Source organism: Stegostoma tigrinum, chromosome 4 (assembly GCF_030684315.1).
Source record: "Stegostoma tigrinum isolate sSteTig4 chromosome 4, sSteTig4.hap1, whole genome shotgun sequence".
Lineage (NCBI taxonomy): Eukaryota > Metazoa > Chordata > Chondrichthyes > Orectolobiformes > Stegostomatidae > Stegostoma > Stegostoma tigrinum.
Window position 1 is genome coordinate 17306245 of NC_081357.1, and position 144179 is coordinate 17450423.

Consider the following 144179-nt stretch of genomic DNA (forward strand, 5'->3'; position numbering starts at 1 on the left):
ATCATTCCACAAAAAGACATTCCACTCCCACACATCCCAGATGTCCAAGTTCTTTAAGGACCGCAACTTTCCCCCCACAGTGATCGAGAACGCCCTTGACCGCATCTCCCGTATTTCCCGCAACACATCCCTCACACCCCACCCCCGCAATAACCGCCCAAAGATGATTCCCCTCGTTCTCACACACCACCCCATCAACCTCCAGATACAACGCATCATCCTCCAACGCTTCCGCCATCTACAATCCGACCCCACCACTAAAGACATTTTCCAATCTCACCCTTGACTGCTTTCCGGAGAGACCACTCTCTCCGCGACTCCCTTGTCCGCTCCACACTCCCCTCCAACCCCACCACACCCGGCACCTTCCCCTGCAACCGCAGGAAATGCTACACTTGCCCCCACATCTCCTCCCTCACCCCCATCTCAGGCCCCAAGATGACATTCCACATCAAGCAGATGTTCACCTGCACATCCAACAATGTGATATACTGCAACCACTGTACCCGGTGTGGCTTCCTCTACATTGGGGAAACCAAGCGGAAGTTTGGGGACCGCTTTGCAGAACACCTCCGCTCGGTTTGCAATAAACAACAGCACCTTCCAGTCGCGAACCATTTCAACTCCCCCTCCCATTCCTTATACGACATGTCCATCCTGGGTCTCCTGCAGTGCCATAATGATGCCACCCGAAGGCAGGAGCAGCAACTCATACTCCGTTTGGGAGCCCTGCAGCCCAATAGTATCAATGTGGATTTCACTAGCTTCAAAGTCTCCCCTCCCCCCACTGCATCCTAAAACCAGCCCAGCTCGTCCCCGCCTGCCTAACCTGTTCTTCCTCTCACCTATCCCCTCCTCCCACCTCAAGCCGCACCTCCATTTCCTATCTACTAACCTCATCCCGCCTCCTTGACCTGTCCGTCTTCCCTGGACTGACCTATCCCCTCCCTACCTCCCCACCCATACTCTCCTCTCCACCTATCCTCTCCTCTATCCATCTTCAGTCCGCCTCCCCTCTCTCCCTATTTACTTCAGAATCCTCTCTGCATCCCCTTTTCTGATGAAGAGTCTCGGCCCAAAACGTCAGCTTTAGTGCTCCTAAGGTGCTGCTTGGCCTGCTGTGTTCATCCAGCTCTACACTTGTTTTCTCAGTCAGAGGGGTAGCCATGATCAGTCCTGGGCATCAGCACAATAAAAGTCATGGAGAGACGTTATCGGAGTCACTGCTGTGTTCTGCAAGTTGAGCAAGTCAAATGCGGGGATTGAAGGTAGCATGCTGGGATGCAGGGCGGGGGGGGGGGGGTGGTGGGGGGGGGTGGCGCAATAACTGTGAGAAGCGGGAGACAAGTGTATCAGAGGGGTGTCAGTGATGCTCACAACCATCCTAGCAGGGTGGGGGAACAGAGCAGCATGACTTAGCTGTAGACCAGGCTGGGGTAGGGGTGGGGGCAAGAGTTGCCCTCCCTTAGACAGGGTTCTAAGATAGCACAAGGCTAGTGATGAGCAGCCTGTGTATCTTGGCTCTTAAGCAGCAATAGATGTGCGAATGGGCACTTGCATTTGCAACGATGTGTCAGCCGTACCACATATGTACCCCCGAGAGGCATTTCATTTTGGCTCCCCTCCTACTACTTGTACAATGAACGGTATCTCCTGGTTGGCGGCGTTTGACCAGGAACCACAGCTGGTCTTTAAAAACAGCTCCAGTACCCGGAATTCAGGAGGTCCCAGCAATTGAGCAAAGAGAACATGCCCCTCGGGCAAGAGGGAAGACGGAACAAATGCAGCACCATAGGGGCACTGAGTCAATGAGGCATGTTTTGAAGAACAGTGTGAAAAATCTCACTGGGGTTCATGGGTTGGGGGAAGGCTGCCCAGAAACACACCAAAGCTGGCACTTGGCCCTTTTCTGGTAAAATCCAGCCTACCGTTTCTCTCACACCATCCACATGTCAGCAACTTCCACCGCACCCCAACAGGGCATTTTGCATTGCCAAATTAATGCAATGAAAATCAGCAAGAATTTGAGGCTGAACATAAGAATTAGGTGTAGGGAAAGCCATTGGCATTGGTGATCAGGAATGCACTAGAGGCCGGAATTGGAACTTGCAACAGGAAGGGGGCACAATTGGAGACTGTCGATTGCTGTAGGGCCTGGGGGCATTACGGAGATAGGGAGTGGAAAACATAGTTGGAAAGTTAAGCACAGGTGGTGATGCTGTGGTGGGCGAGGGATGAGAATACAGCTCACCTGTCCCCAGTACTACTACCTCAGAAGAAAAGTGGGCAGACAGCCATCAGGTCTGGAGGATGATGCCCGCCCTGCGACCATATCAAACTGAGAGTGAGCCAGGGAAGAATCATGAGCCACTGCTATGGAAACAAAATTAATGTAAGAATCATTCCACAAAAAGACATTCCACTCCCACACATCCCAGATGTCCAAGTTCTTTAAGGACCGCAACTTTCCCCCCACAGTGATCGAGAACGCCCTTGACCGCGTCTCCCGTATTTCCCGCAACACATCCCTCACACCCCGCCCCCACCACAACCGCCCTAAGAGGATCCCCCTCGTTCTCACACACCACCCCATCAACCTCCAGATACAACGCATCATCCTCCGACACTTTCGCCATTTACAATCCGACCCCACCACCCAAGACATTTTTCCATCACCACCCCTGTCTGCTTTCCGGAGAGACCACTCTCTCCGTGACTCCCTTGTTCGCTCCACACTGCCCTCCAACCCCACCACACCCGGCACCTTCCCCTGCAACCGCAGGAAATGCTACACTTGCCCCCACACCTCCTCCCTCACCCCTATCCCAGGCCCCAAGACGACATTCCACATTAAGCAGAGGTTCACCTGCACATCTGCCAATGTGGTATACTGCATCCATTGTACCCAGTGTGGCTTCCTCTACATTGGGGAAACCAAGCGGAGGCTTGGAGACCGCTTTGCAGAACACCTCCGCTCAGTTCGCAACAAACAACTGCACCTCCCAGTCGCAAACCATTTCCACTCCCCCTCGCATTCTCTAGATGACATGTCCATCATGGGCCTCCTGCAGTGCCACAATGATGCCACCCGAAGGTTGCAGGAACAGCAACTCATATTCCGCCTGGGAACCCTGCAGCCTAATGGTATCAATGTGGACTTCACCAGTTTCAAAATCTCCCCTCCCCCCACTGCACCACACAACCAGCCCAGGTCTTCCCCCCCACCCACTGCATCCCAAAACTAGTCCAACCTGTCTCTGCCTCCCTAACCGGTTCTTCCTCTCACCCATCCCTTCCTCCCACCCCAAGCCGCACCCCCATCTACCTACTAACCTCATCCCACCTCCTTGACCTGTCCGTCTTCCCTGGACTGACCTATCCCCTCCCTACCTCCCCACCTATACTCTCTCCACCTATCTTCTTTACTCTCCATCTTCAGTCCGCCTCCCCCTCTCTCCCTATTTATTCCAGTTCCCTCTCCCCATCCCCCTCTCTGATGAAGGGTCTAGGCCCGAAACGTCAGCTTTTGTGCTCCTGAGATGCTGCTTGGCCTGCTGTGTTCATCCAGCCTCACATTTTATTATCTTTAATGTAGGAATCATCACTGTTTAGCACCATCATCTTAGTAACAACAGCCCTATATATTAATGATTTAAATGAGGGAACTAAACGGATTGTCTCAGTTTTGCAGATAATGCAAGGCTGGGTGGGTGGGTGAACTGTGGCAAGGATGCAGTGTGATTTGAAAAATTTGAGTGAGCGAGCAAATGCATGGCAGATGAAGTATGATGTGGATAAATGAGTGATAATCCGCACTTTGGTAGCAAAATCAGGAAGGCAGATTATGATGTGAATGGCGATGGATTGGCAAAAGGGGAGGTTCAGTGACAACAGGGTGTCCTTGTACACCAGTTGCTGACATGTAATCATGTAGGTGCAGCAGGCAGTGAGGAAGGCAATAGGATATTGGTCTTCATAGCAAAAGAATTTGAGTACAGGAACAGGGATTTCTTGTTGCAATTGTACATGAAGTCTTTGTGAGACCACACCTGGAATAATGTGTGCAGTTTTAGTCTCTTTATCTGAGGAAGGATGTTCTAGCTACAGATGGAGTGCAATGGAGATTTACCAGATTCATTCTTGTGGTGGCAGGATTGATGAATGAAGAGAGACTGGATCGGTTAGGACTACATTCACTGGAGTTTAGAAGAATGAGGTGGGGTATCCCATAAAAACCGATATAATTCTAACAGAGCTAGACAGGGTAAACACAAGAAACATATTCCTGATGACTGACAAGTACAGATCAGGGGTCACAGTCTAAGGAGACTGGGTAGGCCATTTTGGACAGAGATGAGGAGAAAGTTCTTCACCCAGAGAGTGGTGAGCCTGTGGGATACACTGTCATAGAAAGCAATTGAAGCAAAAATACTGATCATTTTCAAGGAGACAGATGTAGTTCTTAGAGCTAAAGGGATCAAAGGATATGGGAAGAAAGTGGGAACAGGATAGTGAGTTGGAGGATCCACCACAATTGCATTGAATGGTAGGACAGGTTGAAGGGCCAAATGGCTGACGACTCTTTTCAATGTTTCTATTTGTTGATCCAATGAACAATCCAGTTGAGAGCACAGACATAAATATATACAAAGGTGTTGCTTTATTTAATATAACTATTTATACAAGGGTAGAAATTTCAATGTCCATCATCCATTGTACTTTAATAGCGCAAGCACAGAACTAGGAATGTTACAAAGCACCTCCTAGCAATAAAGTTTCACGCTTTTGTTCACATTAGTCTGTCAAAAAAAAAATCAATTCTTATGGACTGCTCCAATAGGCAGGCACGTTGTAGAGTCCCAGTCCTGTTCCTCTGTCACAACTTGCCTCCCAGGCAGCTTTCTGCAGTAAGGGTCAGCACATCCATCAGTAGGCACACGGTGGTTCTTCAATTGGAGCCATTGGACTCATGGGGGCCAAGGTGCTCAGCGAGCGAAACGCAAAGCTCGACGGGTCGTACAAGTACCGCGGTGGGGGGCAGCTGCCACTGATGCTCTGGGGGGGAAAAGACAAGGTGAAGACATTGTCAGCACTCGAGTCCAAGCTACTGATGGATTCAAGAAACTAAGAGGCATTCACCTCCCAGATCCTCACGGGCAATGAGTTGTTTTAAAGAACAAGTACCTCTGCGGGGTAAAATGCAGCAGCCAATCTACACACATTAATTATCCCCGAATGTGTCACTCGAGTGAGCCAGATGGGAAAATACTTGCATTTAAGTACAGGCTCTCATAGCTACCAGAAGTGTTGGGGCTGGGATGAGGAGAAATTTCTACACTCAAAAGGATTACGAATGGTTGGAAATGCTCTATCTCGTGGATGCACCATCATCGAACATACTTAAAGCTAAGAAAGACAGAGTTTTGCTCCACCAGAGAATCCCAGGATTTGTAAAAGTGGAGTTGATCTCCAAGATGACTGTATGGATTGGCAGAACAGGCTCAAGGCACCATTTGCTCTACTCCTGCTCCAATTTCATACATTCCTATGTTGAAGGTTAGGTTTCCAGGTAGAATTCCTTCCCTAAATATTTTCTCCTTGCTTCTTGGGTCATTTTAATATCTGCAACTTTACTCAACCCTTGACAATGTCCCCACAATGTTCCTCTGCACTTTCAGCCAGCATATATACACGCAAGCTGTCACACAGTCGATTGCAGGTCTTCTCAAGAGAGAACTTCCACTCATCTTTCAACTCATAAAGGTAGGGAGCTACTAAAGGGAAATATCCTGGCATTCAGATTGGCCACAATATTGACAACGTGAGAAGTGGAGAGTGCAATTCAGCAAAGCTGAACTCCACCAATTCCAGATTTATTGTTTTAAAACAGCATCTGTGATGGACACAGGACTGTTCATTAAAGCTTTCTACCTGTTTAAACTTCTCAAATGGATCACAAGCATTTATAAAGTGTTTACAAATCATGGAACTTGCAAATGTCAATAATGTTGCAGTGTTGCTTTAGAGTGAACGACTGCTAAGTTAGGAATACAGGAGCAGGTGAATGTCATTCAGCTCCTCAAAGCTGTTCCACCATTCAGTTAAACTCATCTAGCAACAAAAAAAAGTCTTAAAAGCAAAATGAAAGCTAAAAGAACTGTAAATGCTGGAAATCAGAAAGAAAAACAGAAATTGCTAGAAAAGCTCAGCAGGACTGAGGAAATGTCACTGGACCCGAAGCATTAACTCTGATTTCTCTCCACAGACGCTGCCAGCTCTGCTGAGTTTTTCTGGCAATGTCTGTTTTATTTTGTTGTAAGCATTCGGCTGCTGATATTGGAGACCCAAAGCATTGGTGCAACAAAAGAGAAAAGTAATGTCTCAAGTCCAATATGAATCTTCTGATTTATTTTTCAAAAATAAAAAGGTAATCTCAAGTTTCTGACATTCTCGACTGACACCAGAAAGCTTGTTGCAGGAGGGAACTCTACAACCCTGTGTGTGTGTATCAAGTAAATCTGCTTTTACCCACAATTAGGTGATTTTAAAAGAGGTGCCCCTTGTTGACAGCTCCCACCACTACCACTGACCACCTCCCCCCACCCCCACTGCCAAAAGGAAATTGTTCTCTCTATCTATCCCACTGCCGCCTTTAATCATCATAAGCACTTCAATTAGATATCCCCCTCGGGGATAGAGGCACGCTGGAGGAGCCAACAGGACTTCACATTGCAGCTGACCTCCCCTTTGCAAACAACAGTGTTAGGACGAGAAGGTGTTTCATTCCCCACCACCCTCGTGTCTCGTAACCTTCACTCAGCAAAGAAAATGCTGTGCTCTTGCTCAGCTCTACACTACAGGGTCTACTTCAATGCCTGGAGCTACAGTGTTGCACAACCAAACAGGAACACCCCTCCCACCACCACCCCCCTACACGCACGCACGCGCACACACACACACACACACACACACACACACACACACCCTCACTTAAACAAAAAAAAATTCTCTTTTGCTGTTCAAAGCCTGAACTAAATTAAATTTCACCAGCCTAAGTCTTAGTGAAGCAGCGTGCAGGCCTTTCATTTTTTTTATTTGGCTTTTGTGCTAATGGTTTACAAATGTTGAAAGATTTGGTCAGCAGCCATCCCAGCTTATTCACACGGTGATTTGATTACTAAGGGTTATTGTGGCACGGGGAAGGAAGGGTGTGGAATTTGATCTTAAAGCTACGACAACTCAGCTCATACAGATTTTTTTATTCTTAGCAAAAATCTCTTCAGTGTTTTCAGAAGCTATGTTTCTTCAGCGTTATTTGGTGATGCATGCATCCAAGGTCTGAAAAATCATAGGATCGATTCCCACTCTAAAGGCATGTGCAGAAAATCCATGTAACAGTTCATAGCAGAAGGTGCTGCATTGCTCTGTGTGACAAACATCTCCCAAGATGGGGAAATGGAGAGAGACTAAGACGAAGCTGTGTAAGTGTACTTGTAATCGACGTCAGGTGGATATTGTAATTGAGATCAACTATAGAAGGCTCAAAGCGAAATTGAAAGCACAAGTAAGAGAAGCAAAGAGAGAGCGTGAGAAGTGACTGGCAGCTAACATGAAGGACAGCTCAAATGGGGACCAAACAGGGATTAATATATGTAGGCATGGATAATGCTGACAGTACGAATCAATACTTTGCACCTGTCTTCAACAAGAACAAATTTACTATCCAGGTCATGCTGAAACAGGAGGTAGCTCAGACTCTTAGATAACAAGGTGTTCAGCTTTTGAAGAAGGTCTTGGCCTGAAACATCAGCTTTCCTGCTCCTCTGATGCTGCTTGCCTGCTGTGTTCATCCAGCTCTACACCTTGTTATCCTAGATTCTCCAGCGTCTGCAGTTCCTATTATCTCTGTAGCTCAGACTCTTGTTAGGTTTAAAATTGATATTGAGGATGTATCAGATAGGTATTTAAAAAATTGATTAACACACCCAGACTGAATGTGTTGCATCCAATGATACTATGGGAAGCAAATCTGAAAATTGCAAATGCACTGGTCATAAATTTCTCAGCTTGCTTAAAATCAGGAAAGGCACCTGAAACCTGAAGAATTGTAAAACATTACACCTTTCTTTTAAAAAAAGTTGCATTAATGATATGCCCAGCAATTAAAGGCCAGCAAGTTTAAATGTAATGGCAGAGAAGCTTTTACAAATTATTAGGACAAAATAAAGAGCATCTTGGGTTAATGAAGGGGAACCAGCACAGATCTGCTCAGGAAAAAAAAAATCATTCTTAACTAAATTATTTGAGTGTTTTGATGAGATAAGAAAGGACTGACGCGGCTAACACTGTTGATGTGCACTCATGGACATAGAGACACATTTCACAACATTTTTAAAAACAGTGGATTTAACTGTCACCATCTCCCATGGTGGGATTTGAACCCACATCTGCAGAATGTGAGCCCGGGCACGATGGATGACTAGCTCAGTGACATTACTACAGCACTACCACCTCCTGAAAATGATCTGCTGCAATGATTGAAAGTGGAGTGGAGGTGCAGCCAATCAACAGCACTCAAACAGAAATTGGATTTTTACCTGAAAAAACATACTTTCCCTGCAGACTTACGGAGAAAAGACAGGAGAGTGATACCTTGTGAATTCCTCCTGCAGAAGGACAACACAGACACAAATGGAAACCATTCAGACTATCATGATGTAATGATTCTATGAAAGGGAATTCTGTTAATTCCTTTTTCCTTAGCTCTGAAACCTTTTGCTCTTCAGATAATTACCCAATTCATTTTGAAATCCACAACTGATTCTGCCCATCGCACACTCAATGACTGATGGTTATGATAACAATAAAATTAAAACCTGATGCAGTTAAAATGAATTACTTACATGTCAGCTTGTCTTCAAAAGTGAAATGCCTGCCCTTCCCTTGTTGATGACTCCCATTGTACCTACAATGTTATTGTCCATGTCTTTAATTTAATTTAACTGTTAAGTTGTGTGCATGCCTGTACGGGCAGGTGTGTGTATGTGAAGGGAGTGTATGTGCGTGCATGTGTGGATGTCTGTGCACGTGTGTGTGTGTGTGTGTGTGTGTGTGTGTGTGTATGTATGTGTGTGTGTGTGTGTGTGTGTGTGTGTGTGTGTGTGTGTGTGTGTGTGTGTGTGTGTGTGTGTGTGTGTGTGTGTGTATGCATGGGCAGGAGTTGAAGGCCATGACAGTGGCATGAGATAGATAGCCAGGGGATTAGGAAAAGATTGGAGAGACAGGAAGGCAGAGTTAGGAATTGGCAGAGATTGGGAGAGATATTGAGAAGTGTAAGTGCGAGAGAGAGAGAGAGAGAGGGAATGGTGAAAGGAATATTAAAACAAGAAGTTGAAAAAGACAGAGATGGACCAGAAGATAGGAAGAAATACAAGATATGCAGGCAGATAAAATTATAGAAGTAAAGTTAAAAAAAATCCAAAATTCAAAAAAGATCTATCAAAAGACTTGATCTACTTGAGAATTCACTAGCTACAAAGGAACTTTAAGAAGCTCCAAGAAAGTACCGATTGGAACGAAAGATCATATCAAGTAGTGTTCAGCCGTGCGAAGCTAAAACATCAAGCTCCATCTGGCCAGTTATCGAATGTTTGCTTAAAAGCTGCAATACGTGCCTGGTGAATTTTAGGTCATTAACCCACAGAGGTTCTCTTTAAACTCATTGTACTTGCCAGACAGCTCTCCAATTTGGAAAGTGAGGTTGGAAGAATTATCACATCAGAAATTTATCCCCAGGGAGGACAAAAAGAAATAGCAGTCTTCAAGGAAAGAGAAGACAGGCGACAGTGATATGGAGTGCCTTATCATCTGGGAAGGTGGAACAGAGAGAGAGAGAGAGAGAAGACGGTAGACTGACAATAAGGAGAGGCAGTGAGGGTGTGCAATGGGGAAATGTGGGGGCAAGAGGGAAAAACAGCAGGGTGACACTGCACAAAGGAGAAACTCAGGGGCTGGATCTGAGAGATAACTCAGACAGAGGGAGAGCAAAGAAATATAAAGAAGTAAAGAGAGACAAGAAGAAGAAGTTAGAGCAAAAGGGGGCTCAATGAGCAGACAAAAAGGTGAAGGCAAAAAGTAACATGACTCATTAGATCCCCCACAGTGTGGGAACAGGTCCTTCAGCCCAACAAGTCCACACCGCCCCTTGGAACATCCCACCCCGACCCATCCCCCTATAACCCACACACCCCTGAACACTATGGGCAATTTACCATGGCCGATCCACCTAGCCCGCACATCTTTTAGACTGTGGGTGGAAACAGGAGCACCCGGAGGAAACCCACGCAGACACGGGGAGAATGTACAAACTCTACACAGACAGTTGCCCGAGGCTAGAATTGAACCCTGTTTAGGGATGGCAGAATGTCTGGAAAAGAAAGGTCAGGGAGAATGACTGAAGAGACAAGAGAAAATCTTTGGGATAACTAAGTTGCAGAAAGAGGAATGTAATCATAAATAGAAATGTCAACTCTGCTTTGTCTCCACTTATGCTGCCAGGCCTGCTGAGTTTCTCCAGCAATTATTTAAGATGTTATCAATCTGTCTGCTCCAATTAGACAGATTAAGGCTTTCCTCCATTTAATCAAGGCCATCTTTAGAATTTAATTTGCCTTTTATAGATACATTTAAAAGTGTTAAACACTTGAATGACTCTTAAATCCAAACAATTTTTTTTTACATGAACCAATTATGGATAATACTTCAGTGTTATTAATTTGAAACTCGCTAACTCCCAACTATGGCTCTGCACCAGATCAAATACTTGGAATTATTTTTCACTAAAATGTCCCAATCAAGTTTTATCCTCTTTCCTCCATAACGTGGAGTTATTCAAAACTCTGCTGCCCATATCCTAACTTACACCAAACTGCATTGGTCCGCTCACTTCATTGGTAAGGAATGAGTTTATTTTAAGATTCTTATTCTCGTCTTCAAAGCCCCTCCATGACTTCTGCTTTCTCATCTTTTTGACACCTTCTGATCCTTCAAGACACACGCTCCTCCAATTCTGGTCTCACACAGCCCAGCTTTCAATGGCCCACCGTTGCCTTCCATTAATTAAGCATGAGAGCTCTGCATTTCTCCCTGAACATCCCAACATTTCTTCGCTACTTTAAGATACCTCAAACCTTAACTCTTCAAACAAGTTTCAAGTCATGTGCTTAATATCTCTTCATAAACCAACATTTGACACAGAGTCACATAATGCAAAGTGAGAAGTCACACAACATCAGCGTTACAGTCCAACAGGAACAAAAACAAATGTTGCTGGAAAAGTTCAGCAGGTCTGTGAAGGCTTGTGATTTCAAGTAAACCTGTTGGACTATAATCTGGTGTCATGTGACTTCTGACTTTCTCCACCCAGTCTAAACCAGAATCTCCACATCACATAATGCACAATGCAATACCTTTGGTTCCTTCCACGGTAAGGAGGCTATATGAATTTAAGTTGTTGTTAATGCTGACTACCAGTAGCTCCTCCTAGTTTTGCCATTTCTTACCATGACCTGTCCATGTAATTATAAGATAAGCAAGCAGACAGTGAGAAACATAGCATAGTGGTACATACTGCAATCTACCAGAAATATAGAAACTAGGAACAGAAGTAGGCTATTTGGCCCTTTGAACCTCCTCCACCATTCAAAATAATGATGGCTGATCATCCAATTCAGTGCCTTGTTCTTGTTTTCACCCCATACCCTTTTGATCCCTTTGGATACAGTTCTTAGGGTAATGTCCTTCTTAAAACCATTCAATGTTTAGCCTCATTTGCCTTCTGCAGTCATGAATTCCACCAACTCACCACTCTCAGAGTGAAGGAATTTCTCATTCTCTCACCTGGCACATTCAAAACTAATGATCTGCCCTTGCTTTCCCTGACTGACCTTGATGAGATTTCCAAGTGCAGAACAATGGCAAATGAAATTCACTAGAGATTAAGTGCTCAGAGGAAATAATAGAATACAACTTCAGGGCTCTTTATTCAACTTGAACAGGTTTCCACAGAAAAGTGGCACCAATCTGGCAAAGGAAGTTGACATTGTGCAGAATAGGAAGGTGTCAACGTGGAGCATGAATTCAAATTAAAGCTTAACTCGCATACGGGAACTGAGCACACGTGGAATTTTCGGGAAGGCAGAAAAAAAAACTCTATTGCATTATTTGAAGGCATCCTGTACCTTGGCCAACATTCTTCCCCCAGCCACCACATCCAAAAGAAAACATTATTAATGACATGGTGTTCATGAGAACTTGCCATAACAATTTGGTTGCCCCATTTGCCTAAATAAAAACAACTGGGGCCATTTTCTCTAGAGGCTGGCAGGTGATTTTCTAGAGTTCAATCACGAGGAGCATAGATAGGGCAAATAGACAAGGACTTTTCCTCAGGGTAGCAGAGGCCAAAGCTAGAGGGCATAGGTTTAAGCTGAGAGGAGAAAGATTTAAAAAGGACCTAAGGGGCAACTTCTTCATGCAGAGTATAGTGCGTGTATGGAATGAACTGCCAGTGGAATTGGTGGAGACTGGTGCAATTACAACATTTAAAAGGCATCTGGATGGGTATATGAATAGAAAGGGTTTAGAGGAATATGGGCCAAATTCTGGCAAATGGGACTAGAAAAATTTAGGATATCTGGTCAGCATGGACGAGTTGGACTGAAGAGTCTGTTTCCATGCTGTGCAGCTCTATGGCTCTATAACTACAACAGAGTAGTAACTTATCAGAAGCAAAATATGTTGGGTATGTTCTAAGGATGCTATAAGATACAACTTAAAATATTTACTCTGGGTCATCCTAGACACCTCTTAACAATTCCTGTGAAATCTCTGCCTATGATGGATAAAAAGCTATGTTCTTCATAATTACAGTTGCCCTGAAGGTTTAGCTCAATTGACTGGATAGCTTTTTTGTGATGTAGAGTGATTCCAACAGTGAGGGTTCAATTCCCACAAAGGACTCTCCTTATCAACCTCTCCCCTCACCTCAGGTTAAATCACCACCAGTTACCTTGCTAATCAAAGAGCAGCCCTATGGTCTGGCAAGACAACGGCAACTTTACCTTTTACACAACACTCCAGCTGAGATCTAACAAGTGCCTTGTAGAAGTTCAATATCAACACCTTGCTCTTGTACTCTGTGCCCCGTGAATAATACTGAGAACTGAGAGCTTTATTAAATGCTCTGTCCACCTGTCTTGCCATCTTCAATGATCTGTTCATGTGTGTAACCAGGTTTCTGTATGCTCCTGCACTCCCTTTAGAGCTATATCCTCTATTTTATATTCACTTTCCATGTTCTCTCTGTCAAAGTGCATCACCTCAGACTTCTCTACGTTGAACCTCATCCCTGTTGCCTGTCTGCCCACTGTTAATGACTTTATGGAGTTTCATATTATACCCCTCATAGTTAAGAACTCTGCCAAATTAAATGTCATTTGTAAACACCAAGATCCAGATCATAAAGATACATTAGGAAAAGCAAGAGTCCTAATCCTGACTCCTGGGATCTCCATACGATAGAGCCTGATCCTGCAATGTTGGAATTTATGTTGAGAGGACTTGAATATAAAAGCAGGGATGTACTCCCGAGGCTTTATATGGCTGGTCAGGCCATATTTGGAGTATTGTGCACAGTTTTTGGGACCTATATCTCAGGAAAGATGTACTGGCCCTGGAGCGGGCTCAGATGAGGTTCACAGGAATGGTCCAAGGAATGTAAAGCTTAACAAATGAGGGGTCTGAGACTATACTCATTAGAGTTTAGAAGGATGACGTGGGGGGACCTAATTGAAACTCTCAGAATACTGAATGACCTGGACAGAGTGGCTGTTGGGAAGATGCTTCCATTGGTAGGAGAGACTAAGGCCCAAGGCAACAGCCTCAGAATAAAAGCATAAAGCCTTTGACCTTTTAGAACGGAGATAAGGAGAAAGTTCTTCAGCCAGAGAGTGGTGAATCTATGGAAGTCATTGCCACAGAAAGTTGTGGAGGCCAGGTCATTGAGTACATTCAAGACTGAGATAGATATGTTCTTGATTATCGAGGGATACAGGGAGAAAGCAGGGGAATGGGGTTGAGGAACTTATCAGCCACAATTGAATGGCAGAGCAGACTCAATGGGCCAAATGGCCTAATTTCTGCTCCCAGGTCTTATGATTATCCAAACTGTATAGTTTTAACATTACACCTTTTGACTTCTACTACAATCATTTCACGATATAATTCAAAACCCGGTCTAATTTATTGGTTATAGTTGTACTGTGACTGGAAGTTTACAGACACCCCAGATTACCTGGTCATTTGCTACTTGTGACACTTTCCAGGACGGACATTGAGACACACCTCTGGAGCAGGTGGGGACTTGAACCCAGGCCTTGCTGTTCAAAGGTAAAGACACTAACACTGCACCACTAGACCCCCATTACAAGAGAGCACATAAAGCCTATCCAATTATTGTTCCCATGTATAAATGCTTACACTTCGTACTGAATTTTATTTCCTAGTTTCACCCATGTTACTCATTTGGTTTTTATTATTTACTCGTTGATAGGATGCTGATATTGTTAGGAGGACAAGGTTTCTTTGCCCATCTGTAAGCACCCTAAAGAAGGTTGTGATGCTGAGCCCTCAACTCTTGATCATTTGCCTGTTCTCATCTGCCAAATTAGCTTGACTGTACCCACTGATTTCTCATGTCTGAAGCTTCAAAACATGTAAATTAGAAACTTCAGCTTGGATTGCTGGCATATCCCAGTTGCCACAATCTCGTTTTTTTTTCCATCTTCATTCCCTTCAGCCAACTTTTTAAGCTGGTGTTCACCTTCGGCCTCCATTACTCCAGATGAACAACACAAGTTTATTTGAAGTCCAGGTCTCAAGCACTATCAGGCTTCCTATAGTCCACTCACACAAAAATACATCTGGAAGTTCATAGAGATTTTCTGAATCCTTGTTAATTGTTACTTACTATGACACTAAATAAAGAGTCATCAAGTTTGCTCCTGAAAATCAATCCTATTATTTCATCTCATATTGATGACAGCAGCTGCTTGTGTCCATTTCCTTTTAAAACCTTTGTTAGAATGTAAGTATTATTACAGCTTGCATCTAAGGAGACCCCTCAACATTTTCCAGATAACTCATAGTGATCGTCAGAATTTTGTAAATCCGATCTTAAATCTTCATTCATCTTAAAGGATTTGTTCATTTTAAGCCCTTTTATCTGGACTGGCTCATTGATGGGCTGTTGTTAAAACTACTTAGCATATCCTTCATTAAATCAGATAATCTAAGTGAATATTTGAAGTGAATATTCAATGAGTACATTAACCTACTGCATTTATCCTTGGTTCTAGTCCTACTGACATCCTCTAAGCTTCTCAACTCATCTCCAACAGCTTTCTCACATGAAAATAGCTCTTCAAAAATATTTTAGTCAGGTTTTACATCTTCAGACGTGTTCTTTTCAAATTCATCCTTTTCTCTCTTAGCATCCTATACCCAATTGGTTTCTCTTGCTTTAGCCAAGAGGTTCGAGAGTGTATTTGTGTTAATGTGTACTGTTGATTCATTGAGAATATTTCTTGCTTTGGCTTCACCGGTCGTTAGTTGCCATCCTCATTTTTTCTGTAGAATGACACTTCTTCAAATCACACTGACTCAGAAAACAAAGAAAAGATTGGACACAGCACACCTCCAAACCCCACCCACAGCCCCAAAAAAAACGTTCGATAGGCTATTATGGAGCTTTCTGGACGCAATGTTATAGAAAATCAAGCCGAGACAGCTCATTTCACCCATTAGGATGCTCCTTAAACTCAAACTGTTACAGTAAGCTTTTTGCTGCCTGGTGTAATATCTCCTTTCATGGCTCAGTGTCACATTTTGTTTAATTATACCATTTCAGGACATTCCATTACATTAACAGCATTATAACAACAGAGATTGTATTTGGCTGCTTTTGGATCTGTTTCTTTCTGGATCTAACCAATAATTACCACCTTCATTGAATTCAGGTTTCCAACGTGACTGGCCTTGAACCCTCAAACTTGTGGTTTGCTGGTTCACCAGTATGGGCACTACATCACTGAGTCTATTACACTCAAAACATTCATACATACCAAAGCTAACAGGCACAATATAAACCTGTGTCTGTAACCAGAACAGCTTTATTACCGTGAATGATGATCCTGCAGCAAGCCCAGTGAGTGGATCAGCCTATTTTTAGGGCACCTTGAGGGGGTTCAAAACAAGATGGCATATCTTTAAGGTGAGAGGAGAAACATTTAAAAAGATACCTGAGGGGCAACTTTTCAACACAGAAGGTGGTTCTCATGTGGAATGAACTGCCAGAAAAAGTTGCAGATCTAGGTACAGTTACAACATTTAAAGGACATTTGCACAGATACATAAATAGGAACGACTTAGATGGAGGTGATGGAATCCAGAGACCCTGATAACATCCGGGAAATTTGGGTTCAAACCCCAACATAGCAGATGATGGAATTTGAATTCAATTAAAAAAATGGAATTAAGAATCTAATGATAATCAAGAATCCATTGTCGATTGTCAGGAAAACCCCATCTGGTTCACTAATGTCCTTTAGGGAAGGAAACTGCCATTCTTACCTGGTCTGGCCGACATGTGACTCCAGACCCACCGCAACGTGGTTAACTCTTAACTGCCCTCTGGGCAATTAGGGGTGGGCAATAAATGCTACCCAGCAAGCGGTACCCTCATCCTGTGAATGATTATTTTAAAGTGGGGCAAATGCAGACAAATGAGACCAGTTTAGTCTGATCGGCATGGACTAATTAGACTGAAGGGTCTGTTTCCACGCTGTATGACTCGAAACTCCTCCCCCACTTTGAGTGAGTACAGGGTATCCTGCAAAGAGCGATTAGTGAATTGTGCTACTGCCCAAAGACAATCTGTCCCAACAGAGGGGCCCAAAGGCATGCATGCATCTGTAATGAGCATGCAGATCCTTCATTCAGTCCTCCTAGGTTCACAGTCCTGTCCCTGTCATCAATTCTCCATCGCCACAGGGCCTGGAAGAAGCCAGTGTGATTCTGTTTAACAAGAGGTCCATGAAGCACTCTCACCACCTTGATGGGTTAGACATCAGACTTCAGTGAGATGTTAAGCCATAATGACTGGGATCACCTTTGTTGCTGTGGACTTTTTCCAGCTTCACAGCTGCTGAGACATTCTTTTCCTTCACCTGTTCTACCATTGTGGATCTTTAGATCACCTGGCACATTGCCCTAAACCTTGCCGTAGACATCCCAACCAGAAGCAAACAGCTCCCAACGACCTGCGGCTCACCAACAGTTCAAGGTGCTATTCATGGAGCCAAATCTCTATCTTTCTTCATTATCTGACATTGTCAACTATTTCCTCATGGACACTGTGCTGCAGATCAAACGTTACAGTTACAGGGATGTTTTGCTGTGATTTACAGAATCTCAGTGAGACGTGGAATATTGTGTGGCGTTTTGGTATCCTTGGCCAAGGAAGAATGTTCTGGCTGTAGAGGGAATGTAACAAAGGTTGACTAAAATGATTCCTGGGATAACAGAACTGACTCTGAGTAGAGAGATAATGGGAACTGCAGATGCTGGAGAATCCAAGATAACAAAGTGTGGAGCTGGATGAACACAACAGGCCAAGCAGCATCTAAGATGTGCTGTGTTCATCCAGCTCCACACTTTGTTATCTCGGACTGTGCATAGACTGGATCCATTCGGACTAAGAGGAGTTTAGAAGAATGAGAAGGGGAATCTCACAACAACTTAAAACAGGACTAGACAGAGCAAATGCGCAAAGCATGTTCCCAACAGCAGAGAGTCCAGAGCCAGGTGTCACTGTCTAAAGAATAAAGAAAAAACATGTAGTTCAGAGGATCAACCTCTTCACTCAGAGAATAGTGGACCCATGGAATTCACTACCAATGAAAGCAGTTAAGGCCAAAACATTACATGATTTCAAGCGTGGGAACAAGATGCTGAGTTGGATGATTTTTCAGGGTTAAACTCCATCTGCCACTTCTCAGCCCAGCTCTGCATCCTATCACTGTCCCTTTGTAATGAATGGAGGACTAGGCTCAAAAGGGTTGAATGGCCTACTCCTGCCCATGTTTTCCCTGTTTTTGTTTCCCACTATTTCTATGGAATGTACCCGAAAGAAGGGACTGCTGTTGAGCATCGGACAACAATGTTTAACCTGAGCAATATGCTTTGAGACTCATTCCATTTGTCATCAATTCTGATGTTACTGAAACATTTGAAATATATGTATTCCCATACCTACAATAATTAGGATAACACTAGCTAGGAATACAAGACAGAATGAAGATAAACACCAATTTAAAAAGAGGAACAATTGTTTAATATGAGAAATTTATTTTCTCTCTTGTACAGGATGCAGAGTGAGATGGCTGTGAGAAGAAAAGCACGAATATTTTCTCGAGGCATTGACACAAGCTTACACAATAAGGCAACACTGTCAAGCCGTTAGGTCAATGCATCAGATAAAGTATTCTTTGTGTTTAACACCTCCCACTCCCACAGTATCCTCATGGTGTTCTAAAATAACTAAGCCTTATTATCTACTGCTTGTAACTACTCCTGCAGGAAGTTCCCTGGGATTTTTGCTGCAAATTAAACTTGACCAGAAGTTAACAAGTTGCAGCTGTTGTGCCTGAAAGCTCTGGCCGTACTCATTAAATTGCTCCTTTTCTTAAAACCATTCTCAGGACTTGAGCAGCTCACTCAAGGCATATCTACAGTTGCCCTCAACAAGTTTTTGGCGAGTCAACCTTCTTGAACCTGTCAGAGTCCATGCGATGTAGGCCCATCCACTGTGTTGTTAGGCTGGGAGGTTCAGGATTTTGGCCCAGTGACATTGAGGCTACGATGATATGGCGAGTGGCTTGAAAGGGGCACTTGCAAATGGGGCAAATAATTTCCCTATTAGTGCTGCCCTTGTCCTTCTCGCTGGTAGAGGTCACAGGAAACTGCTGTGGATTCTAGAGCCTTGGAGAGTTGCTGATTTGCATTTTGCAAATTTACATACTGTTGCCACTTTGCATTGGTGGTGGAGAGAATGAATGGTTAAGATTTAGATGGTCTGATTGGCTTTCATAGAACATAAAACAGTACAGGCCCTTTGGCCCATGATGCTGTGCTGAACTTTTACCCTAATCCTAAGGTCTATCTAACCTCCACCCCTACCTTATACTATCATCCATATGCCTATCTAATAGCTGTTTAAATGCCCCTAAAGAGGCCAATTCCACTACCCTCTCCGGCAATGCATTCCACGCCCCGACTACTCTGAGTAAAGAACCTTCCTCTGACATCTTCCCTATATCTACCCCAACTCACTTTAAAACTACACCCCTTCATAATAGCTACCTGCACCCTAGGAAAAAATCTCTGGTTGTACACTCTATCAATACTTCTGATCATTCTGTGCTCCTCTATCAAGTCACCTCTCATCCTTCGTCGTTCTAAAGAGAAAAGCCATAGCTCTCTCAACCTTTCCTCATAAGACCTTCCCTCCATTCCATGCAACATCCTGGTAAATTTCCTCTGCATCTTTTCCAACGCTTCCACATCTTTCCTGTAATGAGGTGACCAGAACTGGACACAATACTCCAGATGTGGCAGAACCAGGCTTTTGTATGGCTGGAGCATAACTTCGCAGTTCATCAACTCAATCCCTCTATTATTGAAAGCTAACACACCATACACCTTCTTAACAATTCTTTCCACCTGGGTGGTAGCTTTCAGGGAACTGTGGGCATGAACCCCAAGATCCCTTTGCTCCTCCACACTGCCAAGAATCTTTCTGTTAACCCTTTATTTTGCTTTCAATTTTGTCCTTCCAAAATGAATCACATCTCATTTTTCAGGGTTAACTCCATCTGCCACTTCTCAGCACATCTCTGCATCCTATCAATGTCCCTTTGTAACCTCAAACTGCCCTCCACACTATCTACAACTCGACCCACCTTTGTATCATCTTCGAACTTACTAATCCACCCTTCCACTCCTTCATCCAAATCACTTACAAAAATCACAAATAGAAAAAGATCCAGAATGGACCCTTGTGGTACACCACTTGTAACTCAGCACCCATGTTGAATATTTTTGTCCACGACCACCCTTGGTCTAAGGGTCAGCCAATTCTGAATCCAATCTGCCTCATTTACCCCTATCCCATGCCTCCTTACATTCTGCATGAGCTTACCACGGGGAACCTTATCATACGCCTTACTTAAATCTGTGCATATCACATCCACTGCTCTACCTTCATCCACATGTTTGGTCAGCTCTTCAAAGAATTCAATAAGTTTTGTGAGGCCCCTCACAAATCCATGCTGACTATCACGAATCAAACTATGCCTATCCAAGTGATCACAAATCCTATCTCTCAGGGCCCTTTCCAATAATTTGCCCACACTTACGTAAGGCTTATTGGCATGTCATTTCTGGGGTTATCCCTATTCCCTTTTTTTGAACAAAGGAATGACGTTTGCCTCTCTCCAATCTTCCGGCACTATATCCGTGGACAGTGAGGACTGAAAGATCGTCACCAAAAGCCCTGCAATCACTTCCCTCACTTCCCATAGAATGCTTGGATAAATCCCATCAGGCCAGGGGACTTATCTATCTTCAAGTTCCTCAAAATTCCTAATACATCTTCCTTACTAACATGGGCCTCCTCCAGCCTACCAGGTTGTTTTACACTGTCCTCCTCTTCAACTCGGTCTCTCTCAGTTGTGAATACCAAAGAAAAGTATTCATTAAGTTCCTCTCCTATCTGTTTAGGCTCCGTACACAAATTTCCTATACAATCCTTGTTCGGCCCTACCCTTTCTCTGGTCATTCTCTTATTCCTCACGTATGTGTAAAAAGCTTTGGAGTTTTCCTTGATTCTATCTGCCAAGGTTTTCTCATGGCCATTTATAGCTCTAAGCCCTTTCTTCAGCTCCCTCCTAGATAACTTATATCCCTCTAGAGCTTTTCTGTTCCTTGTTTCCTATACCTACCTTGAGCATCCTTCTTACTCTTAACCAGTTGTTCAACCTCTCTTGAGAACCAAGGCTCCCTCACTCAACCTCATCTTCCCTGCCCGCTAGGGACAAACATATCGAGCACACACAGTATGCATTCCTTAAACAATCTCCACATTTCTACAGTGCTCTTCTCTGACAGCATCTGTTCCCATTTTATCTTACCCAATTCTTGCCTAACAGAATTGTGGTTACCCTTCCCCCAATGATAAACCTTACCCTGCTGTATGCACCTATCCTTTTCCATGACTGTTGTAAAAGTAGCAGAGTTATGATCGCTACCACAATAATGCTCTCCTACCAACAGGTCTAGCGCTTGGCCCGGTTCATGGTCAAGCACCAAATCCAAAGAGGACTCTCCTCATGTTGGCCTATCTACATACTGTGTCAGGAATCCTTCCTAAACACACTGGACAAAATCTGCTCCATCTAAACTATTGCAACAAAAAGGTTTCCAATCTATATTTGGAAAGTTGAAGTCACCCATGACTACAATCCTGTGACTTCTGCATCTTTCCAGTATCTGCCTTCCAATCCACTCCTCCACTTCTCTGCAACTACTACGGCATCTGTAAACTACCCCCCACAAAGTGACTGCTGCTTTCTTGCTCCTGACCTCAATCCAAATTGACTTTGTAGCTATTTCATTCTTGAACTGCCTTTCAGTAGCTGCTGCACTTGACCTGACTAGCAATGCGACTCCCCCGCCTCTTTCACCACCCTCTGTATTTCTTTTAAAGCATCTAAATCCCAGAACTTCTAACTACCATTCCTGTCCCTGAGTTACCCAAGTTTCTGTAATGGCCACAACATCGTTTTTCCAAGTACTGACCCATGTTCTATGTTCATCCGCCTTATTTCTGATACTTCTAGCATTGAAGTATACACACCCCAAACCATCTCTGTGTCCGCAATTACACTCCATCGACCACATTTCTTTATTAACAACCTCACTCCCTGCTGTATCTGTTAGAAGGCTGAATACCTTCAGCAATCAGAGCCATCCTTCTTTATGCCAGGCATGACTCCAGCCACTGGAGAGATTCCCCCCTTGATCCTCACTGAATTGAATTCGATGTTGATCGAATGCAGCCAGACCTGAAACAAAGGACTCTTATCAAGCATCCCTCTTCAAAGGCCTGTGCCCTTTCATTATTCCCGCTTACCATATTAAACTGCTGGTTTGACATTGTAGGAGCCAACATTTGTCTCCTCTTAGAAGCAAGGATCCTGGGTATGTACAGGATTGGAAGAAACCTTGCAGTCCATTTACCCAGCTACTGACTGACCCATTCGTCAGTTATTGCACATAATCCAGGAATATCAGCTGCCTTGTTGATCCACGGCTCAAACATTTTGCCTTTACAGTAAGTTAGAGTTGGGGTAGGAGGGAAGGTAGAGAGTGAAGACCCTGCCCCTCCCCAAACCCACCTCAAGTTTGGCCTTCCCACCCTGACTCAATGAGGCCCTTAAAAGGACATTGAATGCTCACTTTCGGGTTTGTCCCACTGCAAACCCTTTTTGAAGCTTTTTTTTAAACTGGGTCCAAGAGACCAACCCAACACATTCAAAGACAGTCAGTGCCTAAGCGAGGGACACAGTATTGGGAAAGCTGGTACTACCCACCTGCCCTTGCCACTAAGTGTGCTCCCCTCCCCTCCTTATTGTCTCTCCTCTACCTGCCCCAGTCAATCAGCTACTTTTAGCCTCGGTCTTGGGTCCTGGATGGAGGCAATAACAGCAGTAGACAGCACTGATGTGCCAGTAGCTCTCAGTGAATGGTATTTCCATCACAAAGGTCCTTGGTCCTGGGGAAGGCCCGATGACGGCCTGTTAAATGCCCCAGTAGCACTTAACTTGAGAGACCTTCCTCAACCGGGATTGGCTCACCAGGGCTTCTGTCACCCCATAAGCCCTCAGCTCAGTTCAGCCATTCTGCTCTCCTGGGAGTGTTGTCTCCAACAGCATCATGCTGGATGATGCCTATTGACAAAAGCAAGCTCAGAATTTGGCAGGCCAGTCCGCAAACTTTGGAAGGAGCATGGAGTTTGTCACAAAACAAAGATTGAAGTCTGCCAGGCAGTGGTTCTCACATCCCTTCTCTGTGGCTAAGGAGCATCAACAGCCTGCTGGTATTACACAATTAGATGCATTCCACCATTACTGCTCAAGATTAACATCAAAATAGCAGGACAGAGTCACTAATACTGAATATTTAGAGCACATTCAGACTGGTTGAGATCCTGGCTGTTCATTAGATCACATGGAGGATTGCCACAAGCCAAACTGAAGAAGTGTTTTACCGTAAATAGCGTACAAGCATACTCGTACAATTAAGGTTCAACATAGGACCTCCTTAACCTCAATGTAAAGATATTTTGAAAATCAACCTCAGTGCAAGGGACAGAAGATCCAAATGGAATTTGGAAGCAAGCTTAACATTTGAGGAAGACAGACTCACACAGGGTTAGTGGCAAAGTCACAAAACCAGTACCCTCACCCACTTCTCCAGGTGCACTATATGTAACATTTGTGATCTGACCTACAAATCAAGGTTTGGTTTAACTGTAAATATAGGAGCTATGGTTAGTAAGCTGTGTACTATACAGTGAAGAAAGTGATCTCACAGGACAACAGGACCTTGATTAGATGGACCAAAGGGCTGATGAGTGGCAGATGGAGTTTAATTTAAATAAATGTGTGGTGTTGCAAACCAGGGCAGGACTTTAACAGTTAATGGGGCATGTTGCCAAAAATGTGCAGATTCATAGCTCCTTGAAGGTGAGGTCACAGGGAGACAGGGTAGTGAAAAAGATATTTGGTACATCTGTCTTTATTGGTCAATGCATTGAGTATAGGAGTTGGAATGTCATGTGGCTGTACAGAACATTGGTTGGGCCACTTTTGAAGACCACATTCAATTGTGGTTTCCCTGCTATAGGAAATATGTTGTTAAACTTGAAAGGGTTCAGAAAAGATTTAAGGATATTGCCAGGGTTGGAGGATTTGAGCTATAGGGAAAGGCTGAATATACTGGGGATATTTTCCCTGGACCATTGGAGGCTTTGGGGGGGGGGGGGGTGGCAGGGGTGGTGGTGACCTTAGAGAAGTTTATAAAATCATGAGGGGCATGGATAGGGTGAACAGTCAAGATCTTTTTCCCAGGATAGGAGAGTTCAAAATGAGAGGGCATAGGTCTAAGGTGAGAGGGGAAAGATTTAAAAGGGACCTAAGAAGCAACTTTTACACACAGAGGGTGGTACATGTATGGAATGAGCCGCCAGAGGAAGTGGTGGAGGCCGGTAAACTTACAACATTTAAAAAGGCATCTGGATGGGGACATGAATAGGAAGGGTTTAGAGGGACATGGGCCAAATGAAACTAGATTAATTTAGGATATCTGGTCAGCTTCATTGAGTTGGACTGAAGGGTTTGTTTCCATGGCGTACAACTCTATGATACATGAAATGGCACCAACCTAGACAGTGAACAATGGCTTTATTTCTAAACCTTCATCTGTCAAAGCAAGGGGAAAATCAATTCATTTCAACGGCCTATCTCCTAAAGTAAACATTCCCATATGCTATCTCCCACTTATCATTTGTAATCTGTTTAACAATCTTCTTTTCCCTCTTGAATGTTGCCAGACTCCTTACTTAACTGGCTGTCCACTGCATACAATTAACAACCCCTGTGCAAAGTTTGAACACATTTTCTATCCTAACTCCCCCTTATCTGACACATCCATACAAAACTAGAGAAGTTGAAAAAAAACCCAAGAACAGTACAGCATAGGAACAGGCCCTTCCACCCATGATGTCTGCATCGATTATTATGCTATTCTAAGCTATTCCCATCTCCCTGCACATGGTCTGCATCTCTCTGCTCTCTGTTCTGTTCACATGCCTGTCTGAATGCTTCTTAAAAACTCTGCTATTGTATCTGCTTCTACCACCTTCCCAGGCAATGCATTCCAGGGACCTACCACTCTCTACGTATAAAACCTGCCTTGCATATCTCCTTTAAACTTACACCCTTTCACCTTAAACCTATGTCCTCTAGTATAGGACAGTTCCACCCTGAGAAAAAGACTCCGACTATCCACCCTTTCCATGCCTCTCATAATTTTATATACTTCTATCAGGTTGCTTCTCAGAGTCTGACACTCATGAAAACAATCCAAGTTTATCCAACCTCTCATTACGACTAATACACTCCAATCCGGACAACATCCTGGCAAACCTCTTTTGCAATCTCTTCAAATCATCCACATATTTCCCATATTTCAGTGACGAGAACTGCACACAATACTCTAAATGCGGCTGAAGGTTTTATACAGGTACAACATGATTTGCCAACTTCTATATTCAATCCCCAACCAATGAAGGCAAGCATACCATACATCTTCTTTTCCACCTTATTCACTTGCGTCCTACTTTCAGAAAATTATGGACTTACACGTCAAGATCCCTCTATAGTCAATGCTTCTAAGGATCCTGCCACCTACTGTATACTTTCTTCTTGCATTTGACTTCCCTAAAAGCAGCACCTCACACTTGCCTAGATTAAACTCAATCTGCCATGGAGCTGGTTAATAACTTCAAAAAGATTTTTCAGACTACTGTGTCCTCAGCTCCAGCTTCCATGTTGTTATTCCCATAGTTTTTGCATGATCCAGTCTCTGCCGAGGCCAGGAACTGCTCCAGTTCTCTCTGGGAAACCTACAGTAAGTCACGACCCACCACGTCAGCACACAGTGTCATCCAGAAGCTCATTATTTCCAGGTGAAGGAAAAATGACTGAATCTCTGGTCTGTTTCTAGTCCAAGTGCATGTTCCTGAGCCAACTTAGACTGACAAACTGGAATAATCTCTTAAAGTTAGTGCAGAATCCAGTATTTTCATTATGTTAGAAAATTCTATGAGCTCATCTCCAAGTTTGTGCTGTCTACAAGAACAGATCTGTTCTTTAATCCTATCTGACTAATTGAATTTCTTTAAGCATTGCTCTGCTTTGAACCTTTCCCAAGGTAGTTATATCTCCCAGCTATTATAATCACTGTCCAGATCCCACTTTCTTGCTAGGAAGTATAGATACATCAGCATTGGGTGTGGGCAGAAACAGGTTCAGCAACAAGACCCATTCCTGTCATGTACCATCCACACACATGGTTAGAAAGTACCAGAGGATGACTAAAGAAACCCCAAAGTCCGTTTCCAAGTCAGAACCTCAAAGGGCATCAGGAGCAGAGTGGGCGAGGAGGGAAAAGAGATTTGTAATTTGCGTAATTAACTGGTGAAGCCTAACCTTGCCTCCATATCTGTGTAGCACAGTGGCTCAATGACTACTGTTGCTGCCTCATAGCACCAGGGGCCCTGGTTCAATTCCACCCTCAAGCGACTGTGTGGAGTATGCACATTCTCCCCATGTCTGTGTGGATTTCCTCTGGGTGTTTTGGTTTCTTCCCATAGTCCAAGGATGTACAGGTTAGATGGATTAGCCATGCTAAATTGGCAATAGTGTCTTTTGATGTGTGGAAAAAGCAGGGTTACAGGAATAGATTTCACGGCTTAGGTATGGCTGGGATGCTCTTCAGAAGGTCGGTATGGACTTGATGGATCAAATGACCAAATGTAGGGATTCTATGAAAGACTGAGAAAGATATCACACAAGAATGGACCACCTGGATTTACTCATTTTTCAGAGCTGAATATCAAACATGAACAAATCAATAAACATGTTTCAGATCTAAAGCGATAGCACTGCAATCAGCTTCGGGCTTTCGTATTGAAAAGAAATTGCTTTACCGTTGGAGAGGGAATGTAATGTTTAAAATAAATCAAAGGGCATGATTGTGTTCGAATTTATAGTTCTGGGTAAATGCTGGCAAGGCTAATAAAAACTATGCCAAATTTACATTTGCAGATTCCCAGTTACTTTTTTCATTTCTTTTTGCATTCCAGTCTGCTACAATCAAGTCACAAGTCTGTAGCCTGATCATACTTTAACAGCACAAAACACAAACACTTAAATATTTGGGTATGGCTGGAAAAAGATAACTAGACAAAGCATTTCATCTCAACAATTCACAAGAATATTATTTCAGGGTGGAAACCCATCAGCTTTACTGAATGTGAGGAGGGTGCTGATTGGTTTGCTATGAAACCCAATATCTAACCAAGGTGGAAACAACCTACATTGATTTAATTAGCCATCCCTGACACAATTTGTTATAGCCAATTAGCTTTAACAAGAGATGAATGCTCAATTAAACTCCAGAAATACTTAAGCCTTTCCATTCTTGCTAATGGTTACCCTTTGAGAAGATTGATGATTTACACATTCCCATACAGACATGCCTTGCTACTTAATTTGTATTGCAAGCACCTAGAAAACAAATTGAAATGAACGAAAAAAAAATACCCTTTCCCTCTCTCAGCTGTTGTTTAGGGGTTCCTGCAAACCTAAACTGGTCTCATATGGATTCAGGATATCCACGTTTTTGGACCAACTAGAAGAATCTTGTTGAGGGACTAATTTGGAACTTATTGTGTTACTGCAACTAGCTGCAGCTGACATGAGTACGACTTTGAGGGCTGCAGACGTTATTAGTGATCCTCATTTGGCACAGTGGTAGTGTCCCCACCTCGGAGCCAGGAGGCCTAGGTTCTGCTCCAGAGGCGTGTGTTACAACATCTCTTAGCAGATTGATTAGAAAATATAAAGAAGTAGTAATTTGAAGCACCCCCACCTCACAACGGTCTCCTACGAGTTCCCCCTTTACCATCCTTCTACGCCCTCATCCAGGTCATTTATAAAAATGACAAACAGCAGCGGACCCAACACCGACCCTTGCGGTACACCACTAGTAACTGGTCTCCAGGATGAACATTTCCCATCAACTACCACCCTCTGTCTTCTTTCAGCAAGCCAATTTCTGATTCAAACTGCTATATCTCCCACAATTCCATTCCTCCGCATTTTGTACAATAGCCTATTGTGGGGAACCTTATTGAACGCCTTGCTGAAATCCATATACACCACATCAACCGGTTTACTCTCATCTACCTGTTTGGTCACCTTCTCAAAGAACTCAATAAGGTTTGTGAGGCACGACCTTCCTTTCACAAAACCGTGCCGACTATCCCTAATTAATTTATTCTTTTCTAGATGATTATAAATCCTATCTCTTATTACCTTTTCCAACACTTTACCAACAACTGAGGTAAGGCTGACTGGTCTAAATCGGGTATTAACCCTTTCAGACCTATCTACAGCACAGCCCTGATATATAAACAGCATGTGTGACTGGTCCTCACTAAACAAGATGCATGGAAATAGAGTTTTTGACTGAAAACAAAAAAATGCTGGAGACCACAGAGGCTGCAGCAGCATCCATTGAGAGAAAACAAACTAACGTTATGAGTCTGGACAACTCTTCGTCACTTCAGCTCTGACGAAGATTCATCTAGACTCGAAACGCTAGCTTGCTATCTCTCTTCATGGGTGCTGCCTGACCCGCTGTATTCTCTAGCATTTTTTGTTTTGAGTTCAGATCCCAGCACCTGCAGTAATTTGCTCCTGCAGTAGAGTTTTTGCCTTGTACCAACATGACACTGTTTTACTTATGTGCAAAATGGAGTCAAGAATCTGTCCACTCTGACAGGTGGAGGCCTGTTTAAAATGCAGAAGACACCTATCAATGAGACTGCGGGCACTAGCACCACTGGAATATGAAGAGGCCATTTACTTCCTTGTTGCAGACCCACCGTACTTCATGAGATCATGGATTCCCTGTGACCTAACTCCACACATCTGTCTGTGCTGTGTACCACTCAATACTTTTAGTTAACCCAAACCTAACAATGTCAATTTTAAGGTTGGGAGTTGACATTGAATGCTTTTTGTAGAAGAATGCTCCAAACTTCTATCAATTTTGTGGGCAGAAATGTTCTTAACTTGACTTAAGGTCTAGTTGCAATTTTTAGATAATGGCCCCTTGTCCTTGAATCACAATCCAACAGGTTTCTCTCTATCTGTTCCCCTTAATATTGTGCAAACTTAATCCAATTGTCAACTAAATTGCAGGAAGTATACTCCTAGTTTGAGAGATTTGGGTGGGTTATTACCAAATTAGTGCTCAAAGATAAATGATGATCCAGAGAATTGTATTAAAAATCTTTAAATGGGGTTATTGGTGCACTGCTAATACACACAATAGTTAAAGTTATGCCTAGTGTGAGTTACAAAATGTGTAGAATGGGGAAGTTAAGAGCAGCTACAGGTGAAAGCATGACTTGATATACTCACTCGAATTTTAATAATTCTTGTTTTAGCTCCACAGCTTTTCTTCAGTAACATCTTCTAAGAAAAATAAAAATAGATGTAAAAAATTGAACTTTTTAAAAAAATCCACCTAGACTATTTTTGTATATATAAACCATAAGCCAGAACATAATGGCAAAGTGCCGGATAGTATTGTACATCGTAGCATTGTGTTACATGCTGGATATAGCTGCACATAGCACATCAAAAACCAAATAAAGGAAATATCTTGCATACTCTCTATATAGCACCTTTCACAACTTCATGGTGTTACAAAATGCTTTACAGATGAAGAAATATGTTTGAAGTGTCATTGTTGATGTCTTGCAGCCAATTTGCGCACAACAAACCTCCCACAGACAACAAAGTGATAATAATCAGATAATCTCTTTTAGTAATGTTTGTGATGGGATAAATGTTAGTCAGTATACCAGGGGTACCACAGGGCCAAGGGATCTGTAACATTCATTCATCCACAGGCCAGATGAAGCCCCTGTTTACTATGCCAACTAAAAGATTTTTTTTCCACCTTGCAGGCTGCGGAATTCTAGAAAATTGAATCAGAATGGGAAATATAGAAGGCTGGATAGACCCAGGAAAGGCAAACAGATAAATGAAGGCAGACACCTAGAGAAGACAGTTTTGTGGAGGAAAGGAACAGAATAGGAATTAGATAGACAGTAACAAAAAGAACAAGGTCAGATCTTGGTAAATTTCTCCAAGTAAAACTACTGGTTGTACGTCTTTCCCATTATATCCTGTCTCTAAACAGACATACACCAAGCACTAATACCTTGGAACTGACGCCACATAACTGCTGCCTGTAATAGAAGCCAAGAAAACTATGGCCCACTTCTGACCCTCCTGCACCAATCATTTTACTTCTCCTGCAGTTCCAAGTATCCATAATAGAATAGGATCATAGAATCTCTACAGTGTGAAAGTAGGCCATTTGGCCCATCAAGTCCACACCAACCCTCCAAAGAGCTCCCACCTAGATCCAACCGACCCCTGTAACCCAACATTACCTCTGGCTAATCCACCTAGCTTCCACATCCCTGGACACTATGGGCAACTTAGCATGGCCAATCCACCTAACCTGCACATCATTGAACTGTGGAAGGAAACCCAGACGAAACCCATTGCAGACACCAGGGAGAATGTGCAAACTCCACACAGACACTCACCCAAAAGTGGATTCGATCCAAGGTTCCCGGAATTGTGAGGCAGCTAACCACTGAACCACCATGCAGCCGGAATGTTTGGACTCCATGGAGCTTCCTGACTTTTTGATTCAAAAGCTTTCTAACATAGCAGTTTTGATGAAACACAAACAATTTAGTCTCTCTGTATATTCTAGGATGCTGCCAAACTTTTACATCTTTCCAGTATATACACTATAACTAATTTAGCTTTCCAGTAACCGCAGTATTGCACTATTCATCTTATCCCCTTCTCATTGAGAAGGAAAAGTAGGCAACAGGAATGCTGCTGGTCACCTGGGGTGCTCTCTCCACTCATATGAATATAGTCAAATACAACTATTTAAAAGAAGTGGTACCTGACTTCTCCTCTTCCTGCTTAAATACCTAACCAGCACTTGACAACTGCCCACAATGCAATGATCATAATCATGTGATTCCCTGGTGATAGGACTCTCAAGTCCTGTGCACTGTTTGGTTACTGTCCCTGTGGGAGGCAATGGAAACAGTTCAGAGAAGGTTCCAAAAACATGGGATGGTCAGCACAGGAACAGGCCCTTCAGCCCACCATGTCTTTACCAATTCATAGCTTGATGAAAGGTTGGTCTAACTTGGTCTGAATATATTGGAGTTTAGAAGCATCTTAGTGAAATACAAGATTCTGAAGGGGCTTGACAAGGTAAATGCTGAGATCTTAGGATTCCCCACATGTCGTGCATGTTTAAAACTCTTCTTCAGATTGGTGGAAGTAGAGTTATTGACTATTTTCAAGTTGGACTTCGACAGATTTCTGAACAATGAGAGTCTAAGGTTGTGGGAGGGTCAGGCAGGAAAGTGGCCATAATCAAGTCAGCCATAATCTTACTGAATGGCAGAGCATGCTCGACATGTGGTATGACTTACTCCTGCTCTGGTTTCGATGGTGAGAATTGCAGACCCCCCAATTCCTGATGTCCCATGATGAGTAACTCGGGAGATTGGCTGGCTGCAGCTCTCAATAGTGCATCAGTCAGTGTCACAATGGAGTGGGGGGGGGGGGGGGTGCGGTGCAAAACATTACCACTATCAGTGATGAGTAGCCTGAATTTATAAGTCCCATTCCTAAATGCAGCACCTCCATATATCTCAGAGGAGGACAGTAGAGTCAATCTGTTCTTAACATGTCCAGTCCGTGTATTTTATGGGGCCAGTTGACCTTTTAACTCACCAGCTGCCCAGAGAAGCGGGAGTTTGTCTTCCCTGTAACCTAGAGATTAACATATTCAGACCTTCCCTTAACTTTTTAGACGTGTTTGGATAACCAAGGCATCATTTTGGATTTGGTTCTGGGAGGCCTTTCTTTTAGAGGCGGGGAAAGTGTCAAGTGCTCTTTGAGATTACTAACATCAGAGACAATTTTACACAACAGGTGGGTGTAGAAAGCCTTGGAATTACCAAATTGTGCACTTTTGAGTGAGGGTGTTATTTCTCAACACAGATGTTCTCCAATACAGAACTTTAATTTTTCCCTCTTGTCATGGCTACCAGTAAATAAAGAATGGTGTGGCACAAAAAGTGAAGGATTGTAGGTGAATTTACAAGTTAGTATGAGATTGCACTAAGATGACATAGAGCATGAGGATCTATGAGGGCATCAGGTGATATGCATGGGACTGGAAGAGTATGGAGGTGGTCGAGGGTGGCAGTAATATTTATATTCTATTCGTTTGTTCAAAAATTAAAATACAGCGTTAGATTTCTGAAGGCAGTCTTGCTTTGCTAACTCCTCTGAAGCCAGCAACACCTTCAGTTCCTGCCAGGTAGCATGGACCAAACTGCAATCCAACCTATGTCCAGATGGAAAATGGAAAGTAGAGGCTGCCATTTTTAAAGGCTGGATTTATGGAGCGGGGAAATCATCCCAGCTCTTCACACCCAACCGGAGAGTGACCAGTGTGTTGCCAACACAAGTATGATCGAGGGAAGTTCTCTTAAGAAATGGCTCATCTCTGCAACTGGAGAATGCTAGTGTGCTGGAACAACAAGATGCAATCTGAATTGGCCAGTGCAAGAGGAGGTCGCCAGTTATTACCCTGATATTTCTCGCTGGCAATTCTTTTCCTTGTTTAACTCTTTGTACATAAACTGGTGCAGTGGGAGTATATTCAATAATAGCTTAATTTAGGGGAAATTGCATAGTACATTCTAGATTATGAAAACACACTGGATTAAAAAATAAATCTTCACCTCACCTGTGGTTCTTTTAACCATTAGCATCAAATTTGCGAAATGAAAAAAAAAATCCGGTGGCATCTTCATCAACTGTTCAGAAACAATGGAATTTGAGTATTCCTGATGTAAGAGGCATTTACATGCTGTAAAAACTCTGAATCCATTTTGTCAGAGCTTTTTGCCTTACATACACTCATCAGGACATTTTGCAAGAATGTCAATTTAAGGGGAAGATAACATTTACACTGAATGAGCGGAAATTGGTTGGCAAGCAGTCTTAGTAAAAGTCTTGTCATGGAGAATGCACACATTCATGCTAATTGACAGTTAACTGCCAGACTGTGTTTAAATTTTAAACCACGAATGTTGACCCTGATGGGTTAATACACTGCCTTGAGAAATGAACCAACTAATGGCCGACACCTATTTTGTTGAATTAAAATACACAGTGCAATTACCTCAGTTCTATTGAACTAATTCTCTAAGAGGGTCTCTCAGTATATAAAGGTAAAGATAAAGCTTGTGTATCACGTTGCAACTATACAGCAGCAACAATAGTGGTGCTCACCCCCAACAGGATGCTGCCATTAAGTAAAAACAGTATTGTGGTACATTAATTTCTGTATCAATGTGATGCAAGTTACGTGGGCTGTACCTCAAAAAGATTGGTGGATCATATAAAACAGCATATTTGTTTGGATTGGTCACAACAAGCAACATACTGACTATTCCCAAGCAGCCCAAGATTACAAAGCCAATAAGTAACCAACATTAGCACAGTGTGGAGCTGGATGAACATAACAGGCCAGGCAGCATCAGACAAGCAGAAAAGCTGACTTTTGGGTCGGGACCTTTCTTCAGAAATGGGGGATGGGGAAGGGAGCCCTGAAATAAGTAGATAGAGGAGGGGTGGGGTTGGGAAAGGTAGGTAGGATGGTGATAGGTGAGTGCTTGTAGGCAGTGGTGGGGATTGGTCAGTGAGGTAGGAGGAACGTAGGTGGGAGAGAAGACGGACAGGTCATGGAGGCAGGGATGAGAGGGACGGTTGGTCATGGGATGACACAGGGAGTGGGGAGATTTTGAAACTGGTAAAGTCCACATTGAGTCCTTTGGGCTATAGGGTCCTGGGGCAGAATATGAGGTGCTTCTCCTCCAGTTTCTAGGTGGCATCATTGTGACACTGGCGGAGGCCCAGGATGGATATGTCATCCAGGGAGGTGGGGGGGGGGGGGTTGAAATGGTTCGCAACTGGAAGGTGTTGTCGTTTGTCACGAACAGAGCATAGGTGCTCTACAAAGCGGTCTCCAACCCTTCGCTTGGTCTCACTGTTGTACAGGAGGACTCGATCGGGAGCAGCGGATGCAGTAGTCCACATTAGCTGACGTGCAGGTGAACATCTGTCTGCTGTGGGAGGTTTACTTGGGTCCTTGGATGAAGGTGAGGGGGCAGGTGTAGCACTTGCTGCGGTTGCAGGGAAAGGTGTCAGGGGTGGTGGGGTTCGTGGGGAGTGTGGAGTAGGCAATGGAGTCATGGAGAGAGCAGTCCCTACGGAAGGCAGATAGGGGTGGAGAAAATATATCCTTGTTTGTGGGGTCAGATTGCAGGTGGCAGAAGTGGTGGAGAATGATAAATGTTGAACCCGGAGGTTAGTGGGATGATACATGAGGACAAGGGGGAATTTGGTATTTGTTTTTGTTGTGGGGAGGGGGTGTGAGGGCAGAGGTGCAGGAAACACAACAGATGCGGTTGAAAACGTTTTTAACCACCGAAGGGGGGAGGTTGCGGTACTTGAAATACGAGGACAATCTGAGATGTGCGGAAGTGGAACGCCTCAACTTGGGAGCAGATGTGGCAGAGGCTGAGGGATTGGGAGCAGGGCATCACCTTCTTGCAGGAAGGTGGGTGAGAGGAGGTGTAGTCCACAACTGGATAACATTTGCTGGTTAATCCCAAGTACGCAAAGAACTGCGAGGACACCCAAATAATAATTGTCAGACCTGTGTATACTGGGAGTTACATACATTAATATACATTACTCTTTGTAGACAGAAGAAGCGTATGCACACATTGCACCACATTCTACCTGACAAAATAAGCCACTTACTGGCTCATTTCTCAGCACAATGCCCTACCAATAATAAGGGATAAATTGTATAGTTTAAAATTTAAATAAAAACTGTTTATCACCACTCACATTCTACATGCCAACACCTCTAACAATCAGAGTCAACTCACCAATCAGCACAATCCTCTCATATGGCATAAAATCCTGTTTTTCCCCTTAGATTGGTATTCTTGCCAATTGTCCCTGGTAATTGAGGGTTTTGACAAAATATGTCTATGGTTCAGCAAATCTCAAGTTCTGCTCTACTAAGTGACTTGTTATCAAATCACACATCAGCTATCTAAGCATGTCACACAATAACCCTCCAATAAGCCACAGAATACAGGTTTTCTTTTCTCATTTTTCTAATTCTGCTTCATCCTTTTCCTGACTCACCCTGCTGCATAAAAATACATCATGTTGTCACCCCTGAACAAACTATTCTCTCTTTGATTCACTTATTCTGCAACAGAATAGGTTGGGGGTTTAAAGATAGTAAGAACTGCCGATTATGGAGTCAGCGATAACACAGTGTGGAGCTGGATGAACACAGCAGACCAAGCAGCTTCAGAGGAGCAGGAAAGTTGACGTTTCGCATTGGGACCCTTCTTCAGAAAAGTTTAAAGTTTAAAGAAACTGGTATGTGTGGTATATGAGGTATGTCTGTGTAGTTGAGGGGTGGGGGGCTGTGATGGTTTTGAGGGAATTACATTCCAGGTATTTAAACTTTTATTGACCCTGACAGAGCGTGAGCAGAGAGGCTGTTTAAAAATCTCAAAATTTCGACGGCAGTATATTCCTGTTCTTTCATCTTTCTTTTTTGTAAATAACCACTTTGATGTCTTCTGGGGTTCTGTTACCAAATATGTTGTCAGGATCCTGGACCTGGAATTAGCCATTTCCCCACGGTAACTGAAGACCACAAAAGTGATCTGCCCAGATGCAGTAAACGGGGAACAAACGGGTTAAAAGGGTGAGAGCTTGTTCTTTTTCTCTCAAAAATCTTTGAGCAAAACGAAAGTGCCAATGCAGATTCTGAAGGAGGAGCCAGGCGGGCAGAATGACCTATTTTGACACAATAGAGTCTCGAGTACCCTAAGCCAGGCGCTTTGTGTGAAAGAGAAACACCAACAAAGTGATGTCTGGGCCATTGTTGTGCATTTTCACCTTTACAGAAGAATATATTCCATCAATTAAGTGATATTATATGTCTGGAGGAGCGTAGAGAGTGAGGCCATCCTTTTCAGCTGTTTGTTCTACACATCACTTGGGATTCTGGTACTGCAATAGCCGAAAACAACATAGAACCTGTTACATAAGTTCTCCATCACATTTTCCAATAGTTCCTGATGTTACTTCTCTATGACCAGCTACCCAATCATATTGAAATCTAAGAACAAACAGGGGCTCCAGCAAGACAAGATTAACAATGTGCAACCTTTGATCTATCCTTGATAATTCTCCCATTCCTCACCTACCCGTTGTGCCTCGCACAACACCACCTACAGGCGCTTAAGGTAGCGTAGATAGGTATATTAGCACTTCAAAAAGTTACCACTCAAATTCCTCCCAACCTCTGCACTGCCTCGGTCTCAGCAGAATGTTCGCCTTATTCACATGCGCCACATTTTTTTTATTCACTCACAGAATATGGGCATCACTGGTAAGGCCTGCATTTATTGCCCATCTCTAATCACCCAGAGGGCAGAGTCAACCACATTGCTGGGGGTCTGAGTGACATGTAGACCAGATGAGGCAAGGATGGCAGATTTCCTTCCCTAAAGGGCATTAGTGAACCAAATGGATTTTTCTGACAAGCAACGTTTGACTCTTCGATCTAGATTCTTTATTGAATTCAAATTTCACCATCTGCCATGGCAGAATTTGTGGCTGGGTCCCCAGGATATTAGCTGAGTTTCTGGATTAATAGTCTAGCAAGAATTCCACTAGGCCATCGCCTCCCCAGAGGGCTGAAGGCATCATCCCTGATCCCCTGCCACCAATATCATATCTATGCTACCTGATTCCAGTTTCCTTCAGGCATACAGACAATCATGTAAAAAAAAAACAGAATATGACTTTTCCTTAGCAAAGTCCTCTTCGTGCTTGTGCCATTGCCTCCACGAAGTCAATGGGTATTATCAACAACAAAAACAGAAATTACTGGAAAAACTCAGCAAGTCTAGCAGCCTCTGTGGTGAGAAATCACAGTTAATGTCTCGGCTGAGTGAACCTTCTTCAGAACTGGTCAGCATTATGGTCACATTAATATCCTCCTTGACTCCTGGAACTCCATCAGGTGCAATCATTCCCCCACATTGGTACATTTGCCTGTCATCACTGTCGTGGTTGCGTGAAATAATAAGTCCAAATTATATTTTTCTGGGGGAGGTTGGGAAAAGTCATGAAATATGAAAATTAGATTAGAAAACATATACATTGAGAAAGTGTACTTAAAAAGTAAGGAGGAGAAGTTGAATTTTTACATCATATCAAGTAAATGCAAAATTAAAGCTTTGCATGCAGTTCTGGAGTCATCATTATCACAGAAACCCTACAGTGTGAAAGCAGGCCATTCGGCCCATCAATTCTCTCCAACTCTTTGAAGAGCATCCACCCAGACCCAGTCCTGCACCCCATCCCTGTAACCCTACATTTTCAGTGGTTAATCCACCCAGCCTGTACCTCCCTGGGCACTATGGGCAAGGTAGCATGGCCAGTACACTTAACTTGCACATCTTTGAACTGTGGGAGACAACTGGGGAACCTGGAGGAAACCCACACAGACTTGGGGAAGGACATGCAAACTCCACACACACACACACACAGTCACTTGAAGGTAGAATGGAACCTGGGTCCTTGGCGCTATCAGGCAGTAATGCTGACCACTGAGCCACCATGCCATACTTATAGGCAGGGCAATGACAGAATGGATACAGCAATGACATGGTGGAATGATACAGAAAATGAGGAGGTTATAGCAATAAGACAAGCTGGAACACATTAGGTTTTCATGCATAGAAACATGTTGGGGATGGGGGGGGTAGGCTGCAGGTAGAGGTCTTTTTATATTTATTCACTGGGCATGGGTGCCAGTCTAGGCCATCCTTTATTGCCTATTGCCCTGGTGGTGGTGGTGAGCTGCTTTCTTGAGCCAATACAGTCTATTTGGTGTGGGTAGATCCAGTGCTGTCCAGAGTGTTCCACAATTTTGACCCAGGGATACGAAAAGAACAGTGTGGCTTCAGGATGGTGCATGACCTGAAGATGAACCTGCAGAAGCTGGTGTTCCCAAGTATCTCCTGCTCTTGTCCTTCTGGGTCAATGCTTCCCAAATATTTTCCCCACCGTGGCCCCATTCTGATCCTTAAAATTTTCTGCAATCCCACTTTGAAGCCTGAGAGACAGCAGGGATGTGTTATAGTGAAAGCACAGCTACTATAACTCATTTAGAGTTCCATGACCTCCATTGCTGTCTCAGAACTCTTAACTCCAAAGTTTCTCCTTTGTGAAGCCCTGTTCTAGGTGATCAGGGTCACAGTGTTTGGAAGGTGCTGTCAGAGGAGTAAGAACAGTTACTGCAGTGCATCTTATAGATGGTACACACTGATGCCACTGTGCATCGATAGTAAATGTTGAAGTTTGTGGGTGTTGTGTCAATCAAGCCGACTGCATTTTCCTGGAAGGTGTCTGACTTCTTGAGAGTTATTGCAGCTGCACTTATCCAAACAAGTGGAGAGTATGCCATCACAATGCTGACTCTTAAAATATAATCTGAAAATGGACAAAAACATAAATGTAAAATTGTTTCCAGTGTTTGAAAATTGAGAACATGGGCTCAGTGCTAGTACTAGAAGGAAGGAGTAACACAGATGAAATACTTCCATCAGGAAGTAGTATTAGAAGATGATATGTTTGACCATGATTAACTACAGACTGTGAATAAAACTTTATAAAAACAAAGAAAAAAAACAAACAAACAATCTTTTTGAAAGAGAATAGAAAAGTAAATGAAAGACAGGAAAATACATGATAATAAAGTGTGGAGCTGGATGAACACAGCAGGCCAAGCAGCATCTCAGGAGCACAAAAGCCGATGTTTCGGGCCTAGACCCTTCATCGGAGAGGGGGATGGGGAGAGGGTTCTGGAATAAATAGGGAGAGAGGGGGAGGCGGACCGAAGATGGAGAGAAAACAAGATAGGTGGTGAGGAGAGAGTATAGATGGGGAGGTAGGGAGGGGATAGGTCAGTCCAAGGAAGACGGACAGGTCAAGGAGGTTGGATGAGGTTAGTAGGTAGGAAATGAAGGTGCGGCTTGAGGTAGGAGGAAGGGATGGGTGAGAGAAGCAGAGACAGGCTGGGCTGGTTTTGGGATGCAGTGGGGGAAAGGGGACGAACTGGGCTGGTTTTAGGATGCAGTGGGGGAAGGGGAGATTTTGAAGCTGGTGAAGTCCACATTGATACCATTGGGCTGCAGGGTTTCCAAGCAGAACATGAGTTGCTGTTCCTGCAACCTTCGGGTGGCATCCTTGTGGCACTGCAGGAGGCCCGTGGCCGACATGTCGTCGAAAGAATTGGAGGGGGAGTTAAAATGGTTCGCGACTGGGAGGTGCAGTTGTTATTGCGAAGTGAGCGGAAGTGTTCTGCAAAGCGGTCCCCAAGCCTCCGCTTGGTTTCCCCCATGTAGAGGAGGCCACACCGGGTACAGTGGATACAGTACAAAATACGTGTTTATTTTTCATCCAGCCATGACCATCCAACCCTTCAATATGACCCGGGAGCAGAAATTTTAGACCCATAGTCCAGCTTTAGTTTTTAGACTAGAGTTTTTGAGCAACATTAATCCTAGTAGAAGACTCCTCTCCTGTTTCTTGGCACGGCTTGATGAGAGGGCAGAGATGGCCAAAAGTAAAAAGTCTGATTCTAGCATCTGCAGTTCTTACCATCTCGGAGAAAAAACGTCTGGATGTTTTTAAGGGTTTCAATCTCACTGCTTAATACCAATTTCCAGCAAGGGTTGGAGGGTTTGGTGGGGGTGGGGGTAGCGGGGATTATGCACAAGGTTCCAAAAAAAGAGAACAATAACATGTTTCACCCTTTGAAAGGCAAATCATACTCAGTTAGGGCTGGGGGAAAAATAAAGCATAATTAACTTCAAGTCTTGTCAACTCGACCTAAATCCGACCCAACCTGACAGGGCTGCATGTCTGCAGGTCTTGAACTAGTTAATGACAGCGTGCTGGAAAACAAGGCAGACAATGAGGCACAGGGGGACATCTGATGCAGCAGATGACCGGAGAGAGGAGGGGGGTTTGCTGTGATGGGATTGAGGGGTCGGGGTGGGGGGACGTGGGCATTGTAGAGGGGTTGGTTTCTTGCCCAAGTTAAGTTCAGCCACATTGAAACAGTAAGTGGTTGCTCAGCGAGGGGAGGCATCTAACAATAGGGAATCAGTCTTTGCTGCCCAAACTTCAGCAAAGACATCTGTTCTCCAGTTAATTGTTTTCTCTCTCTTTCTTTCTTTCAGTCTCAAGCCTTACCCTCTTTCTAATCAGTAGCAGTCTGAAGGGCCTTGCAATTCAGCAGTAATCCTTCTGAGCTATGGCTGAATATAATAGCTGCTCTGTGACTAGACAGGCCATACAGAAAGCAGCCACACTGTATAAAGATGCTGAGACGACTGCGTTAATCTGTAGAATCTACACGTGAAAACTCTTAATTCTGTCTCTGGGGACTTCTACTTCAAAAAAAATACTTAGACAAAAGATGCAAACACTTTTAAGACACAAATACTTTAGAATTCCCCACGGCGGTGCCTAGTATCTGACGAGCTGATTGAAAGAGCGTACATTTTAGATCTCTTAACAAATGTGTTAAACTGTTTGTTTGCTCCCTCGACATCCCCCATCATTCTGCCACTGTCCCAAAAGATATTGAATCAGCAACTCAGTGAGGGGTCAAAGCAGAGGGCAAGTTACAGACTGTTTCTCAGAAGTGGAAATTATTCACCTCAACTGTGATGCCAGAAGTTTTATTCCTGTACTGATTCTCACCTCACTTCCAGCAGGCTGGAAGACTTTTGGGAATAATCCTCTTCACAACCCAGGAGATTTCTGCTAGCGTACACTTCCGTTAACTCATCACAGCTCCCTATTGCCAGGATGGAGAGACTTCTGCCCCACTTTGCTCGTTGCCTGGTTACAAAATACCCTGACAAGCCTTTCAGTCTTCATTAACTCTGGCAAGGTTGGGGGTGGGGGCAACTAAATATATTTTTACCACTGCACATGGCACTGCTTTACCCCATGTCCAAGATGGTGTCCTACCTTCCCACTCACTGAAGGCTCAGATTCTCAGCAGGCTGCAATTAGAGGCATGGAGGTTATCAGCACGAAAACATGCTGCCCAGTTTTCACAATTAAACTCGTCCCATTTGCCTGCGTTTGGTCCATATCCCTCCACACCTATCCCATCCATGTACCTGTCCAAATGTTTCTTAAAATTATGAAATTGTACTTGCCTCCACAACTACCTTGAGCAGCCCACCCACCACCCTCTGTGTGAAAATGTTGTTCCTCTGGGTCCTTTTGTATCACTCCTTTCTCACCATAAACCCATGCCCTCTAGGTTTAGATTCCCCTAACATAGCCAACTATTTTGCCCATCTACCTTATCTATGCTTCTCATGATTTTATAGATCTTTATAAAAGAGAGCTTCAGTCTCCTACACGCCACAGAAAAAGAATCCCGGCCTATCCAACTTCTCCTTATAGCTAAAACCTTCCAGTCCAGGTAGCGTCCTAGTAAATCTTTTCTGTACTCTTCCTAATTTTATAATCTTTTCTATAATTAGGGAGACCAGAACTGCACGTTGTACATTTCCTCTAGTGACCAATGTTGCTCCCCAGTCTCGTGGAAGGCCTCTGGTCTAGCAGCAGAATTTGCTCATTTCTCACCTAGACCATCGAGATAAGGGACAGAAAAGGGATCAAAGCTGGAAGTAACCCTCTTCCACTGGGAATGGGAAACAAGGGGGAAATGCAGTTAACAATTAGGATTCCCAGGCATCCAGGAACAGCCAAGACAGTTAACAACAAATCTGGGCAATAAACAATCCACATCAAAGCTTGACTTTATATAATGCCTCTTTGATGGCCTCAAAATATCTTAAAAACGAAAAGTGTTTTACACTGACCAAATAAAAACAAAAACCAGTTCTGAAAAGGCTGACTGGACCCTAAATGTTAACTCTTGTTTTCTCATCACAGATGCTGCAAGACATGTTTAGTTTTGCCAACAATTTCGGTTTTTGTCTCAAGTGTTTTACAGCTGGCAAAATGCTTTAAAAAGAACTGGAATCACTGAAGTTATGTAGGAACTGCAGCAACTAATTTACAAACATGACCATAAAGCAATGCGATAATAACCAAATAACTTGGTTACTGATGTTAGCTGAGGGATAAAGGCTGGCCAGACATTCCAGTTTGCAGAAATTTGCATTACAAGGCAAGGTACATAACTTCCATTGAATTCTCCTGCTTGTCTTTAAGAAAAAGCCAGGAGAGCTTTTACAGCTACCTTGGGACCTTGGTTTAACTCTCTTCGAAAGATTCACATTTAGAAGCGAGTAAGGAACTGGAATTGGAAACAGCACATACGCATGTAATTTAGAACTATTCAAGGAGGTTACCACAGTGGGAGTCAACATGTGTTTACAATGTTGAGCACAAAAACAAGGGACAAATGAGCTCAATCTTCAACAGATTAAATCATTGATCCGAAGGGGTTCAGTACATCACAGATGGCTCATCATTGTGAAGGGAGGCTGGCTCCTTTCAATGTTCGTCAATCCCTTTAACAGGCAATTGTTGCCATGGGATTAGATACTTAATCCCTGTAAACAGGGATTTGCTGTTCTCAAATACATGTTCAATCCCTGTAAACAAGGATGCTATTCTGGAATTAGGATGTCAATCCCTGTAAACAGGAATTAGTGGTTTAGCAAGTTAGTGCCTTGAAATCCAATTTTACAACACTGTGCAAGTTGGAGCTTCTTTGTCAGTACTTCTTAAATGTCCAACACCAAGAAAAAACAGAGGCAAGAAGTGCACAGGAGCACAAATCACTCCAAGATTCCCAAAATCGTGCATTTCCAACTTGGACATATATTCCCATCCCTTCATGGTCAACGGGTCAAATTCCTGAAACTCCATCCCAAAAAACACTGTGGGTGTACCTGGACCACATAGGCAGTGGCAGCTTATAAAGGTGGCCCATATTTTCATACACTGTTGTTAACATGAAGGGAAACGCACTATGTGGAAAACAGCACACATTGCACATTTAAACCTCACAATCCAAGCTTCTCACACACAAGCAAAGGAGGGACAGACAGTTCCAAAACCCCTCCCCCAGATTCAGAGTGACCAACCTCACCCAAACAAACCAGGACCAGACACTAGAGGACTGAGCCCTTAATCTGCAGACTGGATGATGATGATGAAAACAGCATCTGTTTGAAACCATCATTAAGTATCCACAGGACTCTCTGGTCTCGATCATTCCACAACAATAGTGCTGTTGTGTCAGGGCCACAGCAACAGGCTTGTGGTACTTTTTTTTCAAAACCACTGGTGACAGTGAACAATGGATTCTTGAGACAGGGACACATTTGTTATATTACATTAACCCAACCCAGCACTTGCCTCACTGTCCTGAGGGGATCTAATTTTGTCAAAGCTGCCAATGCATTCAGACACTTTGAGCTGACATGATTGCAAGAAACCCGTGGTAAAGAAGAAAATTTATGTAGTACTTTTCACAACTTCAGGATACAGCCGAATAATAATTTGAAGCATTGTCACTGCTGTAATATAGGAAAGGCAGCAGCCAATTTTTACAAAGCGAGCCTTCATTATCACGTCTTTGTGTATGATCAAATTGAAAAAAAACAATGTTGGCTGGTAGACAACAGAAAGAACTTCCTTGATCTTTTTAAGTGCCATTTTACATCCTGCCTAAAGAGACCAGGTATGTTATGGTGTCTCCATAGTTAGCACTGCTCCCTCGCAGTGCCAGGGACCCTGGTTCAATTCTGCCCTCAGACAAATGTCTGTGTAGAGTTTACACATTCTCCCTGTGTCTGCATGGGTTTCCTCCCACACTCCAAAGATACACAAGTTCCGTGAATTGGCTACTCTGAAAATTGTCCCATAGGGTCCAGGGATGTGTAGGTTAGATTTGTTAGCCATGGGAAAGATGGGGTAGTGGAATGGGTCTATGTGTGAAGCTCTTCGGGGGTTGGTGTGGACTGTTTCCATACTGGATTCTACAGACTCCAGTTCAAAGTTACATCTGATTGAAAGTCTCTATTGACAGAGCAAGCCTTGAACAGTCTCTCTCAGTGACAACAGGGAAACGATGATGTGAAGCAAGGGTATTTGGCCTAACATGTCAGAATCAATCTTGTAGAAAAGGTACACAAATTAACCATTCCTACTCCCCTCCCCCAATCTTTGTATTGGGTTTATAGTGAGCATGAGTAAGCCACGAATTTAGGAGGAATTTAGTTCCATCCACTGACAACACTCCAAATTCAAAATATTTGCCAACATCCTCTTAGTGCAGGTTGCTCTAGATCACCCATGTATTCCTGGCCTCAAGAACAGAATATGCTGAGGGATATATTTATTTTTAATTATATAATCAAGTGGGAAGAAACAAAGTTAACATTTTGGGTCAATAGTCTATATTTCAATCCATCCTTGCTGTTCCCCTCTTACGTGGGATCCGATCTAGGCCAGTGAACCTTAAATCAAGAATCAGGGAACACCTTCACCACTTTCCAAATTCAGAGATGTAGAAATAGGAAGATACCATTTAACCGAACAGCCTGTCCTACCATTCAATGAAATTTATCGCTGACTTGTATGTTAATCATTAAGCACTTTGGATAATTTTAAGTTGAAGGTTGGTAGATTTATGTCGTCAACAAATGTTTGAGTAGCAATTCATATTTACAGAAGACACTTCCATTATCTACATATATGCATGGGTTTTCAAACTTCACTCCTGAAAGTAAAACAGAAATTGCTGGGGAGAGACACAGCAGCACTTGGGAGAGAAAGCGGGCTTAGCATTTCACACCTGGTGAACGTGCTTCAGAACTCCAATTCGGTGTTTTTCCCAGCAATTTCTGGTTTTGTTTCAGATTTCCAGCATCTGCTAGGTTCTTTGGTATGGTGTTTCACGCCCGAAAACATTGGCTCTAAATTTTAGGCCATTGCCTCAATGTCAGACTCTCCATTCAGGGAAATATCAGCCTGGATTTTCCCCATGATTTTCATGACCTACAAGGTCAGTGCCCGCACAGATACAATCATTCCGGAAGATCAGGAATTAGGAGGTTGCCTCATCTTTGTATACCTTGGATTCATGGCAAAAATATTATTAGCACAAGACTGTTCATTCCGTCCTTCAAATGGAGGGAAACTGTTCTGAGTTTTGGGCTGCAAGTATGACCTTACATGATGTTGGCAACTCTTTGATAACTAAAGGTAGTAAAATATGGGGTATGCAGGGTAGTAAGATAATAGATTGGCACAACATCGTGGACCGAACGGCCTGTACTGTGCCGTTCTATGTTCTATGTTCTATGTTCTATGTTCTATCCTCACAGCCTGTGCAGGGAAATAGCTTCCACAAATGGTGATGGCTATCACCACAGATGTTCCCATAAAATTAAATGTGAATAGATCCAAGATCACCTCATTTAGCTATCTGCCTGCTTCTGGGGTGCAGGGAAGATGATCCAGGTTCCCATCACCCATGGAAAACTTCCCCAGTGCCGGAAACACACCCAGAGTCACATCTAGATCTGAGACTCCGAGCCAGCCATCATGCATGGAGGAAAAATGAACCCACTTTCTCTTCATCCACCTTGTTTATTGCTACTACCTTGAAAACTGTGATGAAATCACTCCTTCCCCTTCTGAATTGTGGGGAATACAACCCAGGTTTGTTTTACCTCTCCTGTAATTTTAATCTTTGCAGTCTAGGCATCATTCACTTCAACACCAACATATTCTTACAAAAGGTTACAACATTTGGAAACACTCACAGGACATGGTATGACAAGGACTAAAACATGAATAAAAATAGGCATGGAACAACTGACCAAAATGTGTTTTCTTTTAAACAATATTTACTCACTTAATTTGATTCTAGCCTGCCTCACTGACAACTGCCCAAGAAAACGCTGGTGACTGAAGTGAAACATTTATCGAGGGATTTGATCTGAATGTGCAACTGATATGCTACTGTCATTTAAAACGTGGCCTTAGCAATGTTCTTGGGTAGCTGGAGCTGCCATGGTGCTAATCCCCCTCACTAAACAGTAAACTCATTTACAAGACGACAGATCCAACAGCTCATCGGAAATCTCAATGACTATTCTCACAGCTGGATGGCTTAAACTTTAAGCAGGGAACCCTGAATGTGGACAGACATTGACAGAACAATAAGTGAAGACTTTTGAGTTGCACAAGCTCATCTGTTGCTCTGAACAGTACCGGATTAGAACCCGATGTTCATTCATCTCCTTGCCAATTTCCTCTGCTTTCCTGATGGCATTGGCTCCTTGTCAGGGCTTAATTCCACAGATGTCAAGCATCCTTAGCTTATTGCAAGCTAATAATAAATCAGCCCAGGACATTTCCGCAGGTGATTCTCAGGGAAATTTCCTGCGCCCAAACATCTTAGCTGCTTCATCAGTGTCCCTCAATCAGAAATGAGGCCACAGCAGATATGTTGGCTGATGATTAGTGTTCTCTATCATTCATGGCTCCACAGATACTGAAGCAGTCCAAGTCTGCATACAGCAAGTCCTAGGGAACACTCACACTTGAACAGTTAAGAGACTGCAGCATTATTATTCCAAAATATGACAGGCAATGACTGTCTCCAAAAAAAACGGAATCGAACCAACTCGTCTTGATGGTCAATGGCATTACCACTGCTGAAGCCTCCACTTTCAACTTTCTGGGGTTATCCTTGGCCAGGAGCTGAACTGGACTTGTCATTAAAAGTAACTGTGGCTACAAGAGCAGGTCAGAGAGTGGGATTTCTCCTCGCTCCCCAGTGCCTGTCCACAATCTACAAGATACAAGTAAGGTGTGTGACAGAATAATCTCCATATGCCTGAGTGAATGTAACTTCAACAGCACTCAAGAAACTCAACACATTCCAGGGCACTGCAACTTTTTCTCAAATTTATTCAGTCACAGGTCATGGGTGTTGCTGGCTAGCCAGCATTTATCAGCCATCTGTAATTGTCCTTTGGAAGGTGGTGTTGAGCTGTCTTCTTGAGCTACTGCTATCTATGTGCTGTCATCACCTGATCAGTATCCCTTCCATAAACTTAAACATTCATTTTCTCCTCCATTGCATGCAGCAGCAGCAGCGTGCCCACCTACAGGCTGCATTGCAACAACTCATCAACGCTCATCAGTAGCATCTTCCAGGCACAATGGTTAGCATTGCTGCCTCACTGCACCAGTGACCCAGGTTCAATTCCACTCTCAGGTGACTGCGTGGAGTTTGCATATTCTCCCTGTGCGTGGGTTTCCTCCGGGCGCTCCAGTTTCCTCCCACAGTCCAAAAGACGTGCAAGTTAGGTGGATTGGTCATGCTAAATTGCCCGTAGTGTTCAGGGATGTGTAACATAGGTGAGTTATAAAGGGATGAGTCTGGGTGGGATGCTCCAAGGTTCGCTGTGGACTTGTTGGGCTGAACAGCCTGCTTCCACACTGTGGGGACTCTATGAATTCTATGAAAACCAGGACTTCTGACACCTAAAACAGTAAGGCAGCAAACACATGGGAACCACCTGCAAGTTCCCTTACAATTCCGACACCATCATGATTTGGGAATTCATCACTGTTCCTTCATCAGTTTGTCAAAATTCTATAAACCTTTTTCTGCACCTAATCTGTAGCTGTAACACTATATTGTGTATTCTGTTCTATTACCCTGATGTACTTAAGGAATGTTTTGTTTAGTTCGCATGCAAAACAATATACTTTTCATTGTATTTCAGTACAATGCGTCAATAATAAATTAAATCTAATCTAATCTCTATCCAACAGCATTATAACTCCATATCTCCACGTGGAAAGTAGTGATTCAAGAAGGTCTGTCACCAGTTTCTCATGGGTAACTCAGTTAGACAGCAAATGTTAGCCATGCTACCAACACATGTATTGCAAAAATAGAAAGTGCAGTGTACTAATGAGAGAACCTTATTATCTGAACCTGGCACATGGTCTCTGACCTGTGGAGGCCTGGACAAAGGCCAGTGTTGCTCAGACAGCGGGTTTGAGGGGAAAAGCAGAGAAACGTACCCTTGTACATTTTGAGTAATGTGATACATTTGACAGAATGTTCTTAAAGCAGATGTTCCCCTTGACCGTTCTCTCTTTGTCTGTCTCACCTCAACGTACACTGACCTGTCTTGACCATTTGTTCCATTCAAACCAACCTCTCTCCAGCTCTCATCTTTTCTATCGCCAGCCACCCACCCTCTCCGTCAGCACTGACTGATCTGTTCTGGTTGCTCCTTGCAGCATCATCTTCGAGTACCTTAAAAGGAGCCTGGTTGTAAAATTTCAGCTGCATCTGGGAGGAGGACAAGAGAGCAGACATCAAAGAGGAAACCCCCTTCAGAAGGGAGAAGTCATCATTCCTGGTGAAAATACAAGTGGCCTTGGCTTCTGCTATGCAAAACTTATCCTATACAAGTCAAGCGGAGACTCTCGAATTCACTGCCTGAGTATGGCAGAGGCAGGTTGAATCATAGCTTTCAGCATGGGACTAGCTCTTAGGTGGAACCATAGATTCCTACTGTGCAGAAAAGGCCCTTCAACCCATTGAGACTGGCCAACATAACTACCACTAAAGATGCGCTAATCCCAATTTCCTGCACTTGTCCCATATCCTTGAATATTATGACATTTGACATGCTCATCTATTTTTAAGCAGGTTGTAAGATTTCCAGCTTCCCAGGCAGTGTATTCCAGATTCCTGTCACCCACTAAATGAAAAAGTTTTTTTTAACCCCCAAATCCCCTCTGAATCTCCTGCTCCTCACCGAAAATCTGTGCCCTCTCGTGGTTGACCCCTTAAATCAAGGGGAACAGCTAATTTCTACTCACCCTGTCCATACTCCTCAATCTTATACACTTTAATCATATCCCCCTTCAGTCTTCTCAGCTCTAAAGAAAACAATCCAAGCCTATCTAGTCTCTCCTTATAGCTCAATTTCTCCAACCCAGTCTACATCCTGGTGAACTTCCTCTGTACCCCCTTCACATACTCTATTACATCCTTCCTGTAGTGAGGTGACCGGAGCTACACACTGTACTCCAGCTGCAGCCCAACCAACACAGTGTACAACTACAACATTACCTCCTTGCTCTTATACTCTTATGCTACGGTTGATGAAAGCAAGTATCCCATACGCGTTCTTAATTATTCTGTTTACATGCTCTGCCAACTTCATGGATCTGTAATAATTACCCCAAGATCCCTTTGTTCCTCTAACCTATCCAATGCCCTGCCATTTATTAAATAGTCCCTCAACTTGTTTTCTTCTTCTAAAGTATATCACCTCACACTTCTCAGGGTTCAATACAATCTACCACTGCTCTGCCAATCGGACCAACTCATCTGTATCTTCCCGTAGCCTATAACCATCTTCTTCACTATTAATCTCGCTACCAATCTTGGTATCACCTGTAAATTTGCTTAACATTCCCTCCATATTTTCATTTATCATTCATGTATATAACATACAATAAGGGCCCCAGTTCTGTTCCTTGTGGAACACTGCTAGACACCACTGCCACAGCCTTCTACCACTGCTCTTTGTCCTATTACTAAGTCAGTTTCTGATCCATATTACAAAAGTTTTCCTCAATTCCATGTGCTTTAACCTGTTCAGTCTCCCATGTGAGACCTTGTCAAAAGCTTTGTTAAAATCCGTATAAACAACATCAACTGAACTTCCCTCATCCACATAGATATTTTTGAAAATTTGATCAACTATGTCAATCTGTGCAAGTTCCTTACAGTCCCTTTTCCTGGATTCCTACGTTCTCCTTTTCCAGAACGAAGACTGAACAAAAGTATTCACTTAACTTGCTAAAAGCCCTTCTCTTCTTCCTCATCCAGTCTAGAACTGTCCTAGTCTTCCAGGGTTCTCTGAACTTATTGCTCCTACATTTTACTCGAAAAAGTACAAGTTGGACCTATACTTCCTCCAGTTCCTTCCTAAGTGCCCTCACTGCTGTGCTGTAGAAATACCCACAAGGAGTTGTTTCCAGGCTGCTGTGGCCAGATCCTGCTTTGTTTTAATAAATATCTGCCTTTCATAAGAACATAAGAACTAGGAGCAGGAGTAGGCCATCCGGCCCCTCGAGCCTGCCCCGCCATTCAAGATGATCATGGCTGATCTTTCCCCCACATTCCAAAGCCATCTTTTGTAGGCCATCATTTTCCTTGTCCAGAACAAGTTTGAACCATACCGTCTTGAGATCACTGTCAGTAAAATGGTCTCCCACTGCCATGTTGTCCAGTTTCTTACCCCAGAACGAGATCCAGCATTGTACCATCCCTTGTTGAGCCATCTACGTATTGATACAAAAAGCGTCTCCAGGTACACTTCAAGAATTTGGCACCCCACCCCCCTCTAATCCCTTAACACTATTATCCCAACTTATGTTGGGAACGTTAAACATTGCCTGGTATAATTACCCACATCTGTGAGTATAATATAAGATATATAATAGCTCCTCTATTTCCTGCTGACTCTTCTGGAGCCTATAATACACTCACAGCAAAATGGCTACCCACTTAAAATTCCTAGGTTCTACCCACAAAGCCTCATTTGGGGGCCTTTCCAAGATATCATCTCTCCTGATTGCAGTAATTGTCTCCTGAATTAATAGTGCTATAACACCACCCATTTTACACCCTCCTGTCTCACCTAAAGATCCCATGGCCCGGAATGCTGTGTTGCCAGACCAGCCCATCCCTGAACCATGTTTCTGAGATGGCAACAATATCATATTTCTGTGTGTCATCCTTGCCTTTAAACGCATCAGTTTTAGCTATTACACTAACATTAAAGAACATCCAGTCTTGCCTTACTCTCTTGACATTCAACACAACCGAACTCAATGTGACTTGCTTCCTTTGTTGTAGTGGGGAGGCAATGGCCTAATGGTATCATCGCTGGACTCCTAATCCAGAGACCTACATAGTGTCTGGGGACCTGGGTTTGAATCCCGCCACTGTAGATGGTGGAATTTGAATTCAATAAATATCTGGAATTAAGAATTTGATCGTGACCACAAATCCATTGCTGATTGTCAGGGAAAACCCCATGTGGTTCACTAATGTCCTTGAGGGAAGGAAACTTCCATCCTTACCCTCCTCCCTCACCCCTATCCCAGGCCTCAAGATGACTTTCCATATTAAGCATATGTTCACCTGCACATCTGCTAATGTAGTATACTGTATCCACTGTACCCGGTGTGGCTTCCTCTACATTGGGGAAACCAAGCGGAGGCTTGGGGACCGCTTTGCAGAACACCTCTGCTCAGTTCGCAATAAACAACTGCACCTCCCAGTCGCAAACTATTTTAACTCCCCCTCCCATTCATTAGACAACATGTCCATCATGGGCCTCCTGCAGTGCCACAATGATGCCACCCGAAGGTTGCAGGAACAGCAACTCATACTCCGCTCGGGAACCCTACAGCCCAATGGTATCAATGTGGACTTCACAAGCTTCAAAATCTCCCCCTCCCCCACTGCATCCCAAAACCAGCCCAGCTTGTCCCCTCCCCCCCACTGCATCACAAAACCAGCCCAGCTCGTCCCCACCTCCCTAACCTGTTCTTCCTCTCACCTATCCCCTCCTCCCACCTCAAGCCGCACTCCATTTCCTACCTAACCTCATCCCGCCCCCTTGACCTGTCCGTCCTCCCCGGACTGACCTATCCCCTCCTCTCCACTTATCTTCTCCTCTACCCAGTCCTATGCAGTCCACCTCCCCCTCTCTCCCTATTTATTTCAGAACCCTCTCCCCATGCCCCTCTCTGATGAAGGCTCTCGGCCCGAAACGTCAGCTTTTGTGCTCCTGAGATGCTGCTTGGCCTGCTGTGTTCATCCAGCTCCATGCTTTGTTATCGTCCATCCTTACCTGCTCTGGCCTACATATGACTCCAGACTCTTAGGGATGGGAAATAAATGCTGGCCTAGTCAGCGTCGCCCTCAGCCCCTGAAATGAACAAAGGAGTACAGTGTGTCCTTATTTCATCAAAAGTCTGTGACACCTGCGAACCAGCAAGGAAACAAGCCCAATGGCCTCTTTCTGTGCTGTAACAATTCTACATTTCTATGATTGTAGTTTAGTTCGGTTCTGTATTCAATCAAGAACTGATTGGCAAAGTGCGACTAATCACTAGTTAGAGGCAACGAGAGTGATAGGGCACGAGACAGACAGCAGCAACTTCTTATATTTATATAGGAACTTATTGCTGTGCTTAAGTTGCAAGGAACTTCCCACAGCGTGTTGGTAAAGGAAATTTAACACGACTCTTATGGGGTGATATTCAGGCAGGTGACCAAAAGCTTGGTCAAGGAGGCAGGTTTTCAGAAGCCCTTCAAAGAAGGAGAAATAATGAACAAAACGGTCACAAAGGGAGCCCAACAGCTTGACACTCATAGCCGCTGATAGAGGGAAGAAGAAAACGATTAATGAACGAGAGTTGGCCAGAGTTGTCTCAAGGTTGTTGGGTTACAAAGATGGCAATAAATTTGGGGATAAGAATTTTATTATTGTGGTTTTGTTAAACAGGCTTGAATGCACTAAAGGAAAAATTACCATATTTAATAAAGGCAAAGGGACATTAACACTCTTTTCAGGATCACCTGAGAATTCTGAACAACAGTCTGAAATGAGCCACACTTGTTGAAAAACGGCCACGTTTGTAGTTCCCCTTGCACAAACATGGCTCAGTCCCACTGGTATTGCCTTTAAGACTTGGCATTTAGTTACCTCTAGTTTAATAAAATTTCCTTTCTTTCTTTATCAAATTTCACCCACTGCCGTTTTGACTGCAGCCAAAGTAAACCGAAAGCTGAAACAGACGCATAGAGAAACAAACACAGGCATGCACGTACAAAAACAAAAGGGCTGAAGAAACAACATATCAAAATGATTCATCTGAAACTCAAATGAATTCTAAACGCTCAGTCACCCATCGAAAATAAATTACATACTTTTCCTGTGGTCATTTGGGCATTCCTTGCTGCAACAGATCCCTGCAAAGATTTATGTTCAAAACTTGCACTTAGACACTCTTAGAAGGTAGGAGTGAAGGCAAGGAGCGCTGGAAAGCCAGGATTGAAGATTGACTTTCCTCACCCCACACCCACCTGCAACCCAACATCAACCTGTCCCAAAAAACAAGCCTTGAACATAGAATTATTCAAGGGGGATTAGAAAAGACAGATAACTTGATAGAGCCACCATGCTAGATAACAAATTATATTTATTCAGTGCCTTTAATGTAATGAAACATTGCAATGTCCTCTCAGGAGCTTTACAAAACAAATCTGGAGGAATATGTGGAGATATTAGATTTGATGTCCAAAGCTTTCCTTCTTAAAAGCAACTCTTTGATTAAGCAAGTAGGGAGGTGTAGGGAGAGAATTTGGGGCAAAAGGGAATTGAAAGTATGGCCACCAATAATGCAGCAATGACAATGGGGAGGCTCACGACAGGCAATTAGAAGTGTAGGTATCTTGGAAAGGTAAGGAGCTGGAATAGTTTACAGAAAAAACACCTACCAATCCACCTACCCCCAACCCACACTTCGGAAAATCAGATTACAGCCCTGTGTTCCTCCTCCCAACTTACAAGCTGAGATGGGAAGATCCTTCACAAAAAGAAATACAACGCTGGTCTGAGGCAGCGGAAGACTGTCTCCAGGGCTGCTTGGACTGGACCGTGTTCAAGTGTTCAGCAGAAAACCTAGATGAGTATGCCAGCACTGTCACGGACTTCGTTGGTAAATGCGTGGGGGACTGCATACCAAAGAAATCAATCCGAGTGTTCCCCAGGCAGAAAACTTGGATGAACCAGGAAATCCACTCCTTACTGAAGACCAGATGTGCAGTATTCAACTCAGATGAACCAGACCGATACAGAAAATCCAGATATGGCCTCCACAAAGCCAAGAGGCAGTATCAGACCAAGTTAGAGGCCCAAACCAACCTTACAGACTCCCATCTTTGGCAAGGCCTAAACAACATTACACGATACAAAATGAATCACAGAGAGGCAGCGAACGAAGACACATCCCTCCCTCATGCGCTCAATGGTTTCAATGCTCAGTTTGAGCAGAATGCCGGCGGGACAGTGTCACCTGCCCTGACAGCCCCACACATACCTGTACCCACTGTCAATGCATCAGATGTCAAATCAGTCTTCCTGTGAGTCAATCCAAAGACAGCAATGGACCCGAAGGCGTTCCCGGCTACACACTTAGACCTGTGTGGGCCATCTGGCAGAGGTATTCACCAACATCTTCAAACTCTCCCATCTACAAACCAAAGTCTCCACCTGCTTCAAGAAGACCAGTATTATCCCAGTACCTAAGAAAGTAATGTGCCTTAATGACTACCACCTAGTGGCTCTGACCTCCTTAGTCATGAAGTGCTTTTAAAGGCTGGCCACGGCCCACATCAATTCTCATCTTCCAGCCTGCCTTGATCCTCTACAATCTGCCTACCAATCCCTGTCCACAGCGGATGCCGTATCCCTAGCCCTGTGCTCATCTCTGGAACATCTAGACAACAAGAACACCCACGTCAGACTCCTGCTCATTGGCTACAGCTCCACCTTCAACACCATTATCCTCTCCAGACTGATCTCGAAACTCTGAGACCTAGGTATTGGCTCCACCCTCTGCAACTGGATCCTCAGCTTTCTGATACACAGACTGTAATCAGTGAAGAGAGACAGCAGCACCTCCTCCATGATAACACAACACTGGAGGCCTCAAGAATGCATTCTCCCTTACTGTACTCCCTGTACACCCACAACTCTGTTGCCAAATTCCGAATGAATCCCATCTGCAAGTTTTCTGACGACACCACTGTGATAGGACAAATATCAAACTATGACAAGTCGGAACACGGAAAGGAGATAGAGGGCTTGGTGACATGGTGCAATGAGAACAATCTCCCTCTCAGCATCACAAGAACTAAAGAACTGATCACTGACTTTAATCAAGAAGGGAGGAGAACATACCCCATCTACATCAATGGGGCTGAGGTTGAGATCATCCAGTTCCTAGGAATGGCAATAACTGACAACCTGTCTTGGACTTCCCGTTAGATGCAATGGTCAAAAAGGCACAACAACGCCTCTTCCTCAGGCGGCTCAGGAAATTTGGCATGTCCACTAGGTCCCTCACCAACTTTTACAGATGCACCGTTGACAGCATATTGTCCGGCTGCATAACCGTCTGGTATGGTAACTGCTCCGTGCAGGGCTGCAAGAAACTACGGAGGTTGTGTGCACAGCCCAGGCCATCACAGAAGACAAACTTCCATGCATGGGCTCCATTTACATGGCTCGCTGCTCCAAAAAGGCTGCCAACATTAAAGACCCTTCGCACCCATCAATGCTCTCCTACAACCTCTATCCGGCAGAAGACACATAGGTTGAATATATGCACCTGGAGGTTCGAGGACAGCTTCTTCCCCACCCATTATTAGACTGATGAATGGACTCTCTGACTTCAAATAATACTGACCTTGCTAATGTTGATCTTGCTAGTGCATGCCCAGTGCAATGTACCCAGTATGCCTCTGTCAAAGTCTTTTTTCCACCTTATGATCAGTATGTCTTTGCTTACTGTGATCCTCCTGTACAGCTCATAAAATAAATCTTTTCACTGTACTTGGTACACTTGACAATAAATCAAATCAAATGGGAAAGGGAAAAAGCCAAGAAAGGATTAAAAACAAGAATCAGAATGTTAAGGTCAAGATGATGTTTGAACACAAGGTAATATAGAACAGCCAACATAGGTGTGACAGTGGAACCTGATATGATTTAAGACATAGGCAATGGAGTTTTAAATAACCTCAAGCCTACAGAAGGTACAGATGTGGGAGACCAGCCAGCAGTGGCATGGAGAAATCGAGTCTGGTGGCTTCTTTCAGCAGAACGTGAGCAGAGGGAGATGCTAAGTTAGTTCATTCCCAAGAGGTGAAAAAGCCAGGCTTAGTGGTGACATGACTAGGTGGTCTGAACCTTATCTTAATTTTAAATATGATGCCAGAATAAAAGTAAAACACTGAGATCTTGGAAATCTGAAATGTAGAATGCTGGAAAAACTCTGCAGGTCAAGCAGCATTCACAGAGAAAGAAACAGTTAACATTTCAAATCTGGTATGACTCTTCTTGAGAGCATTAAATATATCAATTTTGTGAGCATGCTAGATGAATTTCAGACTATTTTCAACATGTTTACCTTTGATCTGGAAACCTTAAAAGGAATGTCTGTAATCCCTTTAAAATATTTGGTGAACCTAATATTGGTATTAAAAATGACTTTAAAGAATTTGCGTCACTAAGGGATAAATTACATTTTTCTTAGGTAATAGATACTGATCCATGTGGCCTGGAAGCAGTACCATCAGGACTGAAAGGTGTGTTGACTGGCAGGCACAAAGGTCAGCTGCCAACGCTGATATTGTCTGCAGCAGGGCACACAGAGATACGGCGGAGGGCAGCGGATGAATGGGTCGGGTCAAGGTGAGGCAATCCTGGAAGGAGGTGCATCATAAAAAAGGATAATTGCATGGGAAGAACCCTGGTTACATGGAAGCTGTGGACAACGAACAAGTCCTTGAACAAGAGACTTGGAAATATTTTTATGGATGAATTGGGAGACTGAAGGGGCTATGCCAACAGAGTGGAGTGACTGAAATAGGATAGTTTGTCATAACTCTAAATTTATTGTTCATAATTTGTGTTTTGATTCATGTTTAAGTTTATATTGTTTATTATTAATATTTAAATAAACCTTGCAGCAAGTGAAATCTTGTTTGTAATTTCTTCCTTCGGGATCAAAAAGTAAATCTGGTTGTCTGAGGTGTGATTTGCCCAATGGTACTATAACACCAGGAGTCATTAAGTAGGGAACAGACTTTAGGACATGGTCCAGGAACAAAAGTTTCATGCAGTCTTCTCAATATACCATCTCAACATCAATCTTGTGAAGCTTCCTCATAATCATTCATGTTTCAATAAGACCAGCCTTCATACCTCTAAACAAAATTCAATAAAGGCCTAACATGATTATCCCTTCCTGAGAACACAACCCCTTCACCCCAGGAATCTGCCTGGTGAATCTCTTGAACAGTCTCCAGTGCCAGTCTAACCTTTCTTAGATACAGGGGTGAAAACTATACACCATATTCCAGATGCATCTTCACAAACATCTTCTACAGTTGTAACAAGACTTGCTGTTTATAAACTCTAAACCCCTACCAATGAAGAACAAAATTCCATTTGCTTTCTCAATTACTTGCTGCATCTGCATGTTAATTTTGTGTTTCATGGAGAAGAACACTAAGATCCCGTTGTGACGAGGTTTTTGGGAGTCTCTCTCCATTTTAACAATGCGCTGTCTGATAATTCTTCCTATTACGGAGTATGACCTTGCTTTCCTATATTAAACTCAATCAGCCAAGTTCCTGCCTACTCACTCAAACTATCTATAATCCTCATCACATGCCACCGCCACCCCCCCCCCCCCTGCATGTATTATTGTATCATCAGCAAGTTTGGATACATTATAAACTGCACAACCAACCACCACCCCCAAGTCATTAATATAGATAGTAAACAACGGAGGCCGAGAGCTGATCCTTGTGGAACTCCATTAATTACTTCTTTGAGCCAATAAAGATCCATTAATCCAGATATAAAACAACAACAACAACAGCAACTTGCAGATGCTGAAGATCATAGAATCCATAGAGTGTGGAAACAGGTCATTGGGTCCAACAAGTCCACACCGCCCCTGCAAACAGCATCCCACTCCAGCCTATCCCCCTACTCTTTTCCTGTAACCCTGCATTTCCCCATTTCTAATTCACAAGGCCCTAGACACTATGGAGAATTTAGCATGGCCAATCCACCTAACATGCACATCTTTGGGCTATGGGAGGAAACCAGAGCACCCGGTGAAAGCCCACACAGGCACGGGGAAAATGTACAAACTCCATACGGACAGTTGCCAGAGGGTGGAATCAAACCCGGGTACCTGATGCTGTGAGGCAGCAGTGCTAACCACTGAGCCACTGTGCCAACCTTTTCTGCCATTATTACATGCTGTGGTTCTAATTCCCGCTGCACACTTTTGTGTATATTTTATTTTCCAGCCTTTCCTGTCACCTGTGGTTGGGAAACACATCGGTCATGATCGAATGGCAGATAAGATTCAATGGGCCGAGTGGCCTAATTCCATTCCTATATTTTTGGCCTTATCAGCTTATGATAATTACTCACGTCTTTTTACCCTACACCTCAGGTCCCATGCTTCTTTTTCAACTTTTAAACTTCCCATCAATTTGACCCTCACCTTCACTAATCAGTTCAAAATCCTAAATATAACTCACCAGGACACTAGTACAAGCATGGTTCAAATGTAACCCATCCTAATGAAACAGCTCTCCCTTTGCCCAATATTGGTAATAGTGACCCATTCTTCAGAATGCATTTCTCCCACATCAATCCTTGAGCTACATATTTACCTCTCTAAACCTATTTACCCCCTGTCAATTTGCACATGGTTCAGGTAGTAATCTGGCAATAACCATCATTATGGTTCTGCTTTTAAATTTAGCCCCAAGCTGCTCAATCCCTCAAAAGAACCTCTTTCCTAGCCTACAAAAATGTCATTAGTATCTCACGGGACTACGGCGACTGGATCTCTCTCTTCAGGCCAAAAGGCCTATCTTGAAGTTGGGCACCAGGCAAGAAACACAGCTCTTGCAGGCTTCTCACAATGCAGAGAACAGAATGGTTTACAGCATTTCAAATGTAATCAGCTCGCGTTGGACACAAGTTTAGCATACCTTTTTCTGTTATGGCCTCCTACAATCAGTGTTTGTTACTACTCCTCCCTTGCACGCTAACCTGCTGATCTCAGGGATCATGAGGGAAAATCCGACCTTATCTTCATAGCTTCCACAAACAGTTAGCTCAGTTGTCTGGATGGCTGGATTGCAAAGCCATCAGGGGATGCCAATAGCATGGGTTCAATTCCCACACCAGCTGCAGTTATCATGAAGTCCTCTCCTTCTCAATCTCTCCACTCACCTGAGGCATGGCGACTCACAGGCTAAACCCACCACCCGTCATCACTCACTAATAAGGTAGGACTATGGTGTCATTCGCTTCTTTACTATAGTGATTATATGCAGCAGTCCTGTAATGTGTGCGTTGCTTACAACATTTGTTGGTGTCTAGCCAGGGATAATTGAGCTTGATCCTTCTCCCGGAGGATCAGGTGCAACTCAACTACCCCAGGTTTCTTCCTGCCACTATCCCCTCCCGTAAAAGGCTAGAACATCTCACTTCCAGTCTGCTGTCATCCATTCTGAGCACAGAATTTTAAACATGCCTATTTGACCAAGCTTTTAGTTGCCTGTCAGAATATCAGCTTATAAACAATGTCTGATTTTGTTTGACAGTAGCACCTGTGAAGTGCTTGCGACATTTTACTATGTTAACGTTGTCATATCAGCCATGGCCCTATCGGTACAACTTTTGCCTCTGAGTCAGAGGCTGAGAGCTCAAGTCCCACTCCAGACGGTTTCAACACAAACATTAAGGCTGATACTGGAACGCAGTACTGAGTCAGAAATGTCTCATCTGAAAGCACTGAAATTCCAGGTGAGGTATTAAATGAGACCATATCTATGCGCACAGCCAGACACAAAACATCTTCTAAACATGACTGGGAGTTATTCACCTTGGAGTCATTTATCCCTCAAAACATGAAAAAAAGCAGATTAGTCTGGTTATTATTACAACGTAAGGAGCAGGTTGGCTGCTGTATTTCCTTCAGTGAAGCAGCGACAAAGTATTCCATTGATTCTCTGGCATATTTAGATTCACCAAAGGCAAAAATATAAAAGGCACATCTTCCTTTTTATTAATACTAATTGTTGGCATGGAGTTGTCTTTGACAGAGAAATTTCTATTCAGCCATTTTTGGATTGCCCACTATCTTTCATTTAAAATGAGAACCTTATAAGCACAAGCACCTTTTATCATAAAACCACCCTGTGAATTAATACTTTTACCAGTTTGGATGCCAGCTGAGACAAGAGGCAGCATTAAGTAAGATAGACAGATTCAAATGCCAGCCAGCATTGCCATTCAAGAGACTCAGATACAGTGCAGGTGTCTGAAGTCCTCTAGCAGCTAGATTGCACATTCCTAAAATACCTTCCTATGTTAAATTTTCACATGCAGGATAGCAGAATATTAGAAATTGTGGAGACATTGCCATAGGAATCGTTTAGGAATCGTTAATCCATAAGTCTTGAATTCGTGCATCAAGCTGAGAATGTCATGGAAGTTAAGCTACAGAAGAAGGAACAGGCTCATATACAAACTCAGACACAACACTTGTCTGGAAGGCAACTTAAACTCTTGACAATGATAACACTCCAAAATTCCTTGTTCTTCCATCCTCCACACGAACTTTGAGAGTGCAGGAGATGACTGCGGTGGTAAAAGTCAATAAATCCAGTTTAACAAATTTGATCATTTTCTGCTGATGCTAATAAATACAAACACTAACAACCTATATTAATGCAAGCAATTTTAAAGAAAACATCTCAAGGAAAATTGGGAGGCACAGAGTAAACAATGATACCAAAACAAACATATTAAATGGGATGACCAAACATACAGTGATAAAGGTGGCTTTTAAGGATGATCTTAACCACATGAGATAGAGATGTATGGGTTTTGAGAAGGAAGTACAAGATTTATAGGAAGGATGTGATTGTACTAGAGAGGAGATTTACCAGGATGCTGCCTGGGCTGGAGTGTTTGAGCCATCAGAGAAGGTTTGGATAAACTGAGGGTGTTTTCCTTGGAATGGAAAAGGTTAAGAGGGAAACTGACAGAGGTGTAGAAGGTTATAAATGGTACAGATAAGTGTGATTAGTGTGATGATACTGTAGCTTTAAGAGATTATTTTGTTCTTTTTTGGGAGAGAATGAATAAGAAGTATGGAAATGTCTCTAAGAAGGTAAATAGTTTGAGAGTCCTTTGTTTTTTTTTTAAAAGTTGGATAATGCAGGCAGCCTGGATGGGTGTGACCAGCTCCCAGACCAGGCTTTTTAGTGTTTTTTTCGTTCACAGGTATAGTAAATTGCTGTTGTGGGCTTGAAGTAGAAGCTATCTTTTCCATCCCTTGGTTTCAGCTAGAAGCTAGGGTTTCTCTCTGCTACTTGGTCACCTGTAAGACAAATCTACTTTTCTGAATTTTCCTTTTTGCTAAGGAGTGTGTTTGTGGGATGTTACTGTAGTGGAATGACTAATTAGTAATAGTTACTGTACCAATTATTTGGTTAAGTTTTCCAATGGAGTTGTTATTCTAAGTTCTTCCTTCTTTTGTTGGTATTTTAACTTGTGGTGTTTAAATAAATTTTCTTTGCTTACTGTTGAGTAGTTTGACAAGTCACATTGCATCTGGAACAAGGCACATTATATTTCCCTCAAAAATAAGAAAAAGTTAGGGGCTAGGCTATCATATTTATACTATTTTGAAGGGATCTGTTACGGTCCATAACAATAGGAAGATAACAAAGCGTGAAGCTGGATGAACACAGCAGGCCAAGCAGCATCTCAGAAGCGCAAAAGCTGATGTTTCGGGCCTGGACCCTTCATCAGAGAGGTTATGATGAAGGGTCCAGGCCCTAAACATCAGCTTTTGTGCTCCTGAGATGCTGCTTGGCCTGCTGTGTTCATCCAGCTTCACGCTTTGTTATCTTGGATCCTCCAGCATCTGCAGTTCCCATTATCTCTGATCACAATAGGAAGGAACTTTTTTTCTATTAATAGACAGGTCAACAAACAAAGGACATAGATTTAATGTAAGACGTCAAGGGCTAAGGGAAGAGTTGAAGAGAATTTATTTTACTGAGAGAGTTTAGGGTGTCTGAAAAGGTGGTGGAGTCGGAAACTATCATAACATTAAAACAGTATTTCAATGTTCACTTGCATCGCCATAGTCTCCAGGGCTTTGGGCCTAGCGTGGACAGATAATGACTACTAGTAGATACAATGGACCAAACAGATATTCCTGTGCTACAAGCAGTGGAGTCTATAATTGAAGTTGAGGGAACTAAAGACACAGCCATGTAAAGATGGTAAAAAAAAGGGGTTTGCACAGGGAGCACAAGTTATGGAAACTGTCAGCAATGTGGGGTGGAGGAAACTTGTTGATTAAGGGAGGTGCAGAGTGTGGCAAATCCACTTCAAGAGAGAGCTAAGTATCAAATTTACGGACAGGAGTATCAGGAGCCAAATGTATACCTACAAGCACAGGAGTGATGAGTGAAAGGCACTTGGTGCTAAAGAGAGTGTCTGATGCAGGAGGACTTTTGCCTCAGAGTCATAAGGTACTAGGGTTAAGGCCCATTCCAAAAATGGAGCATGAAAATCAAGACTGACACTCTGATGTTAAACAAAGGCCTTGTCATGCTACTCAGGTGACAGAGGATCCTTTGTTATTACTCCAGGGGAATTAGCCCTGGTGAATGGGAAAATATTTTGTCTCTGTTAGCAGCACATGCACAAAAACAACACTGGTCATTACCACTATTTGGGATAGAAATACCATCTTGTACTCTTGGTTTGCAATAGTTATGTGTGCCAACCATGAATCAAACAACACACACTTCCACCTTACAGCTTGTTCAATAAAAACTCTACAGGCAAGACTGTCATCCTGTGGTCTTGTAACGTGTCAGATTGAAGCTAGGATTTAGTGTTGTCAAGCTGTATAGAACCACAGTTACTAAAGTAAGGGATAAGCAAGCAGGGCACGGTTGAAAGCACTGGGCAAGACAAAAAGTCTGTAAATTTCCTTCTCCTGATAAAGGTGGCACAGTGGGTCAACGATTAGCACTGCTGCCTCAGTGCCAGATACCTGGGTTTGATACCACCCGTGGTTGACTTTGTGGAGTTTGCACATTCTCCTCTTGTTTGCATGGGTTTCCTCCACGTGCTCTTAAATCTCTCCCACAGTCCAAAAATGTGCAGGTTAGGTGGATTGGCCATAGGAAATACAGGTTTACAGGGATAGGGTGGGGTGATCTTCAGCAGGGCGGCATGGACTCGATGGGCTGAATGGCCTGCTTCCTCACAATAGGGATTCTATGATTCTGTGATCTATGGTACCAAATGAAAAGAAAAGTGATATGAAAGAGAATTGGCAGATTTTGCCATTGCGATTGCAGAATTACAAAATTGCAAGTGACTTAACAAGCCAGAGCAGCTCTAAGTGGCTATGACAAAGAGACAGTTACCATAAGACATAGGAGTGGAAGTAAGGCCATTCAGCCCATCGAGTCCACTCCACCATTTAATCATGGATGATGGGCATTTCAACTCCACTTCCCTGAACTTGATTCCTTGCGAGATCAAGAATTTGTCAATCTCTGCCTCGAAGACATTTAATGTCCCGGCCTCCACTGCACTCCATGGCAATGAATTCCACAGGCCCACCACTCTCTGGCTGAAGAAATGTCTCCTCATTTCCATTTTAAATTTACCCCCTCTAATTCGAAGGCTGTGCCTACGGGTCCTAGTCTCCCCACCTAAAGGAAACAACTTCCAAGCGTCCACCCCTTCTAAACCATATATTATCTTGTAAGTTTCTATTAGATCTCCCCTCAACCTTCTAAACTCTAATGATTACAATTCCAGGATCCTTAGCCATTCGTCATACGTTAAACCTACCATTCCAGGGATCCTCTGTGTGAATCTCCGCTGGACAGGCTCCAATGCCAGTATGTCCTTCCTGAGTGTGGGGCCCAAAATTGAACATTGTATTCTAAATGGGGCCTAACTAGAGCTTTATAAGGTCTCAGAAGCACATCGCTGCTTTTATATTCCAACCCTCTTGAGATAAACGACAACATTACATTCGCTTTCTTAATCACGGACTCTACCTGCAAGATAACCTTTAGAGAATCATGGACCAAGGCTCCCAGATCCCTTTGTACTTCTGCTTTACGTATTTTCTCACCATTTAGAAAATAGTCCATGCCTGTATTCTTTTTTCCAAAGTGCAATACCTCACATTTGCACACGTTGAACTTCATCAGCCATTTTTTGGACCACTCTCCTAAACTGTCCAAGTCTTTCTGCAGCCTCCCCAACTCCTCAGTACTACCTGCCTGTCCACCTATTTCGTATCATCAGCAATTTCGCCAGAATGCCCCCAGTCCCTTCATCCAGAGCATTAATATATAAAGGTGAACAGCTGTGGCCCCAACACTGAACCCTGCGGGACACCACTCGTCACCGGTTGCCATTCCGAAAAAGAGCCTTTTAGCCCAACTCTCTGCCTTCTGTCAGACAGCCAATCCTCAATCCAAGCCAGTAGCTCAACTGGAACACCATGGCCCCCCACAGGGTGCCTCCCGTTAGGCACGTTATCAAAGGTTACCAAGTGTTTTCTACCCCTAATCTCTCCAAAGAACAAAAAAAGCAGACATTTTGAAAGTTTTGATGTCTCTAACAGCCCTTTATCCATGTGGCTTCATTAAAACAGCTCTCAGAATTCTCCGAATTTGAGCAAGTAAAATGTGATCTGATTAAATATAGGATTATATTAACCACGAGAGATCTTGCAGTGAGATAAATGTTTACTCAGAAAGAATAAACTCACTCTCAAGAGAATGATCAATGTGCAGATGTGCCAGAAGTTGTAAATCAGCAGTCTCTGCATATTCAGGGCAGATCAGTTCAGGGCCTGTATTATGCTGAAAGACCTCCCAAGCTAAAGGGCAGGAGAATGTGAAAAAACAGGGTCTAAACAGTATGGAGGTCACCACACAAAGGAAAAGAAGACATGTCCAGTGCAGGGGAAAACAGAGTTCTTACTTCAAGAAGCCAAACTATTTTGGAAAGAAGAAAGCACAATAGTGTAGGCACAGTTAACTATTGGAAAATTATCAGTTAAACGCTGATGAATCATTCTACACCATAGAGCAGATTTGTTCAGTCAGATCACCAGGTGATATGTGGCATGTTACTGCTAAAACAAAGCCTGCAGAAGGAGATCATTGGATCAATACAGAGCGGCATCTATCTGAATCTATGTCATGCAATCTTATTACGGTCACAGGCCTGTACAAATTGGCTTAAGATAGTGATCCAAAAATGTATCACTGGAAAGTGAGGTTGAGGCTATACTATGGCATTAAATTCACGCTGAGAGGACAAATTTCTCAGGACCCAATGCAACTACAAAAATGTAAATTTGGTGCTCCAGATCATATCCACTAAGTTAAAATCATTCATCTCAGCTGGATCAAAGTCCAAAGCTTGATAACCCACATTTTGCCAGAAAGATTTGAAACACGTTGCAACATACCAAAGCACTGACCATGGAACTGATCCTACAAGAGTACAACAGATTTAGGTGTCTTCTCAGAAAATATGTTCTCATCCATTCTGACCAATTTAACACCTGCTGATCAAAGTTTCAGCAACCTCAAGGCTATGACAAAAATGTTAGAAAGAAGAGGGTAATCAATAAAGTGATAATTACAGAATAGATTAGCAGCATGTAGCATTGACAGAACCTAGAATTCTGAGAGGACACATTGTCACTGAGAATCTAAATGGCATTCTGAAGAGATCTCACAGCCCCACACCAACAATCAAAGGAATTATGCTATAATTCACAAAGGCAAACATCTTATCTATCCCAGAAGCAAAGGACGGTCAGAGAGTTGGAGTCATCGAGCACAGAAAAAGGCCCTTCAGCTCATTATGTTTGCACCAGTCAAAGGCAACCTAACTATTTTAATCCCATTTTTCAACACTGGCCCATAACCTTGTATGCATCGCAAGTGCACACCTAAATACTCCTTGAAAATTATGAAGGTTTCTGCCTCATATTGCTATTACTAGGAGTTTAATATGCACAAAATATGCTGCTGGTTTTCCTCAATTGTGGCAGTCTCTAGATTTCATAAGTATTTAATCAGCTGTAAAGTGCTTTTAGGCATATAGTGGCTATGAAAAGCATATTATAATGCAAGTCTATTTTAATCCAACATAGGAGAAAAATGTTAAAATACCCAACGTTTATGGTGCTTCATATATGGGAAGCAAGCCAGGAAATTATTACAATTGTCAAGTTGGGTGCCGCAAAAGATACAGTCTCAAGTTTCAGCAGCAGATGAGTAGGTGTGGTGGATATTGCCTCTGTTACAACGGCTGTTGGGGAATTGAAAGTACGCAACCTTTCTGATCAGGAGCATTAGGGGGCAGAAGCTCAGTTAAATGCAAATAGGGAACGGAGTACACAAATTGTGGAGTTCAGTCCAAGATGCTGGCCAAGATGAAAATGGTGACAATAGCAGCGTCAACAGCAACAGGTTTCCAGTGGGAAATAAGAGAGATGCTGAGCAGGGAAATGACCTGATATGGTGTATCATTAAAAATGGAACTATGATTACCTTAAAATTCGAGGCTGCAAAAACAATATTAAAAAAAGGCTTACATTCATATAAAACATCCTTCATGACTTCAGGACATAAAGCCTTTTACAACCAAATGAAGTTCTTCTGAAATGTAATTGCTGTTGTGACATAGGAAACACAACTGCCAATTTAAACACGCAAGCTCCCATAAACAGCAATGAAACTGTACCCACATAATCCATTGTTCTTGCTGCTAGTAGAGGGATAAGGATTAATCAAGATTCCAGGGATTACGCTCCTTCTCATTTCTAAAACCACCATGGAAATCTTTTACCCATTACAAAAGGCGGGGTCTCAGTTTAAGCCATTTTTGGAAACAGGCTGCTTAAACAGCACTCTGTTCTATCAGTATTGCATTAGAACACTAATCTGGGTTGCCTCAATGCGTTAGATTCTCTGGACCAGAGCTTGTAAGCATGAACTACAAGATTCAAGGCAAAAGTGGCACCAACTGAGCCACAGTTGAAACAGCAGCTCATAACTATCTATGGTATGGGTTTGAACAAGTTAATGTACAAAGGCCCTATTAAAATTCCAAATTGGACTTCTTGACTTGCACAGTTTTTAACTGTTGTGTAAATGATAAACCAGGTTGTTCACGGAATGTTTACATATGCTTTTCCCAGGCTGTTATGAAACATAGAAAAAATAACAAGGTAGAGAAAAGGAGCAGGAGTAGACTGTTCAGCCCTTTGAGCCTGCTGCCCATTCAACATGGTCATAGCTGATCATCCAACTCAGTAACCCATCCCACTTTCGCCTCATGCCCTTTGAGCCTTTAGCCTGAAAAGCTATATCTACTTTTTTACTGAAAACACCCAATGGCCTCAATTCTTTTTGTAGAAAAGAAGCTCACTACTCTCTGGATAAAGCAATTTCTCCTCATCATAGTCCTTAGTGGCCTACTCTATCTTTCGTCTGCGACCCCCAATTCTGGACTTCCCAGTCGAACAACTTTCCTGCGTACACCCTGTCAAAATTTTACAGGTTTTTGAGAGAACTCCCACCACCTCATTTTCTAAACTCCAGTGAATATAGTCCTAAGCAATTCAGCGTCTCATCATATATCAGTCCTGGCATTCCAGGAATCAGTTTAGTTAACCTTTGCTACACTCCCTTCGTATCCAGAAAGGCTTTCTTTAAATAAGGAGAAGTGCACACAATATTCCAGGTGTGGCCTCACCGATGCCCTGTACAACTGCAGCAAGCCATTACTGCTCCAGTAATCAAAGCCTCTCACCATTTAAGGTCAACAAATCATTTTGCCTTCTCCACTGCCTGCTGCACCTATCCAATTGCATCTCCCCCTTTTCCAATCTATTGCCATTTAGATAATGATCTGTCTTCCTGGTTTTTGCTAAAGTAGATAACTTCACATTTATCTGTCATGCATTTTCCCCATTTACTCAAGATTTCCATAATTCATTGGAACTTCCTCCTGTTTCCACCTCACAGTCCATCCTCCCACCCAGTTTTGTGTCATCTGCAAACTTGGAGATAGTATATTTAGTTACCTCATCTAAATCATTAATGTATATTGTGAACAGCTGGGGTCCCAGTACTGATCCCTGCGGTACCCCACTAGTTACTCTCCGGCTGCCACTCAAAATAAAATGGCACATTTCTTTTCCTACCCTTTATTTCCTCAATGTCAGCCAGTTCTTTACCCAGGTCAGTACACTATCCCCAATCCCTTAACTTTACATGCTAATATCTTCAGTGGGATCTATTGAATGCCTTCTGAAAACCTACGTAAAACACAACCACTGCTTCGGCCTTATCAGTTTGGCTAGTTACGTTTTCTTATTTGTACACAGACCAGAATTTATTATCCATCGCTAATTTCACCACACAAGGATGGCAGTTTCCTTCCCTAAAGGACATTAGTGGATTTTTCCCAACAATTCGCAATGGTTTCATGGTCATCATTTGACTCCTAATTCCAGTTATTTATTTCATTCAAATTTCACCATAGCAAGATTCAAAACCAGGTCCCAAATCATTGCCAGGTGTCTGAATTAACAGTCTCGTGATCATACCACTAGGCCGTCACCTCCACCAGAAAGCTTCCAATAGATTTGTCAAGCTTGAATTCCCTTTCATAAATCTATGCTGACTCTAGCCGAAGCTGTCAATGTTTTCCAACTGCTCTGCCATTAAATCTTTTTTAAATGGTCTCTAACATTAAATCCACTATAGACTTCAAGCTAACTGGTCTATAAATTAGATGTTTATCTCAGCCTATTGTTTAAAAATCTAGTGGGATTATTTGTCATTTTCCAATCCATACAAACTATTAACAAGTTTACAGAATCTTGAAAGAGAACCAACAATGTATCCACTATTTCTAGGGCCACTTTAAGTACTCTGGGATTAGCAAGTTTTGAGAAGATTTGTAGCTCAGGTGGAGGTTCTGGATGTGAGTTTGCTCGCTGAGCTGGAAGGTTAGTTTTCAGACGTTTCGTCACCATTCTACGTAACATCATCAGTGAGCCTCCGACGAAGCGCTGGTGTTATGTCCCACTTTCTATTTATCTGTTTAGGTTTCCTTGGGTTGGTGATGACATCACCATATGCTTTTACATATTTACATATGCTTTTCCCAGGCTGATATGAAACATAGAAAAAATGACAAGGTAGAGAAAAGGAGCAGGAGTAGACTGTTCAGCCCTTTGAGGAAATGACATCACCAACCCAAGGAAACCTAAACAGATAAATAGAAAGCGGGACATAACACCAGCGCTTCGTTGGAGGCTCACTGATGATGTCACCTAGAATAGTGATGAAACTCTGGGGTGTACATTACCCTTTGGGGATTTATCAGCCTTTAATCATCAACACCACTTCCCTACAAATACTGATGACCTTCAGTTCCTCTCTTTCACAGACCATGTTTTCCATTTGAAATATTTCCTAAAAAAGAACAGAAGTATCTGCAAAATGCTCATAATCATTCCTCGGTGTTTCAGAGGGAAGATAAAATCTGAGGAGGGAGCGAAAAAAAAAGACAGGACAAAAAGAAACAGAAATTGCTCGAAAAGCTCAGCTGGTCTGGCAACATCTGTAGGTAGAAATCACAGTTTACATTTCAGGGCCAGTGACCCTTCCTCAGAACAGGATGAGAATGCCTTAACCAGCAAAGCATGTAAGCAGGTTAGAGATACTTGGGATTTCCTATTCCAGAAGTATTAAACCAGCAGCCATGATCTATCGGGCAATTATTTTAAAAGATAAAGACCAGAAGATGCAATATAGCTGCACTTTGTGGTACTCCACAACACCCAGGCTAGCATCTAATTGCTTTATGAACACATTTCATTTTATTAAGCTCCAATCCATATTTGGTAAACTGGATCACATGTTAATTAAATTTAAGATACTTTCTCTATTTCTGTAATAAACATAACCTGCATCTTCTTCTACTGAATTACCTTGAAAAGGGTGTAGGAGAGGGAGTCAGTGATAGACCCTGCCAATTTCCTAACATTTGATTGAGGCCTGCTTTCAGCCTCAATTCAATGACAATTCTAGGGCTTCTTTAATCTTCCTTTTCACCTTTGCTTCGGAGATCAGGCATGTTTCTCCTCTGTAACCATAGAACTACTTAGAATTGTGGTGACCAAAAAAGTGTACAAAACAAAACAAAGTCTCAAGTAGCTTTGATAGATCAGTGCTCTTATTATAAAGTTCAACATTCACTGCTTCGCTGCATTGTCTTGACAATGGAAGTAACAGGTGCACTATGTATTCATATTACTTTCCGAGTTTCCACAAGTCCATTCCATTTGCTTTCACTTAATTTGTAATACATTCTACACATCGTTATTAAAGTTAATGCAATTTATCACTTCCTGATTGTACAGCTGAATAAACCCTTCTATAGACTGCAAGTTCTATCCCAAGCTGCACTCCCAATTTTAGGAATGTCAGAAATCAAAGGTAGCATTGTGGATTTGCAAATAGCAGGGATCCAAGCATCACGCCATCTGTACTCCAGTTGACATCTTCCTGCACAGTCTGACAGCGGATTCCCCATACACACACACACGCACACACTCTTAAAACTAGACCGTCAGACCCTCAATCCTCAACAACTAAGAACAGTCTTATTCAGTATATTCTAGCCTTTATTCCCAGCCTTTTTTAGTTTTGCTATGAATCTTTCACCTGGATCCTTCAGCAGGTCAAAACTTGGAGGAAGTTGATATGTCTCTCTTCCAATTCCAATCTCTTGTCCATGTCCCACTTTCTTCTCCTCAATACTGGCAATGATTTAGACCCCAAGTCCAGAATTTTTCTTTCATTGAACCTCCCTGCCCCCATACTCCTCTTTTAGAAACTACCCCCTCTAAATATTGCCTTCTTTGGCGCAGTGCCAATTTTTGCCTTGACTGGATACCCGTGAAATGCCTTGGGGACTTTTTTCAAAGATTAAAAAGGTGTTTTGCAACTGCAGCTGTTGTTCAACATGCAAATGTTCTGTGCAATACTCATCTTAAGGGAGAAAAATCTACAATAATTATGAATGTTGCCTTTGTGCATGTATCTGCGATAGCTAGACAGATCATTATTGAGTTGTGAAATGCTAGAGTGTAGTCATCGTTACAGTTCTTTAAGTGAATGTGGAAGCAATTTAACATAATAAATGGCATTCACTCCAGGGAGATTTCTTCCATATAATCAACTTTTAAACAGACTAATAAAAGGCAGTAATAGGTTAAGTAATAAGGATAAAGATTGACCTAACCAGGAACACCTACATGCTATGCATGAATTAAAACTATAAACTTTATACTAAGAGAATGTGCATAAGGAATTCAATTAGTGATGTCAGATCACATGGAATTGGAGCCTGAGTCTGTGAGGATGGATCCAATGTCTTTTCTCATCATAATTAAGTTTAGTAAAAGCTGCTGAATATCATTTACAAGGGTACAGATCTCACCTTACAAACAATCTGGCCCACAACCGTCCAAGAAGTGGACGCTAACAAGGGCCAAGGGATATTCTTCTTCATTCTTCATTGCAGCTCAGCAATGGTAAATAATTAATAAAAAGCCAGGGAAAAGAATAGTCATAAATCCAAATTGTACAATGCCAACGTTTATCTTCCAGAAATTGTTATCTGCGTAAATAACAGCTGGAGGGCTGCAATGGAGTCTCATCAGAGCCAAGTGAGTGTTTTCTTAGTGAACTGCAGAGCTTCTAAAGAAACTGAAAGCCTTGGCGAATCTTAATGTTGAATATCAAAAAGGAGCCTGAATAGATCAAGGTGAAACAAGAAAGAGAGCCACCTAGTTACCTCAAAAGGAGACTAATGACCTAAAGCCAAGCTACTAGCAATGACATAGTGCAATCACACCTTGGAAACTCAGAAAAAAAGATTTAAAAGATTTCCAAAAATCCTGTGTCGAGAGAGCTAATGCTCGCATTCAAGTGATAACATTGACAGAGGAAAAGTTCTTTTTCACTCAAACATTCAGAGCTCTGAGATTGCTGTGATGGGAATGTTTTTCTACAAGTAATGACTGATCAGTGGTTAGCACTGCTGCCTCACTGTGCCAGGGACCTGGATTCGATTCCACCTTCCGGTAACTGTCTGATTGGGGTTTGCACACGTTCTCCTCCTGTCTGGGAGGCTTACTTTCAGTGCGCTGGTTTCTTCCCAGAGTCCAAAGATGAGTGGTTTAGTTGGATTAGCCATGGTAAATTGCCCCACAGTTAGTACGGATGTGTAGGTTAGGTAGATTAGCCGTGGGAAATACAGGGTTATGGGGATTGGGTAAGGAGTTGGATCTGGGTGGGTTGCTCTTCGGAGGGTCAGAGTGGACTCAATGTGCCAAATTGCCTACATCTTCACTGTAGGAATTCAATAATTACACGACTGATATTTTAAAGAAAAACTTCTGATACAAAGAAAAAAAAATGTTTGCTCGAGTTTATAGAAGACAATTATGGAGGAGCAACCATTGGGTAAAAATAGTGTTCATTGCAGAATAAGCATGATCATTTGAAAAGAGATTAGAAATATGATGTGGTAAGTAAACCAATTTTCCAACCAGCCTGCAGACCATAATACTACCCAAGAACTTCTTAGAGATCCTCATTTAACATCAATTTCTGTATTGACAATGATACAATTCTGCTTTCTGACAGAGTTCTAAAAATATTATCGTCTGTAAAGAAGCTGTAACTGTAACCCTTTCCTTTCAATTTTGCTGACAATGATAAGACAGTACAAATGTCTTATATGTCCCCACAGAGAGCTGAGAACACCATTGGAGACTAATGTCTCAAGAAAGAGAGACTTGCAGGAGTAAGGTTGGTGGGGAGATGGTTTTGGGTGTATGAGCCCAACTCCAAACACACTGTCCATTGCCATGTTTCAAGTACTTTTTTAAAAACACAAAACTGGGCACAGCTCATGAAGATTTTTAACTAAAGATCAGAGTTAAAAACACACTTTGTAAAGGCGGTCTATCATAAGTAGACATAAATGGCAGCCTGGCCATTGAAAGTTTTAAACTTAAATGAGCCCAGCTTATCAGAATGTCTTCAAGAGCTACACCAGGGCAATCAAATCAAGCAAGTGATATGCTTTACTTACCAAATACTAAAACATTATGACATTAAACAAGATCTACCCCAGACATCAGGTATGCAGGAGTGTAGCTGAAATCAACATAGATGGTAAACTAGTGTGAATAGACTTATTAATTTTCTTCCATCTTCCACGTACTGAGGCACTGCCCATCAGTACTCCAAATGTTAAAGCTCTGGATACATATCACTATCTCCATGGCCTCCCCACTTATTGTAAACTTCACTGCACAGTTGACTTAACAATGCTCATTTATATAGTGCCTTTAATACAGAAGAATGTCCAAAGATTTCACCATTCAGCAGTTTTATAGAAAAGTCCTAGCCTAAACTGGTATAACACAAACCCGCTTCTTCTGATCCACTACACTCTTGCAACAACTGTTATTTCTCCCCAGAACTTTTGGGCCATTCTCCCTAGATGCAGCAATTAATACAAGGGGGCATTGGCATGTAATAGCCACGGTACGCTTACCCACACTGAGTTTAATTTGCAATATGAAAGTGCAACATGGCCCAAGTTCCAGTCTCAAAATATAAAAGTGACAATTATTGCCAAGAAAAGTCTGCTTAACAGTGACAATGCCAATATAATGAAGTGATTTCAAGTGGTAAATCACAGTACCTTCCTGATAATACACAGGAGAGTTGAGATAAACTAACAGTATAATCATGAGAACTATTAAACTCATAACAGTCTACAAGCGATAAGGTGAATAGCCAAAGTCTTTTTTGCAAGGGTAGGGGAGTGCAAAACTAGAGGGGGAAAGATTTACGACTTGAGCGGCAACTTTTTCACATAGAGTGCGGTGTGCATATGGAACAAGCTGCCAAAGGAAGAGGTAGAGGTTGGCACATTTACAACATTTAATATATTTGGACAGGTAGATAAATAGGAAAGGTTTAAAGTGGTTGGAGCCAAATGCAGGCAAATGGGATGAGTTCAGTTTGAAATCTGGTCAGCATGGACGAGTTGGACCGAAGGGTCTGTTTCCATGATGTACGAGTCTATGACTCTCTACAAATCTGAATGAATTAGGAGGGTTCCACGACCTTGGAGGATACCTTTGAGCAAATTTTACAAGCTGGGTCTGATAACAGGAGCAGTCATGAGAACTGCTTGTAAACACCTTCAAATTTCACAGCTCATCAGAGACTATCTCAGAAAGCTTAAGTGAGAGACAGAATCTCTTGCATTGCTACAGCACAGAAGGGGGCCATTATTCAGGGACCGGCCTTCCAGTTGAGCTCTACTATTTGTTTTTATTCATTCACGGAATGAGGGTAGCATTTATTGCACATCCCTAATTGCCCAGAGGGCATTTGAGAGTCAACCACATTGGTATGGGTTAGGAATCACATGTAGGCCAGACAAGGTAAGGATGGCAGTTTCCTTCCCTAAAAGGACATTAACGTATCAGGTGGGTTTTTCCTATAAACGGCAATGGATTCGCAGACATCAATAGATTCTTAATTCCAGGTATTCATTGAATTCTCATTGCACCATCTGTCATGTCAGGATTCGAACTCAGAACATTATCTTGGTCTCTGGATTAACATTCCAGTGATAATACCACTAAGCCATTGTCTCCCCAAATATAATGCCATTCCTGCATTCTCTGCGTGACCTTACACATTCTTCCTTTCTCAGTCAGACTAATTCACCTTCAAATGCCTCATTTGAATCTGCCTCCAACATACACCCAGATAGCAGATTCCAGACCTCAAACAAATGCAGCACAGTCAAATTTCTTTTCACATTATTTTTGCTGATTAGTTTGAATCTGTACTCTCTATGGCCCCTTTATGACTGGGCACACAATTTATGATTTCATCCATTCTGGCCAGAATCCTCACGACTGTGAATGCCTCTGCCAAATCTCCTGTCAATCTTCAGCAGCAAGATCAATGTCCTGGGAATGAAGCAGAGGTTGGTGTCCTTGAAGCAAAAGAAGCTCCAGGGGGCATTAAAAAAAATACAAAATTATGACATGATTAGAGAAAAGCTGTTCACAGAAAGCCTGAGGAGTAGAGAGGACACATTTGACATCGAGCAAGTCGGTGGGTTTGTGGTCAATTTTTTCCCAATGTAGCAAGTACACACAGCTTGGAACTTGCTGAATGGGGAAGTTAAAAGATTTCTAAAAGAAATTAAGAAGGCCCTTGAAGTTGTATAGTGAGGACCCAGGCTGACTGAATTGTTCCACAGAGAAGCTGGCATACATTCAATGGGCTGAATGGCTTCACTATGTGCCAAAATGGCTGAGTCACGCCACATCAGAATTAGTATGGATATGCAGTGTGTGCCTTTTCTTCTGTTGTGTTCGCACAGTGATGTTCTGTCCCTCCTAATGAGCAGCACCAACACATTTTCAGCAACAGTTAGTAAAATAGCACCATTCTAAGCAGCTGTGATCCTTGAACATCTGAATAAACATTAGCCTGGATAGTGGCCATAGGCGTACTAAAACCAAGGTGGAATGGCCCAGTTTTCTTGGAAGCAGTTAGACCCTATGGCCTGATATTCATTGGCCTGGTCTTAGTTTCTGTTATAATTCCTGATCAACAGCTCCACTCGCCCAGTCATAAACTGTCTTCCACCAACATTTTCTTTCGTGCCATTTTTAAAATCAACAAACTACAACTCATTTCTCTCTGACGACTCAGAGGTATCGCCCCGGTGAATGGACAAATGTGAAGATGCCAGGCAAAGAACCGATTTGGGTTAGCTGCAGTGCCAGTCACCATTGGGGTTCCTATGTCAAGAACGTGTTACAGAAGAAAAGTACTAAACATGAACCAGTTGTACTACTGGCCCAGCAGACCCAGAGGTAGTGAAATCAAACCCCACAGTGGCAGGTTGTGAAACAGAACTCAACAGGTTTGAGCTTCGGTGTTAAAATTATTGGTCAAAAGGTCAGTACCTACCCTCCCACAGGTCCACACAGTCAGACCTGGCACTTTAAAAGAGTCAGAGATAGTAGGGAACTGCCAATGCTGGAGAGTCTGAGATAACAAAGTGTAGAGCTGGATGAACACAGCAGGCCAGGCAGCATCAGAGGAGCAGGAAAGCTGGTGTTTCGGGTTTGGACCCTTATTCTGAACACTATGGCAATTTAACATGGCCAATATACCTAACTTGCACACATCACTGGACTGTGGGAGGAAACCAGAACATCCAGAGCAAACTCATGCATGGGAAGAGCATGCATTGGGACAGCATGCAAAGTCCACATAGACAGTCACTGGAGGCTTGAATCGAAACTGGGTCCTCTGCTGCCTCACAACCACAGGATAACCACATACCCACTGTACCACCCAGGTATCCATAAAGACTAGGCATCCATAAAAAGGTGCTGTTGGCCATCAGCAGCAGCAGAATTGTAATTCAACACAATCTGCAACCTCATGGTCTAGAATATTTCTCACTCAGCCATTACTATCAAATGAGTAGACCAAACCTGGTTCAACAAAGAACGCAGGAGGGCAACATGGGCACTATGAAACAAAACCAAATAAAATAAAGGGCACCAATCTGCCGATGTTACATAACAGGACTACCCACGTCCCAAACATCACAGGCAGCAAGTTACAAATACAACTCAGTGTTTCCACAACCAACAGATCAGATTTACCTCTGCAGCCTTGCAACATATAGTCGTGAAATGGTGGTGGAGACAATGGAACAGCTCACTGGAGAGGAGGCTCCACAAATATCCTCATCTTCAACAATGGCAAAAACCTAGCACATTAGTGCAAAAACTAAAGTTTGAAACATTCTTTTGACTGCGGATTGTTGTGAAAGACGTGGCAGTCAGATCTTGGGCACTAAGACTGAATCGATATGATGTGGAGTTTGTCAAGATTTAAATGACTAACTGTTACGAGGGACTCTCCTGTCAGGGGCACAGACAGGAGATTCTGCAGCAGTGCACGTGAATCTAGGGTAGTATTGTCTTCCCAGTGCCATGGTTACATACATCTCAAAACATTGTAGCGTTTTGTCAAAGTGGAGAGTCAGAAGCCAGACACTGTTGTACATATTGGTAGCAACGACACTGTTAGGGAAAGGGGTAAGGCTTTGCAGACTGAATGTAAGAGGTTAGGTGGAATGCTAAAAGAACAGAACCCCAAGGGCAGTAATCTCTGGTTTACTCCTAGTGCTACGTTCTAATGAGGTAAGGAATAAAGTATAGGATAGATAAATTATTGGCTGAAGAAATTGTGCCATGTGCAGGGATTCAGATTTTGGGATCATTCACATCTCTTTTGGGGCAGAAAACACCTGCTCAAAAGGAATGGATTTCATCTGAACTGGAAAGGGACCAAAATCCAGACAGGGAGATTTGCTATTTCTATTTTGGGAGCCTCTAAACTAGTAGAGGGTGGGTGGGCGGGGGTTCTTAAATGAAAATGGAAAGACTGATGAGGATGGTTCTAAAAATCAGAAAAGAGCAAATTAATTAGAAAATGCAGAAGAGAGTGGGTTAGAGAACAAGGTAATTTTGAAGAATTCACCTGCATTTATTTCAACACAAGGGGTCTTACAGGTAAGGCTGATGAACTCAGGGCACATATGGTAACTTGGAGCTGGGATGTTGAAATTATTAGGTGTACAAGGTAATGAGAGGCATGGATAGAGTCGATAGCCAGAGACTTTTCCCCAGGGCAGGATTGACTGCCACGAGGGGTCATAGTTTTAAGGTGTTAGGAGAAAGATATAGAGGAAACGTCAGAGGGAGGTTCTTCACCCAGAGAGTTGTGAGCGCGTGGAATAGTTTATCAGTGGTAGTCGTGGAAGTGGAGTCATTAGTGACATTTAAGCGACTGCTGGACATGCACATGGACAGCAGTGAATTGCGGGGAATGTAGGTTAGGTTATTTTATTTTTGGATTAGGATTATTCCACGGCACAACATCATGGGCCGAAGGGCCTGTACTGTGCTGTACTTTTCTATGTTCTATTACACAAACTTGGCTGAAGGAAGGATGAGACTAGCAGCTTAATTTTCTGGGTTTTGGATGCTATAGAAGGATAGAAAGGGAGGCTAGAGAGAAGGAGTGTCTGTTTTGATTAAGGAAAATATAACTGCTGTAATTAGAGAGGGTATTTCTGAGGGACTGTCCAGTGAAACTATATGGAGCAAAATTAGAAATAAGAAAGGGATGATCACCTTGATGGGGTTGTGCTATATGGCCCCAAAAGACAGAAACTGAGGAACAAAGATGCAGGGATCTCAAATTTTAAATTTTCCAAACAGTGACCAGGACTGCCATGGTGTTAAAAGATTTGAATGGTGAGGAACTTGTAAAATGTGTTCTAGAAAATTTTCTTTAACAATATGTAAATATACTTTCAAAGAGTTGATTGGAGTAAACGGTTCACAGATAAAGGGATGACTGACAAGTGGGAGGCTTTGAAAAGAATGAAAGAGAGAGTTCAGAGGCATTATGTTCCTGTGAGAGCAAAAAGGTGCAGCTGGTAAGATTAGGGAACAATGGATGAATAAAGATATTGAGGTTCTAGTTATGAGTAAAAAAAATCATATTAGATATAGCCACTGGGAATGTGCCAAATGAATCTCTTGAAGAATATAAAGAGTGTAGGGGAATTCTTAAGAGGGGGTTCAAGAGGGAAGAAAGCGAATATGAGATAGCTTTGGTAAGTAAAGTTAAGGATACTCCAAAAAGATTCTTCAGGTACATTAAGAGCAAAAGAGCAACTAGAAAGAGAGAGTAAGGCCACTTAAAGATCAACAAGGTCATCTACGCGTGGAATCTCAGGAGACGGAAGAGATACTAAATGAATGTTTCACTTCAGTTTTTACTGTGGAGAAAGAAATGGAGGCGAGAGAACTTAGCAAAATAAATACTGATGTTTTCAAAGCAGCTCATATTACAAAAGAGGTGCTGCTGGAGTTCTTATCAAACAAAGGCAGATAAATTTCTGGGACCTGATCGAGTGTATCCTAAGACATTGTGGTAAGTCAGGGAAGAAATTGCAGGGACCCTAGCAGAAATATTTCTATCAGCTATGACCCACGGCTGAGATGCTGGAGGACAAGAGAGTGCTAAGGTTTTACCCTTATTTAAGGAAGGCTGTAAGGAGGAGCTCAGGAACTACAGACATACAAGTCTGACATTGGTGGTGGGCAAGTTGTTGGAGGTGATTTTGAAAGATAAGTTAAGTTTTCATGCAATTGGAGATGCAAGGATTGTTTAGGGATAGTTAGCATGTTTTTGTGTGAGGAAAATCATGTCTCACAAACTTGATTAAGTTTTCTGAAGAATTGGCCAAAAAGATTGATGAAGGCAAAGACATTGTTTACACTGACATTAGTAAAGCCTTTGACAAGGTTCCACATGGTAGACTAATTAGTAAAGTTAGATCACATGGGATTCAGGGTGAGCTTGTCAAGTGGATGTGAAGTTAGTTTGACAGTAGGAGACAGAGGGCAGTAGTGATGAAGGGTCATTTTCGGACTGGAGGCCTGTGACCAGAGGTGTACCACAAGGATCAATGCTGGGTCTACTGTGGTTCATCATTTATACAAACAATTTGGATGAGAATATAGGAGTCATGGTTCGGAAATTTGTGGATGACACCAAAATTGGTGGTATAACTAACAGTGAAGACGGTTATCTAAGACTAAAAACAGATCTTGATTAATTGGGTCAATGGGCTCAGGAGTGGCACGCGGAGTGTAATCTGGGTAAATGCAAGATATTGAATTTTGGTAAAACATACAACAGAACTTATACAATTTATGGTAGGTCTCTGAAGACAGAGTGGTTAGGAAGGTGTTTAGCACACTTGACTTCATTGCTCAAACCTTTGAGTATACGAGTTGACATGTCATGTTGAGATTGTACAGGGTGTTGGTGAGGCTTCTTGCATGTAGTTCCGGTCTCCCAGTTATAGGAAGATCATTATTAAACGGGGCATGGATCAGAAAAGATTTAACAGGATGTTGCCAGGTGTGAAGGGGTTTGAGTTATAAAAACAGAATGAATAGGCTAGGGCTTTTTTCACTGGAGCGTACGAGGTTGAGGGGCAATGGTATAGAGGTCTATAAAATCAAGAAGGGCATAGACAAGGTGAACAGCAAGGGTCTTTTTCTTAGGCTGGAAGAGTTTAAAACTAAGAGAATTTTTTAAGGTGACAGGGGAAAGATTTAGAAAGGACATGAGGGTCACTTTGGCTTTTATTCGCACAGAGTGGTTTGTGTAGAATGCCCTGTCAGTCGGAGGGAGTGGTGGACGCCAATTCATTTACAATGTTTAAAAGACATTTGGACGAATACATGAATAGGAAATGTTTGGAAGGATATGGGCCAAAAGCAGGAAGACGGGACATATTTAGTTTGGGGACATGGTCAGCATGGACTATGTGGACCGAAGGGTCTGTTTCCCTACCATATGACTTTATGACTCTAAGTGCCAAGTGTAAAATTCATCTCAGCCTTCTCCAGAAGTTCCCAGAATCACAGATGTCTGTCTTCAGCCAATTCAATTCACTCCATATGATCTCAAGAAACAGCTGGAGGCAATGGATACTGCAAAGGTTATAGGCCCTGACAATGTTCCGACTTACCGTAGCAAAGATGTGTGCTCTAGAACTTGCCGCTCCTCTATACAAGCCGTTCTAGTGCAGCTACAATATTACCACCTTCCCAATAATGTGGAAACTGCCCAGGTATGTCCAGTACACAAAAAGCTGGGCAAAACCAAACTGACCAATCACCACTGCATCAGTCAATTCTCGATCATCAGTAAAGAGAGAGAAGTTGCCATCAACAGCGCTATCAAGTAGCACCTGCTCAGTAACACCCAGTCTGGGTTCTACTCCTTACCTCAAATGTAGCCTTAATTCAAAAATGGACAAAAAAATTTGAATTCCAGAGGTGAAGTGACTAAGGTTGGCATCAAGGAGACTTAGCAAATCCAGAACCAATAAGAATCAGAGGAAAACTCTCTGCTGGTTGGAATCATGCGTAGCACACAGGATGATAGCTATGGTTGTTGGTGGTCAATCATCTCAGCTCCAGGATATCTCAGCAGGTGTTCCTCAAGGTAGAGTCCTTGGTTCAAGCATCTTCAGATGCTTCAATGACCCTACTTCCATTACAAGGTTAGGCAATCACAATGTTCAGTGCCAGACTTGACTCCTCAGATACTGAACATTCAAACTTACAACTGGGAGTAAGTAAAGTATTCAACCTCTCAAGCCTGCCATGTTATTCATTAAGATCGTAGCTGATCTGTTTTGAAGCAGGCCTCTAGACCTGGACCCATGCCATGAATGTTACTTGCCACATAAGTGGCATGTGTATCTCAAACAGGAAATAATTTGATCTTCCCCTTTGACATACAATGGCATTACTGTTGTAGAATCTCCAAGAACCAAACAACAACTTGGGGGTTACCATTCACCAGAATTTGAACTGGATTCACCAAATAAATGCAGTGTGTAAAAAAGGAAGTCAAAGGTTAGTACTGAGTAACTCACCACCTGAATCCTCAAACCTGTCTACCATCTAAGGCAAAAGTGAGGAGTGCAATGGAATAATCTCCACTTGTTTGGATGGGTGCAGCTCCAACATCACTAAAAAGCTTGCCATCATCCAGGACAATGCAACCCATTTGATTGGCTCCACATCCAAATACATTCACTCCCCTCCTGCTCAGTAGCTGCAGTATGTACAATGTACTGCAGAAATTCAGTAAAGATCCTTAGGGAGTACTTTCCTAGCCCACAATTACTTTAAATCTGGAAGGACAAGTGCAACAGATACCTGCAAAGGCATTCACTATCATGATTTGGAAATATGTCACCATTCCTTCAGCGACATTGAGTCAAAATCCTGGAATTCACTCCCAACCTACAGTATATGGACTGCAGTGGTCCAGCTCACTGCCACCCAAGTTTGCAAATGGTTAGGGAGGGAATTCCAGAACTCAGCAGGATATCCAGACAGTGTATGATATAAAAGTTGCCCAAGGGCTGTAGCAGTTTGTTAAATTTAGTCACTTCACAGAAGTCATTTGTGATTCTTAAGTTTGTTTTTTTAAGTCCAGTTTTGGCTCTTTTCCTGCACATGCAGATGCACGAGTGCTGTTCAGTTTGAACGTGCTCATGCATGTCAGTGAGTGTGATATCATGTGCAGCCTTAATGCTAATTCAGAAACCCACAGAAACTGATCAACAGTTTCACTAAAGTGGAGAACTCTCAATCTGCCCTCAGTATCACATTGTCATTTGGTTAGCACTGAACAGCATTGGATCTGTTCCAGCTCCCTATTTGATGCTGTTCACGTACCCAATTTATAAACTCAGTCTTCCACCCATTCTCAGCATTTCAATGCTTTCATGTCTCTCCTTGTCCAATTCACATGATTTATCACAAAATGCTACATCAACAACTGAATCATCAGCATGCTGCACTGGATCATGAAAAATAACTTACATCCACTGAACATTCTGCTGGTTACAGCTCATTTGATATCAGGACACTTACTATGATAACTGGCCTCATAAGCAATGTTATACTTCAAACCCAAGGTAAATAAATCAAGTATCACAATCTATGTTACCCTAATGAACAACAGCAAGATCTATTACCTCTCCATTACAACAATGCAGTGTGGGCTACAAGAAAATAGGATACAAAATGTGTTCCACTGGTTTATTGCCCCGGTACACAATTCTGCTGTGGCCAGGGATGCCAGATCATGCAAAACCTTTAGCAGAATTTCTAGCCAAAAAGAAGGCCATCCCTACATTGTAGAATTCTGTTTCACTCCTGGTTTAAACAATACGTAAAGGCAGAACCTTGGCTGACATCGACAGCACCAACCATGGCTCAGCCACAGTACCCTTGCCTATAAGGCAGAAAGTTAAGTGTTCAAACCCCACCATAGAACATCAGCATGCCACCTAGGTCAGACCCATTGATGGAGGGTTGCATGGTCAGAAGTGTCATCACACTAATGAGATGCCAGAATGAAAGCCATACTAGCACCCTCAGTTGGACAATAAAAATTCTATACGACGGAATAAGGAACAAGAGAATTCTAAAAACAAAAGCTCACTCATAGGAGGTGGGCTTCGTTCACTGGGTCCGCATTTATTGTTCATTTCTACTTGTTCTTAAGGTGGTGGTGAGCTGCCACCTTGACCTGCTGCAGTCCATTTGGTGCCTGTACAGCTGCAATCACTTGGAGGAGGGAGATCCAGGATTTTCAGCCAGTGATACTGAAGGAACATTTCATCTCCCCTGTGGAATTACATTCCTTTGTCCATTTTTGAACTAATGTTGTAATGAGGTCAGGAGTTGATGTCACCATGGTCAAACCCAAACTGGACATCAGTAATTGGGTTATTGTTGTGCAAGTGCTGCTTGATAACGCTGTTGATAGCGTCTTTCATTAATTTACTGATGATCGAGGGTAGACTGATCGGGTAATTGGCTGGGTTGGATTTATCCCACTTGGGCAAGTATGTATTGGACATACCTGAGCAATTTTTCGTATTGTTGGATAAACATCAATAAAGTAACTCTACTGGAACAGCTTGCCTAGGGGAGCAGCAAGTTCTGGAGCACAAGTTTTTAGCACTATTGCTGGAATATTGTCAGGGTTCATAACCTTTGCAATGTCCAATGTCTCCAACTGTTTCTTGACATCACATGGAGTGAATCGAATTAGCTGAAGACTGGTATCTGTGAGGCAGGAGATCTCTGCAGGAAGCCAAAATGGATCCTCCACTCAACACTCATATCTAAAGATTGTTGCAAATGCTTCAGCTTTATCTTTTGCTCTATTGTGATGGGCTCGCCCATCATTGAAGAAATGGACGCTTGTGGAGCGTTCCCCTCTGATGAGTTGTTTGTTGTCCCCCCCCCCCCCCCCAACCATTATTCACAAATGAATAAGGGAGGACTGCAGAGTTTAGATCTTATCTGTTGGGCGCAGAATAATTCAGCTCTATCACTTACTGCCATTGTTTTCTGGTGGAAAAGTAGTTCTGTTTAGTAACCACATCAGGTTGACATCTCATTTTTAGGTATGGCTGGTGCTGCTCCTGACATGCCCTCTACTTTCCATTGAATCAGGGTTGATCTGCTGGCTTGGTGTCAATGGTTGAATGGTGGATATTCCAGGCCATGAGGTTACAAATTGTGGTGGTGTATAATTATGCAGGGTCCATATGGTCCATAGCGCGTCATGGATACCCAGTTTTGAGTTGCTAAATCTGTTCGAAGTCTGTCCCATTTAGCATATTGATAGTGCCACACAGCACAAAAGGAGATTATTCTCAATGCAAAAGCAGGACTTTGAATCTACAAAGACTTGTGCAGTGATCGCTCTTCCCAATACTGTCATGGAGAGATGTATCAGCAGCCGGCAGATTACTAAGGATGTGATCAAGCATGCTTTTTCCCTCTTGTTGGTTCCTTCATCAACTGCCACTTACCAAGTCCAGAAGCGATTTCCTTTAGGGCTGGACCAACTTGATCAGCAGTGTTACGTCTGAACCACTCTTGTTGATGACAATTGAAATCCCCCTCCCAGAGTGCATTCTGTGCCTTTGTCACCCTTCATGTTTTGGATGGCCATTGATTAATCAGAGGGAGGACAGTATATGGTAATTAGCAGGAGAATCCCTTACCCATTTGTGACCTGATACCATGAGATATCATGGGACCCGGAGTCAATGTTAGGGAATCCGACAGCAACGCCCTCTTGACTGTCTACCACTGTGCTAGCATCTCTGCTGGGTCTGTCCTGCTGGTGGGACAGGACATACTCAGGGATGGTGATAGTAATGTCTGAGATGTTGATTGTAAATTTGATGAATGTGAACGCATCAGACTGTCACTTGACTAGTCTGTGAGGCAGCTCTCCCCATTTTGGCACTAGGTCCAGATGTTCGTGAGGAGGACTTTGCAAGGTCCACAGGGCTGTTTTTGCTGCTGTCATTTCTGGTGCCTAGATCAATGCCAAGCGGTTTATTCAGTTTTTTTTTAATACTTTCTGTCAATTGTTACAACTGAGTGGCTTGTTTTCTAGTTAAGAGTCAACTACATTGCTGACAGTGTACAGTCACATGTAGGTTAGATGGCAAGTTCCTCCCTATTGGACATTAGTGAACCAGATGGGCTTTTCCTGACAATCAACAATGGTTTCACAGTAATCATTAGACTCTTAATTCCAGATTATTTAATTGAATTCAAATTCCACCATCTGCCATGTGGGATTCGAACCCAGATTCCCCCCATCCAGCTCAAAATCCTGGAGACTCTTCCCTACCAGCATTATAGTCTATCTACAGCATATGAATTATCACGGTTCAATAAGTTAGCTCATCATCTTCACAAGGGCAATTGAGGAAGGACAAAAAGTATTGGCTAGTCTGTGACTTCCACCTTCCTTGAAAAAAAATGAAAACACAACTACCTAGATCTGTGGATTAATAATCCAGCTCTGACTAATATCATTGCAGGACAAGCCCAACAGAGTGTAGCAGTCATTGATGTACAATGAAGGGAGGGGGTTGCCCTCAACATTGATTGTGGGCACCAAGATGTCTCATGGTACCAGAATAGTACCATGAGACAATCACCTCACCTTTACATTGAATGTTACAAATTTAGACTGACACACTTGGCAAGTTCATGAATAATTTTTGCTGCCAATGAATAAATAAATAAAGACAATAGCAAGATTCATAATGTCTCTTCAAATCCAAGGCCCTGCTTGTTATGACAAATGCTTTTCCCTTCACTCAACTGGACAATATCCAACAGTGCACACTGACTCATACATTGGAGTGAGGTTGTGAAAAAAGAAATACGGTCGATGGAGCATAATTGTGGACACAGATGGTTTGTGGTGTGTGTACTTCAATGCTAGAAGTATGAGAAATAAGGCGGATGAACTTAAGAGCATGGGTCAGTACTTGGAACTACGATGTTGTGGCCATTACAGAAACTTGGGTAAGTCAGGGACAGGAACGGTTGTTAGAAGTTCCAGGATTTAGATGTTTTAAAGGAAATAGGGAGGGTGGAAAAAAAGGTGGGGGAGTGGCATTGCTAGTCAGGTGTGGTATAGCAGCTACTGAAAGGCAATTCAAGAATGATATGTCTACAAAGTCAGTTTGAGTTGAGGTCAGGAGCAAGAAAGGAGTAGTCACTTTGTTGGTTTTTTTTAAAAACAGACCCATAATAGTTGGAGAGGAGTGGAGGAGTGGATTGGGAGGCAGATACTGGAAAGATGCAGAAGTCACAGGGTTATAGTCATGGGTGAGTTCAACTTTCCAAATATTGATTGGAAACTTTTTAGTTGTAATAGTTTAGATGGAGCGGATTTTGTCCAGTGCATTCAGGAAGGATTCCTGGCACAGTACAGAGATAGACCAACACAAGGAGAGGCTACTTTAGATTTGGTGCTTGGCAATGAACCAGGCCAATTGTTAGACCCGTAGGGAGGAGAACATTTTGGCGGTAGCGATCATAACTCTGTTACTTTTACAATAGTCATCGAAACAGATAGGTACATACAGCAGGGTAAGGTTTATCATTGGGGGAAGGGGAACCACAATTCTGTTAGGCAAGAACTGGGTAAGATAAAATGGGAACAGACGCTGTCAGAGAAGAGCACGATAGAAATGCGGAGATTGTTTAAAGAATGCATACTGCGTGTGCTTGATATGTTTGTCGCCAGCAGGCAGGGAAGATGCAGTCGAGTGAGGGACCCTTGGTTCTCAAGAGAGATCAAACAACTGGTTAAGAGGAAGAAGGATGCTTATATAAGGTTTAGGAACAGAAAAGGCTAGAGGGATACAAGTTAGCCAGAAAGGAGTTGAAGAAAGGGCTTAGGAGAGCTAGAAGGGGGCATGAGAAAACCTTGACAGATTGGATCAATGAAAACTCCAAAGCTTTTTACACATACGTGAGGAATAAGAGAATGACCAGAGAAAGGGTAGGGCCGAACAAGGATTGTATAGGAAATTTGTGTACGGAGCCTAAACAGATAGGAGAGGAACTTAATGAATACTTTTCTTTGGTATTCACAACTGAGAGAGACCGAGTTGAAGAGGAGGACAGTGTGAAACAGCCTGGTAGGCTGGAGGAGGTCCATGTTAGTAAGGAAGATGTATTAGGAATTTTGAGGAACTTGAAGATAGATAAGTCCCCTGGCCTGATGGGATTTATCCAAGCATTCTACGGGAAGTGAGGGGAGAGACTGCAGGGCCTTTGGTGACGATCTTTCAGTCCTCACTGTCCACGGATATAGTGCCGGAAGATTGGAGAGAGGCAAACGTCATTCCTTTGTTCAAATAAAAGGGAATAGGGATAACCCCAGAAATTACATGCCAATTAGTCTTACTTAAGTGGTGGGCAAATTATTGGAAAGGGCACTGACAGATAGGATTTGTGATCACTTGGATAGGCACGGTTTGATTCATGATAGTCAGCATGGATTTGTGAGGGGCCTCACAAAACTTATTGAATTCTTTGAAGAGCTGACCAAACATGTGGATGAAGGTAAAGCAGTGGATGTGGGATACATGAGTTTAAGTAAGGCGTATGATAAGGTTCCCCATGGTAGGCTCATGCAGAAAGTAAGGAGGTATGGGATAGGGGGAAATGTGGCAGATTGGATTCAGAATTGGCTGACCCTTAGGTGGTGGTAGTGGACGGAAAATATTCAACATCGTGCTCAGTTACTCAATGCAGTGAGTCTGACCTAGGAAGAGAGGTTCTCAGATAAACCTGGGTTGACACACAAGCAAAATATTCTGAGGCAAGCCAGCAGTACAACCGGTAGTAAAGTTGCAGGAATTGTGACTACATGTGCAGTAATGCACCCCCTGAAGATGTGATAGTAGCTAATGTCCATCCCTATTTACTCTGGAGAAATTGGTGATGGGCTGTATCACTGGGATCTGTTTTGGGTGCTCTTCTATTTGCGATTTTTGTAAATGGTTTGGATGTAGGAGTGGAAGGGTGAATTAGTAAGTTCGTGGACAGTACGAAGTTGTGTCGAGTTGTGGACAGTGAGGAGGGCAGTTCGAGGTTACAAAGGGACTTTGATAGGATGCAGAGCTGTGCTGAGAAGTGGCAAATGGAGGTTAACCCTGAAAAGTGTGAGGTGATTCATTTTGGAAGGACAAACTTGAAAGCAGAACACAGGGTTAATGGAAAGATTCTTGGCAGTGTGGAGGAGCAGAGGGATCTTGGGGTTCATGTCCAGAGTTCCCTGAAAGCTGCCACCCAGGTGGATAGAGTTGTTAAGAAGGTGTACGGTGTGTTAGCTTTCACTAATAGAGGGATTGAGTTCAAGAGCTGTGAAGTTATGGTCCAGCTATATATCTCTCTCCAATCTTCCAGCACTATATCCATGGACAGTGAGGACTGAAAGATCGTCACCAAAGGCCCTGCAGTCTCTTCCCTCACTTCCCATAGAATGCTTGGATAAATCCCATCAGGCCAGGGGACTTATCTATCTTCAAGTTCCTCAAAATTCCTAATACATCTTCCTTACTAACATGGACCTCCTCCAGCCTACCAGGCTGTTTCACACTGTCCTCCTCTCCTGGTTCGGCCACATCTGGAGTATTGTGTCCAGTTCTGGTCACCTCATTACAGGAAAGTTGTAGAAGCATTAGAAAAGGTGAACAGGAGATTTACCAGGATGTAGCCTGGAATGGACGGAAGGTCTTAAGAGGAAAAAGTTCTTACAATGAAGCGAGATTGGACAGATCACTGTGCGTGCATGATAGCGCCCACTCTGCAATATTCAGGGAACCACTGCAGTCTTAATCTTCATTCAAAGCTGACGGAACAGCCAGTTCTTTCTGAATCATAAAATGTGTCAGAAGTTTTCAAACAGAAGTTAGTGCTGTGAAATGGGGCCAATATATCTGATGCCCAGCTTCCAGGTGGAACCATTGTGGGGTCACCAGTTTGGCAAAGTCACTTTTCCAGCTACACTGCAGTCAATGTGGCAGTGTTTAACAGATAGTCACAGAATCATGAAATCCCTAAAGAGTGGATTATAGGCTATTCAGCCCATGAAGTCTACACCAACCTTCCAAAGCACATCCCACCCAAAGCTGCCCCATCCCTGTAACCCCACATTTATCATGACTAACTCAACTACACATCCCCGGACTCTATGGGGCAATTTAGCATTGTCAACCCAACTAAACTGCACATCTTCGTATCATGGGAGGAAACTGGAGGAAACCACGCAGACACAGGGAGAATATGCAAACTCCTCTCAGTCACCCAGGGCTAGAATTGAGCCCAGGTCCCTGGTGCTATGAGGCAGCAGTGTTTGCCAATGTCCCACTGTCCTGCTCCAAATCAGCATAGCATTAGTTTACATTTTACCCCATCTCTTGCCCTGCTCTTTTTTGTCTTTGTTCTGTTTCCTTCTCTTGTCCATAAAAACTGCACCCAGAATTCCAAACAACTGCATATTTATACTGTATCCATCAGGCAACATTAGAGTTGTTTTCAAGGATGACAGCAAGCAGGAGACAAAAAGAATTATTAGAGGGATACTAAAAGGGAGATTCAATTTTTACTGAACTTTTAATGGAAAGTTAAATGATTTTGCCAGTGTGCCAACATAGATCACAGAAAGTCTCTTATATTACAATAGTGGTTACAAGATGGGATTTAATAGTGATGTATCTTTCACAGCCATGTAACCATAACCACGAGCATCCACCCTCATCCCCTTTCCCCAGCATGATGCTAAATAAAATCAAAGTATTGGCATCATGCATGGGAGACAGTTGTGATTCTACAGTGAAGAAACTTTATATTATCAAAACCACCGATCAGCTGACAATGCTGCAGCTCCTGGTAGGCAATAAAGAGTTTCCTGGACAAAACTAGGAGGCTGTGCAGCATGACCATTTACTACCATATGCCAGTGCCTCTTCTATGATGCCTTGCCCAAATGACAGTGTCCTTACCAGCCTCCCTATCTAGAAGTGCTAGAATTGAGGCTTCACCTGTTACTGTGAAGAACTAACTTCCATTGCATCCTTTCCTATAAGGTTTCAGGAATATTGGATGCATGAGATCCCTTGATGTTCTAACAATGGAGTTCAGTGAACAAGACAGAATGTATTACAGAGACAACAAGGTATAGAGCTAGATGAACACAGCAGGCTAACCAGCATCAGAGGAGCAGGAAGGCTGACGTTTCGGGCCTTGTTATCTCAGATTCTCCAACATCTGCAGTTCCTACTATCTCGATAGATTGTACTACAGTCAGTGTCCACAGATAATCACCCAGAGAACAGCCGGGCTGTGAGAATGACTTTCTGGGTGCTGCTACATCAAGGACATCAGTAGGTCACAGCCCATCACCAGTTTCCCCAGAGTAAGTAGGGATGGACATTAGCTGCCATCACATCATCAGAGGGTGCAATTACTGCACATGTAGTCACAATTCCTGCAACTTTACTGCTGGTTGTACTGCTGCCTTGCATCAGAACATTTTGCTTGTGTGTCAACCCGGGCTTATCTGAGAATCTCTCTTCCTAGATCAGACTCACTGCATTGGAAAGTTTTATAATTTTGCATTTTTTGAAAAAAAATCTACTTTTTATAAAAGTGCATACAAAAACACAGACACTGTAAAATGGATTATATATTTCCTTTTATAATCTACACCCCTAATTTTAAAACTTAAAAAGATTCTACATGTTTTCAAAACTATATTATGAATACCCTCCTTTCAGTCAATGCCAGAATATTTCAGTGCAATACTGTAGAGGCTGGCAAGGAGAAGGAATGTTATCTTTCCAGTAAGGCCTTGAGTCAAGGTCTGTCTACCTGTTATGTAGCCATGCTTCTGGAGATTAACTTGAACTTTCATTTGCCTACATGAAAAAATAAACTTCTATGGTCAACAGTTAGAAAAACCATTAATGATCACGTTTACCAAATCATAACTCAGAGATGAGAATTTGACTGAATCCAATCAACATAACAAGACCCCAAGACAACAGTTCAAGCATTTCTGAAGTGCAAGTGTGCTGATGTGCACCAAGGGACTCTTCTTCAAAACCCTTTTACCTAGAGCTTTTCTCCACTCCTCTGCTGTACCCTACCCAAAACCCCCTTTACCTTGTCCCTCCTGGGTTCTGTTAAAGGAAATCTGAGTTTAATGTTGAACAGTCTCCAGACACACATTTCTCCACCATTACCACCAGGTTAGTGGCTACGAGCAGCAACAGTCAGGTATTTGCTCTGGAATCTATACTTTCACTGATCTGAATTTAAAAAGCATCTGCTACAGTCAGTCTGTTGTTTTTCATAAATCACTGTTGCTACGGTTTCCAGTGTTATGAGAAAACAGACCACTGTTATTGCAGTAATTTTTCATCTGTATTAATCATCACAGACTTACCTGGTACTCTCTGAACATGAGACTAAATGCCACTCACAAGAAGCGTTACACTCCGATGCAGTACTGAGGAACTCCTGCAATGGCAGAGGTGCCATCTTTTAATCGCCTCACTGGCAAGAAATGCCGCTACACCAATTTTGTAGACAAGTTGTTCCCCTGGTATCCTTGTCAATCTTTATCCCTCAATCAACATCATTAAAAACAAGATTAGGTCATTATTACATTGCTGTTCATGGAAACTCAATGTAGACCAATTGGCTGCCACATGTCCTGCCTTATAAGTGACTATCATTCAATGGTACATCATTGGTTGTAAAGCATTTTGGCATCTCTGGGTTATGATAGGTACTAGCAGAAGAATTCAATGCAAGGAACTAGATAGTGGTAATATTAGCATACTAACATTGGGAAATCTAGACTCATACTTTGGAGTTACAAGTTCAAATGCCATCATTGCAACTGAAGCATTTTTAATTTAATTACAATAATAAATCTAGAGTAAAATGCCAGCCTCATGAATAATGATCATTAAATCACTGGATTTTCATAAATACCCTACGCACTTCAGGGAAAGAAATCTGCTGTCCCTCCCTGGTCTGCAGATCAACACTAATGTGGTTGATTTTTACCTTCCCTCTGAAACAGCACAGAGATCATCTGAGTTGTATCAAATTGCCACAGATTAAAAACAACACTGCAGGGTGTATCTATACCAGATAGCATGCAGTGGTTTGAGGCAACTCACTGCCACAATCTCCAGGCTAATTAGGAGTGGGCAATAAATACTGGTTTTGTCTGCATTACTCATGTTCCAAGGACAACTAAACATTCAGTTACCTTTGAAATCTGTATTAAATTCAAACTCACCAAGGGGAAAGAATACATGGGAACTGGAGGAGCAACTTTTTTTTTTACACAGAGGGTGGTATGCATAGGAATGAGCTGCTACTGGAAGTGCTTGAGGCAGGTACATTAACAACATTTAAAAGGCATTTGGATGAATACATAGATAAGAAAGATTTAGATCACAGAATTCCTATACGATGGAAACAGGCCCTTCAGCCCAACAAGTCCACACCGAACCTCAGAGTATCCCATCCAGACTCATCTCCCTATAACCCACTTAATCTACACAGCCCTGAATGCTATGGGTGATTTAGCATGACCAATCCACCCAGCCAGCACATCTTTGGACTGTGGGAGGAAACTGGAGCACCCGGAGGAAACTTACACAGACACGGGGAGAATGTGCAAACTCGACACCGACAGTCACCCAAGGGTGGAATCGAACCCGGGTCCCTGGTGCTGTGGGGCAGCAGTGCTAACCATTCAGCCACCGTGCCACCCATTGAAGGATGTGGGACAAGATCAGGGAAAGAGTTAGCGTGGATGGACATTTGGTTGGCATGGAACAGTTTGGGCCGAAGGGCCTGTTTCTGCGCTGTAGGACTCTGACTCCATGACACCAGTCTTTTTGTGCTAAGTGCACTGGGTGCTGGGGAACTGTACAAACCTGAAATTTCTTAAGCCCCGTAGTTTTCTTCAAATAGAACTTATTGGTCCTCAACAGTTACAATCAGCAGGACTCAGAACCTGTGGCTTTATTTTAATGCAGATCCTCAGAACAGCAGGCCATACTTGACAGGAACTGCACTACCTCAGGCCCACCAATTCTCAGGGACTGCATTTTATGATACTTTTTCTTTCCAAATGGCGGAAGTATGACCCAGTTCCATTAGATTCACTGTTAACTTTGCACCAACCTGTTGCATTTTCTCCAAATCCAGGCTTGGTCTGCTGAAGTCTTGGCCCTGTCTGTGCCGCTTGCATGGTGTCGCCTGGTCAACTGAGGTGCCGACACTATGCAGTATGATCTGTCCTGATGGCCTCTGGACCAAGGGATGGAGTCTCTTGGGAGGTGTGGCACTGAATGGCACAGGGCTGCTGTGGATATACTTCTGATCAGCTTGTGGTACAGGCTTGAAGGACATGCCACATAAGTCTTTGACCTCTTCATCGCTAGATGACGCACTGTCACTGTAGCAACTGAGTCTGTTCACCTGTGACCACTTGCGCTTTTCCGCTCCAAATTCTCTGTTAATGCGTTCAAGCTCTTCCTCGGAGCTGTCACAGTCCAGGGGATCAAATACGGTCCGTACTTCACAGAGGCGCTTCTGATTTTCTCGACAGATGGGCGACAACGATGACAGACGACAATTCCTTTGACTTTCTGTAAAAGGGAAAAACAAGATCCTATTTTATGAAGCCTTTTGTAATTACATTTTTGGATAAATAAGCAACACAATGATTCATGACAAACAGAGGCCATTCAGCCCATCATGCCAACTCTCGTAGGTTGAGATGTGGTTTGGATTTGACATAGACTGCATACTTTAAGCTTACTGCAGTTTGTGAGAAGTTTTAACCAGCTGTTTCTCAAAGATACCACTACACATAGACTCTGGGGTCTAACAAGATATTGCACTTAGTTTGCTTACAGTTACAACTGAATAAAAAAGGGATCATTAATTTCTTGTTAGTCCAAAATCATCATTGATTTAAAATTGAAGTCATTCTACTGCCATAGGATTGAATCCTAGCCAACGGTGTTGTGGTTCTGTTACTGGACTGGTAATCTGAATTTAATTATCCAGAAACAAGAGTTCAAATCCAACAATGGCAGCTGAAGATTTTAAATAAAATGAATCTGGAAAACAAAGCTAGTCATCAAGAAGTGACCCTGAGGCAGGCAGATGGTTGCAAAACCGTGCCCAGTTTGCTGACGTCCCTCATGGGACAAAAACTGCCATCTTTACCCTGGTTTGGGCTACACATGACTTCAGGGCCACAGCAATGTCACCGGCTGTTGAATGAAATGGCCCAGTAAGCCATTCAGTTGTTCAGATGGCAGGTCGCTACCATCTTCTCAGGGGCAATCAGGGATGAAAAACAAGTGTTACACTTAGCAGAGCCACTCACATCCCCTGAACAAATCATGGGCGAAGATCTCCCACACTCTTCATCTGACATTCACATTGAAGAGAAAAACATCGCTCCAAATTTGGCAACAATTTGCAATAGTATGCCTGTCTACCTTAGGAACATAGAAAATAGGAGCAGGAATTTAGCCATTCATTGAGCCAGCTCCACTGTTCAATACAATCATGGCTGAGCATTCAAGTCAGTACCTTGTCCCCGCTTTCTCCCCATACTCTTCAATCCCTTTAATCCCAACGACTATAAATAACTCAGTCTTGAAAAGATTCAATGTTTTGCGCTCGACTGCTTTCTGTGGTAGAGAATTCCAAGGGCGCACCATTGTCTAGGTGAAGAAATTTCTCCTCGTCTCTGTCCTGAATGGCTTACCTCCGGAGACTATAGCCCCGGTTCTCAACTACTGGGCATCAGGGATATCTTTCTTGTATATTATCCTGTTCAGTCTTGATAAAATTTTATCAGTTTCTAGGAAATCCTCCTCCTCCTCATTCTTCTACATTCCAGTGAATATAGTGCTAACTGATCCTAGGCCTGTTCTCTGTTTGGTTCAACATACTGATCCAGAAAACCATTGCATACTTGTTCCAGGAATTCCTCCTCTCCAGCTTAGTTACTGATTTGGTTTGCCCAATTTACGCGCAGATTTAAGCTACTCATAATTACAGCTCGACCTTTACTGTTTGCAATTCTAATTTTCCATTTAATGCCTTCACCAACATTATCACTGCAGCTTGGAGGCTTAGATGCAGTACCCCCCCCCCCCCCCCCCCCCACCGTTATTGTTTTCTGTCCCCTTGGTGTTTCTAAGCTCTAGCCATACAGACTCCACTTCACCAGAGCCAATATCCTTCCTCACTCTTACATTAACGGTCTCTTTATCCAGGAATGCTACCCCACTGACTTTATGTCTTTGTCTTTCCTAAAAACTGAAGATCCTTGAATATTCATTTTCCATCCATTCTCTCCCTGATTACCTTCACCACAATTATGGACTTCAGTAAGGCATTTGATAAGGTTCCCCATGGTAGGCTCATTCAGAAGGTCAGGAGGAATGGGATACAGGGGAACTTAGCTGCTTGGATACAGAATTGGCTGGCCAACAGAAGACAGCGAGTGGTAGTAGAAGGAAAATATTCTGCCTGGAAGTCAGTGGTGAGTGGAGTTCCACAGGGCTCTGTCCTTGGGCCTCTACTGTTTGTAATTTTTATTAATGACTTGGACGAGGGGATTGAAGGATGGGTCAGCAAGTTTGCAGACGACACAAAGGTCGGAGGTGTCGTTGACAGTGTAGAGGGCTGTTGTAGGCTGCAGCGGGACATTGACAGGATGCAGAGATGGGCTGAGAGGTGGCAGATGGAGTTCAACCTGGATAAATGCGAGGTGATGCATTTTGGAAGGTCGAATTTGAAAGCTGAGTACAGGATTAAGGATAGGATTCTTGGCAGCGTGGAGGAACAGAGGGATCTTGGTGTGCAGATACATAGATCCCTTAAAATGGCCACCCAAGTGGACAGGGTTGTTAAGAAAGCATATGGTGTTTTGGCTTTCATTAACAGGGGGATTGAGTTTAAGAGTCGTGACATCTTGTTGCAGCTCTATAAAACTTTGGTTAGACCGCACTTGGAATACGGCATCCAGTTCTGGGCGCCCTATTATAGGAAAGATGTGGATGCTTTGGAGAGGGTTCAGAGGAGGTTTACCAGGATGCTGCCTGGACTGGAGGGCTTATCTTATGAAGAGAGGTTGACTGAGCTCGGTCTCTTTTCATTGGAGAAAAGGAGGAGGAGAGGGGACCTAATTGAGGTATACAAGATAATGAGAGGCATAGATAGAGTTGATAGCCAGAGACTATTTCCCAGGGCAGAAATGGCTAGCACGAGGGGTCATAGTTTTAAGCTGTTTGGAGGAAAGTATAGAGGGGATGTCAGAGGCAGGTTCTTTACGCAGAGAGTTGTGGGAGCATGGAATGCGTTGCCAGCAGCAGTTGTGGAAGCAAGGTCATTGGGGTCATTTAAGAGACTGCTGGACATGTATATGGTCACAGAAATTTGAGGGTGCATACATGAGGATCAATGGTCGGCACAACATTGTGGGCTGAAGGGCCTGTTCTGTGCTGTACTGTTCTATGTTCTAATTCATGTATACATCAGCACTGACAGGGTCATTCATATTTTCCCTATTAGTAAAGGAAGGGGTGTGTACTCAGAGCTAGAGTTAATGGAGGAAAAGAAATATCCTTCCGAAAAAAAAAAGGCAAGTGGAAGAAAAGGTTCAGACCTATAAAGAAGAAAATTTCACAGTTTATGACTACGCTTTCAGCTGTCTTTGGCACAAGGGAGAAAGCGAAGAACGTGCTAGAGAAATACAGAGATCTGAGAGGGTTGGAGGGCTTTCCAAACAATTCCATTGCTCCCCTCCATTCTGTATCACATCACTGAATATCTTTCAGAATAACTCAGGAGCTGATGACGAAGGGGCTGCAACTTGAAAAAGCTTAGTAGCAGACACTGGTGGAAACAAATCATCATTACATGGTGATTGGAACTAAGATGGGTGATGCAGGTAAAACAGTCATGGGCAACACCTGTGTTTCCTTGAAACACATGAGTGAGACATGAAAAATTCTCAACATAGAAAGCAACGTATTTAACCAAAACGTAACTCTAGACCCCAGTACATAAATGGGACCGCCTCATCATTCCCTAGGTTACTGAAGCTTACCAAGCAGTTACCTGGTTACGGAAACTCAGTGTCAGGTGAAGTGTGAACCATTTGCTGTTTGCATGCCCACTGGGGGAGGCCAACTTTAATATTTAGTAAATCCAAGTGCACACTTTATATGAACTCAAGCAGGCCTGTGGTCAGAGCAGTGGGTTGGAGAATCAATGGGGTTGAGTGGGCAGGAAAAGGGAAGCATGGCACAGATGAGGCGAAGACTGTGATTGCACTATTTGATCAAATAGTGCAAAGCTGGCCGTTTTTCCTCACATAATTAATTACAACTCCAACACGGTAATGGAGAACTAATGAGGTTCATTATCTGATAACAGAAAGGGTTGGAATGTATATGTACACCATAGCTAGAGTCATACAGATCTATGATCACAGAAAAACACCCTCAGCTCATCGTATTCATGCTGGTCAAAAATAACCACCTATCTATTCTAATCCCATTTTCAAGCACTTGGTCCATAGCCATGTATGCCCTGGTATCTCAAGTGCATGTCTAAATACATAAATGTTAGAGCGTCTCTGCATCTACCAGCCTTACAGGCAGAGAGTTCCAGATTCCTACCACCCTCACTGAATGTAAAGGGTTTTCTCACATCCCTGGTAAACCTCCTGGCCCTTACTTTAAATATCTGCCCTCGGTCATAGATCCCTTCATCAATGGGAAAGGTCTTCCTGTCTACACTATCTATGCCCCTCAATTTTATGCATCTCAATCACATCCCTTCCCCCCACCCACCTCGGTCTTCTCTACTCGAAGGATAGTAACCTCAGGCTGTCTAATCATTCTTCAATAACAAACCCTCAAGCCCCAGAAATGTCTTCAAGTCTAATGTTCCCAAACAAAAAAAAGCACTTTTCCCCAATTGAAGCGGATCGGTCTGGAGTCAATAGACAGCCCAGGTTAGAGTCAAAGAATGAACAGATTGCCCACCACATCATTTTTTTACATTTGCACAATGTGTACCAATTTTCACAAGTATAGTCAACAATATACAGGATGAAACAGTTCTTTATTCCCTACCTACCTTGATCAATCAGCGCCAGTTCTTGATTCTCCCCTTCCGAGTCATCACTGTCATCCTCATTTCTTGGTGAGTAGGATATCTACAGAGTCAAGGCAGGAAGATAAGGCATGTCACTGAAAGGAATCAAAAGAAGGAGTGGGCAATGCAGAGAGTTAGGATTTCCCAGCCACACCACTCTTTGGAAATATAGAGAGGCTAGACTGGCACCATCAAGGCTTCAATAAGGGGCTCTGCAGCACTGTCAACCCTGTTTGGACATATTTCAAGGTATAAACTCACAACAGCAAGCACCATATCATTATGGTTCCCATTAACTGTTTCAAAAGGTCATCATCAGTTTACCACATTCCCCATCAACTGAGGCAAACGAACAATCTTACCTTGACCTTAATGAGTAAGCAGGTAAGAAGTCAGGATGTGATCTATTCCAGTACTTCAGCCCCTCCAGACTGAATTTAGTGCTCACACATACAAATTCACCTTAAATGTTTTTTAAAAGAATACATACTTCATTGTTGAAATCTACTCTCACTTAATAAATCCATTAATTAATGGTTCTCCTCTCTGTCAATGATTCAGCTAAATGTACTCCAGCTTCTCCCTTGTTCAACAGATCTACTTTTGCTATAACCCTCTTGCATATTCACCATTAAATATCCTGCAAATACATGTGGGCCAAGTTCAACCTTCACAAAATATGCTTCCGACTGTGCACAATTTATCTTAAACTGACACCAAGATACTTGCTATCACACACTAAGGTACGGAGAAGACAGATGTGTAAAAGCAGGTAACTCAGCCTATTGATTCTGCCTTGCCATTCACTGAGATCATATATATTGGTAATACTCAGCTGCACTTTCCTCCACAATCTTCAATTCTCTCATCCTCAAATATGCTTAATTATCAAGCCTTTGCAGCCTTCTGCACCAAATAATTCCACTGATTCACTAACCTCTGGAGAGAAAAAATTCATCCTCATCTGTCTAATGGTGACCCTTTAGTACAAGATTACACTCTTCGGTCTTAGACTTTACCACAAAGGAAACAACCTCTCAGCATCTAACCTGTCAAGTCCCAAAAAAATGTTGCATGTTTCAACTAATTGGAATTTAGAAGAATGAAAAGCAATGAGTACAGGCCCAGTCTACTCAAACTCTCCTAAGATAGTCCTTATATACCTGAAATCAGTCTAATGAACCTTCTCTTGGCTGTCTACAATGCCTTAGATAAGAAGTCCAAAACTGCAAATAATACTTAAGCTGTAGTCTGATTATTTCCTTATGTATTTTTAACAAGCCCTAACTATTTTATATATTCCCTTTCCTTTGAAATATGTCAACATTACATTTGTCTTCCCTATGACCTGCTGAATGTGAATGCTAGCATTTTGTGATTCATGCACAAGGATTCTCAAATCTCTATGTGATGTAGTTTTCAGCAGTCTTTTTCCACTTAAATAATATTCAGGTCCTCCATCTTCCTGCCAAAGTTCATAACCTCATATTTTGCAACAATACATTTCATCTGCTGAGTTTTTGCCCACTCACTTAACCTGTCTGTAGCCCTGTCTCTTCTCAATGTGTCCTCAATAATTCCATTCTCAACTATTTTTGTGCCATCCTCAAACTTGGCTAAAGTACATTCACTTTCTTCAAAGTCATTTACATATATTGCAGATACCCTATCATGGTGTCTGTCTCTACCACTAATCGTCAGACAGACCCAAAATATAGCACATGCAAATATTTAGTGGCGACAAACCACCCCAAATAACATGCTGTATCACATACTAATGAAAGGTAACAAATACCACGTCATACCAGAATGTTCATCTGGGAAAACATCACAGTCTCATCTAAAATGATATCATACCAAGACATGAGAATGCTAATGAAAATACTAATCAAGGTAAACTCTTCAGAGGAATATTCAGACTTGTATTGTTTTCTCATCAAGAAAATGTACTGAAGTTAAAAACAAAGAAGAATTTCAGATGGCTTCTGAAGAAGTGTCACTGATCCAGAAACATTAACTCTGATTTCTCTCCACGGATGCTGCCAGGCCTGCAGAGTTAATCCAGCAATTTCTGGTTTTGTTTCCGAATATACTTGAATTATTTCCTAGTACCTGAATAACTCAGGGTTTTAAAATCAAAATATGTTTTACTTGACTTAAAATCTAAAACAAAAAATCCAACATCATGTCGATGATCTTTTTGAACTAAACAAATTGCTTCTGCCCATGTAACTCTCCAGAGTTTGTTTTTTTAAAATCTGTTGCCAGGGAAAAGACAAGGCCAGCACTGATTGCTTGTACCTATCTGTCACTGAGAATGTAGTGGAGAGTCACTAACAACAGCTTCCCAGGCTGAGAGTGTTGAAAATACAACCACGTCAACAATTGTTTGACCATTTCAGAATTTGAACCCAGCTATGACAAAAGGAAGAGTTATATACACAAACCAGGGTGGTGCTTGTCTTTGAGAGATACATAAAGGTGGTGGATTTCACCATGTCTGTAGCTTCTGTCCTATGCGGTAGAGGTTAGAATGTTGAGTGGTGCTCGAGAAAAGTGGCACAGAAATTGCGAATGCACTGCCTTTCAGCAATTACCTATGTGTGAAGCTGTTTTAAATGATTCAACAAACCTAATCTTTTTACTATTGCCTAGCGACTAGCCAGTTGTTCATACTGAACATTGAGCAAAGAAGGTCATCCTGAAGCACAGTTTAGATTTACGTTCTACTAATTATACTTCAGCTTAGAAGTATTAGCCTGGATTTACGTTGTCTATATATAAATACCACTTAGCATATTATGCATCATTAAGGTCATATTTTATCATGTAATTCTTTACCTCAAGTTGTACATTATCAATGTAAGGCAAGACAACAGGTTAAAAAAATGCATCTATAAAATATCACTGGTGAGACATCACAACTCTCAAAAATCTCAAAGCACTTCGAGTACAATGGGTTACTATGAAAACACTGACCAACTCTGCTGTGTAGGCAAATTCAGCAACTAATTTACATACAGCAACATCACACAAAGGACAGAAATATGAATACAGTCCTTCTGTTTTCCTATAAACCCAATGTTGATTAAAGGATAAATTTTGATCATGATAGTTTTAATTTAAAATAAAATTGCTCATGCCTTAAAACTATCTAACCCTCAATGGCCCTGGAAACTCCAGAAATTAAAATTGTCAATCGCTTATTCATTACTCTAGAACAAATCCATGAGTCTAGTAAAAGAAACAGTGGATTTTCCACCTTTTGAACACCTTGGCTGCAGAAATGTTGGAGATGGGATTAGCAAATGGCAAATTGAGTGGGAGTAGTACTTGCAGATAGGAGTTAATGTGATAAAACCTTCAGGAATACATTTAATTAGAGTAAATTTATCTAAAGACATCAATCTCACAGACTGGCTCCATACCTAGCAATTTGTGGGAATATAGCAGTGGTAAGACTTGATCAAGCCAAACTCTACACAGCTAATGGCTGCAAAAACTTGCCATGAATCATTTCCCACAGTCAAAAAGAGGGAAAAGAAGTGTGCCTTTTTATTGCACTTTACACAACCACTGGAAACCTCAAAGTACTTTTTAATCAAGAAAGAAATCACTGTTGCAAACTTTCTTCACATAGTAGCCCAAAATGCACACAACAAACCCTCACAAACAGCAATGTGCTCATGAGCCATCTAATCACTTTTGTGATCAGTACCCATCACAGGGTCACTTACATCAACCCGAGAGGATGGACACAGCTTCGGTTTAGCATCTGATCTGAAAGCAGTACAATCAGCAGGAAAGAACTCCCTCAGGACTAGACTGGGGTATCAATCAATATTTTTCTCTTAAGGTCTGGAGTGGGACTTGAACCTGCAGTCTTCTGACTTGAGGGTCTGCTTATTTAAAATTGCGAGAGTTTCAAAGTGTGAACCAGAAGAAACATTATCAAAATGAAAGGAGGGTTAGTAATCAAAAAGATAGATTAAGATAAATTGCAAAAGAGGCAAATGGTGATGTGAAGCAATTTCTGCTAAAATAATGCAGTGATGTGTTATAACCTGGAATGTGTGCAATGATAGGATGTGGAAAATGTTTGATATATGGTTTTAAAAAGAGGCCAGATAAATATTTACAAAGTACAAAGGAATGGGACTGATTCCTTTAAAAAAAATTCTGGCTGATTATGCCACATTTATTGCTACTGCCTAATTGCCCAGAGGAAAGTTATAAGTCAACTACATTGCTGTGGGTCTGGAGTCACATGTAGGCCAGACCAGGTAAGGATGGCAGTTTCCGTCCCTAAAAGGACATTAGTGAACCAGATGGAATTTTCTGGCAATGGGCAGTGAATTCATAGACACCACTTGATTCTTAACTCTTTTTTTAAAATTGAATACAAATTCCACCATCTCCTCTGGCAGAATTTGAACCTGGGTCCAGAGAACATTATCTGATCTCCAGATTAACAGCCCAGCAACAATTTCACCATACCATTGCCTCCCTGGAGCACTAGCACAGGCAAAATGTGCTGAATTGCTTGCTTCCATGCTTATCAAAGGGTCTACAATTTTTCACTGGATTGAAGGTTTCTGCCCCTCACCACAATTACAGAATTACAGGATAATTGCCTCCAAGAAGCAGCTTATTTGTGCACAGAACATGATGGTAGTATGGCACGAAGAAGCTCAATATTAGAATATGCCCACCTCAGCATTCCTCCCTAAGCACAATCACCACATGAAAGTAGATAGGGAGAACTATTTCTTCTGGACAGATTGTCCAGAACCTTGAACTCATAAAATTGGAGCTTGGCTACTCAGTGAAATTAGGAATTACACATTCATACAAACAGCACATAAAAATCTAAAGCTCTCCCTTAAAGGAAATCTGTGGCTGCTGGGCAATGATGTATACATGACTGAAGAAGTTAGTCCACTGCTGCTCCAACGTTCATTGCATCATATCTTCAACTGCTTCAATAGCATCTGTATACAATGGATGTGGGTAATCAGGTCGTTGTTTTTGACCAGTCCTGATATGATGGGCTGTTTTGACTTTTTTCTGTGATGTAGATCTCTGCAATATACACCTTTGTACAACTAGGAGTAGGCAGAATTAACAGCAGAAGAACAGGCGTTTTTGTCTCAAATATTTTATGCCCGTGTCGACACTTGGCCACTCCATCCTTGCATCTTTTATTGCCCTCTGCCCACATTTGAGACATTCTGTGAAATGTTTGATGTAATCTGTTGCCATGTGTCATCAAGTTATGAAGGAAATTCGATCAGGAGTTGACCATATAGTCAATCAAGTCCCTGCTCTATCATCTGTCATGACTGAACTTCTACCTCAACTGCATTTTCCCATATCCATGAATTTTTTCAACTCTCCAAAATCTATAGATCTCATTCTTAAATACCTACTACAACTGGACATTTAAGGCTCTCTGGGTACAGAAATTTCTCCTCATCTCAGTCCTAACCTACTAATATCATACCAGAAACTATGATTTCACCAACTCATTGTAGATTCTCCAGCTTCAGTTATTAGACAAATTTTACACTACATTATTCAATGGGATCACCCATCATCTTTCATTATGGCACAGAATACAGATCCAATCTACTCAATCTGTCCTAAAAAAGAATCCAACAGTAAACCTCTCCTCTTGGAGATCTTCTGAACATTTGCTGCATTCCTTTTTGGCACATATTTCATTTCCAAGGTTCAGGGACTACATACACATTGATTTTATAGTCCTTTGTTACAAAGGACAACATTTATTTTGACATTGTAATTGTTTTTTGTGGTTCTATGTTTACCTTCTGTGATTTGTATACAAGAAAAACCCCAAATCTCTGTAAATACCAACAACTAATAGTCTCGGCCTTTTGAAAAATAATTCTACTTTCAGTTTCCAGCCATGGCTTAGTTGGTACTGTTTGTATCCTGGATTTAGAGCATTAGCTCCACTCCAAGCCTGGACCCGAAAGACCAGATTGTCACTCCAGTACAATACAGAAGAACTACTAGGTTGTTAAAGTTATGCCATATTTTAAATGAAAATGTTAAACTGAAGCCTATCTATCCTCTAAATTTTCCAAATCATTTTGAAGATGAGTAAAGTTATTCTTAGTGCCTTGGCGAATATTTATTCCTCAACAATCACAAGAACATACTTTGGAGTCACTATCATATTGGTATGTGGAGGTTTCCAATCCACAAAAATCATTGATATTTTCTGCAATACAACTTTGTGAATAGCTTTGGAATCCCATGAAAAGGTAGTTATATAAATGCAAGCTTTTGTTTCTGTTCTTCCTACCAAAATGAAGGCTGTATTCTCACACATTCTACTAACTTGCCTGATGCAAGTCTGCCTATATTTTTATTTGCAACCACCTGCATCATTCCACTGTACGTAGTCATCATTCTCAGTCTAAGTACTTTATGTAGTTCGATCATACAAGATAGACAATAAAAAGATAGACGTAAAAATGCCTTGTATTTCTACAAAGGTTCTCTCTTGACTAAAGCTGATTAAATTAAGAAGAGCACTGGCCATTCTCGGATATGAGTGTATGTGAGGGTATTTATTACTCAACCATTCCATTCTAAAGGCAACTTCACAGCGCAGTTATCAACCACATTAGTGTGAAACTACACTCGCATAGAAACCAGACCAGGTGAAGATAGTTAACAAGGTGGAGAGCTGGATGAACACAGCAGGTCAGGCAGCATCACAGGGGCAGCAAAGCTGACGTTTCGGATCTGGACCCTTTTTTCGTTTCCTTTCCTCAAAAATTGAACTCAGAAACGCAATACTTAATAAGCCAATGTTTTTGCAACAATCTTACAAATTATCTTTACTGACAGTGAGCTTTTTGTAATCTGCAGATGTTTTAGAAGTAATAAAATTCTCAAAACGCCATGATATGATCGTACTCGAACGCACTGCCGTAATAGTCAAGGCCTTTAAATTACTAACTCAGTTTTTGTTTTAAATGGCTACACATAAAATTTAAATCCGCACAGTGTTGCGTCCTTTGGGCCTAACGAGTAAAGGTCATGACGATTACCAGCAAGTTCACAAAACAATACCAAATACACAGTTTGTTTCGAAAACAGGACAATTTCAGTTCTGCTGCGCGGGTGGGACAAAATCGCCTCTTTTTTCTGTCAGTCTCTTGCATTTTTCCGTATATCGGTGTGGGCAACATAAAAATGTCTATCTTCTTATCTAACCGCATGTCAGAAAAAGTCTGGCCAACTCCCAGAATGAACGTGAATTTAACGGCCTATTTGCATTGTGACCTTTATTCCTAATTTCATCTTGCATTTTGTTGTCAGGAACGAAAAGCCGGCGGAAAGAACAATAAATCCCAGAATCCATTGCGGCGGTGAAAGCCCTCTATTCGAACCAGAGGCTCTACGTTTAATAGGAGACATTCGCCGCCCCTTGGAATGCTGGGATATTTCACGTCCATAAGCAGGTTTGGCTTTTCCCTTCTTTTCAAATGGAAAAAACGTCTACAAACCCCGTAAGATACCTTCAGATGGCAGTGAAACAAACTGATAAATATTCACAAAACAAAAAGCAGAAACAGCCAAAAAGAGAATTTTAAAAGACAAAAAATGTGTAATAACAATCAAAAATAATAAAAGCAAATTATTGTGACAGCTCAAAATCTAAAATATAAACAGGAAAAGCACAAAATTTTCCGTGAGGCTGGGGTTGCAAGAGATAGCATCTGTGGTGACAGATGTTTAAAGGTATGATCTGAAATGCAATCTGCTGAAAAGTGATCAACTTGAAAACATCTTTCTTCCCACTCAACTTGCTAGCCTGCTAAGTGTTTTCAGAAGATTCTATTCTTATTCTGTCCAATTATTGTCTTCAGGCCTACCTAACAGACTCTGTATCCCCCTTTGGACTGTACATTACCTCCCAATGGAAGATGCTGCCTCCTTGTTCCAGGGAGACCCGACACCTTCTCAGGTGTGACCCAGAAGCTTTTATTCAGCCTCAGCATTAACAGATTCTCTTCGCCTAAAACAGAAGGAGTAAGAAGGGGATGTGAAGCATACTCTGCAATAACCAAAATCTATTCTGAGCCAGGAGGCCCGGCGGATTCAAGTTACACCTGCTCCACAGTGTGTGTAATAACATTTCTGAACTGTCTGATTCAATATCTATCCACAAATCTAAAGAGCTTTTGTAACACAGTGTCAGTGTCCCTAACTCTACGGTTTAAGTCCCAACAGGTCAGGGGAAAATGATAACATCTTGAACAATTCCTAATCAGCCTATCTGAGAAACTCCTGCAATGGTGTTCGAGAGTTGAGTCGACTGACTATCAATATCCATAGTTCTTTTGGGACAGTGCTACTGTCTCTGTCTCAATTCCAACTCTGACCAGCTCAGTGGTGCGTAATAACATCTCTGCACTGGTTGATATATATCCAATGATGTTTTTGGCAACAAAAGGACACTGAATAACAAATGGGTGGATGTAAGAATCAGCTAATTTTTTCTTCTGTGATCCAGCAGCACTCTGAATAAGTCATTAGACAATAAAAACAGGAAGAGGCCCTGGTATCCAGATTTTATCTGGGCCAGAACTTTGAAAAAAGTGTAAGTACAATGTAGACCACTGATGAAACTGCACCTGGAGTGTCATGCACAGTTCTGGTTCCCTAGCCTAAGGAAAGATACACTTTCTATAGTTGAAATAAGCAGAGGCTGATTGATTCCTGAGTGGGTGGGAATGGTCTATGAAGGAATATTGAAGAGATAGTGGGAGTTTCTCCAGAACTTTATTTTTTATTTCAGCACCGAATCTACAGTACTGTTTTTATTTTTAAAAAAGAGGATATTCCCCCTTGCTGTGGAATCTACAAGCAGGCAGTACAGTTGTAGAATAAGACTTGGGCTTTCTGGGAGCTGAAATGAGGAAAATCTTTTCACTCAGAGGGTGTGAATCTTTGGAAGAGTCCACTTAGAGAGCTGTGGATATTCAGCCATTAAAAAAGTTCAAAACAGAGACTGGTGGATGTATTGTTAGTAATTACATTAAAAAGGAGATAGGTCTAATGTAGAAATATGGCATTGAGATTGATTTTCAGCCATGATCCCAGATGGTGGAGCAGCTTTGAATGATTTATTTATGTTCTTATCTAATTGACTCCACTTACACTGCTCTACACCCACAAATCATATGCAACTTTCTCCCTCCTCTACACACATTACATACAGGTGTAATATAAATACAACTGCCTGACCAAAATCAGCTAAGATCAGGAGCAGATCCTTTATTGACCTGATAACATAAGAAAAAATAACCTTCTGCCATTCTCTAATATTGCTTTTCAGGCCTCAGAGTTAGAACAGAAAAATAATATTTATCAGTGCAATATTGACAGTCTATAGCTTTAATGTATCATTTTCCAGTTGGTGCCATGATGCTCACAGTATGTTAACAAGGCCAATTCTTACACCAACAAACACAATCTGCTTGCAGTTTATCTTAACTATCACACTCTATTATCTTGACATCCTCCCAAGCCCAGTGAGTGCAAGTATTATGCTTCACATTCCCATAAGCAATCCCAAGCTATTCTGTTACGTGCAGAAACATGATTGAAAATGCAGCTTGATTGTGCAAAGTCATTCTGTATATGATGTGCCGTCAATCTCCTGTTTACAGCTATGAGACTGAATGGATGACAATGTGAGTGATCTTCTCATTTGTTTGATACCATCCTTCATGAAACCAAGACACAGGAGAAGAAGTCAAAGCCACACCTGAACATAATACCAGTTCTGTGGTTTCAATACATAGGAAAGAACAACAACTTAAAATTTACATCGTTCTTTTGACATCAAAAAAAATCTTAAGACACGAGCATAAAACAAAGTTTGACACTGAAACACCAAAAGAAACATCCAATTATAGTGATTTTAAGAAGCATTTTATAAAGAAAGAAAAGGAAGACGAATATAATCTGTACTTTGAATGTTGTTTAAGTCCAGAATATACTGGAAAATTATCCTTTTTCATTCCACCACACCATTCAATTCAAAGTTATCAATTCCCTTTATTGCTATAGCATCAGACCTAAATCAAGAATGTTCCAGAAAATAGTCTGCTCCCCAGGATTTTTTTCTGCCACTCTAGCTTCTGAGCATCTTGGATACACTTGGCCTCTGGCCTTCCTTTCTTCAATGGAGAAACCAACCAGCTTTGTTGAGACTTGGAGCTCAGCTTGTGACCCAGAGGATTTTTTTCTGGTTTGTTTTTGATACTTTAGTTTCTTGTTATTTCTCTTTGCAGAGTAAAATGAGTTACTAAGCCAAAAAAAAAAATCTAGAGACTCCAGCTATACTGCCATCTGGAGTAGGGACCAAACAATCACTGGCAGGCCTGGAAAAAACATTAGGTTTTGTGCAACACTCAGAAAATATTTCCGATCACTTATTTACTCGTTCTTTGTGGAGACTTGTTTGCAAATTGGCTGCTGAATTTACTACATTATAACAGTCACTACATTCCAAATGGTTTTTAACTGGCTGTAATATATTTTTGGAATGGAGACAGACATTCTGAAGTCATAAGAAAAGTGTGTTAGACAAATGCACACAGTTTTTATTTCAAAAAAGCAGATTAAACAACCACATCCATTTCAAGAGACAGAAAGATAACACATAATTTGTGCAGAGAAATGGCAGATGGAGTTTAATCTGGACAAATGAAAGGTGATGCATTTTAAGAGATCCAATTCAGATGCAAATAATGCAAGAAATGACAGAACCCTTAGCAGCATTGACACACAGAAATCTGGGTGTACAGGTCCACAAATCCCTGAAAGTGGCAACACAGCTATATAAAGGTGATCAAGAAGGCATACAGCACGCTTGCCTTCATCGGCCGGGGCATCAAATATAAAAAGTTGACAAGTTCTGTTACAACTGTACAGAACTTTATAGTTTGCCAAATTTGGAATTTTGGGTGCAGTTCTGCTCACCACAGTACCAGAAGGTCATGGGTGCTTTGGAGAGGTTGCAGGGAAGGTTTACCAGGATATTGCCCGGTCTGGAGGATTTTAGTTATGAGGCAAGGTTGGATAAACTCAAACTGTTTTCACTGGAAAGACAGAGACTGAGGAGCAATCTGTCAGAAATCTACGAAATTATGATCAGCACAGATAGGGTGGATATTCAGAGGCTTTTTCCCCAGGGTTAAAAATACAAGGGGGCACAGATTCAAGGAAAGAGGGGGAATGTTTAGGGGAGAAAAGTGTGGGAAAATTTTTCATGCCGAGTGTGGTGGGTTCCTGATGCACTGTCAGTGGAGGTGGTTGAAGCAGGCACGTTAGCAACATCTAAGGTGTATCTTAATAGACACGTGAATGAGGGGTGAACAGAGGGGTGGAAACCATGCGTGGGTGATAAATTGTGGGTCTAAATATGTAATAGAATTGGCTCTGGCTCAGGCTCAGTGGGCAGAAGGGCCTGTTCCTGTGCTGTATTGTACTGTTTAATATGAAATAATACATACACACTGACATCTATCAGCACTTTTAATGTATTAGAACATTGTAAAATAGTGGAACGTGCAAGAGGACAAAGGAGGTTACTGAGGGGAAGGAATTGGGTGGAGATTGAGTGGGAAAACCACCCCATGGAGGAATTAGAAAGCAAGGATACAAGTTTTTTCTTAAATTTGAGGGTTCTTTAAAAAGAGAGCAAACATAGATCAGAGGTAATGGGAGTACTGGACAGGGAATTAGATCAGATTGAGGCAGCAGGTACCAGAGAGCTGCCAGCCCCCAGAATACATGCTCCAGTCAGTCTTTTCAAGAACAAAGAAAGAAATTTGCATGAGAGGAGGAGTAATTGTAAATTTGCACGGCTGGATGCAATCACCAATTTGTTGACACAAGTGTGCCCCTGTCACTTTAAATCTGATGAAGCTTAACAGAATTCCTCTGCACCACAAATATGCTGGTGGGCCCCTCTTGTCGGAGCACAGCATTTATTGCTTCTGCATCAACATTTAGAAACTGTGAAATCATATTTCATTCAACAAGCAACGATCATGTAATGGCACAATGCATTGGCTAGAGCAAGTTTACCCTCTGAAGTCTCAGTCCTTCAAACTCTGCACAGGGTCACTGATGATTGAGCTTATTTTTTCCTCCAGATTAATATTAATCTTAGAAACAGATATACCAGATGCACTGCAATAATTTACCAAGGTCTTTCAAACAGCATCTTCCAATCCCAAGACTTCTGCCACCCAGAACTGGGTCAGTAAGTCACATCATCTGAAAATCAGAATACTGGAATTCACTCAACAGCAGTATGGGTGTACCTCCCCTGAACTGACTGCCATGATTGAATATGGCAGCTCACTGCCACCTTCAAGGGCAATTAGGAATGGAAAAAAAATTGGTCAAGTCAGCAATGCTCACATGAATGGAAATAAACTCAGACATAGGAAGAAATTGCCTGTTTCTCCCTTGGGAATTGGAACATGTTCATAAGCATTAACCCTCAAAAACAGCACATTTACAAATTGAGATAATCCGTCATGAAAGGAACTGTTAATCAAGGTGGCATGGCAAAACTCTTCTTTTAAAATGTTTAATCAGGCATTGGACTATCAGAATGTACAGAAATCAGAAAGACTTACACAATTAATGTTAGGGCCCTTGACAGTGTTGTAGAACAAAGAGGCCTAAGAGTTGGGTACATAATTCTTTGAAATTTGCATCACAGATAGACAGGGTGATTAAGAAGGCATTTAGCATGCTTATCCTCATCACTCAAATCTTTGAGATTTGAGTTGGGACGTCATATTGAGGTGTTACAGGACATTAGTGGGACTTCTTCTGGAATACTGGAATTCTGATCGGCCTGTTATAGAAAGGATATTATTAAACTGGTGAGGGTTCAGACAATATTTACACATATGTTGCCAGGACTTAAGGATCTGGGACTTTTTTCCCTGGACCGTAGGAAGTTGAGGTTGAACTTACTGAGGTTTATAAAATCAAGAGGGGCATCTGGATCATGCTCTTGTGTTAAATACACAAGGGTCTTTTCCCTATGGTGGGTGAGTTCATAACTATAAGGCATACTTTTCAGGTGAGAGGAGAAAGATTTAAAAATGACATAAGGGGCAACTTCTTAAAAAAAAATTGGTTCATGTTTGTAATGAACTGCCACAGAAATTGATAGCTGCAGGTACAGTTGCAATGTTTGAAAGATAGGTTCATGAATAGAAAGGGTTGAGGAATATGGGCCAAGTTCAAACAGGTGGGACTAGTTTAGTTTGGGAACATGGTCAGCATGGTCTGGTTGAACTGAAAGGTCTGTTTCCATGCTGTGTGACTCTATGACTCTACATCTTTGTCATGTTGTCAAGTCTGGTAGGACCTGATCCTGGAACTTTTATCCTAGCCCCCTGTTTCCAGCCATCTCTGTACACCCACTACAAGTCATCCAACCTTGTGGATACTACCCTCCCACTCTGATTGGTGAAACAAACACTCATGAGCAGATTGATAACCGGGGATCGTACAATTCAACATTCATTTCTCATCTGTAACTTTATAAAATGTATTCAAAATGCGAGAAAAGAAGGGTTTTATTTCATCCTGTAAATTATCTGCTTGTGCTGAAGAAATAAATCCCTATATCCCAGCGACTACAGAGCAATCCTAGAACTTTGGAAACACCACACATTGCATCCATCGTATCCTTTGACTGTACCTTCCATAAACTGGCTTCCATTCTAATATTGTCATCCAGCAACTAGTATCGAGAAAGGTAGGTTCATCTTGTTTGCAATGTCCATTCAGACACAGAAAAAGAAAATAAGCAGCATAGCGACGAGTCATTTATCCCAAATGGGCCATCCAGTCACAGGAGCCTCCTTTCGCTCCACTTCTTTTTTCCCCCCATCAAACACACCTGGATCATGCTCCTGTGTTAAATACACAAGTACTAACTGCCTCAACTACAGCAAACCATCATTATAAAAAGTCTCAGATGCCAAAAGTCCAACCTTTCCAGTTATCAGCATGTCTATTTGGGCTACAGTATGGATGAGCACATGTTGTGCCCTAGTCCTGCTGTCACTGCCCTCCACTATTCAGTGCCAGGCTGAATCTGATGCAGCATCAGAAACATCAGGGAGTAGTGCAGACTGGCTCATCTGCCACCCCAATCCGAAACCAAATACTTAGTGCCCCAACAGGAGTGAAAAACTGCTTTGAAGAATCGATAGGAGCATTTTTGTTTTCTGACTTGGGCGTAAGGTTTGAAGGGTGAAGATTGCGGTGTAAGAGAAGAAGGGGACCAGGAGATCAGGTCAACAGATCACTTTCATCCAACCAACTAACGACTCTGTGGCACTGTGAGGTGGTAGGTGTTACAAGCTGACTAAATGACAAGCCCTCTTCTGCACCCCACTCACTTCAATGCATCAGCAGCTTCCAAATAGAGGTCAACACCTTCGCTACACGAGAACGAAGCAGTGACCCGCGGCTCAATTCAGGCCCTCCATACAACACAGGGAATCGCCACAACTGACCACCAACCACCAGGAAAAAGATTATTTGAGAGACCCAGCAGTGAAAGAAGTACAGGAAGGGAAAACAGAAGTGGAAGCGGCAACTTTACACGAACTTTTCTTTTGATAATAGAAGTACGTTAATGAGCAAACCAATAACTGGTGTGCAGTGCCCATCGACAATTCTCTCAAACGTTAACGTATCATTAAACCGGAGATCAATTAAGGAATTCATTTTTTTTAAGTATCACATTTTTAAAATACAGTCTAGCTTAATCGACTGGTATTATGCATGTTCTGGCGATCATGCAAACTAATCGAATAATGAGATTAACTCTTAATAATCAGAATAGCCACGAAACTGAATTCTATCGCCACATGTCACATAGTCCATTCATAAACTGACAAGGTTATTCATACCAGGCAACAAAGTTAGAAGAATACGCTGCACGCCCTACTCACCTTCAGTTGAAAGGGCTGGATCTCATTCAATGTTTGTGCTCTGAGTTTTTTGGTTAGAACCTTCAACATTGTATGAAACAAAAGCTCGACTAACTAATGGATTGCAGAATCCGAAACAGTAAAAATGAATACGTGAATGGTGGAAGTACGTGGACGATATCAATCATTTAAGGCAGGGCAAGAGGGGATTCCGAGAGATGCTAATAGCTGCGAGGAACTTGTTGACTACAGACACTACTATTGCCAAACCAGCTGGCTCCTGACTGCCTCCTTCAGTCTGATCTCTTCAGCGATGCAGTGGCTGGAGAAGTGGGGTAACAGCGATCCACAGCTTTAGAAGGACGCAGATCCGCTGCTGAGAGATCACAGGATCTTGCACAAAAACACTCTCTCTCTCACATAGGCACAAGCTGCTGCCGGTGGTTGTAAATGAGGGTTGAATGGGGGAGGGTCGATGAGGAAGCCGTTCTCCGCACAGACAACGTGAAGCCTGCGTGATGTTAAGACGTTGCCACACGCGTTTCTCTTTCCTTATTAGCCACCGACCTTCCTCACCCACAACTTTAACGAATAAAAGCGAGCGAGAACGTTCCTTCCCCCCCCCCCTTGGCTGCTATTGGCTGAGCGAGAGAAAAAAACACGTCGGAGGGGAGGAAGGAAAGGCTGGTATCACCCCTCGGGGCGGAGTTAAGCCTGAAAAAACTAATTCCCTGAAATCTTGCACTTTTGACACCCCCTGTTGGTAATTGTAACACATTAGGCGCCTGGGGCTGTGTACAAGTTAAAGGTGTTAATTGTAAGAGAGATTTGTGTGTGAATTTCCAATAAACTCAACATTATTCCAGTTTGTAATTACCTTGCTAAACAGACGTAGTAATTGCATGTGAAATAAATACCAACATGTAAATTAGCATGGAAGTGCAAATAAGTGCTTCTATTTACACATTGATTCAATTGAGGGAGTTGAGTGTACACTTTAGAAGGAAAGTAATTGCATTGCTATGTATAGTGGAGACAATGGGGCTAAAACCCTAGCACAGACAAAGTGGATGGAATGGTTTACCACATAATCCTGTTTCCACATGTACACACTAAGTTAAGACTTAACTGAGACATATAAAATAATCAGAAGGTTAGATAGGGTGGATAGGGAAAGACTTTTTCCTAGGATGGTGACAGCGAGCACGAGGGGGCATAGCTTTAAATTGAGAGGTGAAAGATATAGGACAGATGTCAGAGGTAGTTTCTTTACTCAGAGAGTGGTAAGGGAATGGAACGCTTTGCCTGCAACGGTAGTAGATTCGCCAACTTTGGGTACATTTAAGGCGTCATTGGACAAGCACATGGACGTACATGGAATAGTGTAGGTTAGATGGGCTTCAGATCGGTATGACAGGTTGGCACAACATCGAGGGCCGAAGGGCCTGTACTGTGCTGTAATGTTCTAATGTTCTAATGTTACATTCAGTGTGTTGGATGTGTTATAGTGCAGGAGGCGATTTGGCCCATTGTGCCTGTACCAGCTCTCCAAATAAGCCTAATGACTCATTACCATTCTCCTGCCTTTCCCATGTGACCCTGGCAGCATTTCTGTTCAAATAATCACTCATAGCATTCTTAAATGCCTCATTTCAATTGCCCTCCACTATATTTCCAGGGAGGCAAACCTAACAGCTCAAAACTGGGCATCTTTGACTTACTGCAGTCCTTGAACAGCAGCGGAACCACACTCTCTAACTTCACAACCTGGCAAATCTCTTGCTCCACTGTTACTGTCAAGAGAGTAAGTTTGAAAGGAGTGGCATCCACATTACCAAAAATATGGTGCTTAACCTACTAAAGTTTCACTACAGAACTGCCTACACATTAAATGGCAGAAATAGCAGATATCTCTTAACCAATGGACCAGTTTAAAGCCCTACTATACAGATTGCTGACTAAGAATTGTGAAGATACAAACAAGGGAAAGAGTAGGCCATTTGGCCCTCCTGCCTTCTCTGCCATTCAGTAGGTCATGCCTGACCAGATTTTAATTTTGACTCTACGTTCATGTATATCCCTGATAATTTTATATCCCCTGGGTTTAGTGATTGGAATGAGTTCGTCCAGATAGATCTCATAAAATACCAGTTTCCTGATTGGGGATGTTAATCTAGTCCAATCAGGGAGTTTTGGTGGACAGAAAGAAACAGGATTGTCAGCTGTTCTGTTCACTCTAGGATGTAGGATGTAGATCTGATCTAGCTGAGTCAGTGTCATCTATTGTGTGTGTGTAAATAATAGGTGACTTGTTGACAAGATACTGGCCTTTGTGGAGTTATTTCAGTGGTGATGAGAGAAAAACATGAGAGAAAAAATTCCTGAAGAGATTCGCTTGCAACAGTCATCTTTGGGTTGGGGTAAGCATTTCTGGCATTGTACTGCTATTTGGGAAGCTTGACTCATTCAATCCTGCCATTGAAGACTGGGGACAGTATGAGGCAGACGTAAAGCAACAAGTAATTCTCCTGACAGCTTGTGGACCTGCAGCTCAATCAGTTGTTAGGAACCTAACATTTCCTGAGGTACCAGATACTTTCAAGAGTCAATGAATTTCGCTAAGGACTATGTTATAAAGTGGAGATTGACCCCCACACCCAAGAACTAAAAGCAAAATATTGGTGAGGAGCACCTCACCTCACAATCTGTAAAAGGAGTTTGAAAAGTGGTGTAACTTGCCTTTCAGCAACTTCTAGTAGTTTAAATAGAATAAATCCCTGACACTGACTTCAAAGTCAACAAGTAAAAATTGATTTATATAACTCTATCAGTGAACAAATTAACTGAACTACTAACAAACAGAATAACTCTCTTCTAACTACTAATTAATCCGAAATACAGCAAGCTTCTAATCGTACGCTGTTCCAATAAATATCAATCCCACTTATATTTTTTTAAAAATATGTTTTGGAAATTACAACTAGGCTACTTGTCTTCCAGAATGTTCCATGCCTTCTTGATAAATTCTTTAATCAGGAATATTAACCAGCTATGTTATTGGTACTGTTGTAATTTAGATGGTGCTTTCTGTAAGACATAGAGGAAGCCATGAGATTCTCTCTTGAGAACTGAGGACTTTTAGCTTTGGCAAATGGCAGTTAGATCTGTGGCTTTGTCCAACTACCCCCTTCTTTTATACCCTTGATGACATATCAATATTTCTTACAATACGATTGGTCCTATGTTGTCAAAACTATCAGATTTAAATTTAATTAGTTTTTAGTATCTAAGCACCTCATTCAAATTGATTGGCTAAATTCAAAAGCCTGTTGTCTCAGTAAAATTGCTGCTTGGCCTGCTGACTGTATGGCCTTTTGATACAAATGCTTCAAGTTGGTGCTGCCTGTGTTGTTGTAAATATTAAAGCTAATGCTCACAGACATCCATTTTAATTCTCTAAATACTGAAAAGGCACATAATCTTTTAATGGGACCATGCAATACTTACCCACTAGCATTTTACAAACACCAAATTCTAACTTCCTGCCTCCCAATCCAGAAGCGCTCTACCCAACTTAACAACAAATATTATCACCTCAAGCATCCTCTACTTTTGAGGTGCTGTTAGTTTTACATGATAGTTTGAGATGCAGGGAAATCCATGTCAGGTTTTTTTGATGAGAATAAGACATCTAGCAGAGATTTTGGTTTAACCCTAAGTGAGATGCTGAAAGACCATTTGATATGGAGGATTAATGATGTGACCATAAAAAAACACCTACTAGCTAAAGCCCAACTGGACTTCTAACAAGCACCACAACTGGCTTTGTCATTGGAAAATGCAGCAAGTGAAGCGCATACATTACAGGATATTCCAACAGAAGTGGATACTCTTGTTAGGGTGACTGAGCTTGAGGACCTCTTGAGCAAAGGCAATTGCATAGCATCACTCAGGACATATCCTAAACAGATGGACTCCAGGTCAGTCCATAGCAAAACCCCAAAACAAAGCCAAACCTTGGCTAAATAATTAAAACCTTCTCGAGGATCCAGACCATTTCGCCATCATAGTTGCTGCCAGTATGCAGACTTGAGACGGCAAAGGAGTCCCACTAGGCCAGAATTGAGCAACAGAACTCATAGACTGGTATTCAGGGCAGTGTACCCTCTGCAAAGTCCATCTACAACTGGTCACATCATTGGAACAGTTAAATTGCTTAGCAACATCCAAATCAAAACCAATCAAAATAAATGCTGGTTAAATAGTCACCTAGTTTTAATGGAGGTCGATACTAATGCAGCTGTATCAGTGGTTGCAGAACCAGTCTTTACCAAAATTCACTCTGGATTCCAACCCTTAAGTTTACACAAGACTTTGGCCAGGCTGAGAACCAATACCAGGGAAGCTGTACAGATTAAGGATACAACTTCAGTTCTAGTCTTATATGAGAAGTGGCTGATTCAATTACCACTGATTATAGGAAAGAATTGGCCCCAAGTTTGATGGGGTGAAACTGGTTGAGAAAGATTCAACTTGATTGGCTCATCATTTTTTGACAACCCCTGCCTGAGTGAATTAAATACCTGGAGGTTTCTCATGAAGGTCTAGGGACTATCAAAGGGACCAGGACTGTGTAACATATTGACCAAGAAGCAATTTGACAATTTTTCAAGGACTGGTGTCATTTGCCTTATGTGCAAAAATGTGGCAGAAATCAAGAAGTGAAGGAATCATCACGACAGTGTAGTTTGCAGAATGGGCAGCACCATTCATACCGGTTGTGAAGCCCAACAGGTCAGTTCACCTTTGTTGGGATTTCAAACTGCTGTAAAATTGGACAGGGTACTTGTGAATTGAAAAGCGGGAAGTTTGAATTTGTTTATAAAAATGATAGGGGGAGGAGTGTCTAGTCCCTTTAAGAGGGAATGTGCTTTTGCTAAGCTTGGCAATTGAAAGAAAAATGTATTGTAAGCAACTGAAGAGACACAGACAATTCTGAAAATGAAACATATATCAATTGGCTGTGTGATTGGAAACCTTATGCTTGTTTTGAAGATCAGCCAATTTATTTAAACAAAGCATTTAGAGATTGAAAACCAATTGAATTTAAAACTGACAACCTCAGACCAATCAATTATAAGAAAATGGACAGGCCATCAGGGTTATATAAGAAGTGGGATTTTGAAAATCCGTATGAAAGCAAACTGCCATCAGAAGAATAAATGTCTAGTTCTCAAAGACATCTCTAAGCTTACTAAGAAAGCACCATCTATTCACAAAGGCATCACTGCACTTCTAACTAAAGTCCACACAGAAGAATCCACAGACAAAACATCCCTGACAGAAGGATCAGCGGAAGAAAGATGTCTATAACTGGAGAGACAGCAGGGAAGGCAGCACATTCAGGAAGACACACCCAGTATGGCCTTTGAGAGTCTAAGTTTTAATTTAGTTTCCTTATTACTTGACTTTATTGGAGCAGCATACCAGTAAAATTTTGTTTAGCTAGGGAATAGTTAGTAGTTAGGGAAGAATTGTTCAGCTTGTTCCTAGTTCTGTGAATTTGTTCAGTGTTAGGGTTAAAATAAATAAATTGTTACTTGTTGATTATCAAGCAGTTTCCTTTATTTAACAATTCCTTTTTAACAGATTAGGCGAGGTGAGGCAAGCTTCTCTGGGAATTTCAAGTTTAATTATTTGAAGGAGACCTCTACTCCGGCTGTAACAGATTGGGGGCTTGTGTTTCAACTTTAATGATTAGAGGGGTTTGATCACCCCTTCCTAACAAGACAAACAGTAAACCACTTTTTTGCAGCTGGATAAATAACAGTTCCTCGGATAGAGGAATTATATGCAAAACTGGCAGACAGGCTGTCCCTCACAAAGTTGGAAATGAGCCATACTTACCTGCAATTGCAGTTAGATGAGGATTCCCAGAAGAATGCTACAATTGATAACCGTAAGGGTTTGTGCCAATACCCAAGACTGCCATTTGGGATATCATCGGTGTGTGCCATTTTTTGGCAGACAATGAAGAACATTTTACAAGATTGCCATTTATCTGGGTGACTTTGTAATAGCTGGGAGAACCAATAAAGAGCATTTAGAGAACTTGGACACAATGTTTAAACATTTCTCCAAGGCGACATACTTGGGCTGCAGGGTCGACATGACTGGGTTACACACATTAGAAGATAAAGTGAGAGTGATCAAAGGTGCCCTGATCCCCATATCTGTTCCATAAATTCTTATATAACCAGGTCACCATCCTGGTTTCCTTACATCTATTTTTGAAAAAGGGTCAGCCTTGAAAATGATCTTGTAGCCGAGATGTAACCTTTAGGGAAATGAAGCCGGTATTGTCATCTACAGTGTTGGCCCCCAGTGATCCCAACCAAGATGTGGTGCTGACATGCAATTTCTTCCTGTACAGTAAGGGCTACTCAAGGAGGACGAGGCCATGCAGCCCATAGCTTCAAGTCGAATTCAGTGATGGACTCTTATTCTGAGCGAGTACAATTACAAGTTGGAACACCATCCAGGAGTACAGGAGGCAAATGTGGATACCTTTAGCTGCCTTCCACTGGCAGATACATCCCGGTGGTGCCACTAGTAGAAGAATCTATTCTGGTCTTCAGCTTTCTGGACACCGTTCTAATTGCTGCTGACAATATCAGACTGTGGACACAAAACAATCCCATTCTGGCAAAACTAAAACAGCTGGTGGTGATGGGAGAAATAAAAGGGCCATCACAATCGGAAATGGGATCTTTCTGCACCAAGCAAGAGCAGATCACAGTCGAGGATGGCATATTACCATTTGGAACAAGAATGATTGTTCCAAGTAAACGTCATTGCCAGATACTGGCTGAACTCCACCAGGATCATCCAGGGGTTTCCAAAATGAAGATGTTGGTGAGAAATTATATCTGGTGTCTAGGATTGAAGGCTGACTTAGCCACATTGGTGGAAATATGCCCAGAGTGCCAACAAGAAGAAAAATTACTGCCTCATATTTGTGGGAATGGGTGGGTAAATCTGGATTTGGTTACACGTTGACAATGCCAGCCTTCTCATGGGCTTTATGTTCTTGGCCATTGTGGGTGCCCATTCAGTGGGTGGACATGAGCAGACTTCATTCATCAAAGACAGGGATGATGATTGAAAAGCTGCAGGCATCTTTTGCAACACACGGCCTCCCGGAGGTGTTGGTCACTAACAGCGGGCCATCATTTACCAGCAGACAATTTGAGTATTTCCTAAAGTCAAATGGGGCATTGAGCATTTAAGGACAGATCTATTCTATCTGTTGTCTGATGGCCTGGTGGAAAGAGCGGTCCAAACTTTGAAGGCAAATTTAAAGAAACAACCTATAGCTTTACTCAGTACCAAACTGTCCGGGTTTGTGTTTCATGATCGGACCATCCCTAATGCAACTACAGTGACAGCTCCAGCAGAGTTATTAATGGAGAGAAGGCTCTGCGCCAGATTAAATCTGATCTTCCTAGATCTGGAGTGGAAGGTGGGGGTTGTTTGGCTAGGCTGGGGGTGGGGGGGGTCACGGTGGCAAAATGGCAACAGGAATGCCAATGTCAGACACAAGCCTCCTCTAGCAAGAGAGACAGTTTACTTCAGGGAACAAAGTTTAGTGTCAAAACCATGGGAATGGCCCTTCAGAAGTAAGAGTCATGATTGGTGCAAGGCTGAGTCATAGAGTCATACAGTAGAGTAATATAGCATGAAAACATGCTTTCAGCCCAAACTAGTCCCTAATGACAATAATGTACACTCAGCTAGTTCCAATTGCCCGCATTTGTTCCATATCCCTCTAAACTCTTCCCGCCCACATACTTGTCCAAATGTTTTTTTAAATGTTGCTATTGTTACCTACTTCAACCACTTTCCCTGACTGCCCATTCCATATACGCACCACTCTCTGCTTGAAGAAGTTGCTCCTGAGGTCCTTCTTAAGGTTGTCCCCTCTCACCTTAAACCTATGCCTTCTAGTTTTCAATTCCCCATCCCTGGGAAAACGACCATATGCATTCATCCTATCCACGCCCCTCATGACTTTATACACCTCAGTAAGGTCACCTTGCATTTTTCTATGATCAAGAAATAAAGTCTTATTCGGCCAATCGCTCCCTATAACTCATAGAACATAGAACAATACAGCACAGAACAGGCCCTTCGGCCCTCGATGTTGCGCCAACCTGTGAACTAATCTAAGCCCCTCCTCCTACACTATCCCATCATTATCCATATGCTTATCTAGGGACTAATGTGGCTGAGCTAACTACATTGGCAGGCGGGGCATTCCACACCCTTACCACTCTGAGTAAAAAACCTGCCTCTGACATCTGTCTTGAATCCATCACCCCTCACTTTGTAGCTATGCCCCCTTGTACAAGCTGAAGTCCTCATCCTCGGAAAAAGACTCTCACTGTCCACCCTATCTAATCCTCTGATCATCTTGTGTGTCTCTATTAAGTCCCCTTTTAGCCTCCTTCTCTCTAATGAGAACAGACCCAAGTCCCTCAGGCTTTCTTCATAGGGCCTGCGCTTCAGACCAGGCAACGTCCTGGTAAATCTCCTCTGCACCTTTTCCAATGCTTCCATATCCTTCCTGTAATAGGGCGACCAGAACTGTACACAATATTCCAAATGAGGCCGCACTAGCATTTTGTACAGTTGCAGCATGACATCACGGCTCTGGAACTCAATCGTTCTACCAATAAAACCTAATACACCGCAAGGCTTCTTGACAGCACTATCAACCTGGGTGGCAACTTTCAGGGATCTATGTACATGGACACCAAGATCCCTCTGCACATCTACATTACCAAGAATCTTTCTATTGACCCTGTATTCTGCCTTCTTTTTATTCCTCCCAAAGTGAATCACCTCACATTTATCCGTATTAAACTCCATTTGCCACCTTTCGGCCCAATTCTGCAGTTTATCCAAGTCTCCTTGCAACCTGCAACATTCTTCCACACTGTCTACCACTCCACCAACTTTAGCGTCATCTGCAAACTTACTAACCCATCCACCAATGCTTGTGTCCAAATCATTTATAAAAATAACATACAGCAGTGGTCCCAAAACAGATCCTTGAAACACACCACTAGTAACCGATCTCTAGGCTGAATACTTTCCATCAACCACCACTCGTTGCCTTCTTATAGAGAGCCAGTTTCTAATCCAAACTGCTAAATCTCCCTCAATCCCATGCCTCTATTTTCTCCAATAGCCTACCATGTGGAACCTTATCAAAGGCTTCATTGAAGTCCATGTACACCACATCAACTACCCTACCCTCATCCACATGCTTGGTCACCATCTCAAAAAACTCAATGAGGTTTGTGAGACACGACCTGCCCTTGACGAACCCATGCTGACTATCTCCAATAAAATTGTTGCTTGCCAGATGATTCTGAACATGATCTCTTATAACCCTTTCCAAAACTTTTCCTACAACAGACGTAAGGCTCACTGGTCTATAATTACCTGGGTAATCCCTACTGCCCTTCTTGAACAAGGGCACAACATTTGCAATCCTCTGGTACTAAACCTGTAGACAATGAGGACTCAAAGATCCTGGCCAAAGGCTCCGCCACCACCTTCCTAGCTTCCCAGAGAATCCTCAGAAAAATCCCATCTGGCCCAGGGGATTTATCTACCTTCACACGTGCTAGAATTGATAACACCTCCTCCTTACTAATCTTAATCCTTTCAATTCTAGTAGCCCGTAACTCAACCTTCTCCTCTACAATATTCTCCTGTTCCTCAGTGAAAACAGATGAGAAATAATCATTTAGCACCTTTCCAATCTCCACAGGGTCCACACACAACTTCCCACTTCTGTCTTTGACTGGCCCTATTCCTACCCTAGTCATCTTCTTATTTCTCACGTATCTATAAAAAACTTTAGGGTTCTCCTTTATTCTACCTGCCAATGTCTGCTCATGTCCCCTCCTTGCTCTTCTTAACTCTCTCTTTAAATCCTTCCTAGCTAATGTGCAATTCGCCATCGCCTCATCTGAACCATCTCGTCTCACCACATAAGCCTCCCTCTTCCGCTTAACAAGAGATACAATTTCTTTAGTAAACCACGGTCCCCTTACCTTATCCCTTCCTCCCTGCCTGACAAGGACATACCTTTCAAGGACACGCAATATCTGTTCCTTAAACCAGCTCCACATTACGATTGTCCCCATCCCCTGCATTTTGCTAACCCATGTTATGCCTCCTAAATCTTGCCTAATCGCATTATAATTGCCCTTCCCCCATCTATACCTCTTACCCCGTGGCATGTTCCTCTCCCTTTCCATTGCTAAAGTAAACATAACTGAATTATGGTCACTCTCTCCTACTAGCCCTGGCAATATCCTCATAAATCTTCTTCGCACACTTTCCAGTTTAACTATGTCTTTCCTATAACAGGGTGACCAAAACTGCACAAAATGCTCCAAGTGCGGACTCACCAATGACTTATACAATGACATAGAACATAGAATAGCACAGCACAGTACAGGCCCTTTGGCTCATGATGTTGTGCCCACGTATTATCCTACTAAGGTCAATCTATGCTACATAGCCTATTTTTTACTATTCTCCATGTGTCTATCCAAGGGTCACTTAAAAGTCTCCACTACTACTGCCGGCAGTGCATTTCACACACCCACCATTCTCTGTGTGAAGAACCTACCTCTGACATCTCCCCTATACCTTCCTCCAATCACCTTAAAATTCTGGCCCCTCATCATAGCCATTTCTGCACTGGGGCAAAAGTATCAGATTATCCACGCTATATTTGCTTCTCATCATTTTGTAAACCTCTATCAAGTCACTGCTCATCCTTCTTTGCTCCAATGAAAAAACCTTAGCTCCCTCAGCTTTCCTCATAAGACCTGCCCTCCAGTCCAGGCAGCATCCAGGTAAATCTTCTCTGCATCCTCTCTAAAGCTTCCACATCTTTCTTATAATGAGGAGACCAGAACTGAACACAACATTCCAACTGGGGTCTAACCAGAGTTTTATACAGCTGCAGCATAACCTCATGGCTCTTCAACTCAATTTCCCTGCCAATGAAAGCCAACACACCATATGCCTTCTTTACAACCCTATCAACTTGGGTAGCAACTTTGAGAGACCTATGACGTGGACCTCAAGATTCCTCTGTTCCTTCACACTGCCAAGAATCCTGCCATTAACCCTGTATTCAAATTTGACCTTCCAAAATGAATCACTTCACACTTTTCTGGGTTGAATTCCATCTGCTTCTTCTTTGCCCAGCTCTGCATCCTGTCATTGTTTCTGTCACAAACTACAACAGCCCTCCACTCTGTCCACAACTCCATCAACCTTTGTGTCATCAGCAAACTTACTAACCCACCCTTCCACTTCCTCATCCAAGTCATTTATAAAGACCACAAACAGTAGTGGTCCAAGAACAGATCCCTGCAGAACACCACTGGTCACCAAGCTCCAGGCTGAATACTTTCCATCTACTACTACCCTCTGTCTTCTATTGGCAGCGAGTTTTGTATCCAAACAACCAAATTTCCCTGAATCCCATGCCTCCTTACTTTCTGAATGAAGCTACTATGTGGAAACTTATCAAATGCCTTGCTAAAATCCAGATACACCACATCCACTGCAATACATTCGTTGATGTGTTTTGTCACATCCTCAAAGAATTCAGTAAGGCTTGTGAGGCATGACCTGCCCCTCTCAAAGCCATGCTGACTATTTCTAATCAAATGGTGCTTTTCCAAATAATCATAAACACTATCTATCAGAACCCTCTCCAATAATTTGCCCAGCACCGAAGTAGGACTAGCTGGTCTGTAATTTCCAGGATTATACCTATTCCCTTTCTTGAACAAGGGAATGACGTTTGCTGTAACATAACATCCCAATTCCTATGCTTAATGCCTCGACCGATGAAGGTCAGCACACTAAATGCCTTCTTCACTACCCTGTCCACTGTGACATCGTTTTCAATGAATTATGTATTCATACTCCCAGGTCACTCTGTTCTACAACACTCCTCAGGACCTTAAAATTTACTGTATAAGTCCTACCTTGGTGTGACTTTCCAAATTGCAACACCTCACACTTATCTGTATTGAATTGTATTTGCCAATCCTCAGCCCACTTCCCTGTATGATCGAGATCTCGCTATAAATTTGATAACCTTCCTTGCTATCAACGATATCTCCTAACTTTATACCATCTGCAAATTTACTAATCATGCCTAGTACATTCACATTTAGATCATTACTGTAAATAACAAATAACCAAGGTCCCACCACCAAACCCAGGGGCACACCACTTAGTCAAAGGCCTTCAGTCTAAGGAACAACCTTAAACCATCACCCTCTGCTTCCTACCATTGAGCTAATTTTGAATCTAATTAGCTATCTCTCCCTGAGTCCCATACAAACTAACTGTCACGATGAGACTGCTGTTCAAGACCTTGTCAAAGGCTTTACTAAAGTCCATATGAACAACCTCCACTACCCTACCCTCATCTATCCTCTTAGTTACGTCTTTGAAAAACTCTATAAGATCTGCCTGGCATGATTTCTCATGCACAAATCCATACTGACTGTCCACAATCAGACCTTGACCACCAAATGCTGGTTGATCCTGTTTCTCAGCATCCTCTCCAATAACTTGCCTTCCACTCATGTCAGGCTTACTGGCCTGTAGTTCCCTAGCATGTCTTTGTTACATTTCTTAAGCAATATTAGCCACCCTCTAGTCTTCTGGAACTTCACCTGTGGCTAAAGATGAACCAAAAATCTCTGTAAGGGCCTGTGCAAATTCTTTCCTAGTCTCCCATAATGTCCAAGAATGGACTTGATCAGGCCCAGGGGATTTATCTACCTTAAATGTGGTCTAAGGCTGCAAACACCTCCACTCTGGAAACACGTACACAGTCCAGAACATTCCTACTTGTTTCCCTTATTTCCTTAGCACCCATGATATTCTCCTCAGTAAACACTGATGAGAAATATTCATTAAAAATCTTTCCCATCTCCTGTGGCTTCACACATAGATGACCGAGCTGACAGTTAGGGGACCTATTCTCTCCCTAATCGCCCCTTTACCCTGAATATCGCTCTAGAGCCTATTGGAATTATCTTTAACCTTATCTGCCAGATCCATCTCATAACCTCTTTTTGCTCTTCTGATTTCCTTCCTAAGTGTGCTCCTTCAATTTTTTTAGTCATCTAGGGATTTGCTTATTCGCAATACCTCAAACACAATGTATGCCTTCTTCATTTTCCTGGTTAGGCCTCAATATCCCTCATCAGCCAATATGCCTAAACCTGCCAGCATTTCCCTTTAAGACAATAAAGTGTGAAGCTGGATGAACACAGCAGGCCAAGCAGCATCTCAGGAGCACATAAGCTGAAGTTTCGGGTCTGGACCCTTCATCAGAGATGAGGTTAGTAGGTAGAAAATGAAGGTGCAGCTTCAGGTGGGGGGAAGGAATGGGTGAGAGGAAAAACAGGTTAGAGAGGCAGAGGCAGGCTGGGCTGGTTTTGGGATGCAGTGGGGGGAGGGGATGAGCTGGGCTGGTTGTGTGATGCAGTGGGGGGAGGGGACGACCTGGGTTGGTTTTGGGATGCGGTGGGGGAAGGGGAGATTTTGAAGCTGGTGAAGTCCACATTGATACCATTGGGCTGCAGGGTTCCCAAGTGGAATATGAGTTGCTGTTCCTGCAACCTTCGGGTGGCATCATTGTGGCACTGCAGGAGGCCCATGATGGACATGTCATCTAAAGAATGGGAGGGGGAGTTAAAATGGTTCACGACTGGGAGGTGCAGTTGTTTATTACGAACTGAGCGGAGGTGTTCTGCAAAGCGGTCCCCAAGCCTCCGCTTGGTTTCCCCAATGTAGAGGAAGCCACACCGGGTACAATGGATACAGTATACCACATTGGCAGATGTGCAGGTGAACCTCTGTTTAATAAGGAAAGTCATCTTGGGGCCTGGGATGGGGGTGAGGGAGGAGGTGTGGGGGCAAGTGTAGCACTTCCTGCGGTTGCAGGGGAAGGTGCCAGGTGTAGTGGGGTTGGAGGGCAGTGTGGAGCGAACAAGGGAGTCACGGAGAGAGTGGTCTCTCCGGAAGGCAGACAAGGGTGGGGATGGAAAAATGTCTTGGGTGGTGGGGTCGGATTGTAGATGGCGCAAGTGTCGGAGGATGATGTGTTGTATCCGGAGGTTGGTGGGGTGGTGTGTGAGAACGAGGGGGATCCTCTTGGGGCGGGTGGGGTGCGGGGGTTGTGTTGCGGGAAATGCGGGAGACACGGTCAAGGGCGTTCTCGACCACTGTGGGGGGAAAGTTGGGGTCCTTGAAGAATTTGGACATCTGGGATGTGCGGGAGTGGAATGTCTTATTGTGGGAGCAGATGCGGCAGAGGCGGAGGAATTGGGAATAGGGAATGGAATTTTTGCAGGAGGGTGGGTGGGAGGAGGTGTATTCTAGGTAGCTGTGGGAGTCGGTGGGCTTGAAATGCTATCCCTCCAGTCTTCTGGATCTCTCCCATGGCTAACGATGATGCAAATATATCAGGCAGGGCCCCTGCAATTTTTTCTGTAGCCTCTTGAAGGGTTCTTGGATATATATAGTCAGACCCAGGAGTTCCAACAGTTAGCTTTCCTGATTACTTGCTGTACCTGCATATCTTAGCCTTGAAAATACTTAATGTGGCAGCTTCAACAGCCTTCTGTGATAAAGAATTCCACAGGTTGAATGGAGGAGGCTGTAGATAGGTGAAGGGACATTTGAAGATCCACGAGACCGTCTTTGTGTGGAACCAAGGGAGATGGGTGAGATCCTAAATTAATATTGTGTATCAATATTTACTGTGGAGAAAGACATGGAAGCTAAGGAACTTGGGGAAATAAGTAGTGATGTCTTGAAAAGGGATCTTAAAATGCAAAAAGATGAATAAATCCCTAGAACCTGATCAAATGTAACCCAGGATATTGTGGGAAGCGAGGAAAGAAATTGAGGGAACCTTAGCAGAGTTATTTGTATCACCCACAGTCACAAGTAACGCGCAGGAAGACTGGAGGATGGTTAATATGATATCATTATTTTAGAAAGAGAATGCTAGGGGACCTGTGAGTTTGACATCAGTGGTGGGTAAGTTGTTGGAGAGGAATATGAGAGACAGGATTTGCAAACATTTGTAAGGGAAATAACTGACTAGAGACAGTCAGCTTGGCTTTGTGTGTGGGTAATTGTGTCTTACAAATTTAATTGAGTCTTTTGAAGAGGTGACCAAGCATATAGATGAAAGACATCATCTATATGTATTTTAGCAAGACCTTTGACAAGGTGCCAGTTGGTGGGTTGGTTAGTAAGGTTAGATCATAAGGAATCTAGGGAGAGCTAGCCAATTGGATACAAAAGATAATAAAATGTGAGGCTAGATGAACACAGCAGGCCCAGCAGCATCTCAGGAGCACAAAAGCTGATGTTTTGGGCCTAGACCCTTCATCAGAGCCACAAAAGCTGACGTTTCGAATTGGCTTGACAGTAGGAGACAGAGGGTGGTGAGAGAGGGTTGCTGCTCAGACTAGAGGCCTGTTATCTGTGGTGTGTCACATGAATTGTTGCTGTTTTCACTGTTGTTGATCAAGTATATAAACAATTCAGATGAGAATATAAGAGTTATGGTTAATAAGTTTGTAGATGACACCAAAATTGGTGGTATAGTGGACAGTGAAGGTTGTCTAAGAGCACAACAGGATCTTGATCAACTTGGCCAGTGGGCCAGATAAATGCAAGGTGTCGTATTTTTGTACGACAAACCAGAGACTGACTTATACAGTTAATAGTAGGGCCTTTAGGGCTCTGGGGAGCTTTGTTGAACAGAGAGACCTAGGGGTACAGGTACATAGTTACTTGAAAGTGGCATCACAGGTAGACACACTGATGAGAAGGCATTTTGTCACACTTGCCTTCATTGGTCAGAACATTGAGTAGAGGAGTTGGGACATCATGGCGTAGCTATACAAGGCATTGGTAAGGCCATATTTGGTGTAATCATATAAACCTAGTTGCCCTGCTAACGAAGGACGTTATGAAACGGGAAAGTGTGCTAAAATGATTTATAAAGATGATACCAAAACCAGAATGTTTGAGTTAAAAGGAGAGGCCAATAGCCTGGGAATTTTTTTCCCTGGAGCATAGGAGGCTGAGGGGTGACCTTTTATAGCTTTATAAAATCATGAGGGACATAAACAAGGCAAATAGCCGAGGTCTTTTTCCCAAAGTAGACAAGTCCAAAACTAGATGGCATACGTTCAGGGTGAGAGGGAAAGATGTAAAAGAGACCTGAGGGGCAATTTGTTCACGCAGAGGGTAGTGCAGATATGAAACCAGCTGCCAGAGAAAGTGGTGGAGATGAGTACAATTACAACATTTAAAAGACATTTGCACAGGGACATGGATTGGAAAGGTTTATGGGGTTATGGGCCAAATGCCATATAATGGAACCAGTTCAGTTTCAGAAATCTGGTTGACATGGATGAATTGAACTGAAGGGCCTGTTCCCATGCTGTATGACTCCATGGCTTTATGATTCTATTTACATTAGATAAGAGACCCAAAACAGTTCATAATATTCAAGCCATAGTCTGACTAGTGCTTTGTTTGGTTTACCAAAACCTCTCTACTTTTATATGTCAGCACTACTTACGACTACACAGATATTGAAATATTTCATATCCAAATGCAGCAAGATCTTCCCTTACTTGACCTCTCTATTTCCATTTCTGCTGGGCAGTTTACAGACTGACATTATAAACCAACACACTCCCATAGCTACCTAGACTACACCTCCTCCCAACTTATATCCTGCAAAAACTCTACCCCATTTTCCCAATTCCTCCGTCTCTGTTGCATCTGCTCTGATGAGGAGAAGTTCTACTCCCAAGCATCCCGGATGTCTGCCTTTTTCAAACAATGCTCTTTTCCCCTGCTCTGTCATCTAGACAGCCCTCTACTGCATCTCCTCCATTCCCCCCTCCACAGCTCTTAACCACCATTTCCAAACATAATAAAGCTAGGGCCTGCTTTGTCCTTACTTTCCACACCACCAGCCTCCATATCCAATGATTCATTCTCAAACATTTCATCCAACTCCAAATGGACTCCACCACCCGGAACATCTTCCAATCCCCACCCCTCTCTGCCTTTCGCAACGACTATTCCTTTCACCACTCCTTAGTTTGTGCCACACTCCCCACCAACCACTCCAACCCACTTGGTACCTTCCCCTGTAACTGTAAAAAAAGCAATATCTGTCCACACACCACCTCCCTCACCTCCATTCAGGGTCCTAAACAGCCCTTCCAAGTGAAACAGAGCCTCACCTGCATCTCCTCCATCCTAGTCTATTGCACCCAGTGTTCCCAATGTGGTCTTCTCTACTTTGGTGAGACCAAACATAGACTAGGTGGCTGTTTTGCCAAGCATCTCCTCCTGGCCTGCAATGGCCAACCAACCTCCCAGTCACTGCCCATTTCAACTCCCCCAGCCACTCGCCCTCTGACATGTCAGTCCTCAGCCTCCTCCAGTGTTGTAGCAACTTGGAGTGCAAATTTGAAGAACAACACTTTCTCTTCTGCCTTTGCACTCTACAGCTTGGAGGGCTCAACATTCAGTTCTCCAATTTCAAATAACTTAACTAGCCATCCCCTGGCTTCCTTTCCAGCCTCAACTCCTCCCTTCCATTCCGCCTTCTGACCCTCCCTTTCAGATGGGATTCATTCCTCCCATCAACCAACCAGACTGTACTTATGTCCAGTGTCCACCTCTCACCACCATTCTGTCTCCAGCTCTTACCTCCCTCCCACCACCCCTTTATCTGCAGTTCCGCTTACCTCCACATCCAGTCCTGAAGAAGGATAATACCCAAAACATTGACTGCTCCTTTCCTTCAGATGCTGCCTGGCCTGCTTTGTTCTTCCAGCCTCCTGTTTGTCTACCCTGGAAAAGATTCAGGCTAACAAGTGGTAAGTACCGTTAGTGCCACAAAAGTTTCAGGCAATGAATATTTCCAACAAGAGAGAAGCTTGCCATTGCCGTTTGATGTTGAGGTGCATTCTAATTACTGAACTGCCCAATATTTGTGGAGTCATGATTTGGCAGAAATGTAACTAGATTTGCCATATAAACATGTGGCTACAAGAGTCAGGGAGTCTTCTGTGGTGAGCAATTCACCTCCTGACTCCCAAAAGTTTCTTTCCAACATACAAGGCACAAATCAGGACTGTGCTGGAATACCTATACTTGGCTGGATGAGCATTGCAACAACATGCAAGAAACTGAACACCATTTAGGACAAAGCAGTCAGCTTAATTGCTTGCCAATCTACTAAGCTTAACATCCATTCCCTCCACTACATGGTAAGGGTATTATCTGTTCTGTAAGATACACTGTTCTTTCTAACTTATGATCTTTACTATCCAAAAAGACAAGGGGAGCAAATCCATCAGCGTACCATCACCTTAAAGTTTTATTCCAAGTCACACAACACCCTGAGATGCAAACGGCACAGCATTCTTTAAATGACACTGGGTAGAAATCCCAGAAATGCCTGTTCAACATTATTTTGAAACATTATCACCAGACACTCTGCAACAGTTCAGTGAGAAAGCTTACCATCACTGCATGAATGGGAAATTCCAAAAAGTTCTTGCTAGTGATGCCCATACCAGGGAATGAATAAAATGAGCAGATTCCTGTTTCTCAATATTGTACTTTCCTTATGAAGAGACGTAACAAATTCTCTTTCCCTCACATCTTCGAGCAAATGTGATGTATCCAAGTACTGAGATCAACATTTGAATGATATAAGTGAAACAGAGTGTTAAAACTATCCATCTTGTGCATTATCCTGATTTACAAAACACAGCACTGAGCCTCTGTTGTTAATTTAGATCTAGCTGAAGATGAAATGGGTCCAATTACCATACCTGAGTAACTATTTGAAGCTCAACTACCGTAAGTCCTTTTGTGATGGGAAGTGACCCATTGTTGAATCAGTTAATTGAGGGGTCAAGGCGCACAATAAAGGCAGACCTTGATTGGTGAAGGCGCTGCCCTGAGACCTGAACTAAGGAATGGCTGTCAGAAACAAAAATGGAAATAACTGCAGAAACTCATCACTTTTGGCAGTGTCCGTGGAGAGAAAACTGCATTAATATTTCAAGTCCAGTGACCCTTCCTCAGAGTGCGGTTGACAGCTATTTTATAGAGTTGGAGTTGAGCCATGTCAATGACCATCTCCAATGACAACTTCCAATAAGAGACAATTTAGCCATTGCCACTTGATATGCAATAAAGTTACCATCACTGAATCAGGGTTAAACAGGGTATCAGTTAGGCTTTTCTGCAGCATTTAACTTGACTGCAGAATTTATGTTGTGACCCTGGTGCCAGGGTAAAGTATGGAGCAGGGGGGTTGCAGGACTTTCCCTGGGAGAATGTAATCAATCAAAGGTCATGGTCCACATTTGACTTAGATATTAATGAGGTGAGATTTTGAAAACAGATTTTAGAGAGTGAGTTAGAGATTGAAAGGCAGGATGTCCAAAGCAATCACCTCAAGATTACTCCCAGTGCCGTGTGCTAGTGAGCATAGAAAAAGGAGAATTGATGCATTGAACATATTTCTGGAATGTTTGTATAAGAGAGTGGGTACCAGATTTTAGACCATTGGAAGTGGTTGTGGAGAAGATGGAACCTGTGTAAGCCAGATGGTCTGCACTGTACAGGGAGGCCAGGATAAACATCCTTGCAGAAAGATTGTTGGGAAGGGTTTTAACTAGGTCTGAGGGGAACCTGAGGGCAAATTCAGAACAAGGAGCAGGAGGCAGAAGCTTAATGGATAACTTTGAACGACAAAGCAAACAGAGATCAGAAACGTACAATACAAAATGGCAGTATTGAAATGTATGCAAGTAAATGCAGGAATGTAGTGAATAAAGCAGATAAGCTGAGGACTCAGATACGCATATGGCAAGATGACATAATTGCTATAACAGAATCTTGGCTTAAAGAGGGGTAAGGATGGCAGCTCAACCTCTCTGAATATCGGGTTTTCAGACAGTTTAGAGAAAGTGATAAGAAAGGTGGAGGTGTAGCATCATTAGTTAAAGAAACTGTGAGGACAGATGATGTACTAAATTAAGCATCAAATGAGGCCGTATGGATTGAGTTCAGAAAACAAATACTGCTTGATATGTACCATAGACCTCCAAATAGTGGGGAAGAATTAGAGAAGCAAATCTCTGAATACAAAAACTACTGGGCATTAATTGTTGGAAGCTTCAACTACTCAAATATTAACTGGGATGCAAATAGTATGAAAGATACAGAGCACCAAATTTTTGAACGACATTCAAGAGATTTTCGTCAGCTAGCACTGAACAACCCCGTTGAGAAAGGGCACCATTCCAGATTTACTCTTAGAAGATAAAGCTGGCCAGATTGAAGAAATACCAGTGAGAGACCATTTTAGAGATGGTGATGACAATACTGTTAGATTGGACTACAGCAGTTCAAGAAGGTAGCTCCCAAGGGCACCTAGGGAAGAGTGATAAACGCCAGCCAGCCCGCATCCCATGAGGGAGTTAAAAAGAAGCATCATTACGGAAATGGACAAAGATATCACAAAAATTAAAGTTCTGACCAGGGAAAGGCAAAATTTACAAAGCAGAAAGCTGATCCAGCAAAAGGGCGCTCTTTGCAGCTACTTTAAAAAAAATCAGCGGGAGGCCTTTGAATGTAAGATTCAACATGTACACTGTAGATATGTCCCCAATGTAAAAGGGGGTTACCACCAAAGTAGTGTCTCCTGGTTATCCCAAAAGTATGCAAGGTAAGATAAATCAGAAAAATTAACTAATCACCAACTCAAGTAACACTTTAAGGAGTTTTATGGAATAGGAATCCTTGAAGGTGAGTAAATTCCCAGGGCAGAATGAATTATATCCTGGAAGCCAGGGAGGAAATAGCAGATGCTCTCCAGATCATTTTCCAACCTCATCAGATGCAGGAGGTCTGCTAACATCAAAGCACTATTTTTAAAAGGACAAATAAATACTAGCTGTTCTGTCTGACCTCAGAGATCAGCAAATTATTCTATTCAATATTGGGAAGCAGGATTATCTGTTACTTGGAGAATAAAGGATTGACCAGGACTAGTCAGTGTGGTTTGTGGGGATAGTAGGAACTGCAGATGCTGGAGAATCTGAGATAACAAGGTATAGAGCTGGATGAACACAGCAGGCCATGCAGGATCAGAGGAGCAGGAAGATTGACATTTCGGGCCTAGACCCTTCTTCAGAAAGGGGTAACTTCTTCAGGGTAGGCATCCTTAGAAGAGGATTCGCAGTTGGGCTAAAATTGTATCAGAGATAGCAGGAGCTGCAGATGCTGCAGAATTTGAGATCACAAGGTATAGAGCTTTCAGAAGGGTTGAGGCCTGAAACGGCAGCCTTGCTGCTCCTCAGATGCTGCATGGCCTGCTGTGTTCATCTAACTCTACGCCTTGTTATCTCCAGTTTGTGAGGATTTCTGGATACAGAATTTCAAGCAGGTGAGAAAGAAATAAAAAGGGGCCTCTCATTGGTTAAAGACTCAATATAAGTTGAGGAGCAATGTTATACTGAATAAAGTATCAAATGGGAGCACATGATTTTCCTTACTAACTTAATTAGTATTTTGAGGAAATAACAAAGAGAATTAATGAGGGGGAAAGTACATCGAATGTTATCTTCATGGATTTCAGTAAAGAGTATTGATAAGGTCCCACATGGCATACGTTAAAGAAAGATTAAGGACTGTGGGATACATGAGAATGTAGCAAGTTGAATCAACAGTTGGCTAAGTGACAAGAGAAAAAGGATAAAAGTCAGTGAAGAGTGCAAGAGTGCATGCCAGGAGTACCACATACCTAAAAATTGAGGTGCCAACCTGGTGAAATTACAACATAGGATTACTTGCATGCTAATTGGGATAAACAGCAAGTGGAATACAGAGATAAGCAATTCCAAAGCCAACAATCAGATCTAAGTTCTGCAATCCCAGCACATTCAGTCATGAATGTTGGTGGACCATTAAACAATACATTGGAGGAACAGGGTCCACGAATATCAATCATCGTTGATGGTGCATCAGTGCACAAGATAAGGCTGAGCATTTGCAACAATCTTCAGCCAGGAACATTGAGTGAATGAACCACCTTGACTGCCTCCAGAGGTCCCCAACATCACAGTTGCAGTCTTCAGCAAAAACAATGCACAGAAATCTGCAAAATTGCAAAAGCAACGGGCAACAACAGTATTTTGCCGACTATGCTGAAACCTGGTGCTCTATGATTTGTCTTACCCCAAGCAAAGCTCTTCGAGTACATTCACAATACTGGCATTTACCCATCATTGTGAAAATTGACTCGACATGTCCTGGAAGCAAAAAGCAGGACAAATCCAAATCAGCTAATTATCACCCCATCAACTTACTCTCAATCCTCAATAAAATGTTAGAAGGAGTCGTCAATGGCACGAACAAACAGCACATGCTTAGCAATAACCTGCTCACTGATGTTCAGTTTGGGTTCTGCCAGGGTCACTCAGCTCCTGGCATCATTACAGCTTTGGTTCAAACTTGGAAAAATGAACTAAAATCAGGAGGTGGGCTGAGAGTGGCAGACCTTGACATTAAGGCTGCATTTGACAGCATATGTTATCAAGAAGCCCTAGAAAAACTATGGCCAACAGGAATCACAAGAGGAAAAACTCAGCTGGTTGAAGTCTACCCAACACAGATGAAGCACACAGGATGCAACTGTTCGAGGTCAGTCAAATCAGCTCCAGGACATCTCTGTAGGAGCTCCTCAGGGGAGTGTCTTAGGCCCATCCATCATCACCTACTTCATCAATGGCCTGTTCTCCATCATAAGATCAGAAACAGTAATGTTCACTGATAATTGCTCTGGTGCTCTGATGAAGGGCCTAGACCTAACACGTCAGCTTTTGTGCTCCTGAGATGCTGCTTGGCCTGCTGTGTTCATCCAGCTCCACACTTTGTAATCTTCACTGATAATTACTCATTTTTTCAACACCATTTGCCATAAGTGCCTAGTTACTCATGCTGACAATGCAGAAGCTCTTTCTTTCCAACCCTATGTCAATAATACTTACACGGACCACAATACTGGATCTCTCACCACCTACCATGTTTCTCTCCAGTCCTGAGTAGGCATCCTAAACCTGGGCACTGGGCATGCAACAGTCTCTGGAATTTCATTGGTTGCTGAAGAGAAAAATATGAATAACCTTCATTGTAGTGTCCCATGCTATCTCAATACTTATATCTGTTTTCATATCCCTCCACCTAAATTTGAATGGCTTCCTGACTCTCAATTTCAGCCAGAGAAGCTAAAAGAACCTTAAACCTGTTGAACAGTTATAAAAATTCAGTCTCCTGCACTCTGACATTCAAAGAATCTCAGAATTATTGCTGTGCAGCAGGAGACCATTTGGCCCATTGTGCCTGCACAGATTCTATTCCCTAGTACCAAAGTACTACCTTTTCCATATAACTCTACATACCATTACCATCCAAAATAAAATCCAATGATCTCTTGCATGTCACAATTGAGCCTATTTCCACCACATTTCCAGGCAGAGTGATCCATACCCTAACAATACACTGTTTGAAAAGACTTTTTCTCATATTACCCTTGCTTCATCGGCACACCATTTTAGATAGACTTCCTATGGTATCATTCATTCTTTTTCAACATGAACTGCTTGCTTGTCTGCCACTCTGCCTGTCTGTTTCATACAACCATAACTGCAGCCACTCTTCCAAACCTGCCTCACTGTGATGCTTACTGCAGGCCACTCTTTCCAGTTGGTCTCACTGTAATACTGATTGCAGAATACTTTTGGACAATGGGGTTCCATAGCTCCACGTCATGGAAGTACAAAGCATTACCTGGATCAGCATCTGTATTTTGACTACTCTTTGATAAACCAGAGTTGTTCCCCTGGCTTGATGGTAATGCTAGAGTGAGAGCTATTCCACCAATGAGTTTGCATGTGGAATGGAACACAATTCTGCTAGTGCTGATGATCTATTGCATCTCATGGATATCTAGGTTTGCATTGCTAGATCTCTTCAAAATCTATCCTGGGTAGCATGGTACTATCATACAACACAATGGAGGATATCCTCAATGTGAATACGGGACATGTCTCCATAAGGACAGTACAGTGGTCACTCTAACTGATGATGTCATGGTTAGGTACACCTGCACAGAACATGGTGAGGCATTATTCAAGTATGTTTTTCCCTCCTTTTGGTTCTTTCACCACCTGACTCAGACCCAGTCTATATGTAGGAGCAGAAGTAGGTTATTCAGTTCATCACATCTGTTTAATGAGATCATGCTGCCTTTGAAATAAAGGCAACATTCCATCTGTCCTCACCATTGCTCGCTGAACTTGGATTTCGTGCTGTTTGTAATTTGTGCATGATCTCCTCTATTCCCCTTGTGCTGTAGTTTTCTGCAGGCTTTCCTCATTTAAATAATATTCATCTCATCCATACTTTCTGCCGAAGTACAAAACCTCACATTTTCCCACCTTATATGCCATCTGCTAGGCTTTTGTCCATTGGTTTAGCCTGTCTACATCCCTCTGTAGACTTCTTGTCCTATTTGATCCTCCTCTACCTATTTTTGTGTTTTCCATAAATTTGGCAATAGTATATTCACTTTCCTCATCCAAGTAAATAATTGTGGCCCAGCACTGATCCCTATTGCACCTCACCAATTATGGGTTGCCATCTAAAAATTCCCTCTCATCCCAACTCCCTGTCCTCATAGTTTGAGTATTAGGCCCAGACCATTCAAATGAGTTATTAGATTAGATTACCTGCAGTGTGGAAACAGGCCCTTTGGCCCAACAAGTCCACACTGCCCCTTGAAGCATCCCACTCAGACCCATCCCCCTATAAATCACACACTCCTGAACACTACGGGCAATTTAGCACAGCAATCCACCTAGCCTGCACATGTTTGAACTGTGGGAGGAAACCGGAGCACCCGGAGGAAACCCACGCAGACACGGGGAGAATGTGCAAACTCCACACAGACAGTCGCCTGAGGCTGGAATCGAACCCGGGTCCCTGGCGCTGTGAGGCTGCAGTGCTAACCACTGAGCCACCGTGCCGCCCCATCTATACACAAAGGCTGGTAGATGTTTGGAACTATCTTCTACAAACAACAGTGGATGCTAGATCAATTGTTAATTCTAAATCTGATAGATAAATCTTTTGTTAAGCACAAAGATATTGAGCAATATGGCTAAATGCAGGTATATGGAGTTAGGCCACAGATCAGACATGATTTCATTGAATACTGGAACAGGCTCCGAGGGTGGAAAATTCTACTCTTGTTCCTATGTTTCTAAGAATTAGTTAGCCAATCCTCGATCCATGCTAATACACAACACAAACTGTTTAAAAACCAAAACAACTGCTGATGCTGGAAATTCCTGATTAATCATGGTTGGCTTATCCCCTTCCCAGAATCCTCCTTCCTCACTGGGATATTTCTTTCTTGTGAGTCATAAACTCTCTTTCAGACATTTGCCATTGATCCTCAACTGTCTTTTCTACTGAACTCCTTTCCCTCTACACTCCAGCCAACTTCACCCTCATTCCCATGTAATTGCCCTTATTCAAGTTTAGTACCATTATTTCTGACACAAGGTTTTCACTCACAGACTGACTGCTAACTTCTTTCATGCTATGGTCACTGCTGATGTTTTATTCTGGAATAGCTTTTAGTTCCAGATTTGTTTTTGTTTGATTTCAAATTTTACCACCCAACATGGTGAGATTCAATCCAGAACATTAGCCTCCTACTACTAGTCCAGTGGCATTATCACTATGCCATGCATCTTTTGACTGGTCTGTCTGGTTTCATTTTATCAGACTTCGTAACAGATAGAACCACCTGTAAGGCTGCTGCTGAGGACAGTTAAGAGTTAATCATGTTTGCAGTGGATCTGGGATCAGATACAAACCAGATCAGGTGAGGACTTTTGATTTTCTTCCCTAAATGACTTGAGAACATTATTAAATTGGAGAGGTTTCACGAAAGATTTTCCAAGATGTAGCTGGGACTGGAAGGTTTGAGTTATAAGGAGAGGCTGGATAGGTTGGGACTTTTTTCACAGGAGCATTGAAGGTTGAAGGTGACATTAAAATCATGAGGGGCACGGATACAGTGAATAGCAAAGATCTTTTCCTTAGTGGGGGATGTTCAAAATGAAAGAGCATATTTTTAAGGAAAGACTTAAAAGGAACCTGAGGAGCAACTTGTTCGCACAGAGGGTGGTTTGTACATAGAATGAACTGCCAGAAGAAGTGGTGGATGCAGGTACAGTTACGACACTTAAAAGACATTTGGACAGGCACATGATAAGGTTTCAAGGGAAATGGGCCAAATCCAAGCAAGCGGGAGTAGTTTATTTTGGGAAACTTGGTCACCATGGGAAAGTTGGGCTGAAGGGTCTATTTCTGTGCTGTATGACTCTATGACTCTGTGACGCTATGAAATTATGTGGGCTTTTGATGACAATCCAATAGCTTCACAGTCATTATTTCTCAGTTTATAGTGAACCTTTTAAAAACTGCAAAGGGCTGTTGACAATCCAACATGGGTTCAAAGTAACATTGTGTCAGAAAGTTTAGACGTGCTCATGAAAAATATATAGCTACATTGGTGGGATGTTTTAAAGAACTTCACCACAAAAAAAGGGAAGAGGATAAATTTGTCAGTGGGATTTGAATATTTACTGTTTATGGAAGAGGGTCTGCATTGTCAACTCTGTGATTCTTCTGCAGGAAGAGTTGACTGCAATGTCCTCTTCTGGCAGCAGAGGTACATTACACCAGTGTGCTTCCTAAAACAGGCCATTGCAACACCATCTGCGAGATTTATAAACGCTTTACATAATAGATCATACAGTTCAAATGTACAAAATAAATGAACAATTAATAAGCTCTTTGAGCCTGCTCCTTCACTCAGTAAGATCACGGCTGATCTGATTTTTAACTTCAGGTCTGCATTCCTGTGTACCCCCACTAATCTTTCATTCCCTTCATAACCAAGAATGTATCTACCTCTGTCTTTTCTGCATCCACCACCTTTGCAGGAAGGGAATTCCAAAGACGCACAATCCATTGAGTGAAAAATGTTATCTCATCTCTATCTTAAATGGGTGCTGGGTTATTTTTAAATTATGACCCCTAATTCTAGATTCTCGTACAAGAGGAACCATCAAGAGTTAGTAACCTGTACCGGCGGGAATCTTCAAGCGTCCTTCCTCACTGACATCAGCCGATGTTGTGGAGTGATAGCATCTCGGAAAGTAAGTAGGAAAGGTAAAACGTGGGGTTAGGGTGACTGTCCATTAAGAGGTCAGAGTGCCAGCTGGGAGTCTTGATTTCACGTAAGTGGAGTGCCAAGTTGGTAAGATACCAATGTGCCAGATAAGTGATAGAGTGCTCCAGGCAGGGAAATGCTGCTGGGTTTGACAGTGGGCTGGTGAGAATGGATATCATACTGAGGAAAGGTGTGTTGGGCCCTGAAGTGAAGAAGGGCATGGGATGTGGGTGGGGGAGGGGGGTGCGGTGGGAGAAAAGGGCATTGTGTTTGGTAGGAGGAGGTGGTCAGTTCTGTGAGCATCTGGGCTCAATGATGCAGGCTATCATCCAGGGAGGGGTTGTCAGGCAGTGACAGATTTGGGAAGGGGGTTGGAGGGTGAGTGGCAGCAAGAGTACCCAGGTCCCAAAGAGTGGAATCATGTATGGTGGGTAGAATAGATGGTTGACAGGAACGTAGGGACTGTGTGGGCTCAGGTAGGATGAATTAGATGGGATTGGGAATGGTAAATTCAGTTGAGCAGATCCCCAGAAATTAGAATTTGTTTTTAATCCTGTAAGTTTTCCTGGCTAATTAGTAGGGTTAACTGTGTCAGAACCCTTTGAATTTTCCACATTTTAATGGATGTTTACAGAAGGTTCCAAACACAAGAGAGTTCGCAATTATGATCTTCAATTTTCTGGGCAATTCTCACAGTCTGCTGCATGGTTCTAATCGTAAAACTAACCCATCAGGATGTCAGGGCCTTTCTTGCAAGGCCATATTAGAGCTTTAAATCTTTGCTTGCTCCCAGACTTGCACTGTTTCTCTTAAAATTCCCACTCTCTGTTTAAATTCCTCAATGACCTAATCGCTTAGGCTAACACTGCCATTCTCCTGCTGCGCCAGAGCCATCGTACTTCATACTCCTTTTTTACTCTAAAATCTGTTCCTTAACTATAAAACAAATCCAAGGTATTGGAATTCACAATTCCCCATTCACAATCTTCTTTCCCTTAAAGAGTGATCCTTTAGGACAAATGGCAGCTGGAACTTGATACAGAGAAGGGCAATATGAAATATTTTGCCAGAAGGAATAGAGAGAAAACAGTAAAGACATAGCTACAATGATGTAATCCTAAAGAGCTTACAGGGACATGGACTCAGGAAGGAGCATGAACATTCAGCTTTGAAGGTGGCAGGACATATCAACAGAGTCAGTAACAAAGTTTAATGGAACTTGGGATTCATAAATGCTTGTATTGAGTACAAAAAGTACAAAAGCCAGAAAGTTATGCGAAACTTTTTATAAATGTTTAGTTAGTTCACATATAGAGTACTGCATCTAGTTCTGATCATCACACTTTAGGAAGTGTATGAAGGGTTCTTGATAGGGATGAGAGGAGATTCACCAGGATACCTCCAGGAATGGGAGTTTCTAATGGTCAGTTTGTAATAGAAAAGTTGGGATATTTTCTCCTTTAAGTGAGGAACTTAAGGAGAGAATTAATAAAGATGTACAAGATGATGATACACTTTTGTGAGGCAGTCAGAGAATTTTTTTTCCCATTAGCAGAAGGTACAAAGACTACAGGATGCAAATTTAAGGCTTTGAGCAAGATATACAGGTTACATTGAAGAAAATCTTCTTTCTAGAACAAGTAATAATCACCTAAACCATGCTACCTGTGAGGGCGATGAACATGGAGACAATCAATGATTTTTAAAGAAATTTGGATAGGCGCATGAGGGGAATTAGCTTGCAGGACTACAAGGGTAGACCAAGGGAATGAAGCAGACTGAAGCGTTCAGAACAGAGCCAGCATGTACTTGATGGGCTGTATGGCCTCTTCAGTGCTGTGAATGACTCTATGAAATATTAATCATGGCAGCCAACAGCTCATGATTTGCTTTAATGTGCTTACATCCTTATGTCTCTCTGAAGCACGTTGGCTGTGTTCCTGTGTTACAGGCTTCTATATAATTGTGAGCACATAGTGCTTATGTCAAAGGACATCCTATTGATGTTGTACAATATAAGCACATGGTGCCTATGGCTAGGCTGGAATCATTCAGGTAATTCTCCTCTGCACTCTCTCGAGGACCCTCAAATCCTTCCTAAATGTCTGTGACATAATGCCCTTGCTCTAACTGAAGCGTATAAAGGTTCCGCATAACTTCCCTGTTTTTGTATCTCAGTGAATTATTTGTAGCTTCATATTAGAGTTATTGAGTTCAAATGCCACTGTGGCTTTTTGAGAATTTGAGTTCAGTTCAGAAATCTCGCAAAGAACTAACGTTGGCAGGTTGTGTAGCAAATTCAAATGTTTCATTACTGTTTTGTAGGGAGGAAGACCTACTTTCGAACATTGTCTGACTTCAATGTTACTCCAGTCCAATGTTAATGTGGGTAGTTATTAACCTAACCCCCTTAAACATAAACAAGGACTTTACCCTCGCAGTATCTCTGTAGCAAGGAATTCCAAAGAACCACAAACCCCTGACAGAAGAAATTACTCTTCATCTCTGTCTTAAGTTTTCACCCTTTTATTTGAGACTATGCAGTCTAGTCCTAGACTCTCCAATGAGGGGTAACACCCTCTCAATATTCATCCTGTTAAACCCCTTAAGAATCCTACATGCTTCAAAGGATCACCTCTCATTCTTCTGAACTTCAGTGTATAGAGTTGCAACATGATTAGCCTTTGCTCATAAGACAATCCCTCCATACCAGTGGTCATTCTAGTGAACCTTCTCTGAACTGCCTTCAATGAAATTATATCTTTCCTTAAATAAGGTGACCAAAACTGCTCACAGTACTGCAGATATGGTCTCACCAGCACTTCTTACAGTTGCATTAAGACTTTACTCTTATATTTCAAACCCCTTGAAGTAAGGACCAACAATACATTGGCCTTCCTGATTACCTGCTGCACCTGTGTGCTAGATTTCTGTGTTTCATGCACACGTAATTCCAATTCCTTC

General features: G+C 42.5%; 1 protein-coding gene across 3 annotated transcripts; it reads right to left on the reverse strand.

Moving 5' to 3' along the window:
* Positions 1-4660: 4660 nt before the first annotated feature.
* si:dkey-16j16.4 (uncharacterized) lies at positions 4661-114308 on the reverse strand. 3 transcript variants are annotated; one of them, XM_048531370.2, is made up of 5 exons: positions 113738-114308; positions 98673-98751; positions 93681-94147; positions 29454-29504; positions 4661-5055 (listed from the first exon to the last, which is right to left on the reverse strand). In XM_048531370.2, the coding sequence occupies exons 1-5, from the start codon at positions 113804-113806 to the stop codon at positions 4927-4929; spliced, it is 795 nt and encodes a 264-aa protein (XP_048387327.1). In that variant the 5' UTR covers positions 113807-114308; the 3' UTR covers positions 4661-4926. The 3 variants fall into 3 exon arrangements, with proteins under 3 accessions (XP_048387327.1, XP_048387326.1, XP_048387329.1); XM_048531369.2 differs by having other exon boundaries at positions 29454-29507; XM_048531372.2 differs by lacking the exon at positions 29454-29504.
* Positions 114309-144179: the final 29871 nt, after the last annotated feature.

What these genes read in the sequence shown, in the direction of transcription:
- si:dkey-16j16.4 (XM_048531369.2), bottom strand. Translation starts at nt 113,806, where the DNA reads ATGTTGAAGGTTCTAACCAAAAAACTCAGAGCACAAACATTGAATGAG. An exon ending in ACTGGCGCTGATTGATCAAG is followed by an intron (nt 94,148 to 98,672) that starts GTAGGTAGGGAA and finishes TCCCTTTTACAG; the next exon opens with AAAGTCAAAGGAATTGTCGT. An exon ending in CAAGAATTATTAAAATTCGA is followed by an intron (nt 5,056 to 29,453) that starts GTGAGTATATCA and finishes TTTCCCCCCCAG; the next exon opens with AGCATCAGTGGCAGCTGCCC.